Source organism: Pecten maximus, chromosome 9, assembly GCF_902652985.1.
Source record: "Pecten maximus chromosome 9, xPecMax1.1, whole genome shotgun sequence".
NCBI classification, from domain to species: domain Eukaryota; kingdom Metazoa; phylum Mollusca; class Bivalvia; order Pectinida; family Pectinidae; genus Pecten; species Pecten maximus.
Window position 1 is genome coordinate 15,245,913 of NC_047023.1, and position 121,377 is coordinate 15,367,289.

Sequence of the window (121,377 nt, forward strand, 5' to 3'; positions counted from 1 at the left end):
CCACTCAGGTAGTGGACTATCTCATACTGTCGTCCACTCAGGTAGTGGGGTATCTCATACTGTTGTCCACTCAGGTAGTGGACTACCTCATACTGTCGTCCACTCAGGTAGTGGGGTATCTCATACTGTCGTCCACTTAGGTAGTGGGGTATCTCATACTGTCGTCCACTCAGGTAGTGGGGTATCTCATACTGTCGTCCACTCAGGTAGTGTGATATCCCATACTGTCGTCCACTCAGGTAGTGGAATATCTCATACTATTGTCCACTCAGGTAGTGGGATATATCATACTATTTTCCACTCAGGTTAAGGGTTATTTCAATGTGTTAAAATATATCACACTTGCAATATGTAGCCTCTCTAAATACACTATTACAATTGAATTAACATTAAATCACAAATACAATATTGTAATTACATTTACACTCAAATCCCACAAAACGCAGTCTCTCTTTTACGATGTTGCATTGATACTTACATTCGAATCAAACTTACAATACGTAGTCTCTCTAATATACTATTGTAATTAGATTAACGTTTAAATACACTTTACAACACACAATTTCCCTAATACAAAACTACATTTAGACTTATATTCCAAACATTCTTACAATACGCCGTAAAACAAAAATATGAATTGTATTCACATAGATGTCAATCTTCAAATTTAACTGGTATGAAAACAAGTCATCAGGTGTATTGAATGTTTAGTAATACTATAGGATCAAAGCTTGATAAATTTTTTGTCATACATGTAAATGTGTTATATTTCCGATTTCGTTATCAAAGTTTGCCCTTATAGCTTAAGTTGAAATCTTCCACTAAGACTCTGCCAAACCTTCAATATCAGAACGATGAGCTTGTAAATCGGTGCCTGACTGATGACGTCACAAGGTACAGTATAATGATATATAAATACACTGAATGAATATCCTTGACTGGTTTAGATATGCTATAAATAGCAAAATATAAATTATACACAAATATGCAATAAAAAAACACAATCAATGGACGAAATGATGATGAAATTGTAAATAAAATATGCATGATGTGTTTGAGGTGGAAGATGGCTTATAGTATGGCTAAACAATGTAATGTTTATTGAATTACATCATGAGTGCTGTTGTCCCTTCAGGTAGTGGGATTTCCCATATGGTAGACTTTGCTTAAGCAAAGACTGAATTTAAACACTGACGCCTACGGGGCAGGTTTGAAACGTCCCATGTTGTTTTGTCGGTCTAGGGGGTTTAATGTCGGTGACGCTTAAGTGATACACATCGTAACAAGGCGGCCTGTGTAAACAGGATCTAATTATCGAGGAAAATCTTTTCAATGCACTATTCTTATATTTTTTATAGTGAATTATAATGAAATAAACAACAGTAATCGATAACACAAAATTATAAAATTTGTTGAACAGATATAGGTAACAACACTTTTCTCTAAAATATTTTTTAAAAAAAGAAGAAACTATAAAGCAATAAAACAAACAGAATTGATTTTTAAAAATGCTAGTAACTAACTTTGCTAGATTTCAGTATTGATCTGCATAACGAAACGATGATATAACTATATATATATAAATAACAGCACGAATGTATTGAAATAAATATGAACAATTGTCAGTTGGACATGATTCCAAGTTAAGAAAACACACATCATACCAGAGGTGTGATACGAAAATCTTAACTAATACTAACGTAATACTAAATTATACAACTTTTTTTTTTAATTTCAACTCTATATGTAAATGTATTTCCCTCCCATTTGGTCGTTATAAATGTTTGCCCTTTTACCTACCTAAATTTCAAATAACAGAGACAAATTTGAATAATACCTAAACGTCTGTCTAAACTACAAGTCATGTACACTTTTTATGTTGTTATTGCCATTCGGTATCTTAGTAAACAATACCTGTACGACATGCTTGTATACTGGTCTCTAAATGATGACGTCACAAGTTGTAGCATTATGAAATAGACAGAATACACAGAAATAATCCTTGACCGATTTAGATATGCTATAAATAGTCAACATATTCAATGTGGTCAATTTATAACCATAAAAGATGAATTAAAATCATATTATTAAAGATCACATATGGATAATGGTTTTAGTCAGAAGGATGCATTAATATATAGTTAGCAGGATTGTGTTTACTAAGCTTGGTTACGAATGCTGTTTTCCCTTCAGATAGTGGGATATCCCAAATTGTAGAGTTTGCTTAAGCAATGACTGAATTCTAGCATTGACGGCTATGGAGAAGGTTTGGAACGTCCCATGTTGTTTTGTCAGTCTAGGGGGTTTAGTGTCGATGACAAACCTCGTAACAAGGCGGTTTGTGTAAACAGGATCTCACTATCGGGGAATACCTTTTCGTTTTACCAATTTAATTTATAGTGGTTTATAATGAAACAAACAACAGCTATCGATAAAACAACAGTATAAATTCGTTGAACGGATATAGGCAACAACAATTTTCACTGAAAATATTTTTTTTCTTAAAAGAAGAAAATAAAAATAATAATAAAACAAGCAAAATAGATTTTAAACATGCTAATAATTAACAGTTCTGATCTACATAATGAAATTATTATATACATATGTATAAATAACAGCACAAATGAACTGATATTAATACGAACAATGGTCAGGAGGACATGATTTCAAGTTAAAAAAACATAACAGAGGTATGATACAAAAAACTTAACATGATAGTGGAACTGTTTCGTGAGTATGTAGTTACGTTAGGAATGCTGTTGTCTCCTCAGGTAGAATGGTTAATTTTGTATATCATTTCGGTGAGTTTGCTTCATCAGAAACATAATATTACAAAAATCTTAATTGTATTCACATAGAAGTCGATCGTCAAAATAAACTGCTAAGAAAAAATCCTCCTTAATCAATATTAATACATAATATAGATGTATTCATAGTTTAAGTAATACTAAAAAGTTCATCATATACTAAGTGATTAAAACCTTGTTATTTATTCCTTTTAAACATACATGTAAATGCATTGTTTTATTTCTTTCATGTCGTTAAAATGTTTTCACTTTTATCACCTTGAGATACAAATAACAGAGAAAACTAAAATTACCCGGGTATACTCAAACTTCCGTCTAAATTATAATTCATGTACACTTTTTTAGGCTTTTATTGACATTCCTTTTCGTAGCAAAACAAAACCCGTTCGACATGCTTGTAAACTTGTCTATGAATGATGACGTCACAAGGTGTAGTATAATGAAAAAGCAATACACAGAAAGAATCCTCGACCTGTATAGATATGCTATAAATAGTCAACATATTCAATGTGGTCAATTTATTACCACAAAAGATGAATTAAAATCCCATTATTGAAAAATAATAAATGGATGATGGTTTTAGTTAGAAAGATGCATTACTGCATAGTTAGTGATGTGTTTACTAAGCTTGGTTATGAATGCTGTTGTCCCTTCAGATAGTGGGATAACCCATATTGTAGAGTTTGCTTAAGCAAAGACCTGATTTTAACACTGACGTCTACGGAAAAGGTTTGGAACATCCCATGTTGAATTTTTAGTCGAGGGGTTTACTGATGTTTATTCTTGAGGAAATGTACATACATAGTATATGATATAATTCTATGTTGATAATGATTAAACCAGCTCCAGTACGTACAGGTGTCAGTTACAACTAAACAAACACAGGGATTTAAAAAAAAAATGATGATATGCTAGTTTAAACCGAAATACTTCTATAATATAAAATCCCCCTGGTCGACCGTGTTTTTATCTGACATATTGTCAACAGTTTCCCGCCGTGTTGAATCTCTAACATTGTTGTAGTAAAGTTGACAAGTACCGTATTGGACACTTATTCATACATTTTCGGTATTGTTTGCGCATAGATGTTTAGTACGCTCATTAGAGATCATATAGAGATATTATGTTATAATCGATCTTTGACAATGAGCGTGAACTATGGTTGTATGTGCTATTTTTTTCGTTGTATTGTTTTTTACAGAAATAGGTGTATTTTGCGTTAAATAACAAACAAATCAATGAATAACACCGTACTGTAGCCAATATGACAAACAAGAGCTTTTGTAGAACAGCATAGCTCGTCTCGCGAATGTTTGTCAGTAAATGATTAAAATGTATAAATTGATATTATTTTGCATATAAGAAAAAAAAAGTTCACATCATGTCAAAAAGCAGATTTTTTTTACTCCGGTATGTGTTAAAAACATCATACATAAATGCTACTTTTTAAAATTATATTCATTTTATAATCATGTTTCAATTGCTCGTGTTATTCTATTTCATATTTGTGTAAAATGTATATTTTGCTATTTATAGCATATCTAACCAGTCAAGGATATCCATTCTGTGTATTGATATATGATTATACTGTACCTTGTGACGTCATCAGTTTGAAATCGAGTGATAAGCTGGTCGGACTGGTATTGTTTACTGTGAAACAGAAAATCAAAATCAAGCTGAAAATACATATACTATGCATTAATCGACAGAAGTTTTTACCGTTGAACACAATAAGTATACAGTTTGGACAGATGTTTTGACGTGCCAACTAGTTTTTGTTCTATTTATTGTTTTCTCATGTTTGTTTTGTTGCATTCTCATATTTCATTCACTTGAAAGGTAAATAAAAGTACAGAAAAATCTTAAATATAAGAATAAATGCATATTATCTTTAACAATAATATCTAAGTAACCTTAATGAATTTGAGAATATTTTCAGTACTCTATAACATCAACCGATTAAAACAGGATGTTTTTTTTTCTCAGTTTGCTACGAATGACTTGGTGTCAAATCACAATATTGTATTAGTTTAGTGGCGGGTGATATAATAAGATAAATCTCTACAGCCAAACATGGAAACATAGCCTTACTACGTAATATGTAGTGTGTTTCATATAAACGTTATCAGTAGCAGAAAACCCCTCGACTGAAATAACGACATGGAACGTTCCAAACCTTCTCTGACGTCATTGTTAAAACACAGGCGTTAGTTTATAGATATAGTAGAAGTATAGGGGCTAATATTTCCCCTATAATGCTAACCAGAAGCAGGCGCCTGTGGTCAAAATTAGGTCTTTGCTTAAGCAAAATCGACGGAATGGGACATCACACTACCTGAGGGGGTAGCAGTATTCGTACGTTACTTCATAAACACTGCATTATTTACCATATAGTAAAACATCTTACATATATTGTATGTTATTTTTGTTTCCATTTACATGAACATTTACATTTACAGCAAACTACATTTCCGCTACATTCGCCTACTTTGTGCTGAGGATAGCGTCAATTTAAGAAAATAATCAATATAAAGAAAGAATATTAAAGATAGTGTCAATAAAAAAAAGAGCAAGAGCATGACAGGGAGGATATATTAATGTTATAAAGAGTGAATGTCGGACATAAAAAGTGAGACGATAATCTACTCTATTGTAACTCTAAGGAAGACTGAGAAATCACAATACAGTCATCGGTAAGTTTCGATATGTAATCTTAGTTAACCTTATAATATAACAAAACCTTGTACATCACTGAACATTAGACTTATCATTGTCTGACTTCCAGCAAACATTGGAATTTCACACAAGTCCTGAAACATTTTGACACTGCACGTTGATATATAGACTGGCCACTTGTTAAGGATTGTTCAGCTAAATTCTAATACTAGCTAATCTCCCCCTAGTTTGAAACTTAGGATTAAGAATCAGAAATATCCTAGAGACAAATAATCATTAAGGTCGATCTTATTTATAATTTTGATATTATAGAGATAGGCCAGTCATGTTGATATAGTACAGCAACGAACTCGGTCCAAGTATACGCCTAGTACAGAACAGACTGTCTGTCGTTCAGTAGAGCTGATTATTTGTGTTCTGAGCAACAGAAAATGCTCACCAAAGTGTGGACATTTCCCCTTATTCCATAGCGATTCAGTTTATGGAATGACAAAAGCTGTAAAAGTTTGAAAGCATCAGAGAACATCAGGTTATCATTATCTAGATTTATACTATTACAATGGTGTACATCTTCAATAAATTCAATTAATTTAGTTTCAATCTAAATTGCCGTAAACAATGCTGTAGATGATATAGAATGTTGTTGGTGCCTCTTTGTGCCATGATGGAAATCACAACTATATGTTCAAGTAGTTTACTGCATATACTTTTCGAGAGTAGACTTTGCACGCTTTTTGAAAGTAAGGAAAACAGGCACAATCTTCTAGTCAGCCGTCCAAGATTAGGTTGATTTCCAAGGGCCTCCGTGAACATTGCTCATCGTTGCCATCATTTTGGTTGGGTTTACGATTTCATTTACAGGTAGATGTTCTATGACGTTTTAGCTGCTAACATCTTGAAATCGCTAAATTGCCTCGAACGTCTAAGACAAACATGTTTTTTAAAAGGTGACTCATGACATTTTGCTGACATTAAGTCGAATATGTTAACAGACTTAACATAAACATGTTTTTAAAACGTGACTAACATGACATTTTACTAACATTTTAGTGTAATATGTTAAATCAAATCGGGGGTCAGAGTATAAAAGCATAGAGGCGGAGCCTATATTTGAAAATATCTAGTTTTTCATTCAATTCAAAAGTACCAAGAAAAATCAAAAACAAAAATTCGCCAAAAATGTTGTGGATAAGGCTTAAGTTATGATTACTTCATTTTTATGATAATTCAATACATAAGTAAAATCCGAAGTACAAAAATCTGCAGGGAAATAAATTATGGAGAATTCGAGATAGCCCCCATTCCCAATAATGGAAATCTGACCTTAGATGAACTTCCATCACCTAGAATGTACACACATAACAATATAAGCACGTGCTACATCACATGGTCAGTGTATATACATGGATACAGAAGTCTGACTTACCGCATTTTATATACTGCATTTTGTCCAGGAATATATATTCCAAATTGGTATTCCAATTACAAGTGAATAAAAGTACTAAATATACAACATCATTCTTGTAAATGTAGTTTAATCTGTTAGAGGTCAATAAGTATGTAATGATATGTAGCATTACTATCATATCCACTTATATCCCATGTAAGGTTTATCATCAGTATTGGGGTACAGTTACCTTACTTGTGACAAGACACACTCAGGCATGATTTCTCTCTTTGTCCGCACAGTTCCATGGTTTACGCTTCTGGCCATGAGTCTATTTTTTGGCAAGTTACCTTTGGTTTAACCCCCCGCCTAGACAACAGGGTCCAGTATTTTTCTATACTTGTCTGCGTAACCCCGAATTTGTTTTTCTAGATTCAATTACTCAAGGTGTGCAAAAGCAATTTACACATTCAGGAAGTCCTATAGCACTTGACTCCATCAAAGTGCTTTCATCATTAACACTTCACTTCCTGCCAGGTCCTGTTAACTGGGAGTGTCAGTTTACTGTCTAAAGCTGTGGGGGTAACATAATCTGAGGTGGTCAGATTATGTACATCACTGTTTATACTGTCTGATTCCTGATCAATGACCCACTGGTTCTCAATGACTGCACCATCAAAATACAAGTTATGAGTAAATAGAGCTTCTATTGTTTGTACTTGTTTCAATTTTACCCTTATCAGTAAATTCCGCTTAGCCATTTCTGATTCTTTATGTAATAAATCCAAAGTCGATTGGTACTCTGCACTGTATGTGGTCAAATGGAGAATAAGATTTTGGAGGGAAATGTCCCCAAGTCAGGTTAGGAGGTACCATAAATAACTGCATATGGAGCAGGATCATAATTAGCCCGAGTTTCCTCTGGCCCTGACACCATGTCTGGTGTAGGACATGGTGTAGGGCCAGAGGAAACTCGGGCTAGATATTACTTGGCACATAACTTCAAAATAAATATTTTGGAATGAATGGAGTGATACAGCTTAATAGTCATTTACACAAGTACATCATTCCATTATTAGAATATACATGTTTTTATATTTTTTGATACCGTAGTCATTGTTTCTAACCTTTCAAGTTGCATAACATGATGCATAACATGACATTCCTTCCTACCCTATATCATACGATTATATGCTGATCATTCCAGAAGAGGCTAACTTATAAAATAATACCAGTAGTAAAGAAGGGCGAAACAAGATATTATTACGGTACTGTTGAATCACCCATGTAGGATAATACTTAACTTCAAAAGTGAGTTCATAAAATTGGATAATAATAATGCATAGAAAAATATAGAATTAGTAAAATAATGGCGCGTTTTGACATTACATTAATATACAGTGTATATCTAACATCCTGCACCCCCCCCCCCTCCTAATCAAATAACCCAACACATTATTTTGCCACTCATGTTTTTTTTTTAATTACAGAGAGGCCAATGTACCTGCAAGCTCATCAGTCATCATATTGAGGAAAACCCTGTCACCTATTCACCGTTTACATACTGCACAAAAGATGGCACATGCGAAGAACTTGATGTTACCACACTCTCTTGTATGAGAAACAAACACATCGATAGCACTGTGCCACTGGGTAAGATGCTGGTGAATATATGGATGATACATGATATGAGGTATTCGTCAACAAGAACTGTTTTGTAATGCTGCCAGGATCGATACCTGTGCTGAGTCCTTCTTTGATAGAGTAGATGATCTGTACTGTAATGTAACACCAAAACTCGCTGATACCCGTATCAACGATGCCATCGACGAGGAGGTTACAGCAACGCTACTGGAGGCGGCCGAAGAAGCAGCGGAGGTGGAGAGGAGGGGAGAACATAAAGATGAGTTGCATGATAATTATAAAGGAATATGTGGTACCAATTATGACAGATGCTAGTCAAGGCTGGAGGAAGAATGCAGCACTAAAGCGACATCATCGCATTAGGACTGAAAACCCACAAGGTGGTTGGTGCTGTGACAATTACCCGTGAAGATGACCCTGTCGGCCAGAGACATGAGCTACTTGGATCTGAGAAAACCGGTATGAACAATTAGACTCTAAAATTGTAAATGCAGACGCACATTGACATGATAGGAATTCGTCCATGAACAAATACTAAGGTATCTGATGCTGGAGCAACTTACAGTGGTAAATGCAAGCGATGCGTGGCATGCTGCCAAAAGTGTCACAAGGGAAATAAAGGGTGACATCTGGTCTAAAAAACTACATGGAAATACATGTCATATGCAACTTTGTGACAAAGCTTCGGCTATCAAAACATGCGCAAAAACTCTAATGCCACTTCTATATTGCACCAAGCTATTCAAAAACTTTAAAACAAATTTCCTCGTGATTTTGTTAAATGTATTAACACTCACAATGTAGAATCTTCTAACAATGTAGTACAATGTATTCATTTATCATGACAAAAGATTAGTTTTTTCCGATAAGGAATACAAAAGAAGGACCAACCTGGCAATCCTTGATTGAAATGAGAATGTTGACCGAGACACATATTCAGAGACAATACTACTGGATGAGCGAAATTCAAGCGGAATGCTTTGAAAAGCCTCAAGCTTAAGACAATCACTACACGCTTGATATACTTTTATCTGAATGTGATGATTGTGATCAACAAACCAATATGAATATTTTTGAATATCCTGTTGAGTTTGTCAGAACCACAAACAAATTTTCAAATGTATAATACATCTATAGTCCATAGCTATTATAATGATTGATGACTATCACAATTTCCTCTAAATCCAAAAAAATGGCTACTCACCAGATCTGATTGACATCTGTTTTGTGCGTTTTATGTTTTTCATAATAAATATATCATTCTAAATTTAAGTTAATACCCAAAATGATTAATAAGAATTATTAATAAATATGAACAATATTATCATGGTGGACGAACTCAGAACCTCAAACATTTTTTTTAAGTTCAAATCAAATTGATGGTAAAAAACTTTCAAAAAAGACATTAAAATCCTTGATACAAATAAACTTAAAAGTTTGAATTGAACCCACCAACCACATCGACCAGGTCACATTATTCTTTACTAAATTAACTTGATTAAAATTCAGAATGCAGTATCCATGGCTGGCCACAAAACTCATGGGTGGATAACCAATGGCTGTTAAGCCGATATTGACATTTTTGGTCTGTATCCCATGGGTGGAGGGAATCCTTTCATGGATGCTGGATTCGAAGCTAAAACATTTAAACGTTTTGAAAAACATTAACAATGACTTCAAGTTTAGATAATATATATATATATATACATGGACTCTCAGATATTGTCAATATTTCCCAACACATATCTTATGTTTGATCGGTTTATGCTTTATGCTTCATTTTCTAATAACATAACATTATATCATATGAATTAATAAATTTCTATTTATTCATATACTAGTTGTTACCTTTAGGAGAGAACTTATATAGGCTATTGATGGATTTGATGTATTATATATAAAAATCACATGACATTGTAAAATTCACATCAAACAGCTACTGTGAAATATACATTTCTACAGAACATATGATTACCAGTAGTCTTGGGTATCGGGATTGGCTGTGTTTACAAACATTTCAGCTAATGTTATCACCAGTAGATAGCTCCTCGCTAAAAATTAGCCATGGACTGGACGGTAGGGACTACCTCAGACAGGGCCATAATAATAACAATGATAAACATATGTTTAAAACGTGACCAACCTGCCATTTCACTAACAGTAAGTGGAATATGTAACCAAACATAAAATAAACATGTTTTTAAAACGCGACAAACATGGCATTTTACTAACAGTAAATGCTTAATGGATTGTGTAAACAAACTTAAGCTAAACATGTTTTAAAACGTGACTAACATTGCATTTTACTGACATAATAACTGCTACATAAAATAGATATGTTAACGGATATTCAATATTAGCACCTTAGCGCCATACAAATAAACACTAAAAGTGTCAAATAATAACAACAAGGTTCGAATAATGACACGTTTCATAAAATGTTATTCTAGTTTTATTTTCGCATGCCAACGAGACACACAGGCACGTGTATAGCGTATCTTGAAATCTAATAAACAGCTATTGCTATTTACTACTATATATTGTACAGCGAATGTTAAAATAAATTATGCTACAGACCCCTGCTGTAACGTGTACTATTGAGACATATTACAATACCATTAACGTAGATATACTGATGTACTAAATGTCAATGGAGCCAACATTGCTTTCAAGAATGCAAGGAACATCCGTTAGGTTGGGATTTTTTTAGGCGGTGTAAATTCTAAGTATCATTGCTATTCAAAATTAAATGCAATCGTAATAACTTTCTTTTTTTTTTTGCGATCACGGGAACTCCAATCCAATCAGTCTGTGCATTGGGTGGTGTCGGTGAAAAGTTTGTACAATCAATCTGTGTATGGTTTGGTGTCGGTGAAAAGTTTGAACAAACAGTCTGTGTATGGTTTGGTGTCGGGGGGAAAGTTTGTACAAACAGTCTGTGTATGGTTTGGTGTCGGGGGGGGGGGGGGGGGGGGGGGGAGTTTGTACAAACAGTCTGTGTATGGTTTGGTGTCGGGGGGAAAGTTTGTACAATCAGTCTGTGTATGGTTTGGTGTCGGGGAAAAGTTTGTACAATTAGTCTGTGTATGGGGCGGTGTCGGTGAAAAGTTTGTACAATTAGTCTGTGTATGGGGCGGTGTCGATGAAAAGTTTGTACAGTTAGTCTGTGTATGGGGCGGTGTCGGTGAAAAGTTTGAACAAACAGTCTGTGTATGGTTTGGTGTCGGGGGGAAAAGTTTGTACAAACAGTCTGTGTATGGTTTGGTGTCGGTGAAAAGTTTGTAAAATCAGTTTGTGTATGGTTTAATGTCGGGGGTGGGGGGGTGGGGGGGTGGGGGGGGGGGGGGGGAGTTTGTACAACCAGTCTGTGTATGGGGCGGTGTCGATGAAAAGTTGTACAATTAGTCTGTGTATGGGGCGGTGTCGGTGAAAACAATCAATGACACATACTATGCTTCACTTCTGATGCAGTTACGGGACCGCGGAAAGCACACTAAAGGTGTGTTATTCCACCAGGACAATCAGTTCACAAGTCTGGCATTTCCATGACTGCAATTCACGATTGTGGCTTTAAATTGATTGGGCACCCGCCTTATTCACTCGTTCCATCAGACTTTCATCTATTTCCAAATCTGAAAACAGCTACTTCAGGCATCAACTTGCGGTCCAATGATGACTTCATACATGCATTGGATGACTTTCTGAACAGCCCAGAAAAGGAGTTCTATAAATGTGGCATTGAGGCCCTTAAACACCGCTGCAAAATGTAGATACTGAAAGGGATTATGTTGAAAAATAATACAATATGTCCGGCAAAATTCAATTCCTTCAATATGAGGTTCACAACATATCAATCAGCCCTCATATTTATATCCAATAGTGTTAATCATGTGTCTTTTTCACATTAATTCTATGTTTGAACTTCCGTATACATGTTTCGTGTTATACCTATTAACACAAGAATATTAGGGTCTAAGAGGGAAACGACTTATGGTCATAAATAGCATTGGCGGTTACTGGCACCTTCAGACCAACAGTTTAGCCACGTTGAAATACACGTAGACTTCTAAGTGGATACATGTGAAATGTCACCAAATAAGTTAAGAGTCACGGTTAACACATCAGTCGAGTTGAATCCCACACATCAATATTCCCATGACAATGGCCATGTTTCAAACTAACCCGAAAATGTGTGATTCAAAGGACTGTAAATGCCATACTCGCGTCGTAATTGCAGCCATGGTAACGACGGCAATTCACTGACTAACTGAATGTTCATTTTGAAAAAAAATCACATTATCAGTCATGAATGATTAGTTCAAATTTAAATTAAAAATCTAAATACGGCAGTGAAATGTGAAGGGGAGGTAAATTTAAGTGTATAAAACTGGAGTTAAAATCAGCACGAGACTTTCAGGCAGACATAACATATTGGCACCATTGACCAAGCTCTGTTGTCCCTATCGACAGTAGCCATAGCAATGCAGCTTAAAAATACAGAGACAGACCACACAAAGCGAACAAAACATAGGTATGGTAAAATGTTGTTATATATCACTAACAAGGACGAAACATCTATAAGTTGCAGATTCACCTATGGGTATATTGACGATCGACGATCATCATTTCGGATGCGTAAGGTTATTTGGACGGGGACCAAGTGTCCAAATAAGAAATATCTCCAAATATAGCATTTTTCTGGAATCACTTATGTCTTTCTACATCACAATATAGTAATTTAGACCGTTACTCGATTCTGAACCCAAGAAACTTCTGGAAAATTGCCCGCAAGTTATTCAAAACTTCCGACACTATAAATCCCATGCCTCCCCTTGTAAAAGATGCTGTAAACCTCGTAATGCCGGATAATGTACTATACAGTGTACTTAAGAATATCCCTTGTCTTAAATATTTTTATCCATCGGGAAGCCATCTACACTTCCCACGTCGACATTCCTCCCAGCATTGGCAATATCCGTATACATTGGAGGCGCAATGTGTACTCCAAAGGCTGTAGTACACGGGAAAAGAATTTTCACTATTTGTTTTGTTTTAAAACTAATTATAGCTCTACGTTGTTGAAGCGAATATTCCATGGTTGATAATAGATAATTATGTGTCTTTTCTGCATGAAAACTACAATAACAATACAAGTTTCTAATAATTTCAGAAACAACTAAATTGATTTACACGCAGACTACTGACAAAGTACCTGTTCTGTGAGAGTTAGCGTCTTTTACTACAGAAGACTTATTCAAGAAGAGTTTGTCGTTTCTTTCAAGATGACTGGTTAAGTTCGGATGAAAACATTGCTACCTTCATTTTGTTAATGTTCATTAGGACTAAATGGTCCTGATTTCCCTTTGGTTATTCCTCATCTTTGCCTCTAGCTGAAAGCAGCACCTAAGAGCCCCGCAGGAAGAAAGAGCTGTAAGAACGGTGTATAACTCGATCATATAAAAATGTTCTTTTCACTCGAGTGTGTCTTTGGTTGTAGATGTTTCGGTCGCCGTGGTAACTTTGCCATAACCATGCATGTCGTGTCTATGTTCGTGTGAATTGCGGCAATACTTTCCTAGGTGATTGGTTTAGTAATCATATAATCATCTCGCCTCCTCTTTATATATATCTAAACTTTAATGAAGACTTATTTAGATTTTTTTCCTATTTCCTTTCTAAATCCCCTCATTTCTGTTTACGGAAGTATTCACGATTCGACGCTGATTTCATCTATCAATAAATGTATGTTTACATATTAAAGTTCATCAGTGGATCTTTTGTAAAAACTGTAAGCATGGTTACTTGTGCTTGAATTAGGTTGAAGCAGATACTTGCAATGATAGGCATGTTAAGGAAAACAGGGCCTTCCGACGACGGAAATGTTCGATTGGTATGAAAATAGCAGTTGTCCACATCGGTAGCTATTTCATTTTCATGCCAATGAACCCTACTTGGTTTCCAAATGGCCGTCCGTCTCGTCGGTACGAGAAAAACAACTCGGGGTTACAGCTGGTGCATTTTGTACATGTATGGTCGTCAATGTTGGTAGGCTTGACACCATTTTGTTCCAGAAGCACGCGATTGCATATCTGCAAATTCACGAAAGCTTTCTGACCACTGTCCCTTATCACAACCGATTCCGCGACTATATCTTTGAACTGGTCGATTTGGTCAACGCCGAATTCAAAACAACACTGGCCAATGGATGGACCCATAGCTACAATGACGTCACTTGGATTAGAGCCAAATTCTGTGGTCATTGTATGAAGAATTTCTACACATGCGCGTTTCACAGTACCCATCCATCCGGAGTGAAGTGCTGCGCATGCCCTTTTAACAGGATCGGCAAAAATCATTGTTACACAATCTGCGCCGGGAGCACCTATAGTTACCCCCTGTTGGTCGGTGGCGATCCCGTCGTATCCCTCATCAGGTTCCGTATTCCCAACTACGTGAACACTGTTCCCGTGGACGGTTCTCGCTACACGAAAGCGCTCTGGATCAAACCCGACATGGTTCGCCAATTTTCTTCTGTTTTCGTTCACTAACGCTTTTGGATCGCGTTTTGATATGGAATACACGAGATTTAAAGATTTCATTCCAGGAAGAGACGACAGTCCTCCAGTTCGGCAACTAAAGCCATGGTAGAACAAATCATTGGGAATAATTGGTGACGTAAGTGTAGTGACGTCACCAAAAGCTGGCAGAGAACCAAAGAAATTGCTGACATCTTTAACAATTTGTTCTTGAGTAAAGAAATCCGTTTTCTCTTGATCAACGGTACTAATGTTCCATTCATAAACATCCGTGGTGACATGTGTCAACAGGAGGTGCCAATACTGGGAGTGTTTACTAGAACACAGCACTGAGAAGACAGATATTCCATGTGTGTCGCAATACAATTTCGCATCGTAGAATGTTGCCATCTTATTTTTATTTTCAAACTGAATTATTCTGTCACGATTTTGCTTGTCCAATGCTATTTTCACGATATCAGCTTGATTTGAGGAATCACTCGCAAGCAACAACACACTGCTGTTTTCCAATGCAGGCAATTTTGCAAATGTCTCCACCACATCGCTGCAGTGTTGTTGGTCTTCTGTCCAAAGGTCCAATATGTACGCACTTCCTGTTCCGGTGGCCATTGCTCTGAATAAAACAAGTATCACGATTTTGTCAAACAGCAAAATATATTATGGAAAGGAAATACTAGAGTATCTTTATATCGACATTTGACCATTATATATAATGCAAAGCATGCTGCATGTTCTTATAATCTCGGTTTCAAACAATTGGGATTATGAGGCATACAAATATTCTAAAAATCCCTTTCCGGAAGTTCTCATTTATGATAGGTTAAACGTCGGGAGGTATTTTTAATGAATCTGGTTACAGTTACGTATCGATGTCCCAGAACAATAATAGTCAATATTTCAAAGAACCCTATCATGTTATTCTAGAAAGTCTGACAAAAAACAGTATTCGCAAGTCGCAACAATGTGATGATAATGTTTTCCATTCTGGTAAAAGTGTACGCTTAACTATGTTAAAAATTAGTATGTTTAGAAGCCTATCTTTTAAGTCTACCTAAAGGTCTCAAAGACAACTTCGTAGGGTATCGTACAGGTAATCACAGATTTCCAATTGAAACTGGAAGATGGGAAAACGTTCCTAGGGAAAACGTGTATGTGTACTATGTGATGAACAAGCTACATTGAAAGATAGAAATAAGATACTAGTATTCAGTATCCAAATACTATAAAATATTCTGAATTATTTTATACAACCAATGTGAACTTATTGAAAAGACTATGTGCTTTTCTCCATTTCAATATACATGTGTGTATATTCATGGTATATAGCCTTTCTTTACAATTGGTCGTTTTTGTTGTTGTTGTTTGTTTGTTTGTTGGTTTTTTTTGTAGAATTTGTCAGCTGTGATCATGGGGGCGATATCGTAATATCACACAATTAAGGTCATTACGGTTTTTTTCATATATATTTGCCTGGTCTATGAAGACGAGGAGACGGATAACGATTATTCAAACTAAATTATGTTAAGTGTTAAGAAATTAAAAAGTATACATGTATATATAATGTCGCCGCTATACGAACATGTGTTGTGTTGAATGGATTCCGTGTTTTTGTTATCTTAAGGTGGTACATCTACAACTTTAAGGAAATGGGCCCAAACTCAATGAGGGAAGAAATCGATGTGTTATCAGCCATAGAAGATCTATAGATATATATATTGGAGGGATCGACGACATTATTATCAAGCAGAAATGTTTGTACATGTACAATGTATATCGTTTTAGTCGACATTTTAACACCTGGAAAACATGACGATCGAAGGGATATTTCCACAATAGATACAAAAATATTTGAAAAATCCCTACTCAATGCGAACATTTCTATCCATTTTTGCCTTTTTAAATGTCATCATTCGCAGTGTGCACAAACACAATACATCTACATGTACCTCATAACTCAAAATGTCACACGGTTCATTTTATCATTAGGCCCAACAGGTAAACCAATGCGCAGGTGGGATTTGGTTCTGGAACACAAATGAACTTAATAAAGGCATTGATAAGAAGGCTATACTGGGTTTATATCTACATAGTCTAGCAGAGTCTAGTCTTATGTAGCCTGTTGTGAATCATACCATATCAGACCAGCTTAGATAGCTGATATTATCATTATATATATACATTATACGTACATACAGAAAGTCAAAATAAACAATAGAAAGTTATTACCAGAATTATTGTGTTTCCGAGTCAAATTCCTCAAATAAAATACTGCTGGTGTCACTAAACGTATTTCTTCAATAGCCAAATTAATAAATTAAAGTACAAAATATTTTACTTTCGGTTTCTAATTAAAGACACTAGTACATGGAGATCTAGACCGAGGCCTATATATATGTTTTGCGACCCATGGATACGAACAATGTTAATTATAATGCCATTTTGTCAAGAAAACTATTTTTAAATAAATCTGAGTACGTGAACAAACTTAAACAAAGAAAATGTGTAAATTACCTTCGATTCGGATTAATCTTCCTGTTCTACGTAATAGACGGAAGTAATAATCTACGGCTGCCAAAATGTCCTTATGGGGAAAATACGCCCCACTTAAAATGTTCCGGATGAAACTGTCAAGTCTAAACGCATGGGTATATCGTATTGTCTAATATTAAAAACAGCCAGAAATACCCATATAAAAAAAAGTCTTACGACCGCTGATGGCATGCATGGTTTTATATAGGGTAAACTAAACTAATTCCAGCCCCATTGTAGTTGAAGTGGATTTCCTACTGATTACGTCATGTGGCCAGAGCAACAACACGGGTATTTCAGTGTAGATAATCGGTGTCAGGGTCAGAAGAAACTCGGGGCTCAGGAATTTGTAGTCATAAACTGAATAAAAATAATAATAGAATACAAAATACCTAGCATTTTATGAATAGCTTCAATATTTATAGGGTATTTCATGTTTGTATGCGATTTATACCAGTTTAATGCCTGTGGTCACAGTTCACTAAAATCAGGCCTGTCCAAGTTAAGGGATATTAATATTTATTCAAATCCGAATCGAATATAGAACCGTACTAGACGGTTAAATATGTAGGAAATGTTGAATGACTTTGCAAGCAAACCTTAATTTCGCAACCTCACAATCTGATGTCACATACATGTAATAACGACCATAAAACCATAAGACCCGTACAGTCAGAGACTGGTATATACGTCTCTGGTACAGTTAAGTCTAAGAACAATGATATAAAATAACGTGTAGCTACATATAGAAAACTCTAGATTTCTTCTAACTGTAAATAAAATACGTGTCATCCGACAACGGAATTGAGCTAATAAGATACATTTTGTACGTACATGTAAATATTCCGGTCACTAATCTTACATTACGAAGTCTGTGTTTGCTTTTATTAATTAAAACTGTACTGAGTGATAAGAATCAAATTATCACATTCCAGGTGGAATTAGACACACCATCTGTCAGAAGTCGTCCGTCCATCGTTCAGCGCTCCACACCTCACACTGATGCTGCACAAACCGGAAGTAACTCTTTAGTGATTCAGCAGCTGCAACATGATAAGACGAAACTCTGTTAACGTTGTGTTCAACATTTCCTTACAGTATGGAATCTGTTTCATATCATGGCATGATACACGCGTAATCTAGGTTGGTGACACAAAAAGTATTGAATCATTTCAGGGCACAACATGACTAAATATGTTTTGATAGCAGTCAGTTTTGCTGTATTTTCTAGTAACTTATAGAATGACCTGTTGATATCGATTGAGGGATATGTTGCTGATGTCCATCTGAGGTACGGACAAAAGCCCCCTCGGACATTAGCCCCCCCCCCCCCCGGACATTAGCCCCTAGGACAAAAGCCCCTCCGGACAAAAGCCCCTTCACACTAATAAAAAAGTGGACAAAAGCCCCTTCATAAAAAAAAAAAATGATATTAATTTTTTTATTGATTTTTAATTGCAAAAAAAACATGTCATCAGTGGCTTCGGCAAAAGCCCCTTCATAAAAAAAATGTCCATCTAGGCTATACGTGTAGTCTTGCTCAAGTCCATTTATTCAGCTCGCACGACGTGCCAGTAAGTTTAACTATAATCATATACATATGTGTAGGAGTGACCGTCTGTCGAACCACTGTTCGTGTGTCAACTTTAAATTAACATCTACTTGAAAACTAGACGCATTTTGGTACTGATATTTGGCCAGGAGGTACATGTGGTACATTAAATTATCCTCATATGAATGACCTTGACACATTTTCAAGTTCGTATGGGTCATCATTTGATCATTCTCAAATTCCAGAAAAACAGGTCACAGGGGTCAAAAAGTTTTAAATCCTTTGATAATATCTTAGGTTCTAGAGGACTCTGTGTACTCACATTTGATCATATGAATGTGCATGATGTAGTAAGTATAAATTTCCCTCAAACCAATTACCTTGACTTTTCTTAAAGGTCACAGGGGTCAAATAGTTGAAGGTCTTTGAGAATCTGCTTCTCAATTTCTAGAAGACCCATGGTACAAATATTTGGTCAGTAGGTAGGTACATGTTATGGAGTGCTACAAAGCATCCTCATTTAAATGACATTGACCTATTTTCAAGGTAACAGGCGTCAAATACATTGTATGCTCCAGAAGACTTTTACATCTGATGTTTTACCAGCAGATGTGTTATGTACCTAGAATTGAGTGTTATTAACGTTTTGTACAAAACTACCCTTGATCTGTTTTCAAGGTCACCATGGTGAAATATGAAATATATTCATTAAGAGCGATTAAGGCCCTCTGGGCATCTTGTTTAAGCATGTTCCTCCCTCAACCCTCCAACCCTACCTTCATCAATAGTGTATGGGTGCTGCTTTACTTTTTATTCCCATTTAGTGATATTACTTTGTAATTGAATTCAAGTGATGTCACTTAATGATTAATTGTTATCATTTAATGAATAATTCCTGCACTTAAATGACTAAGCACTATCACTAAATGGGAATGAAAAGTAAAACGGCACCACATAGTATTGGACCAATATCTACCAAGAAAACCCCCAATTTGGCAGTAAAAGTCCAAACAAACACATTGTCACCAAACTGAACCCATTAAAACTTATGATATGAAGTTGTGTTTTCCAGTGTTGCATTTTAATTAGACCACTTTTGCTATATAAATCACCTATTTTAAGGAAGCAAAAATATTTACATGTCATTTTCTATGTTTGATAGACATTCTAGAATGTATTTATACATGTGTACAGTATATGATTGAAAATAAATGGCTTCATCTACATCTTTTGTGTGTTTCAGATTAGCTGCTAATCCCTGATGACAAGTAATTATAATGGAACTATTACTACTATGGGTCAGGGGTCAAGTGCCTGTCAAAGTTTAAATGACCAAATGTCGGACACAGGTAAAATATCATATGACCTAGAGATGCAATCAGATAACAGACAGAAGTCTGATGACCCAAAGTCACATGAAGGTTTGAGGTCAGAACCCCTGGCCATGCATGCAGCTCAAAGTTCAGATGAAACAGGGTCACATCCAGGTCAAAGTTCAGAGGACTCAGAGTTGCACACAAGCCAAGAGTCACAGTCACAGGAACTTAGTTCACATTTAGGTCAAAGTTCAGGATCAGAGAGACAGCAAGAAGAGGAAATGGCAGACTCATCAATATCCTTACTGGAAGAGGAACAAGTAAATGATTCAGGTGTTGGTGATGTTGAACAATCTGTTCAGTCATGCAATACATGTAGCTTTTCAACCATAACATCTTGTGAATTACCTTCCCTTGAAATGTCCAACCAGTTTTCTGCTCTTGTTTCGTCTGATGAATCAACAACATCGCAAACTTCAAGTGTTACAGAATCCACAAGTAGCTTCATCCTGACAAATGTAACAGTCGAATCTGTAAAATGTTTGAAGGATAGAGATATTGATATAACTGACCCAAAGCTTCTCAAACACATTGATCATCTCCTTTATGATTTGAAACAATCTGCTGATAATCCTTTGAAGAAAATCCAGATCATGGATGATATTGTACATGCAGAATTTGTTGTTGTTTGTGAAAGACTTATTAAGCATCTTGTTGATACAGACATTTCCCTGATGGTACCAGGTCCATCCTGGCTACAACAGAAGAAACTCCTATCTGTATTATGGATTCTGAGTGATGGTAGTATCACACTTTGTGAACAGCTAGTATGTTCCCATTGTGCTCTTACAATGATGGCAGACCTTCTCAAGAGACTTTCTGAACCATGTGATCTTGGGAAAAACAATGTCACTAAGTATCTGGTGAAAGCCCTCCTTGGCATCCTCCATAACATCAGTCGACATTTGTGTGATAGAAATGTAAGCGACACTTTGCGAGAAGCTGGAGTTATGACGAGTCTTAAGATTTTATCACTGAGCAGGACACCAATGGTACAAGCTAAGGCTCTCTTATCATGTCATACATCGTAGACGAATCAGAAATTGTCATTTTGAGTGTTGATGACAACATCCTGAAATTCATTGTCCAAGTCTTGAGTGATGCATATCAATCAAAAACGCACTTCTCTTCAAAATTTGGAATGAATGTTGAAGAGAACCCTCCGTGGTCTCAATAATTTGGCAATAAATGACAAAAATAAAGTTTCTATATTTAAATTTGGTGTCTTACAAATATATGTTAGCCTTATTTTAGAGTATACTAACCCAGATGAAGTGTTTACAAGCTGTCAGTGGAATTTGGAGATTGGCATTCCACAAAGCAAACTGCCCCGGTATCAGGTCACACCCACAATGTATAGAAGGCAAGTATGACAAACAGGAAAAATTCCAAACGTTTATATATGTAGGTGGTGTTCCGCGCATGGAATTTTGAATTAAAAATATTTGAACTTCATAAATTCTCTTCGTGATTGGACGAGAGTCATATGAAGATAACAACAAGAAGTGAAATTATAATATTTAAGCAAATTAAATATTCAAATCAAATTAAGTCATGTAGTAGCATTTTCAAAAAACTTTGTTATTGCACAGTGACTGTATCAATTATGTTACAAGATGAAGGTATCAGCCAAATCTATCACATGTAAAATAATGAAATTTATCCTAAATTGATTTTTATGTCCTAATGTATTGTAGCACTGATGTCACTACAGGGATCAAAAGACGAGGCAATTCGACATGCCGCCAGAGGTGCATTGTGGGAACTGCGAGAAGTGCCAGAATTGCAGCTTAGACCAGATCTAGGTACATGAATTACCCTTATTGATTTATCTCATTTATCACATTTTATCAGCATATTTAACTCCAAAATAACAAGAATGTCTTACAGATGATACAAAAATTGATGTCACATACAATGAACACATCACCCAATCAGTTATCTCAGATTTGATCATGTGATTAGAAATGAATCAGCTTCCCTTCTCCCTACAGCCAGCCTGGTAGTACAGTGTCCCCGTGTGATGATGAGTTATATACATTCCTCCATACAGCCAGCCTGGTAGTACAGTGTCCCCGTGTGATGATGAGTTATATACATTCCTCCCTACAGCCAGCCTGGTAGTACAGTGTCCCTGTGTGATGATGAGTTATATACATTCCTCCCTACAGCCAGCCTGGTAGTACAGTGTCCCCGTGTGATGATGAGTTATATACATTCCTCCCTACAGCCAGCCTGGTAGTACAGTGTCCCCGTGTGATGATGAGTTATATACATTCCTCCCTACAGCCAGCCTGGTAGTACAGTGTCCCCGTGTGATGATGAGTTATATACATTCCTCCCTACAGCCAGCCTGGTAGTACAGTGTCCCCGTGTGATGATGAGTTATATACATTCCTCCCTACAGCCAGCCTGGTAGTACAGTGTCTCTGTGTGATGATGAGTTATATACATTCCTCCCTACAGCCAGCCTGGTAGTACAGTGTCCCCGTGTGATGATGAGTTATATACATCCCTCCCTACAGCCAGCCTGGTAGTACAGTGTCCCCGTGTGATGATGAGTTATATACATTCCTCCCTACAGCCAGCCTGGTAGTACAGTGTCCCCGTGTGATGATGAGTTATATACATTCCTCCCTACAGCCAGCCTGGTAGTACAGTGTCCCCGTGTGATAATGAGTTATATACATTCCTCCCTACAGCCAGCCTGGTAGTACAGTGTCCCCGTGTGATGATTAGTTATATACATTCCTCCCTACAGCCAGCCTGGTAGTACAGTGTCCCCGTGTGATGATGAGTTATATACATTCCTCCCTACAGCCAGCCTGGTAGTACAGTGTCCCCGTGTGATGATGAGTTATATACATTCCTCCCTACAGCCAGCCTGGTAGTACAGTGTCCCCGTGTGATGATGAGTTATATACATTCCATCTTACAGCCAGCCTGGTAGTACAGTGTCCCCGTGTGATGATGAGTTATATACATCCCTCCCTACAGTCAGCCTGGTAGTACAGTGTCCCCGTGTGATGATGAGTTATATACATTCCTCCCTACAGCCAGCCTGGTAGTACAGTGTCCCCGTGTGATGATTAGTTATATAAATTCCTCCCTACAGCCAGCCTGGTAGTACAGTGTCCCCGTGTGATGATGAGTTATATACATTCCTCCATACAGCCAGCCTGGTAGTACAGTGTCCCTGTGTGATGATGAGTTATATACATTCCTCCCTACAGCCAGCCTGGTAGTACAGTGTCCCCGTGTGATGATCAGTTATATACATTCCTCCCTACAGCCAGCCTGGTAGTACAGTGTCCCTGTGTGATGATGAGTTATATACATTCCTCCCTACAGCCAGCCTGGTAGTACAGTGTCCCCGTGTGATGATCAGTTATACACATTCCTCCCTACAGCCAGCCTGGTAGTACAGTGTCCCCATGTGATGATGAGTTATACACATTCCTCCCTACAGCCAGCCTGGTAGTACAGTGTCCCCGTGTGATGATGAGTTATATACATTCCTCCCTACAGCCAGCCTGGTAGTACAGTGTCCCCGTGTGATGATGAGTTATATACATTCCTCCCTACAGCCAGCCTGGTAGTGCAGTGTCCCCGTGTGATGATGAGTTATATACATTCCTCCCTACAGCCAGCCTGGTAGTACAGTGTCCCAGTGTGATGATGAGTTATATACATTCCTCCCTACAGCCAGCCTGGTAGTACAGTGTCCCCGTGTGATGATGAGTTATATACATTCCTCCCTACAGCCAGCCTGGTAGTACAGTGTCCCTGTGTGATGATCAGTTATATACATTCCTCCCTACAGCCAGCCTGGTAGTACAGTGTCCCCGTGTGATGATGAGTTATATACATCCCTCCCTACAGTCAGCCTGGTAGTACAGTGTCCCCGTGTGATGATGAGTTATATACATTCCTTCTTACAGCCAGCCTGGTAGTACAGTGTCCCTGTGTGATGATTAGTTATATACATTCCTCCCTACAGCCAGCCTGGTAGTACAGTGTCCCCGTGTGATAATGAGTTATATACATTCCTCCCTACAGCCAGCCTGGTAGTACAGTGTCCCCGTGTGATGATGAGTTATATACATTCCTCCCTACAGCCAGCCTGGTAGTACAGTGTCCCTGTGTGATGATCAGTTATATACATTCCTCCCTACAGCCAGCCTGGTAGTACAGTGTCCCTGTGTGATGATCAGTTATATACATTCCTCCCTACAGCCAGCCTGGTAGTACAGTGTCCCTGTGTGATGATCAGTTATATACATTCCTCCCTACAGCCAGCCTGGTAGTACAGTGTCCCCGTGTGATGATCAGTTATATACATTCCTCCCTACAGCCAGCCTGGTAGTACAGTGTCCCCGTGTGATGATGAGTTATATACATTCCTCCCTACAGCCAGCCTGGTAGTACAGTGTCCCCGTGTGATGATGAGTTATATACATTCCTCCCTACAGCCAGCCTGGTAGTACAGTGTCCCTGTGTGATGATGAGTTATATACATTCCTCCCTACAGCCAGCCTGGTAGTACAGTGTCCCCGTGTGATGATGAGTTATATACATCCCTCCCTACAGCCAGCCTGGTAGTACAGTGTCCCCGTGTGATGATGAGTTATATGCATTCCTCCCTACAGCCAGCCTGGTAGTACAGTGTCCCCGTGTGATGATGAGTTATATACATTCCTCCCTACAGCCAGCCTGGTAGTACAGTGTCCCCGTGTGATGATGAGTTATATACATTCCTCCCTACAGCCAGGCTGGTAGTACAGTGTCCCCGTGTGATGATGAGTTATATACATTCCTCCCTACAGCCAGCCTGGTAGTACAGTGTCCCTGTGTGATGATGAGTTATATACATTCCTCCCTACAGCCAGCCTGGTAGTACAGTGTCCCTGTGTGATGATGAGTTATATACATTCCTCCCTACAGCCAGCCTGGTAGTACAGTGTCCCTGTGTGATGATGAGTTATATACATTCCTCCCTACAGCCAGCCTGGTAGTACAGTGTCCCTGTGTGATGATGAGTTATATACATTCCTCCCTACAGCCAGCCTGGTAGTACAGTGTCCCCGTGTGATGATGAGTTATATACATTCCTCCCTACAGCCAGCCTGGTAGTACAGTGTCCCTGTGTGATGATGAGTTATATACATTCCTCCCTACAGCCAGCCTGGTAGTACAGTGTCCCTGTGTGATGATGAGTTATATACATTCCTCCCTACAGCCAGCCTGTTAGTACAGTGTCCCTGTGTGATGATGAGTTATATACATTCCTCCCTACAGCCAGCCTGGTAGTACATTGTCCCCGTGTGATGATGAGTTATATACATCCCTCCCTACAGCCAGCCTGGTAGTACAGTGTCCCTGTGTGATGATGAGTTATATACATTCCTCCCTACAGCCAGCCTGGTAGTACAGTGTCCCAGTGTGATGATGAGTTATATACATTCCTCCCTACAGCCAGCCTGGTAGTACAGTGTCCCAGTGTGATGATGAGTTATATACATTCCTCCCTACAGCCAGCCTGGTAGTACATTGTCCCCGTGTGATGATGAGTTATATACATTCCTCCCTACAGCCAGCCTGGTAGTACAGTGTCCCTGTGTGATGATGGGTTATATACATTCCTTCTTACAGCCAGCCTGGTAGTACAGTGTCCCCGTGTGATGATCAGTTATATACATCCCTCCCTACAGCCAGCCTGGTAGTACAGTGTCCCTGTGTGATGATCAGTTATATACATCCCTCCCTACAGCCAGCCTGGTAGTACAGTGTCCCCGTGTGATGATGAGTTATATACATTCCTCCCTACAGTCAGCCTGGTAGTACAGTGTCCCAGTGTGATGATGAGTTATATACATTCCTCCCTACAGCCAGCCTGGTAGTACAGTGTCCCCGTGTGATGATGAGTTATATACATCCCTCCTCCCTACAGCCAGCCTGGTAGTACAGTGTCCCCGTGTGATGATGAGTTATATACATTCCTCCCTACAGCCAGCCTGGTAGTACAGTGTCCCCGTGTGATGATGAGTTATATACATTCCTCCCTACAGCCAGCCTGGTAGTACAGTGTCCCCGTGTGATGATCAGTTATATACATTCCTCCCTACAGCCAGCCTGGTAGTACAGTGTCCCCGTGTGATGATCAGTTATATACATTCCTCCCTACAGCCAGCCTGGTAGTAGTGTCCCCGTGAGATGATGAGTTATATACATCCCTCCCTACAGCCAGCCTGGTAGTACAGTGTCCCTGTGTGATTATGAGTTATATACATTCCTCTCTACAGCCAGCCTGGTAGTACAGTGTCCCTGTGTGATGATCAGTTATATAAATTCCTCCCTACAGCCAGCCTGGTAGTACAGTGTCCCCATGTGATTATGAGTTATATGCATTCCTCCCTACAGCCAGCCTGGTAGTACAGTGTCCCCATGTGATTATGAGTTATATACATTCCTCCCTACAGCCAGCCTGGTAGTACAGTGTCCCTGTGTGATGATGAGTTATATACATTCCTCTCTACAGCCAGCCTGGTAGTACAGTGTCCCTGTGTGATGATCAGTTATATACATTCCTCCCTACAGCCAGCCTGGTAGTACAGTGTCCCAGTGTGATGATGAGTTATATACATTCCTCCCTACAGCCAGCCTGGTAGTACATTGTCCCCGTGTGATGATGAGTTATATACATTCCTCCCTACAGCCAGCCTGGTAGTACAGTGTCCCTGTGTGATGATGGGTTATATACATTCCTTCTTACAGCCAGCCTGGTAGTACAGTGTCCCCGTGTGATGATCAGTTATATACATCCCTCCCTACAGCCAGCCTGGTAGTACAGTGTCCCTGTGTGATGATCAGTTATATACATCCCTCCCTACAGCCAGCCTGGTAGTACAGTGTCCCCGTGTGATGATGAGTTATATACATTCCTCCCTACAGTCAGCCTGGTAGTACAGTGTCCCAGTGTGATGATGAGTTATATACATTCCTCCCTACAGCCAGCCTGGTAGTACAGTGTCCCCGTGTGATGATGAGTTATATACATCCCTCCTCCCTACAGCCAGCCTGGTAGTACAGTGTCCCTGTGTGATGATCAGTTATATACATTCCTCCCTACAGCCAGCCTAGTAGTACAGTGTCCCCATGTGATGATGAGTTATATACATTCCTCCCTACAGCCAGCCTGGTAGTACAGTGTCCCCGTGTGATGATGAGTTATATACATTCCTCCCTACAGCCAGCCTGGTAGTACAGTGTCCCCGTGTGATGATCAGTTATATACATTCCTCCCTACAGCCAGCCTGGTAGTACAGTGTCCCCGTGTGATGATCAGTTATATACATTCCTCCCTACAGCCAGCCTGGTAGTACAGTGTCCCCGTGTGATGATCAGTTATATAAATTCCTCCCTACAGCCAGCCTGGTAGTAGTGTCCCCGTGAGATGATGAGTTATATACATCCCTCCCTACAGCCAGCCTGGTAGTACAGTGTCCCTGTGTGATTATGAGTTATATACATTCCTCTCTACAGCCAGCCTGGTAGTACAGTGTCCCTGTGTGATGATCAGTTATATAAATTCCTCCCTACAGCCAGCCTGGTAGTACAGTGTCCCCATGTGATTATGAGTTATATGCATTCCTCCCTACAGCCAGCCTGGTAGTACAGTGTCCCCATGTGATTATGAGTTATATACATTCCTCCCTACAGCCAGCCTGGTAGTACAGTGTCCCTGTGTGATGATGAGTTATATACATTCCTCTCTACAGCCAGCCTGGTAGTACAGTGTCCCTGTGTGATGATCAGTTATATACATTCCTCCCTACAGCCAGCCTGGTAGTACAGTGTCCCCGTGTGATGATGGGTTATATACATTCCTACCTACAGCCAGCCTGGTAGTACAGTGTCCCTGTGTGATGATCAGTTATATACATTCCTCCCTACAGCCAGCCTGGTAGTACAGTGTCCCCGTGTGATTATGAGTTATATACATCCCTCCCTACAGCCAGCCTGGTAGTACAGTGTCCCCGTGTGATAATGAGTTATATACATTCCTCCCTACAGCCAGCCTGGTAGTACAGTGTCCCTGTGTGATGATGAGTTATATACATTCCTCCCTACAGCCAGCCTGGTAGTACAGTGTCCCTGTGTGATGATGAGTTATATACATTCCTCCCTACAGCCAGCCTGGTAGTACAGTGTCCCTGTGTGATGATGAGTTATATACATTCCTTCTTACAGCCAGCCTGGTAGTACAGTGTCCCCGTGTGATGATGGGTTATATACATTCCTTCTTACAGCCAGCCTGGTAGTACAGTGTCCCTGTGTGATTATGAGTTATATACATTCCTCTCTACAGCCAGCCTGGTAGTACAGTGTCCCCATGTGATGATCAGTTATCAGTGGGACAGTCAGGCATTGGTGCTCCGCCTCAAAGATTTACTGAAGCATGCTGGGTATAAAGTGTGGATGGATGTAGAACATATGAGTAAGTATTATTGATAATAAACTGCGCAACTGATGTTTTTTTTGGTCATCTGTCCAAAGGGCAATTGAGCTGATACCATGGTGAGTCATCATGACTCCTCTGTCTTTCCTGTTAAAAATCTTCTCAATAGCCGAGAGGCCCAGAGACATGACGTTGGGCCTGTTGCACCCTGGGGTGAAGAGATTCTGAGTTTGTTCAGATGAATAACCTTGACCTACATTCAATGTATTTGTGGTCAAATAGGCAAAAATCTCTCAATTGTGTTCTCAATTACATGTACACCTAGATCCCCAGAGACCTGATAATGGGCCTATAGTTTGGTGGTTTGAAAGGCCACTTAAATTATTCAAATGACTGATCTTGACCTTCTTTGAAGGTCACAGGGGTCAAATAGGCGAAATCTTTTAAGTTAAAGCAAAATCTTTTCAATAACCATGAGGCCAGGAGACCTGATGTAGGGCCTGTAGGAAATGAGGATGCTAGGGTCAAAGGCTTCCATTTTTGTTCTAATGAATAAGGTGGTCCTACAATCAAGCTATTGGGGGTCACATATGCTAAAATCTGTAAACAACTCATTAAAAATTAGAAAGTAAAGAGATTTGATATTAGGCCTATAGCATGCCAGGTTGAAGAGGTACACAAATTATTTAAATGAATAAATTTAGCGTTCTCTTATAATCAGCTTAGCATCTGACCTGGTAGATCAACTTCAAAGCGGCATTAGAAGCAGGTTAGCAATATACAAGGAATTATAACATGTATTCCTAAAGGAGATAAACCACGTAATCAGTTAAAAAAATTGGCGCCCTATTACATTACTTAATACTATTTACAAACTGGCATCTGGCACAATAGCGGAAAGATTTAAAACTGTTATCACCAAATTAATAAGTAATAATCAAACTGGATTTGTTCCAGGTAGATATATTGGCGAAAATACACGATTAATTTACGATCTAATGCAATATACTGAAGAACATGACATACCTGGTCTTCTTTTGTTAATTGACTTTGAAAAAGCTTTTGACTCTGTTTCTTGGAAATTCATTTCAAAAACTTTAAATTTTTTCAATTTTGGACAATCAATTATTAAATGGATTAAACTTTTTCAAAAAAACATTCAGTCTGCTATCAATATAGGAGGTAACTTGACAAATTTTTTCGGTATTGAGAGCGGTTGCCGACAGGGGGATCCGGTCTCTTCATATATTTTTATACTATGTGCAGAGATTTTATCGATATTATTAAGAAATAATTTAGACATTAGTGGTATTGTAGTTGACAATCAAGAAATTCTTCTCTCTCAATTTGCGGACGATACTTCAGTTATTCTTGATGGCTCGGAAAAATCTTTAAATATCACTCTACAACAGCTTAATTATTATGCCAGAGTTTCTGGACTCAAAATGAATTTCACCAAGACCAAGGTAATTTGGATGGGTAGCAAAAAGTATAGTAATGATAAATATACAACAGTACACAATCTTTCATGGGGAAGCACAAAGTTTAATCTTTTAGGAATAGAATATGATGTTGATTTGCATAAAATAGTAAAATTGAATTTTGACAAGAAACTTATTAAACTGAAATCCCTCATTAACTCGTGGAGCCGAAGAAATCTTACTCCAATAGGGAAAATAACTATTATAAAAACACTACTTATTTCACAATTCAATCATCTCTTTATAGCTCTCCCGAACCCAAACGAATCGTATATAAAAAAGTCAACAATATATTATATGAATTTCTTTGGTGTGGTAAAACAGACAAAATTAAACGTGATGTTATAATTAAGTCATATATTGAAGGTGGTTTAAAGATGATTAATTTAAAATCTTTTATAACAGGTCTTAATACAACATGGGTAAGGCGGATTTATAAAGATGATGCTAGTTGGATGTATATTACAGATAAATATATGGATACATTTGCTTTGGCAAATTGTGGACTTCAAAAACTCAAAATTACTTTGGAAGAATGTACAAATTTGTTTTGGAAAGATGTTCTGAAAGCTTGGTATATAACAATAGATGGGTCCAATACTTACAATGAAAAAATTTGGGAAAATCCTTTGTGGTATAATTATAACATCAAAATAAACAACAAACCTGCTTTCTGCAAAGAATGGTTCAGGAAAGGGGTAATGTATATATATGATATTGTTAAAAAAGATGGCTCATTTTATAATTTTGAAGAATTTCAACAAAAATATGGTATAAGATCCAACTTTTTAACATTTCATGGTATTATTAGAGCTGTAAAACATTTTATAAATAGTAAACAGGAAACTTTCTCTTCAGCAATCTGTTTACCAAACATACCTTTAAATTTGAAAGTTATACTAAGAAATAAAAAAGGGACACATGACATCTATAGAATCTTGTGCCATAATCACACAAAGCCTACATCACAAAGAAAATGGAGCTTAATTTTTAATATCCAGGAAAACGAATGGAAAGAAGTTTATACAAATGTTTTTAAAACCACTAATAGTACAAAACTAAGATGGCTTCAATACAGAATCAATCATAGAATTTTAACTACAAATACAATTCTACATAAAATGGGTATAAAACAAGATAATTTATGTACATTCTGTAGAAATTTTCCAGAAACCATTGAACACTTTTTTTGGGATTGTGATAAGGTTAGTGTTCTTTTACGTGAATTTAAACAATTACTTGCTGCTAACAACATTTTTGTCGATTTTATTAAACAGGAATTTATACTTGGAAAATTTAGTTTCAGTGATGCAGATTTGGTATTAGATAACCTTATTTTACTATTGATTAAACAATTTTGTTTAAAATGAAATGTTTAGAAAAAGATATCAATTTAATAAGTTTAAAGAACCATATACTGTTTGAACTGAAAGCTCATAAGCTGATGATAGTTAAGCATAAGGCATACCGAAACAACGTTGAGTTACAAAATAATCTTGAAAACTGGCTTAACATATGATTTTAATGATTTTAATATATCTATGATGTGGTTTTATTTAATGTAACAGTTTTGTGCTGACAATTTAAAGTTCAGGTATATACTTTTACGTGTACATTGTATATAACATTATATCTAAATGAATATGATGTATGCTTGTAAGTTTGAATGGACATGTATTGTATTTGTAATGTGTTGTTGATAAAATTAAAATTGAATAAAAAATTTGTTAAAAAAAAAAAAAAAAAAAAAAATATACAGGCCTATTGAGTCTGTTTTATTTCTTAGGTATTGATATTAATGTACATGCATTTGGTTGTAAATTAATTTCCATCTTTGGAAACTTTATTGTTTGGGTTTCAAGGGGACAGAGTTTTCCATCTTGTTCATGGTGTTCTGGAATTTCAAACATGATCCGATTGTTTTCACTTTGTCTTTTTCACCAGATGTAATTGTACCTTGGTGTCAATATGAGATTCAAATGCAAAGAGCAAACACTAATGAAACAAAATCACACAAAACATTTGGCATCAAGAGAATTGTGTCTGATATTCCTGTATTAATTTTGTAGCTGGATCAACCCTTGAGGCAATGGCGTTGGCAGTGGAGAGGTCTGCAGTGGTACTGCTCTGTATGTCACAGAAGTATAAAGACAGTCCAAGCTGTAGATCGGGTAAGTTATAATTCAAATCCTGATAGGTCAACAACAAAAAATGTTGATTGAGCAGTGTAATATATCAGCTCAATAACAATATAAATTGTATCTACATCTTTTCACAACAAAAGCAAAATAAGGGATATCAACATAAATTAATCACACGTTAGCCTGGATGGTAGTGATGAGGGGTCTGGTGTTGAAGGAAGCTGCAGTACCTGGAGAGAACCAATGGGGTCGAGCAGATAAATCTCGTATCATTTCATCTCTGATGTGGGAATCGTACCCTGACGCCTAGCTAATTAAGGTGAAAAGCAAGTTCGTTCCCACTAGCTCATCAGCTATTGAATTTCACACACTGCATATTTGTTTTGCCAACAAAAATAAGAATTAGTGTTATGTAAGAAGTTAGGACTAAACCTGATCCAAAGGGGCAGAGAGGCAGGCCCAATAAAAAGTAATATAAATTGGTTATTGATATTCAAATCTTCGTTTATTTATTTGCTTTGAATCATTAATGGAGCCAGAAAGGTAAATTAAAGGAAAGTGATGACTGCAATGCATGGTTCTGAGACAAGACAGATCCCAATATAGGAAAAAAATCTTTAATATACCTTAAGACTGCTTTGCCATAAACACTGAAATATCCAGGTGAGTAATGCAGGTCCCATGGGCATCTTGTTTGTTGATCCATCGGTCCTAAGACAAGTGTAGCTTTATCATATTTCAGAGGCAGAATATACCTACAAACTGCGGAAAAGTTTCGTCCCTCTTTGTGTACAGGAAAAGTATGAGGCCGATGGATGGTTAGGCATGCTCATAGGTACCAAATTATACTTCAACATCAGTACCGATCAACTGTTTGATCAGCAAATACCAAATCTGATGAAGGAGATCGGTGACAGGGGTCGCTTGTCAACTCAAACCCAGAACACTGATGGTAGGTACACTTTATTATTCTTTCATTATCAACTGTAAGTATTTCATGGTGCCCAGGACATCGAATTTAGTTGTGTGATGTTGATGCATTTAAGGTCTTTACATTCAACTTGAAGTCAGGAAACACGTTAAATAAATACTAAGTATAAATGTTGTGGGGCGATAGAACTTCTTGAATGCTGAAAAGGGCGTCATTTAGAATAAGATATTTTTTGAGAAAAAATTTAATCAATTCTTGATTATATGTATATGTTTGGGTTTTAAATGTCTTTCAATTTTTGGATGTGGACAGGGTGTATTGAAATTTTGGCAAATTTGTTTACATAAAAAGACATGTGATAGAAAATTTTTTAAAAATGTAACTGGGACTGACTGGTTTCTGATCAGGCATACATGATATATAAACAAAGTATACCCAGTTATGTTAACTGTTCAAAAGTTAATTGACAATATGTCATAGAATATTTTCAATGGTTGCTACAAAAAACCCTCATTTTACAGCTGAGATTATGACACCTGGTTATGTAGCTAAACTGACCAATGTCCAGTCAACAACACCATCTTGTGCAAACTGGACCATCCCTGATGTAGCAGACTGGATGAAATGCCTCAGCTTGTCTGAAGTTCCAGAAGAGTATGTATTTTGGACAGCTTTCCCAGAAAATACTTTCATAAGGATTGTAAACAATGTTTTTGCCTTTTTTGTGGGAAGTCATGCAGAATCAGTTAATAATGTAAAGCTCCATTTGGAATAAATTCAAAATTGGATTTTGTTCAAATTGTATGTCATTATAAACTATAATATGTGGTATTTGGCTGTAGGTGAATAGGTTTAGTCTTGCTTAAGATAAAGCAGGTTCCAAAGATATAAATGCTCTTAACTCACTTATTCTGTAAACGAGTATTGAAGTACAGTGTCCCTGGGTGTGCCTGTTCAGTTTTGGGACTGACTGGAAATCCAAAATGGCAAGACAGTAAGCTATCTTCAATTTTAACAGCTGAAGTTAGGGTTATTGCTATAATTTCCTTCGACACATTTCATAGATCTTTCGTTGTCCTAGTAGTGAATGTACAGTCATAGTTTGTAATTAATAGAAGGTATGAGAATTGGTGTGAATTATTCTGAACTGACGTACAACCAATAAATATATCATACATTGGTGTGCACCAACATTCCTCTGAAAAAAAAGGAACACTAAAAAGTATTTTATAACAATTGTAAAACAAGTTTTATTAACTTACAGCTATCACTTTTGTTGGCCCTTATAGAATGGAAGCTTCCTCAAATTCTCTTGTTCTGGTTTATGCCGATTCCAGATTAAACAGGGTTTTGTTTAGAGAGTTTGTTTATATTACAGACTGCAGAAACTTGATGGTAACATGCTGTGGGAGTCCAGGAGGATGTTAGAAACTTCGCCGGATTTTCTGTACACCTATCTTCAAAGTGAGCTCAAAATGAATTTTCCAGACATACTCAAGCTTTCCAGAGCTCTCCGCCAGTTGTAGACTCAAAACAGCGGCATACTTTGATTTGCCAAAGCTCTTTGATTGTTGTAAGAATCCTAACAGTTCAATATCTCAGTTTTCCAGTCTAAGAGCTCTCTTAAATATATTTGTAAAGATTTATGCTGAATGCGGCTTGTGAAAAGAGCAATGGACATTTTTTTCTGGAGTTACCAGTTGTATTTTCATGCTTGAATTCGTTCAATCAATGCCGTCTAACAATAATGAATATTTTGTGAAAGTTTTCTGTGCACAGTATGATATGAACAGAAGATGAATGTTATAGTTTATAACTAACTGATATAAACAGATAATGAATGTTTTAGTTTATAACTAACTGATATTGAACAGAAGATGAATGTTTTAGTGTATAACTAACTGATATTGAACAGATGGTGAATGTTTTAGTGTATAACTAACTGATATGAACAGATGATGAATGTTTTAGTGTATACTAGTAACTAACTGATGTGAACAGATGATGAATGTTTTAGTGTATAACTAACTGATATAAACAGAAAATGAATGTTTTAGTGTATAACTAACTGATATGAACAGATGATGAATGTTTTAGTGTATACTAGTAACTAACTGATATGAACAGATGATGAATGTTTTAGTGTATAACTAACTGATATAAACAGAAAATGAATGTTTTAGTGTATAACTAACTGATGTGAACAGATGGTGAATGTTTTAGTGTATAGCTAACTGATATAAACAGATGATGAATGTTTTAGTGTATAGCTAACTGATATAAACAGATGATGAATGTTTTAGTGTATAACTGATATGAACAGAAGATGAATGTTTTAGTGTATAACTAACTGATGTGAACAGATGGTGAATGTTTTAGTGTATAACTAACTGATATAAACAGAAAATGAATGTTTTAGTGTATAACTAACTGATGTGAACAGATGGTGAATGTTTTAGTGTATAGCTAACTGATATAAACAGATGATGAATGTTTTAGTGTATAACTAACTGATGTGAACAGACGATGAATGTTTTAGTGTATAACTGATATGAACAGAAGATGAATGTTTTAGTGTATAACTAACTGATGTGAACAGATGATGAATGTTTTAGTGTATAACTAACTGATGTGAACAGACGATGAATGTTTTAGTGTATAACTAACTGATGTGAACAGACGATGAATGTTTTAGTGTATAACTAACTGATATGAACACATGATGAATGTTTTAGTGTATAACTAACTGATATTGAACAGATGATGAAAGAGGTATAAGAAACAAGATATTTTCTTATATGAGAACCGAGATATTCCTCTTTTAGCTATAAGAAATGAGATATTCCACTACTAGGTATGAGAAATGAGATACATGTATTCCTCTTTTAGGGAGGAGAAATGAGATATTCCTCTTTAAGGTATGAGAAATGAGATATTCCTCTTTTAAGTATGAGAAATTCCTCTTTTAGGTATGAGAAATGAGATATTCCTCTTTTAGGTATGAGAAATGAGATATTCCTCTTTTAGATATGGGAAATGAGATATTCCTCTTTTAGGTATAAGAAATGACATATTCCACTTCTAGGTATGAGAAATGAGATATTCCTCTTTTAGGTATGAGAAATGACATATTCCACTTCTAGGTATGAGAAATGAGATATTCCTCTTTTAGGTATGAGAAATGACATATTCCACTTCTAGGTATGAGAAATGAGATATTCCTCTTTTAGGTATGGGAAATGACATATTCCACTTCTAGGTATGAGAAATGAGATATTCCTCTTTGAGTTTGAGAAATGACATATTCCTCTTTTAGATATGGGAAATGAGATATTCCTCTTTTAGGTATAAGAAATGACATATTCCACTTCTAGGTATGAGAAATGAGATATTCCTCTTTTAGGTATGAGAAATGACATATTCCACTTCTAGGTATGAGAAATGAGATATTCCTCTTTTAGGTATGAGAAATGACATATTCCACTTCTAGGTATGAGAAATGAGATATTCCTCTTTTAGGTATGGGAAATGACATATTCCACTTCTAGGTATGAGAAATGAGATATTCCTCTTTGAGTTTGAGAAATGACATATTCCTCTTTTAGGAATGAGAAATGAGATATTCCTCTTTTAGGTATGAGAAATGAGATTTCCTGTAAAGTACGCCCAGAGAGCCAACAAATAATTGATGCAGAGGGACAGGATTATGTTAGGAGAGTAGAAAACTTTTGTTGGAAGGCCTTATTGTACTGGGCATGGACTTTTATATTCAGGTTAATACATTTTTGTGTTTGTCATTGAAATGTACTCTTTTATAAATAAGTAAAACTTAATTTAGCTGTGCAGTATTTTTTTACATGATTTTCTAGAATACTGTAATATTCACTGTTGATTAAGTGAGATAATAAACTGTGATCATTTTAAATTCTTTGCCTTTTTCAACAAACAGCAGAAAATGATTAATTCAATATGTTTTTGAGTTATGGGCGGGGCCCAAGAGTAGTCTCCATCCTCTTGTCATCCATCTTATTGTCTTTTTTTTTTTATTTAAAAAAAACCTGTTCCAATAGGGCCGAGGGCATTTTGACAAATTTTGCATTGACCATCTCTGTCAAAGGGCTTGGCTCACCTTTGGAGTAGAGGAGCTGGGAGTGTGGTAATTACTGAGAAATTGAAATAAGATAAAAATCAGAAATGGCAATCATGGCCAAGAGTTTCAGTAGAAGCATTTCATTTTCTTCTGTAGTAGCAAAAGAAATATGAGAGCTTACAGGCCTTGTGGGTTTTATTTAATTCAAAGGGGCATTCCTTCATTCGTATAAAGTTGATCAGGTCATCAAAATCGAACTTAATGGAAAAGATATATTTTTCCCAAGTAGTAAAAGTTACAATATTTACATTAATATGTCAGTTTTACTCTGATGATGAACCAAAGTTCTTCAAGTATTAAATCCTAAAAATACTGAATTCGCCCCGAAGCATCACCAATTACTGCAAAGACAGACGGCATTTGTGTACGATTTGTCATTGTTCTGTACATTTTGGTGTTAATTTCATTACTAGTACGCGCAAACACTCATATAATCCTTGTTCCAATATAGATTTCATCAATAGAAATTTTACACATTTTTGCTGTCCAAACGAAGGAGTGCCCCTTTAAATACAAATGAAGATCTGGATTTTAAGTGAGTTTGTGCTACGTACCTTTGCCTTTAAATCAGTAATGCCTTTGAGTGAATGATTTTTTAATTTATTATTTTTGTTGAACCCATTTTAGTTTCTGATATGTTAATTATTCATTGAGTGAATGATTGTTTAATCTATTATTTTTCTTGAACCCCTTTTAGTTTCTGATATTTCTTGTATGTTTGTTAATTGTTCATTGAGTGAATGATTTTTTAATTTATTATTTTTGTTGAACCCATTTTAGTTTCTGATATTTCTTTTATGTTTGTTAATTGTTCATTGCGTGAATGATTGTTTAATCTATTATTTTTCTTGAACCCATTTTAGTTTCTGATATTTCTTGTATGTCTGTTAATTGTTCATTGAGTGAATTTATTATTTTTGTTGAACCCATTTTAGTTTTTCGTGTTTCTTTTATGTTTGCTAATTGTTAAGTATATGAAACATTTCCTGCATGTCCTAAAACTGCTATGTCATAAAACAGATGATTGTTCTTGATGGTGGAGAATTCAAAACTTTGTCCCTTCATCCAGCTTTTTGCAAATTGCTGACAGTGACTGTATACACTGCTTCTCACAAAAAATGTGTAAACATTGTATCCATGTTGAATCAATATATTTAATCAAGACAAAAGTGAAAAAGTATTCCACAGGTTACAAACAAAATATAGATATGGAGTGCAATAGAATTTAATTTAATCAATAGAAGGCTATGTACAGAATATAGACATTAATATACTAATTATTTATTCACTTTAAAATTAAAACAGCAGATTCTTGTTTTACATTGATTTGATACAGTAATTACTCTTTGTCGGACACGTAGATTTATCTAGATGTTGTTATGTTTGGATGTTTTTTATTGTGGTTATAGACATTCTACTTTAATTCTACTGTTAGTGTTAGTGTTTACTTTTTGAAATCAATTCCATAAGTTTGTTCTTTAGTGACCAGTTTATTAATTACAATAAATTTCTAATAAAAGAAAATGTACTTCGTTGTTTTTTTACAAAGATTTCTTTAACTCGCCTTTAATGAGCACTATATGGCACAACATTTATTAATGTTGAGAATGACACAGCTTTACAAGCAAACACAAAGTATTGAGCGCAAGGAACGCTGTGTCATCCACATAGACTATAAATGCCATATCCTGATTGTTAGATAGCTATATTTACATTTTCTACTTGTCACCAAAGAAGAAAAAGAGTTGTCAGAAGACAACATAGCTCACAGGTTGGGTTAAAATTCAGAATTAATTGTTTAAAGAAGGTTAAAGATCACAGAAAGGTCAGCAGTTCAGTAAATGTAGAACCAATGCAAAGGTTTGTCACAAGGAACATAAATGTCAAATACCTACGCTGTATACTTGTTAGTATTGACACAACACAACAGCAGTCTAATGCCAATGCCGGGGTTTAGCTATAGCTCCCCTTGACTTCCTCCCAGTGAGCTAAGAATATAGTAATCATCTGGTGATGAATTTCCCTGCCAATAGAATATTGGTCAAAACAGAGAGCACTATCTAATAAACAAGAGACCCATGGGGTCTGTATCGCTCACCTGGATGGATTTGACCAAACATCAAAATAATGTTCATGTTCATTTCAATAATAGCTTTATTTGTCAATCTCGAACAATGCTATATATAGTTATAGTGTGGAGATCCCAACTGCTTTAAAGAAATAACCCAGAAACGAAGTCCAGACTCCCACGGGTGTGAAAAGACCCCAGGGATTGTTTTTACAACTTGATTGTGTTTAAAGAAGCTAAGTTCCTTGGGGTGGGGAAAGACACTTGGGCCAACTTTACATCAGGATTGTGTTTATCCTTTAACGTCCAGCAGTTTCAAAAATATAACCAAGAAATTACTGGCAAATCCTTAGGGTGTGGAAAGACCCCTGGGCCCATTTTTACATCAGGATTGTGTTTATCTCTTGATGCCCAACAATGCTATATATGGTTATGGGAAGGGGCTCTCAGTTTCAAAAATATAACCAAGAAACTTATCAGGGGTAAGTCCCTATGTTTGGGGAAGACCCCAGGGCCTATATCTACAACATGATTTTGTTGATCTCTTTATGCCCAACAATGCTATACAAAGAATGTATATGGTTATAGGATGGGGATCTAAATGGTTTCTAAGATATATCAAAGAAACTTAGTAAGTAGGGGTAGGGAAAGACCCCAGGGCATATTTTTGGGTTGGTCAGTGTTACTATTGATGAAAAAATCTGTTTCCCTTCCCCAAGGATGTTTCTGATCAAATTTGGTTAAAATCTATTCAGTACTTTATGAATAAGTAGCGATTTAAAGGACTTACCTCTATTTCTCCCAGGGCCAGTAGGGCCAGAGTCACCATTCAAAATCTGTTCCCCTTTTTTCAAAGGTGTTTCTGACCAAATAAGGTTAAAATCTATTGAGAACGTTTACAAGTAGCGTTTTGAAGGGATTACCTCTATTTTCTCTATTGGGCCCTGCCCCTCTGGCCCCTTGGGGGTCAGAGTCACCGTTTTTGCAGAATCTATTCCCCTTATCCGAAGGACATTTCTGACTGAATTGGGTGCAAATCCATTCCTAGCTTTATGACTAGTAGCGACCTTCGGTCCAGGTGAGCTAAACATTTTGTTATGTAAACCATATGTTTTTACTTTGCATCATCAGAAAAGGGTCATCTGATTGAAGCTTTCAGTATGATTCCCTTGGGCTAGTTATCAAATGAAAACTTCATAAAACGCTGTCTTGATGAAAGTGCCTGCTTGGGGTTGCTCTTCAGAGATCAAGGGTGAAGCCTGTTACAATTACTACAGATAAAAAATTGGTTCAATTCAATAACTTAATTCCCTTTAGCCAATCAAATTCAAACTTCATGCAGTACATACAGTCTCGTTTGATACTGCTTTTCAGGTTTGAATGTAAAACATTAAGGTCAATATTTCTACAAATATAAATCTAGTTTATGCAAAACAAGATGAGTTTTTTGGGGACCATTGAAACTTTAACAATGTCATTGCTAGATAATGCAGAAAGAGCTTGTTTTGGATTGATTTTTAGGTTAGTCAAACTGAGTGTATTTATTTTATATGTTAGTAAACAATCCGTGGTATCACTATTTCTAGAAAAGTATATACATGTATGTATATATGTTCCCCTTGGTCCTTAGATGTGAGTTTTTAATTTTGAGACTGATCGGGAAAACAAAATGACAGACAGGCAGCCATCTTGGATTTTGACAGTTTAAAATCGTTATCACTATTTCTCAGAGAGGTTTTCTTAGATCTTTGTTAGATTCCATATGAAGGTATTCCTTGTTGAATTTTTAACAGGAAAGAAGACAAAAGCAGAAAAAAGATCAGTCTTACAATACAGAAGGAACAAGTGGCTTGATATCATACAAGTTGACCAACAGCTAAGGTCATTTAAGGACAGCCTCCTCTGTGTGAAACACATGCATGTGGTGTGATTTTGGGAGGCTGTGTTTGTCTCCTTGTGATAGTGCAGAACTGATGCCAACTTTATAGTGCTACCTCGATCACTGAAGCATACTGCAGAAAACACCCAGTAGGACACCCCATCCAGTTACATTATACTGACAACAGGTGAACTAGTCATCCAATCCAAAAAATGTTCAGAGCTAAGCAGGAGTAGAAACTACCATTTTCATAGACTGGTATGTCTTGCCCAGGTGACAGAACCAAAGCCTTCTTCACAAGGGCAAATACTCAGCTATAGGCGAAAAGTGAGAGTGTAAAGGGAGATATTAGGAAAAGGAAAGTTTTAAAGAAGAAGAGAAGAGATAAGACCCAAAATTATTCATCTCTTACGATCATGCAATGAAAGCGGGTACAAATAAAGCGCCCTACAGGACAACTCGTTCAATGGTGGATGCTTGTATTGGTAATGGGATGAGATATTTCAGTAACATATCCCTCACCTTTTCTTGAAAACAAGGGCCCAATGGGCCTGAATCACTCACCTGCTATCCTGTGATCCTTTTTATACATAAACATAATTAAGAACAAGTAGTCTAGATCAGAGACCAGATATAAGATCTCAGGGTCTCGCAGTTATTTTAAAAGGTGTCTTTTGAATATTTTGGCCAATCTAACTCTTTCAAAATTAAAATATGGTCAAGGTAATTCATTTCAACAAACTTGGTAGCTCTTCACCCCAGCATGCTACAGACCCAATATCAAGTCCCTGGGCCTATTGGTTATTCAGAAGAAGTTTTTTTCAAAGATTTTAACCTATTTGACCCCTGTGACCTTGAATAAAGGTCAACTTCATTCATTTGAACAAACTTGGTAGCCCTTCATCCCAGCATGCTACATGCCTAATATTAGGTCTCTTTGCCAGTCTTGGTTACTGAGAATAAATTGTTTTACTTTAAATGGTAAAGTTGACGTCAGACGGACAGTCCCAGGATGCCAGGCCACAGCTTAAGCTCATTTGCTCTTGGGCAACTTTGAAGTTGATTGAGGTCATTTCTACAGATACTATGCTGATTACTTCTTTATTCAAATATCATAGTAAGCTAAGTTTATTCATATTAATAAATTTTCTAGTCCTTCATTCCAGCATTTTATTGGCCTAATATCAGGTCTCGACCTTGGCTATCGCAAAATTATTGTTTACAGATTTAAGCGGATTTCACCCCTGTGACTTTTAGTGAAGGTCAAGGTCATTCATTTGAACAAACTTTGTAGCCCTTCACTCCAGCATGCTACAGGCCCAATATCAAGTCCTTGGGCCTCTTGGTTATTGGGAAGAAGTTGTTTGAAGATTATAGCCTATTTGACCCATGTGACCTTAAATGAAGGTCAAGGTCATTTATTTGAACAAACTTTGTAGCCCTTAACCCTAGCATGCTACAGGCCCAATACCAAGTCCCTGGGCCTCTTGGTTATTGAGAAGAAGTCGTTTGAAGATTATAGCCTATTTGACCCATGTGACCTTTAGTGAAGGTCAAAGTCATTTATTTGAACAAACTTTGTAGCCCTTCATTCCAGCATGCTACAGGCCCAATATCAAGTCCCTGGGCCTCTTGGTTATTGAGAAGAAGTCGTTTGAAGATTATAGCCTATTTGACCCATGTGACCTTGATTGAAGGTCAAGGTCATTTATTTGAACAAACTTTGTAGCCCTTCACCCCAGCATGCTACAGGCCCAATATCAAGTCCCTGGGCCTCTTGGTTATTGAGAAGAATTCGTTTGAAGTTTATAACCTATTTGACCCATGTGACCTTGAATGAAGGTCAAGGTCATTTATTTGAACAAACTTTGTAGCCATTCACCCCAGCATGCTACAGGCCAAATATCAAGTCCCTGGGCCTCTTGGTTATTGAGAAGAAGTCGTTTGAAGATTATAGCCTATTTGACCCATGTGACCTTGAATGAAGGTCAAGGTCATTTATTTGAACAAACTTTGTAGCCCTTCACCCCAGCATGCTACAGGCCCAATATCAAGTCCCTGGGCCTCTTGGTTAGCGAGAAGAAGTCGTTTGAAGATTATAGCCTATTTGACCCATGTCACCTTGAATGAAGGTCAAGGTCATTTATTTGAACAAACTTGGTAGCCCTTCACCCCAGCATGCTACAGGCCCAATATCAAGTCCCTGGGCCTCTTGGTTATTGAGAAGAAGTCGTTTGAAGATTATAACCTATTTGACCCATGTGACCTTGAATGAAGGTCAAGGTCATTTATTTGAACAAACTTTGTAGCCCTTCATGCCAGCATGCTACAGGCCCAATATCAAGTCCCTGGGCCTCTTGGTTATTGAGAAGAAGTCGTTTGAAGATTATAGCCTATTTGACCCATGTGACCTTGAATGAAGGTCAAGGTCATTTATTTGAACAAACTTTGTAGCCCTTCACCCCAGCATGCTACAGGCCAAATATCAAGTCATTGGGCCTCTTGGTTAGTGAGAAGAAGTCGTTTGAAGATTATAGCCTATTTGACCCATGTGACCTTGAATGAAGGTCAAGGTCATTTATTTGAACAAACTTGGTAGCCCTTCACCCCAGCAGGCTACAGGCCCAATATCAAGTCCCTGGGCCTCTTGGTTATTGAGAAGAAGTTGTTTGAATGAAAAAGTTGACGCCGGACGGCCGGACGGACGACGGACGCCGCACCACGGCATAAGCTCACTTGCCCTTCGGGCAGGTGAGCTAAAAATCAATTAAAATCACCTCGGGCAATCACCATTTTATGAAAAATTGTAAAAGTTCAATTCAGTACAAACACAAACTAATAAGTGACAGATGCATAACAAATTACATCTTTGGGGATTGTATTTATTTGAGTTCTCAACATTACAAAGTTGTAAAATACTATTAAAAATCCATTTAAGTAAATAATAATTTCAATGGGTAACATTAAATTAAATTTAGTTTCCATTAATTACACATAAAATCCTTACAAAATCGTTAATTTTTAGCTCACATGGCATAAAGAGCCAATGAGCTTATGGTATATGGTGCATAACTTTTAAAATAGGTCACGTTCAGTTATACATGTACATTGTATTGGAACTCTCAGCAAGAAATCAACTGGCAAAATAAGAAGTCTTCTAGAACTTGAGAAGACTCTCAAATTTTCAACTATTTCATACATGTGACCTTGAAAATAGGTCAAGGTCATTTTAATGAATTTCTTTAGATACCTGCTGGCAACATGTCAGGCCTATGGGTCATGTTGTACTTGAGAAGAAGAATCTTGACCCATGCAAAACCTTGTGGTCATTCGCACGAGGAATCATTTAATGTACTCAACCCCATAGTACCTCCTGACTAAATATCAGAGGTTTAAAGTTGATGGATAGTTGACAGATAACCACTCCTGTACCATACCATAATCTCACTGATACTTTGTGCCTAGCAACCTAAAAATTGCAAGCACAATGCAAGTCCTGAAAACCCTTTTAAAGCTCAAACCCAAATGTCAACAAGTCACCTAAGCAAAGTTCTAGTGTATTTCAGTCAATTTGACCCATTTAGCAACACAAATCTGCCTCTGCGATCATTCAAGGCCAATATACACTGTATGTACATGCCATCAAACTGTCATGCCATACTGATAATTCTAACAAAATTATGATTATTTCCAATGGCAGTTCAGCAAATTTCTCTATATAAAATATGTAAAATTTTATCCCTTCCCAAAGGAGAAATGTGCGACCCCAGAGTCATGACATTAACAAAATTGGTAAACCACCTTAAGACCATTCCATCTATGAAGAGTATATTTTTCTACACTAATTGGGTCTTGAGAAGAAGATTTTTGAAATTTCAGTCTTTTTCCCCCTGCCCCTCTGAAGGCCCCTGGGGTTGGGGACCATAAAATTCACAATTATGGTTGATCAACATTGGTCTGTGCAAAATTACATTGAAATTGGTTCAGGGTTTTCTGAGAATAAGTCGAAAACATAAATTGTTTACAGTTGCATGACGCACCTTGCATGATGGGCAGTGAAGGGCAACAGGCGATTAGAATAGATCATTTGAGACTTGTCAAATATATATAGACAAGTTCTTTAACAAGAGGCCCAGGGGCCTTAACGGTCATCTGACTCTAAATTAAAACCCTTATATTATTGTAGTATGCATTCTCTGTAGCAAGTATATAGTGGCACTGTTGGCCATGGTGGCCATCTTGGATCTCTGAACACCCCAATAAATAACAACACTTGGTGTGGACCATCTCAGGATCATTTCTGGTAAGTTAGAGCTGAATCCCACCGGTGGAATTTGAGAAAAAGTTTGAAATAGGTGTTGTTCAGGAAAACCATGATTGCGCAATCATGTTACAAAATGGCCGCCATTGCTGCCATGTCAAAGTTTTTACGAGGCCAAAAAAATAACAACACTTTGTTGGCCCTGCTTCCTTAACATCTTCACCAATTTCCAGCTCAATGGCACCAGTGGAACTGGAGAAGAAGTATAAAATGTGTTTTTCAAGATGGCTGTAATGGCAGCCATCTTGGATTTCTGGCCGACCCGATAAATAGCTACACTTGGTAAGGACCATCTCAGGATCATTTCTGGTAAGTTAGAGCTGAATTCCACCAGTGGAATTTGAGAAGAAGTTTGAAATAGGTGTTGTTCAGGAAAACCATGATTGCGCAATCATGTTACAAAATGGCCGCCATATTGCTGCTATGTCAAAGTTTTTACGAGGCCAAAAAAATAACACTTATGTTGGCTCGCCTTCCTTGACATCCTCATCCATTTCCAGCTCAAAGGCACCAATGAACCTGGAGAAGAAGTTTAAAATGTGTTTTTCAAGATGGTATTTATGGTGGCCATCTTGGATTTCGGACCGACCCGAAAAATAACGAAAAATAACAACACTTGGTCGGGATCATATCAGGATCATCTCAGGCAAGTTTCAGCTCAATAGCACTGATGGAACTTGAGAAGAAGTTAAAAATGTGTTTTTCAAGATGGCGGCTATGGCGGCCATCTTGGATTTCGGACCGACCCGAAAAATAACAACACTTGGTCGAGATCATATCAGGATCATTTCAGGCAGGTTTCAGCTCAATAGCACTGGTAGAACTTGAGAAGTTTAAAATGTGTTTTTCAAGATGGCGGCCTCAGCGGCCATCTTGGATTACGGACCGACCCGAAAAATAACAACACTTGGTTGGGATCATATAAGGATCATCTCAGGCAAGTTTCAGCTCAATAGCACTGGTAGAACTTGAGAAGAAGTTTAAAATGTGTTTTTCAAGATGGCGGCTATGGCGGCCATCTTGGATTTCGGACTGATCTAAAAAATAACAACACTTGGTCGGGATCATATCAGGATCATTTCAGGCAAGTTTCAGCTCAATAGCACTGTTGAAACTTGAGAAGAAGCTTTAAATGTGTTTTTCAAGATGGCGGCTATGGCGGCCATCTTGGATTTCGGACTGATCTAAAAAATAACAACACTTGGTCGGGATCATATCAGGATCATCTCAGGCAAGTTTCAACTCAATAGCACTGGTGGAACTTGAGAAGAAGTTTAAAATGTGTTTTTCAAGATGGCGGCTATGGCGGCCATCTTGGATTTCGGACCGACCCGAAAAATAACAACACTTGGTCGGGATCATATCAGGATCATTTCAGGCAAGTTTCAGCTCAATAGCACTGGTGGAAGTTGAGAAGAAATTTAAAATGTGTTTTTCAAGATGGCGGCTATGGCGGCCATCTTGGATTTCGGACTGATCTAAAAAATAACAACACTTGGTCGGGATCATATCAGGATCATTTCAGGCAAGTTTCAGCTCAATAGCACTGGTGAAACTTGAGAAGAAGTTTTAAATGTGTTTTTCAAGATGGCGGCTATGGCGGCCATCTTGGATTTCGGACCGACCCGAAAAATAACAACACTTGGTCGGGATCATATCAGGATCATCTCAGGCAAGTTTCAACTCAATAGCACTGGTGGAACTTGAGAAGAAGTTTAAAATGTGTTTTTCAAGATGGCGGCTATGGCGGCCATCTTGGATTTCGGACCGACCCGAAAAATAACAACACTTGGTCGGGATCATATCAGGATCATTTCAGGCAAGTTTCAGCTCAATAGCACTGGTGGAAGTTGAGAAGAAGTTTAAAATGTGTTTTTCAAGATGGCGGCTATGGCGGCCATCTTGGATTTCGGACTGATCTAAAAAATAACAACACTTGGTCGGGATCATATCAGGATCATTTCAGGCAAGTTTCAGCTCAATAGCACTGGTGAAACTTGAGGAGAAGTTTTAAATGTGTTTTTCAAGATGGCGGCTATGGCGGCCATCTTGGATTTCAGACCGACCCGAAAAATAACAACACTTTGTCAGGATCATCTCAGGATCATTTCTGGCAAGTTTCAGCCCAACAGCAGTGGTGGAACTTTTGAAGAAGTTTAAAATGTGTTTTCAAAATGGCGGCTATGGCGGCCATCTTGGATTTCGGACCAACCCGAAAAATAACAACACTTGGTCAGGACCATCTCAGGATCATTTCTGGCAAGTTTCATGTGAATCCCACTGGTGGAACTTGAGAAGAAGATTGAAATGTGAAAAGTTTACGGACGGCGCACGGCGCACGGCGGACGGCGGACGACGACGGACGAAGCACGATGGCTATAGGTCATCCTGACCCTTCGGGTCAGATGACCTAAAAAGCACAACAGTAATAAAATATCTGTCTCAAATAACACAGCAATACATGTATACACTAAGCACCAAGTATAGAGTTAAAAGAAAATATAAAATATTAATTAAACATTTTTCAACCTTAAATTTTCTTTCAGTCAATGCTTTCCATAATAAAACTGGTTCACACGTTTAAGCTCTTCATTCCTAAAAACTCTTTATTTGGCATCCATTTTAACTTCCATGCACCACAATAAATCATTGTCTGTTTCTATGGTGACCTGCCCATTTCCTTCAAGAACGTTGGATGTGCTGATCAATTGACCAAACTCCAATCCTTGGTTTTCTGTAGGAGACAAAAATCACTGTCAAAATCTATAGACTGGGGAAATGCAATTTATTTACTCACAAGTATAAGTACAACAGGAAAGCATATTGATATGTGTATCTTGCAGATCTGACGCAGAACCCCTAGGTAACAATACATAGTGAAATAAAGTATAAACAAGAGGCTCAACAGGCCTGTATCACTCACCTGCCTTTCAAACATCTTTGACGTTAATCTAGGTCATTTATACAGATACTAAGCTGATTACCACTTTATTCAAATATCAGAGTTAGCTCGGTTTATTCATTTTAATAAATTTTGTAGCTCTTCATTCCAGCATACTATTGGCCAACATCAAGTCTCTGGGCCTCATAGTTATTGTGAAGAAGTTAAATTGTTTAAAGATTATAGCCTGTTCTCCTGTGACCTTGAATGAAGACCAATGTCATTCATTTTAACCAACTTGGGAGCCCTTTTCCCCAGCATGATACAGACCCAATATCAGGTCTCTGGGCCTCATGTTTATTGGGAAGAAGTTCTTTAAATATTTTAGCCTATTCTCAGGGACCTTGAATGTAGGTCAAGGTCAGCTATTTGAACCAACTTGGTAGCCCTTCACCCAAGCATGCTACAGACCCAAAATGAGTTCTCTGGGTCTTGTAGTTATTGAGAAGTAGTCGTAGGGCTGGCAATGGATGTCGCACCACAGCATAACCTCACTTGACCTTCAGCAGGTGAGCTAACTTGTGAAAGAGCATTATGTTGTCAAAATAAATTATGTTCATCCCATCATGATCCTTATACTTTCAGAGCTATCATCATTTGTTTTTCTTATCTGAGCAATAATGTCATAAATTCTTTGCTGTCCCATCAAAACAACTTCAATGAGGTTTTGACTGGAATATATTTCCTGCAGAAAAATCACATATTTTATAAGGAGTAATCTCCCTGTATGGATTACAGAATTATTTTTTAGAGAAATGGATAAAATTCAAAACATATTCAAAGTCTTTGCAACCTTTCCAGTTGAACTGTATTCAATTCGGGATATGTGGGACTGGAGAAGGTTCCAACAAGAGATCCAAGAGGGATCTTGGTGCCCACCATTGAATTATCTTTATTTGTCCTATGTATAATATTTTCTCTACTTTAATGATCTGATAACAAGAAGAACATATAAAATATAAGAGTGATATTTGAGAAGAATTTTCTGTGAATTAGAAATAGCAAAGCTAAACTTTAACTGTCAGTTCTTCTGCTCAGGAGGAGACTCAGACTCAGACTAAGTTCAGGATCAGACTCAATGGGCACAACAAAAACATACATAGAAGTTTAAGACAAAGAGAAATTACAAATGAAACCTAAGAGATATATATGTCTAAGAAAAAACTTTATGTGAAATAGAAATCATAAAACTAAACTTCAACTATTAGCCAATTTATTTTTTGGATCAGACTCAAATTTAAACTAGAAAACTGACAGGTCAGTAAGAAACCTGCTCTGTGGCAAGGGAGTAAAATATACAACCTACAATTCCATCTCTATATTTGCTGGGATAATGGAAATGCAATATAAAACTCATTTGCTAGATTTGATTTGCTTTATTTAAATCCTATACTCCCCCACTAAGAACCAGGGTCATAGTAAGAGATCTACTTTGTCCTTGACCTCTGAAACTGAATGTCCTTAACCTTTGACCCAATGACCTAAATCTTTGGAAAGTTTTACTTCATGCTTAAGTCCGATCAACTTGACTTGACTTCATAATGTCTAAATAAGATAAAGAGACAAGATACAAAATGTGAATTTGGCCTCTGATCCAATGACTATGACCTTTGAAACCAGGACCTTGACCTTTAGAAAATTTACTCTTTGTTTGACTCTGAACAACTTTGCTTCATCGATCATGTCATGACAAAATGTTCATCAATAAAAAGATACAAAATGTGTCCTTTTTTACCCAATGACCTTGATCTTTAGTCAGCTGACCTTGACCTTGGCCCTAGTGACATTGACTTCTGACACAATGACTTTGAGCTTTGGTCAGTTGCCTCTTGTTTGATTTTGAACAATTTTGCTTCATTATATATCACGACAAAATATTCATCAATAAAAAAATACAAAATGTGACCATGACTTTTGACCCAGTGACCGTGACCTTAAGTCAGCTGAATCTTTGTTTGATTCTGACACAATCTGCTTCAAATGTCATAACAAAATATTCTTCAGTTAATTAAAGATACAATATTTCTTGCAGACATTTTGTTTTTCTGGATCAGACTTAAGAGCAAATGGGCACAATTAGAGACCAAGAGGAACCCACATTTGAAGTTTCAGAAAATCCTTCCAGTATATCTCAAGAATTAGTGATAATTTATGGATGGAAGGATGGATGGATGGATGATGGACCAGGGACCATAGACACAGAGCCAATTAAACAGCCCACCATCTGATGATGGTCGGCTCAGCACTTAATTAACTGTAAGTATCTTATTATCTTTAGAATGATTGAACAAAATTATACAATAATGTGTTTGATCACTTCCATAATGAAAACGCTTAATTATTTCTAGAAAGAAATACCATTCAAAGTAAATCCTGCCAACATTCGACCAAGGTGATAATGACTTTACAACACATTTACAGCACACCGTATAGTATAAAATGTCAGCTTGTTATGTTGAACAAGTGAACTGACAAAACTATTAATTCATATGTCACGTCTAGAAAATAAATACCCCTAAGGTGTTATCACACCTAACCAATCCCTCTTATTGATTAACCTGTACATAATCAAGGACACTTCAACAAAGGTACTCTGTGCATATGTTCTTAAAGAGTTCAAGACTCTAGGGGAGAGTTATAGAGGTATTTGCTGGGTTTATTGCCTCGTGCACAGCCAGGGTCATTTTGAGGCAGGGTTTCCTTGTAGTAGTTGGTGACTACCTCACTGACCATGTGAACAATATACAAACGGCCCTGTTGCATGCCATCTACCTAGGGTTAATTGCCCTGTCAAAGGACACAACATTGACAGCACAGACCAGTCTGTTTCTCAGATTCCCAAGATGAAAAAGAAACAACATGGATATGGAGCTTCAAACCATACACCTCCGATCTTCACCTAAAGCTACATGGCCAGCACTCTAAAAGGGACTGAGCTATCATGCCCAAAGTTATCGACAGGCGATATATCTAAGCATTAAACAATAAACTGCCTTGCTATAAATCAAACTTATAGGTAGAACTAGAGATTGTTTTGTGAACAAAATGTCTCCCCTTCTCCCTTACTAGGCACTGATTTTGTTGTTGTTTTTTTTTGGTTTCACTCAACTGACCTTTAAATTTTAGCCCCAGACAGGAAACTAATGTAAAATTTGCACTTATTTGAACTTCGACCTTGAGGTCAAGGTCAAAGTGACCAAACAGCACAATGGTTTTATTAGTTGATTCAAGTAACCTCGAAAGTTTAATGAACATTTATTCAATGGTTCAGAAGTTATGGCCCGGACAAGAAATTATTAGAAGAAGAAGAACTAGAAAAAGAAATGGTGTCCTGGTACTAATACAACAAGTCTCCCTAAAGGGCAGACATAATTAATGATACAGATTCACATGCAAACATAGTACTGTACTTAACAAGATAGTGAGGTAGACCAGTACTTATTTCAACACTCTTTGTCATCATGGAAGGTAAAGCTATCCTTAAATTTTAACTAGAACACTGACAGGTCAGTAAGGGTCCTGCAATGTACACGTAGCTCAATATATCCTATAATCATCCAAAAGCCATCTACCTATATTGCTGAGGTTCTTGGAATATTTAGACATAAAAAAAAACAATTACAATTGAAGACAAATATGTATTATACATGTACTATGATGTGACAATTGTCCCACCTCCATATTTGCTGGGCTGACAGTAATGTAAATGCCAGTATAATATACATTTGTAAGTTTGGGTTATTGTCAGAGATCCATGTTGTCCTTGACCTTTGGATCCAAATTTGACCTTGATATTTGATCCAGAGACCTTGACCTTGTGTCAGTACACTCTTTTTTTAATTCTAACGAACTGTGCTTCATAATGTCGTAACAAAATGTTCTTCAGTGAAATGATACCAAATTAGACCTAGATCATTGCCCAGTGACCTTGACTTCATGTTAAGCTATATTGGTATACATTTTAAGTAGCTGAGAAAACTTGCAGGAAATATTTGAATACAGACCAACCTCATTTATGTTAGAAATAATTTAAATGGACAATTCAGTCAAGTTTCATTATTTTTTATCATGTCACAAAATCTTTCATAAAATTGTAGTTCTCCAATCCTTATGAACATTGTATTGATACAAGCTCATGTTTCTTTCCATGCATTTTTTAATAAACTCTAAGGGTTTAAATGCAAATTAACAAGCCATGCATCTCTTCACACTTTGACCAGTCAACATGGGAAAACCTGTCTCAAAACAACAATTCATCATGGATTCTATATTGTGATACATATCACAATTGCTTGCCATGCATTTTGTTAAATCAAAATCCTGAGAAAGATTTGTATGTGAAGTCTTCTGATTATTGCTATATTTGGTGTGGGCTAACCCCAAACTTCAACTGACCATACTGGACATTTGCTATGTGGCAGACAACTATTAAGTACAGATTCTTTCATCTGGATATATCATTTTTATGTTCTGCTGGAGTTAGAATAACCATGGTTGACTGAATTATCCTTTTAACCCCGCCATTGCTATTTCAAATCAAATTTGACTGATATCCTCTAAATCACTTCAGAAGGAGTATCATTTTCAAGCAAAACCACAGCTAATTTCCCCTTTTTGGACCTTGCCAACTTGCCTCCAGTAGTCCACAAAACCTCTATTGATTTCAGAAATGACTGAACTCCCCAAATGGTGTTTCAAACATAATTTGGCTGAAATCGACTTAGACATAGTATCCATCTTACCAAGGTTCCATTTGAGTCCTGTTGTTGTGATGTGATGACAAGGTCGTCCTATGGGTATCAGTCCACACCAGTCACCCTCATATCCAGTGTCAACTTTCAGGCAGTGTTTGATTCCCTATAAACATGACAGGTTAAACAGACATATCTACTCTTCAGTTACACAATCCCTATACCTCCCCAGTGGTTTATTTCCTTATTTTTGTTTTTTTAAGCAATCAATGTTTAAGCCAAACTCTTCCATTCTATACGTACCAGTATATAAAAAATATTTTTTATCTAGGATCACTGTTTAAACCAAACTTTTTCTCTCTATATGTATATAGGAAGTATTTCTATCTAGGATCGCTGTTTAATTCTCTCTATATGTATATAGGAAGTATTTCTATCTAGGATCGCTGTTTAATTCTCTCTATATGTATATAGGAAATATTTCTATCTAGGTTTATCTACCTGATACCTTTACCAGATATTGTAATTAAATGTATAGAATGTATTTTTGTCCTAACCAGTAAATAAAAACATTCTAATTGGTGGGAAGACTTAGTGATGGAGACCTACAGGTGGAGAGGACCTCACAATGCAGACCTATACTGTATTAAGTTTGAATTAATTTGCTGAATAAGAGGTCCATTGGACCTGCATCACTCACCTGGATATTTCAGTGATAATGGCAAAGCGCTTTATGGTATATTTTAAATATCTTTCCTAAACAGAGATCTGCCTCAGAGTAACATGCATTGGAGGCAACACTTTCCTCTGGGGAAAGACCCAATGTTAATACAAAATTGGTTCCCTGTCACCCAAGAATGCATACCAAATTTAGACCAAATCTTTTCATTCCGACAAAAAAAAAGAATTTTAAAGAATTTGCTGTATTTTCCCTTCTAGGCTCTGCCCCACAGGCCCCTGGGTGTCAGACCCACCTTTTATACAAAATTTGTCCCCCTTCACTGAAGGATGCTTCAGACCAAAATTGGATCAAATCCTTTTGTTCCTACAGGCGAATGATCTTAAACAATTGTCTATATTTCCCTTATTGGGCCCTGCCCTTCAAGACCTTTAAGGGCCAGGGGCCTGACCCACTGTTTAATCCAAATCAGTTCCCCTTCAACCAAAGATGATTTAGACCTTTGGTATCTAAGTTATTCATAACAAGTGGCATGAAAAAAAGTAGTATAAAAAAAAGACAGATGACAGAAGATGGAAGTGCTGTGCACAAGTTCACCAATCTTTTTGCTTGTGTTTGTTAGGTTTAACAACATAACACAGCTAGGTTCATTTAAGGATAACCTCACCAACATGTGAGATGAATGTGGTGAGTGCATGTGTTTTGGAAGGATGCGGTATGATCGTCTCCCTGTGATAGCATGGAACTTATGCCAACTTTTTAGTGACACCTCACTGAAGCATACTGTTGAAGACATCCAGCAGGACACCCCACTCAGTCCCATTATACTGGCAAGGTTTAGTTTTGTTTATTTTGTTTAACATCCTATTAACAGCCAGGGTCATTTAAGGATGTGAATAGTTTTTGAGGTAGAGGAAAGCCGGAGTGCCCGGAGAAAAACCACCAACCTACGGTCAGTACCATGAAACTGCTCCACACCACGTGGGCTTCGAACTTGAGACCCAGGCAAGGAGCCTACTAGTCACCCCAATCCCAAAATGCAAAGCAGTAGTAGAAACTACCATTAATAGAGCCTCTGTTTCATCTCAGCTAGTGCATAGAACGCAAAGCCTTCTTCACAGGTAACAAAGGGTCATATCATGTCTAAAGGTCAAACTTTTACAGACATTCACGATGATCAGGTGTTATCACCAATGGTACAAGAATTGTAAGAAGATAAAATAGCTTGCAGAATGAGTTGAAATCAAAATTTAAGCTTTAAGCTTGTTTTCCGATCCCAAATTATAGAAATGTATGTATATTTGAATGAATTTTGAATAATAATATTGTTAAATTTAAATAAACTATTTTATTAAATTGCTTTTAAAAAAGTAGGTCAAAGGTCAGTCACAATTAAGGTCAGCAGGTCTTTTAATGCAATACCAATAGAAAGGTCTTTTAACAAGGAACACACATATCAAATATGAAAGTCCTATCTCATATGGTTAAAACACTGTGGCCAAGGTTAAAGGTTTTTTTTAAAGTAGGTCACAGGTCAGGAGTTCTGCAAACGTAGTACCAATGGAAAAGACTTGTCACAAGAACACACATATCAAATGCATGTACATTTGTGTACCTATTAAGCTGTATCTTGATTAGTATCAACACAACATTGTTTTAGAAAATCTTGAACCAAACATTTAATGGACGCCGCCGACGATGCTGATGCTGATACCTGGGTATAGCATTAGTTCCCGTGGACTTTGTCTTGGTGAGCTAAAATTTGATTTCTTCATGCACTCCATGATGTAGATAGAACATCTATTGAATGTTTAAAAGACAAATTTTAAATGGAGGAAAAGTATTTTTGTAGACAGAGGGTGAAAAGTCTCTTGATATACAGTATTTATCAATGTACCTGTTTCAACAGCATACACATCTGACAATGGGAAGCTAGCACTACTGGAACAGAGGTCAGTGTCCGGGCCTGATGTAGGACATCAATGTTACCAAATACCTGGTCAAGCCGACCTCCAAATGCACCCATTACAACAATGATCTCCACCTGACAGTCAACAAAAACATTAAAAATTTACATTTTTTAATTTCTTAAATACCTGTGAAAAAAAAAAAAACTTTTAATAACAAGTAGATTTAATCACCTTTAGTCTGAGACTGTGATAAAAATATTCTGGTTATAAACTGCCTGGCATCACCTTTCAAGTCACTCAAATTTAATCAAAACATGATCACCATTAAAACATTTTTTTAATTATCATCTTAAAATCATTGTCTTGTGTGTGCTGTGTAACAACATTGTATGTGTTATCAAACTATATTTCATGTGTTGTATAACTTCGGTGTATGTGTTATGTAAATACAATGTATATGCTACGTATCTACATTGTGTGTCTCGTGTAAGTACATGTGTTCTGATATCCGATGCTAGCTTCATCAAAGAACAGAAGTCCCTGTCATGTTTCACTTGTGTGATGAATAGTCATATAAGGTGTTATAAGGGCTAGTGTTAATAGATTGCTGTTAATATATGTCTTATCAATATGTTACAAACATTCAATTTCCAAACTTTTACATAAATATTATATATTGCCTCGTGCAACACTACATAGATACTGTATCTTGTGTAACATTACATTGACATTGTATGTCATATGTAACATTACATTTACATTGTATGGCCTAACATTACATTGACATTGTATGTCATGTGTAACATTACATTTACATTTTATGTCTTGTGTAACATTACATTTACATTTTATGTCTTGTGTAACATTACATTTACATTGTATGGCCTGTTTAACATTACATTTACATTGTATGGCCTGTGTAACATTACATTTACATTGTATGTCATGTGTAACATTACATTGACATTGTATGTCATGTGTAACATTACATTTACATTGTATGGCCTGTTTAACATTACATTGACATTGTATGTCATGTGTAACATTACATTGACATTGTATGTCATGTGTAACATTACATTTACATTGTATCATATGGCCTGTGTAACATTACATTGACATTGTATGTCATGTGTAACATTACATTTACATTGTATGGCCTGTTTAACATTACAATGACATTGTATGTCATGTGTAACATTACATTTACATTGTATGTCATGTGTAACATTACATTTACATTGTATGTCATGTGTAACATTACATTTACATTGTATGTCATATGTAACATTACATTTACATTGTATGGCCTGTTTAACATTACATTTACATTGTATGTCATATGTAACATAACATTTACATTTTATGTCTTGTGTAACATTACATTTACATTGTATGGCCTGTTTAACATTACATTTACATTGTATGGCCTGTGTAACATTACATTTACATTGTATGTCATGTGTAACATTACACTGACATTGTATGTCATGTGTAACATTACATTTACATTGTATGGCCTGTTTAACATTACATTGACATTGTATGTCATGTGTAACATTACATTGACATTGTATGTCTTGTGTAACATTACATTTACATTGTATCATATGGCCTGTGTAACATTACATTTACATTGTATGGCCTGTTTAACATTACATTTATATTGTATGGCCTGTTTAACATTACATTTACAATGCATGGCCTGTTTAACATTACATTTACATTGTATCATATGGCCTGTGTAACATTACATTTACATTGTATGTCATGTGTAACATTACATTTACATTGTATGGCCTGTTTAACATTACATTTACATTGTATGACCTGTTTAACATTACATTTACATTGTATGTCATATGTAACATTACATTTACATTTTATGTCTTGTGTAACATTACATTTACATTGTATGGCCTGTTTAACATTACATTTACATTGTATGGCCTGTGTAACATTACATTTACATTGTATGTCATGTGTAACATTACATTGACATTGTATGTCATGTGTAACATTACATTTACATTGTATGGCCTGTTTAACATTACATTGACATTGTATGTCATGTGTAACATTACATTGACATTGTATGTCATGTGTAACATTACATTTACATTGTATCATATGGCCTGTGTAACATTACATTGACATTGTATGTCATGTGTAACATTACATTTACATTGTATGGCCTGTTTAACATTACATTGACATTGTATGTCATGTGTAACATTACATTTACATTGTATGTCATGTGTAACATACATTACATTTAACATTACATTTACATTGTATGTCATATGTAACATTACATTTACATTGTATGGCCTGTTTAACATTACATTTACATTGTATGTCATATGTAACATTACATTTACATTTTATGTCTTGTGTAACATTACATTTACATTGTATGGCCTGTTTAACATTACATTTACATTGTATGGCCTGTGTAACATTACATTTACATTGTATGTCATGTGTAACATTACATTGACATTGTATGTCATGTGTAACATTACATTTACATTGTATGGCCTGTTTAACATTACATTGACATTGTATGTCATGTGTAACATTACATTGACATTGTATGTCTTGTGTAACATTACATTTACATTGTATCATATGGCCTGTGTAACATTACATTTACATTGTATGGCCTGTTTAACATTACATTTATATTGTATGGCCTGTTTAACATTACATTTACAATGCATGGCCTGTTTAACATTACATTTACATTGTATCATATGGCCTGTGTAACATTACATTTACATTGTATGTCATGTGTAACATTACATTTACATTGTATGGCCTGTTTAACATTACATTTACATTGTATGACCTGTGTAACATTACATTTACAATGCATGGCCTGTTTAACATTACATTTACATTGTATGGCCTGTTTAACATTACATTTACATTGTATGGCCTGTTTAACATTACATTTACATTGTATGACCTGTGTAACATTACATTTACAATGTATGACCTGTGTAACATTACATTTACAATGCATGGCCTGTTTAACATTACATTTACATTGTATGGCCTGTTTAACATTACATTTACATTGTATGACTTGTGTAACATTACATTTACAATGCATGGCCTGTTTAACATTACATTTACATTGTATTTCATATGTAACATTACATTTACATTGTATGGCCTGTTTAACATTACATTTACATTGTATGGCCTGTTTAACATTACATTTACATTGTATGGCCTAACATTACATTGACATTGTATGTCATGTGTAACATTACATTTACATTGTATGGCCTGTTTAACATTACATTTACAATGCATGGCCTGTTTAACATTACATTTACATTGTATGGCCTGTTTAACATTACATTTACATTGTATTTCATATGTAACATTACATTTACATTGTATGTCATATGTAACATTACATTTACATTGTATGGCCTGTTTAACATTACATTTACATTGTATTTCATATGTAACATTACATTTACATTGCATGGCCTGTTTAACATTACATTTACATTGTATGGCCTGTTTAACATTACATTTACATTGTATGTCATGCGTAACAATACATTTACATTGTATGGCCTAACATTACATTGACATTGTATGTCATGTGTAACATTACATTTACATTGTATTTCATGTGTAACATTATATTTACATTGTATTTCATGTGTAACATTACATTTACATTGTATTTCATGTGTAACATTATATTTACATTGTATGTCATGTGTAACATTATTTTTACATTGTATGTCATGTGTAACAATACATTTACATTGTATTTCATGTGTAACATTACATTTACATGGTATGCCCTTTGTAGCATTATGTTTACATTTTATGTCATGTGTAACATTATATATATATTTACATTGTATGTCTTGTATTACATTACATTTACATTGTATGTCTTGTGTAACATTACTCTGACATGACTTGTGTAACAATACAATATTGTATTTTGACTGTACACTGTGTTACAGTTATTTAGATGAACCAGATGTATATATACCTTTATGCTGGCCTTGGATATGAGGAGTCGGAGGGCTTTAGCGAAGTCTGTATAGTTCTGATCTGGTGAAGATACAATCTCCACACCCTGAAATTGTTATCATTTCAAAGAAAGTTAAATACCACAGGATTCAATGTCAGAACACTGTATCTCTCAGGGATGATGTAAGTGTTCTTAATTACATCACACAGTTCTTAATTCTCAAGGAATCACAAGATTAAACGAAAACAAATGAGAGACACAGCTTTGGAATAAAATATTGGATCAATCAAATCAAATACAAGTTAATTCCAACTACTGTAACGAACAGTATCATATATGTGAAATATAAGCATTATTAGATTTATCAGTCACATAAGCTTGATAAATGACATTATGTCATAACAGGAGTCCCATGGACCTCAACAGTCATCAGACTATAACACAGCATGGACTATTGAAATTCAACAAAATAACAACAGTTCCTTTAAGGTGCCACCAATTTTCAGCTCAGTGGCACAAGTTGAACTGGTGGAGTTCAAAGTGTGTTTTTAAAGATGGTGACAATGGTGGCCATCTTGGATTTTCAGACAGCACCATCTCAGGATCATTTATAGCAAGTTTAAGATCAATCGCACTGGTGAAACTTAAAAAATTTGAAATGTGAAAAGTTTATGCTGCTGTAAAATAATGTTTACCAGTTAAAAGGTACCCTTGTACAAAATTGGAGGTAAGTTGACTAGATAGTTGTTTTATTTTGACAAATTTAGGTGCAGAAATCCAAACAAAATGTTAGTGACACAAAGGATTAGAAGTACAGGTAAGTTCAACATGAGCACTTGGCTCAATCAAGTGTGAAATATGGGTAAAGTCCAGACTCTGCAACATATGACATACCTATATAATCACTCAGGTAGGTTTGGTTGATGTAGAACTTCAGTTTACTACGAATGATTAATTCGTCTAAACCTGACAATGACTGTATATCAAGCCAACGCCATTTACTGGTGTAGCATAAGCACCACGTCAACTTTGATGTTACAATTTGTATGTTGAACTAAAAACAGTGCAAACCTTTTAAGTCAGAAGAATGTGAAAGAGATTAAATAACAATAAGAAGAAAAAAATTATGTAAAAAATTTCTCCATTTGTTTGTTCTGGGGGACAAAGTATTCTGACTTTGGTCTATCAGACCGCCCATAAAAATGAGGTTTAATATAGATTCAGGAAAGAGAAAACAAACAAATATTTATCTAACCAATGAGTTTAAAGAGACAAAAACTGACAAAGATAATTAACACTTTATGATTTTCTGATAAATCACTGATTATCAACAGTGTAAATACCTTTACCTTGGTTTTGTAAAACTCTGAAACTTCTGGTTTGATTGAGTCAAAGTCTCCACTGATGAGATCAGGGATGTACATATCCCGATCGGCCATGACACTGTCGTATAGCACATTGGTACCTCCATCCACTAGCGCCTTGTACTTCGCTGGAATTGGGACATTTAATACATGTATCAGCATGAGAAATTATTTAACTGTGGCCATGTAGTCAATTTTACTTTATTGAACTTTCATAGTGATTGATAATATAACAAGTGAACATGTCTATGGTTAGCCTGATAATATTTATAATGACTTGGGGGATATTTTACCGCTTAATACTCCGATTTTATACTGTAAGGTTTTTGGTACACAGAAAAGTTCATTCACAGGTACAGAAGCACCTTAATCTATTATTTTCCTAGAGGATGCTTTTGTTATAACCCAATGATGGAAATTTCTGCTGACGGTTTGTTTGGGAAAGAGGGAAATTTATAAACCAAAGCAATGCTAGCTAGTACAAACATTCAGAGAATAAAAAAAAACAAGAAATTTGTTTGGACATGAACTGTTAATCTTATATCATGGAGAAGTGTCACATGCTAGCTGACAAACAAGATTTGCCATTTATCTCTGTTGCATATAGCAAGATCCAAGACCTGAACTAATGAACCTGTGAAAGGTCAAAAGTTCAAAAAGTGTAGGTAAAACTCACCTTTCGTCCACATCTGCTTCATGAACATCATATCAATGTCTTTAGCATATAATTAGGATGTTTTTGTTATAATCCAATCATGGAAATTTCTGTTGACAGTTTGTTTGGGATGAAGAAAGAAAGAATGTATGAGCCAAAGCAATGCTGTAGTACAAACAATCAGAGAATCAGAAAAAAAAAAAATTGTTTGGACATGAATTGCTAATTTCATATCATGGAGAAGTGTCACATGTTAGCTGACAATCAAGTTTTGCCATTTATCTCTGCAGCTTACAGCAAGATCCAAGACTTGAACTTATGAACCTGTAAAAGGTCAAAAGTTCAAAGTGTAACTAGAACTCACCTTTAGCCCACACCTTCTTCATGAACATCACATCAATGTCTTGTGCATAATTAAGTATCATAAGAGCCATCCCATCTGAAATAAACATCTATAGATATATATAGCCCATTAAACTGGTCACCCAGTTCATACAAACTATATAACATTGAGATTCTTAAGTTTTTTTAAAAGTCATAAAACAAAATGATACTGTTTGGCCCTAAATGACCCTAGCTGTCGATGGGCCGTAAAACACAAACAAACAAACAAACAAAAGATTCTTAAATTATAGATTAAAACCTCAGAGTGGTCCAAATGGTAATAACAGCATATAGTTTACATAAATGACAGAATTGCTGGCTATATGTAAGCTTAAGTTTATAGTTGAGTTTTATTTCTCTAGAGAAAGAAGATTCAGTGGCCATGCAGGTAGCTCAATAGTTTATAGAGCGTCCATCTATATTAAGGAGCTGGTCCCTCCCGGGTCAAGGTCCTGGTCTGGTCACTGCATTATTTCTCTCCTAATACAATTCAATAGTATCTAATGTATGTGATTGTTATAAAAAAAAAAAAAAAAAAAATTATTTTATTATTTTTTTTTGCATTTTCATTGGCCTTTAATAATGAACACTATAATATCTAATTGTTGAAAGGCATGTTTGACATTTGAACAGCTATAGAATTACTAAAACACCAGACAAATGATGAATTTGTCCATATAGTTACAAATTTAGACCTATACCCTTCCCATACTTTTATGGTTTTGAAGGGCAGCAGGCGAGCTAAAATTATTTGAGTACATGTACTTACAATGTATGGTAACGAATACAGAGCCTCTACTAAGTCGCAAATAATGAACAGACTGTCAGATGGTACACGAGTTGGCAATAAAAAGTTTGAGAAATGATACAGAAAGGAAAAATTGCCAGTATATATATAGATTATACCACTATATAATTCATATATATTATGCCAGTATCTACATACAGGTAAATATATCATACCAGTATATTTATATCTTGTACCAGTATAAACATACAAATTATACCAGTTTCAATATATATATATATATATACATACCTGTGTGTTCATTTAAGTATCCTAGGGGACAAAACTCCAACTGATCCATGATGTACTTTTGATCTGAGTGGATATGGCGGACTGCAATAAAAATAATAACATCTAGAATTTAAAATGATTTAGACAGCTAAAACGATAATATGATACCACTGTGACAGTTCTGGAACATGTGAACATTAAACATTCAACCTTTTTCATAACAAGAGGCCAATGGGCCAGAAGTTAATACCACAGTCACCTGAATGAGTTCTCATTTACTGATAGCTGTTATTTTTGTTATGTTTTGTTTGTTTTTGTTCTTTTCTTGGTAACCTGTTGATACCTGACATTAGCATGCACATTTTTCAACAACATATGACTTTATAGCTTCTAACAAGAGGACCATGGGCCGGGGCCTTAACAGTCATCTGAATTTAAAAGACTCTAGTACTATTCTAGTATACTGGGTACTCAGTAGCAGTATATGTTGGTCATCTTGGATTTCTGACCAACACGAAAAATAACGACACTTGGTCTGGACCATTTCAGGATATTTTCAGACAAGTTTGAGTGGAATCCAACTAGTGGAATTTGAGAAGTCTTAAATGTGTTTTTCAAGACAGTGAGCATTTTTGCTGAATCCAAATTGACAGGTGAAAAGAGAATATACTTGAAACCTGAAATGTGATTTTAAAAATAGCAGTTATAGTAGCCTTCTTGTATTTTGGACTGACCTGAAGGCTCATTTCATGCAAGTTTGAGCTGAATCCCACAAGTGGAATTAAATGTGACAAGAAGTTTGAAATGTGAAACGTTTACACACAGCGGACGGAACACAACAACTAAATGGAAAGGAGAGGAAGACACTAAGATAAAACAAGACAAGCAAGCCGAGGGTACCGGGTTCGATCCGCAGTCGAGGCACACTGTTCTCTTTTCCTGTTACACATGTACAATGTATAAGGAAAATGAAAGTAGATGGTCACGTGCACATGGAATAGCTTTAGACAGTTTTGTCAGTTAATCTACAAGGCAAAATAAAATTGGACAAGAAACAGAAACAAATGAATATATGAGTTACCAGCAAAAGCACACACCAGTACTATTTTTGTTCTTAAAACATAGTTAGGCTAGTTCGTTTTCCCGGCTTTGAGAAAACGACCTCCTCGGTGAAGAGTTCCTCATGTTTACCATTTCGCGGGAAATATGGCGACGGGACGACCACGTAGGAAGTGTGTCTCTGTATCTTTTGTAGGAGACGATGACGTTGTTCAACATATTGTCCGGGTGGGAGACAAGAAAAGATCAGGTAAATATCGTGGATGAACAATCTTAACCATTTTCACCACGTTATATATATTTTTGAATCACACATCCTGTAAACAGTGTGGTGAGCGGACAGCATCGTTCCGGCCCCAGAGTTGTTACGGCCATCGTCGTTCCGTCCGTAGTCGGTCCGGCTCCGTATACTTAGTCGTTCCGGCCCCATGCTAATACAATATTCAATGTAAATTTAATGCTTAAAATTTGATTGAAATTTATTCTATTTACTCATGTTATTATATTTTATTAATGCAAAGGAATGAAATAAAAAATAAAAAAAAAAATACTTTGAATTGTTTTCTTTTCAATTTCCATACTGTAATGGCAAAATACACCTGTATAAACATATTAGCACAGTATGATTGTGCACTAGTAAGACTTATTACCATCGCCATATTTTGTTTGTCTAAAAGGACCTCGTGCGCTGAGGATTGTGTGGCTTCTTTAAAAATGCGTGTAAACACCAAAGGCGGCGTCGTTTTTACTTGCACTGGTAGATGAAGGAAGTTTTATTTTTTTCTATCATCACATCTTGTTGAAATCGAGCTTTGTCTATCTTTCAAGTTTAAATATGCAAATTTGTATGATTTTAACTAAAATGACAGTCGGCAGCTTAAAAAGATTAGTTTTGTCATATAAGGAGCAAGCATATTTCGATAGAAAGTTCATTACGGTCACCACATCTGACGACTGTCGCAAGTGTCTGAAGATTGTGCGACCTCGTCAAGTTATTTACATTTGATACAAACTAAAATTGCTAGGTTTTGATTATATTTGTTAGACATTTTTCATCAATTCCTAAGCGAAATATATTTCTCATAATTATACGTATATTTGATGATAGTAGTTAGACATAGTTTAGACATATTTTAGTTTGAACTGTGTTGTATTTGTCAATGATATAAAAAGTAATCAAAAACCTATATATATTTCATCATATACAGAGCAACCCACTTATTTGCATAGCCCTTTTTCCATGACAAAATATGCAAATAACCGGAGTATTCGTATAGGCGGAGTTGGGTTTTGGCCTGTCTTATACACTATGTAGATCGTCAGGTAGGTACTCAAAATGGGCGCTATATGATTGTTTACGTTATTTGCATTAAAAATATATTTAAAAAAAAAAACAGTATTTAAAATATAAGAGTAAATACGAAATACATGGGTTGTTATTCTTTGTAAATGTACAAATATTTGCATATACTTCATCGTTTACTACTTGTCACTCCGAGTCTCTGGGTCCGATATCGGTCATACACGCGTGGGTTAAATTGGCACTACGATGTACAATGTCATCGTTTCAATTAACATTCATTATCGTCTCGAGATGCGTTTTGTTCCTGCTATGAGTATATTAGTTGTTTGACCATAGATGATGAACTGCTTAAGCAATAGACTGTCTTAAATGACCGTGAGATATGTATTGTCGTTTGGGTTTGTTTTGGAAAATGGCGCACACACACAAAGAGTTGTCGTTCCTTACACATATGCCCCCACAATGCAACGCGCCTAGTAAACAATCATGGCGATCGCAACCTGCCTCAGCGAGTGTTCAAGTGCACAGAACACAGGTTTGTATCGATGCTATAATAAATAAACAAATCTCATCAAAAGATGAGGCATATAAATATTTTATTCAGTAATTCTTCTGCACATTGCTACTGATATGGTCTGGATAATAACTTAATGTCGATATCGATGCATCGAACGTAACCTGTAATGACGAAGTGTGAACCAATGATAAGATAACGTTGTACATCGTGTCGAATCAATATGTAAGTTAAAAAACTTTTCAGAAAACTTTTATTACGGGAAAATTACAAAAATACCCTAAAATCAATTAAAATTTTTTCGATTTTTTGGAATTTTTATATGCATATAAGCGGGAGTCGGTGTTTTAGTCGATGCAAATACACGGGATTAAAATACAAAGATAAAGAAGAAAAAAATCGGGACCTGAGAATTTTATGCAAATAAGCGGGATATTCAAATAACCGATATGCAAATAAGTGGGCTCCTCTGTATTTCTTAGTTATTACAAAATTCAGAGATAATTATACTTATACCTTAATTTATATATTTGATAATATTTAGATATATTTTAGTTTTAACAATGTTGTATTTGTCAATGATACAAAAAGTATATTTCATCATTACGTATATATTTTTGAGATATTACAAAATTCCGGTGTTATATTCGATATCTATTGCGAGATATATTATAAGTATATACACCGTACATATACCTTATAAATTTGTGAAGAGAAAGAAGTTGAAAGTTGAAAATATGATTACATACTATTAACAATGAAATGAGGCATAAATAAATAATGTATATCTTATCTACTGAATTTTCTTGTCTTTTCTGTAGTTTTCTTTGTTATACACAGGGACGTTTTATACAATATCCTCCCCCCTCTGTTTCATTGATTAACTCATTGAAAGTAATTTCATCATAAAAAATATCAAAAACTTAATTTAACTTATCACATAAGAGGCAGAAGATGTTTTCACGGATCCAATCCACAATACCGTGAAAACAACACGATATATTGTTAGCTTCGTTTACCCATGCTATACAACAATGACGGAAAACAAAATTGTATATTCCGATTAAGGGGCGACAACTTGTACTGAATAAAATTATAAAATTATTATATGTGTTTACATAAATATATATATATATATACATATGTACAACCATTAAAGATCAAAATGAGGGGTCCAAATGACTAAGGGGCCGGAACGACTAAGGGGCCGAAAGGACTATGGATGGACCGGTTAGGGGCCGGAACGACTAGGGGGCTGAACTGATAGAGGCCGGAACGACTTGTACCGTAGATAATAACCTACTTCAGTAGTTAAACTGTTTAACTTAGTACATTTGGCTCCTTATATCAAACCTGACTCTCAAGTTTCATCAACCCGTATTTAGGGCGAATGTAGATACTTAACGGCACTTTTTCAAAGTTCCGCAAAATAATGGCCTATCTAAAAATCTGCATAGTTAGTTTGATTTTGGCTTTGTTTTGTTTATATGTATCGTTCTATGATATATCATGATCAACAGCTATATGGCCATTTAGGATAGCCTCCCTGAATGCGAGATGAGTATGTCACAGTGTGTGTGTTTTCGGAAGCTGCAGTATATTATGTTTGTGTTTGTCTGTTTGTGATAGTGCAGAACTAAAGCCAACTTTATAGAACTACACGCGCACCTCACTAGGGCCGGGACAATACACCGGTGCACCAGTGGATCATGATCCCTTTCACTATGATACCAATATCGATCCAAATGCAATTTTACGATACCTGTATCGATCCTGCATCTTGCTCTTGTTCCAATAACAGACTGAAACTTGAACCTGTCACCTTAAAACTCTAGATGAATGCTTAAGAGCACTGCGTTATCTCCTTTCTGACAGACAAATATTCCATTGTTGTAGTAAACCTTCTGATATCCCTACAGTCAATGACCAGTGTAGAGGAACTCTGGTCTGGCCATGCATTTTTCCACTCTTCTTACATTTGGTGCCTGTGTGACCAAACCTTGTTAGCTCACCTGGCCCAAAGGGCCGGTGAGCTTATGCCATGGTGCAGCGTCCGTCGTCCGGCGTCCGTCGTCCGTCGTCCGGCATCCGTCGTCCGTCGTCCGTCAACTTTTTCTTTAAATTGCTACTAGTCCTAAAGTATTGAATGGATTTTCACCAAATTTGGTCAGGAACATCCTTGGGGGAAGGGGAACAGAGTTTGTATACAGTTTTACTCTGAACCCCCAGGGGCCTGAGGGGCAGGGCCAAATAGGGGAAATAGGGTTAATCCTTTAAATCGCTACTAGTCATAAAGTTATGAATGAATTTGAACCAAATTTGGTCAGGAACATCCTTGGCAGAAGGTGAACAGAGTTTGTATAAATTTTTACTCTGAACCCCCAGGGGCCTGAGGGGCGGGGCCAAATAGGGAAAATAGGGTTACTCCTTTAAATTGCTACTAGTCATAAAGTTATGAATGAATTTGAACCAAATTTGGTCAGTAACATCCTTGGGGGAAGGGGAACAGAGTTTGTATAAATGTTTACTCTGAACCCCCAGGGGCCTGAGGGGCGGGGCCAAATAGGGGAAAATAGGGTTACTCCTTTAAATCGCTACTAGTCATAAAGTTATGAATGAATTAGAACCAAATTTAGTCAGTAACATCCTTGGGGGAAGGGGAACAGAGTTTGTATAAATGTTTACTCTGAACCCCCAGGGGCCTGAGGGGCAGGGCCAAATAGGGGAAATAGGGTTACTCCTTTAAATCGCTACTAGTCATAAAGTTATGAATGAATTTGAACCAAATTTGGTCAGGAACATCCTTTGCAGAAGGGGAACAGTGTTTGTATAAATTTTTACTCTGAACCCCTAGGGACCTGAGGGGCGGGGCCAAATAGGGGAAATAGGGTTACTCCTTTAAATCGCTACTAGTCATAAAGTTATGAATGAATTTGAACCAAATTTGGTCAGGAACATCCTTGGCAGAAGGGGAACAGAGTTTGTATAAATTTTTACTCTGAACCCCCTAGGGACCTGAGGGGCGGGGCCAAATAGGGGAAATAGGGTTACTCCTTTAAATCGCTACTAGTCATAAAGTTATTAATGAATTTGAACCAAATTTGGTCAGGAACATCCTTGGCAGAAGGGGAACAGAGTTTGTATAAATTTTTACTCTGAACCCCCAGGGGCCTGAGGGGCGGGGCCAAATAGGGGAAATAGGGTTACTCCTTTAAATCGCTACTAGTCATAAAGTTAGTAATGAATTTGAACCAAATTTGGTCAGGAACATCCTTGGCAGAAGGGGAACAGAGTTTGTATAAATTTTTACTCTGAACCCCCAGGGGCCTGAGGGGCGGGGCCAAATAGGGGAAATAGGGTAACTCCTTTAAATCGCTACTAGTCATAAAGTTAGTAATGAATTTGAACCAAATTTGGTCAGGAACATTCTTGGCAGAAGGTGAACATCGTTTGTATAAATTTTTACTCTGAACCCCCAGGGGCCTGAGGGGCGGGGCCAAATAGGGGAAATAGGGTTAATCCTTTAAATCGCTACTAGTCATAAAGTTATGAATGAATTTGAACGAAATTTGGTCAGGAACATTCTTGGCAGAAGGGGAACATAGTTTGTATAAATTTTTACTCTGAACCCCAGGGGCCTGAGGGGCTGGGCCAAATAGGGGAAATAGGGTTAATCCTTTAAATCGCCACTAGTCATAAAGTTATTAATGAATTTGAACCAAATTTGGTCAGGAACATCCTTTGGGGAAGAGGAACAGAGTGTTTAAATCTTTATTCTCAACCCCCAGGGGCCTGAGGGGCGGGGCCAAATAGGGGAAATAGGGTTACACCTTTAAATCGCTACTAGTCCTAAAGTATTGAATAGCTTTTCACCAAATTTGGTCAGGAACATCCTTGAGGGGAGGGGGAACAGAGTTTATATGAATTTTTACTCTGTACCCCTAGGGGCCTAAGGGGCGGGGCCAAGTAGGGGAAATAGAGATTAGTTTTTTAATTGCTACTAGTCATAAAGTTTTAAATGGATTTTAACCAAATATGGTCAGGAATATTCATTGGAGAAGGGGAACCGAGTTGGTATAAATTTTTACTCTGAATCCCCAGGGGACTGAGGAGTGGGGTCCGATAGGGAAAATAGGGGTTAATCCTTTAAATCGCTATTAATTATTAAGTTACGAATGGATTTTAACTAAATTTTATCAGGAACATCGAGAGAGGAAGGGGGGAAAGAGTTTGTGTAAATATTGAGGGGCCTGAGGGGCGGGGCCAAATAGGGGAAATAGAGATTAGTCTTTAAATTGCTATTTGCCATAAAGTTTTAAATGGATTTTAACCAAATTTGGTCAAGAGCATCCTTAGGAGAAGGGGAACCGAGTTTGGATACATTTTTACTCTGTACCCTCAGGGGCCTGAGGGGCAGGGCCAAATAGGGAAATAGGGGTTTATCCTTTAAATCGCTATTATTCATAAAGTTATGAATGGATTTGAACCAAATTTGGTCTGGAATATTCTTAGGGGAAGGGGGAAAGAGAGTTTATATAAATATTGACTCTGACCCCCAAGGGGCCTGAAGGGAGGGGCCAAATAGGGGAAATAGAGATTTGAGTTTTAAATGGATTTGAACCCAATTTGGTCAGAAACATCCGTGGTGATGGGGGAACAGATTTTGCATAAATGGTTACTGTGACCCTCAATCCCATAACTATGTATAGTAACGCTGGGCATTAAGGGATAAACACAATTCTTATGTAAACATAGGCCAAAGGGTTTTCCCCACCCTAAGGGACTTAGTTTCTTTAAACACCATTATGTTGTAAAAATAATCCATATGGTCTTTCAGAGAGTACATTTTTGTATAATGTATTAACAAATTGAACATGAACATTATTTTGACATTTGGTCAAATCCAACCAGGTGAGCGATACAGGCCCCATGGGCCTCTTGTTTCAAGTGAGGTGAATACTTGACAAGGAGATACCTGAACCTGGGTTGTGAGTTGTAAGGTCTCCAGGGTCAAAGACATAAAAAGGGAAGGAAGAGTGTAGTGAAACTGGTCCTAATCAATCATCTGCGACCAGGTAGCTCAATTAGTAGAGCATCTGGCTAGTGTTCGGAGGTCCCGGGTTCAATGCCCAGTCTGGCCGTACATTTTCCACTCCTATTATTACAACAGTACAACTGTTACCATAATTATACCACCACCCTCTAGCATTATTAAGTTGTACTCTAAATGTAATTGGAAAACAAAAATGTAACTACAAGACCAGAATTGAAGCCTGAGACCTCCAGACTCTATGGTTTGATGCTTATATAGCCAATGGAGCTAACTTGATCGCTGTCCACAAGTTGTCAGACCTGTACAGATCAACTACAATACAATCAATGTTACTTACTAGATTAGTATTGTTCCAGTAAAAAGACAACTCAGTGTTGAGTTCCTTCACCGGATTGCTCTGGATCGTTTCCCAAATAGAATCAAGTGCATCAAAGCCATTAATTACACCATGCTTTGTTACACCCACCTAGTGCACATGCTCAGGGAGCATACCTTGTACACAAAGTGTAGCGAGGGAGCAGTTATGAATTACATTTACTTTGTAGTCCTGTATAAATGATAGCTAGACACTACACTCATGATCAGGAAACCTACAATTGCGACGTAACAGTTCACTCTACCTCAATTAATTCATGTATGTGAATTGTACAAAATAATTTATTATCCTTTCTCGACTAAGTCGGAAAGGAGACATAGTGTTCCACTTGCATGTTCACCTATTTAATTGTCAGTGCTCTATTAACTTCATTTTAAAACAGCAAGAGTTTCATGAACCTTCATATAATGGTCAAGTATGAGATCTTGAACCAGTTTGTGTTTCAGGGTGTAAAGGTCAGGGACACGGTCAATTGCTATTTCTAGAAAATATTTGTCAGCTCTTCAGCAACTTCATTATTGAAATCATTTCATTCAAGCTTAATATATTGGTCATATAAATATGTATTTGAGAAAAATTTGAACCAGCTCATGTTTCAGGGTGCCAAGGTCAAGGACAAGGTCACTTACTATTTATAGTAAATCTATGTCAGCAGTCTAGTCATTTCCTTATTTAATGCATTGATTAAACTTCATATATTGTTTAAGTATGAGAATACCTCAAATGAACTGATTTCTGGTTATTTCAGCGGAACCTCAAATGAACTGATTTCTGGTTATTTCAGCGGGTAAACTTGGCAGGGAAGGGTATATACATGTTTCATGTATGATTTCAAAAGTATTTTGCATATATATGGAATTTCTTTGTTTATTATAGGGCGTAAATCAACTGGCTCAACTCCTTCCCAACGGAAATATTGCGCTGATGTTCAGGACAATGAAGACATTACAGAGGAAAGCGATGAAGAGGTTATTTGCGGCGCTCCTTCCTGTAGGTTTGATTTCTTGTGATGTCATGTAAAGTTATAAGTGGTATCAATAATTTGTGGTTAAACTATACCTGTATGCAATTGTATATAGTATATGGTTGGAATTCTTAACTTATATTTACAGTACCTACCTAACCCAATACCTAGTACAGGGTCGGTAAAGGGGAGGCAAACATACTGGTGTAGCATCCCTGAATAGTATTTGTTTTATAAATATATTTCCATTACATTAATTTTGTAACCAGAAATTTGATTGTGTCACTCTATAAAATGTGTATGTTAAGTCCTTTACTGAGACTTCTCAATAAGGATATATGTACCTGGTAATCTGTTGCAGTGTTAGAAGGTGACAAGTCTCTAGCAGGAAGTGGAATGTTCCAGTTCCGTACACCGAAAAAGTCTGGTCAAATGGCTGCCAAAGGTAAGGGCAAATTACTGGCGCCCAGAAGTATATATTAAAATTCATTGGCTGACAAATTAAGATAGGTACAAATTAAAGAGAGCTGCCAAATGTAGGTACAGATTTCTTGTTGTACAGTCAAACCTGCTCTAACGACCCCCTGTATATAACGACTGCCTGTCTATAACGACCGGTTTTAAGATTCCCCGTGAGATTTTACTATATAACGACCCTCTGTATAGCGACTACCTGTCTAATGTGGCTAACGACCGGTGATTTCGGAACGGCGGTCGCTTATTTGTTTTCTATAGCGACCGATTTCTGTCGGCCATCTTCTGCTCTCGGCAGTCATCCCTCATAAAATCCCCGGAAAATTCAGACACATCGACCCTGGCTTGATTATACAAACAAAGGACCACCACAACCCTGGCCTGAGTATATAAACAAAAGACCCCTACCACCTGTTAGCCTATAATTACTGTAGCTGCCCTGGCCTGGGGCTCGGTAAGAGAGGAGTCGGGTCACCATGCGTGTCGGTATTACATTACAACTGTGCACAGGTGGCTTCATTTGACACGGTCAGTTAATTTTGTGATTACAACTAGGATACATCACTTCAATAACAAACACTGGTCATATCTGTCAACAAGATTTACTCACATGAAAGCCAATAATGTCTTTCTTAATCGTAGCTGTCGGTACTAGCGTTTGTACTGCCGCCATCTTTAATTAGTCAATACTAATAAAAAGTCGTAAACTGACACAAATATCCGGATTTCAATTTGGGTCAAAAAAAAAAATTGGTTTTAAGAAGTAAGACTATAACACAAAATAATTAGTAGTAACACAAATATAATTAATTTCTTAATTATTGTGTATTCTTTTTCTTTATTTATGAAAGGAAGGGAGATAATTTGATAGATACATATAGCATTATTTCAGAACAAAATATTTAAAAAAAATTATCCATAAGACCATTTTGAGTTATATTTTGTGTTTGGGTCCACAAATCATTAAATATTAAACCCTTCAGATTTATAAAGTTTATGCATTTATTTAACTTCTGACTGGTCTTCTGAATGCCCTGTTCAATGACAATTTTTTATGGCAGGTTTAAGTAAATTTGTTGGTGCAATAATTTTGACCTGTCTATAAAGGCAACCTGTCTATAGTGACCGTTTTTCTGACTCCCCTTGGGCGGTCGCTATAGACAGGTTTGACTGTATATATATATAGTAGAAGTATACAAATTCCTTGGTTGCCAACGGTATGTATACAGTTTTTGAGTGAATTTAATTGACTGACAAGGGTATGTAGCTGTCAAATACATGGATATAAATATATTTTTTGTAACCAAAGATATGTGTATGAATTTAGTAGGCAGCCGAAAAAGGTACAGGTCTGTATGTGAACAAATTAATTGCATGCTAACAGTTTGCATACAGCTTTCATGGCTGCTAATTAGGTATGGATGCAAATGTATTGACTTCCAAAAGTTTGCATACAAATTTAATTGGATGACAATTATATATATCAATTTTATGAATATTTCAGTTAGCTAAAAAAAGGTAAACGATGGGTGCTACGTGTGTACAATGTCATGTGCTTGTTCTTGTCTTTGGGGAGTTTTTAGCACTTGTTTAGATTTATTTATAAAAAAAATCATATATGAATGACATCAATATACTAACAAGAGGTATAATGTGATTGTGTAAATTTATGTGGACACACTTGAGACTGTTATGTATAAGGTTCCAAAAGTAATGTAGATCAATATTCAATGATAATTTGTTGCTTTTTGCAGCTTCTGAAGCCCGTACTCCTAAGTCTATACTGAAGACCACACTTACACAAGGTATATGTGCCAACCTGAATTAAACCACATGTACATATTTTAAAACGCTTTGACTTTCTTTTGTAAAATACATGACATGGTCACTTTGATCATGACAAACTCTTCAGGGCTCTAAGTGGCGCCTATTTTAGTGGCCATGACACCTTTAATTAACCATTGCCGAACAGTTATTGACCTATAAGGCTCCTGCATGGCCATTAAAACGATTGTATACATTTGCAATTTGGTTCAATCGTTCAAAGGTTGCAGTCAATGCTAAAAATTAAAATGACAGTCAACATCGAAAAAAGTTACTGAGATGTTACACTGATCTAAAGAATTGAAAGTTTTTTGTTTTTAATTTAAGACAGCTAGGCCAGGAAAGTTACTTTTCCAATTGGCACCTAGATTTTATGACCTGGTCAACAAAAAGGCCACCTGGTAAAAATATCCACTTTGAGCCCTGCTCTTCTTGCTAAGATTTGTGATCTTATTATTCCGGTATGTGAATTTGTAGATATATATCTTGAAGTCTTCATGAAAGATTTTATGAAAAAAAACTATGCAAAGATCAATTCTGATTCCTAAGAAATTTATATAGTACAAATATACAGTAGAGGAACATTCATTACTGTTTGTTGTCCTTTGTAGGTTCTTTGACTCCATCCTCGACCAGCCGATCTAGTAAGTCACAAAGGAAACCAGAGACGACCACCCCGTACAAACTAAGGAAACGTAACATCACAGGAGGTACCTAACTTTATTTTATATCCACAGAAATCTGATTTATATCTTTACTACTAAGCATCCACTTCTGAGATTGATGGAAACTGTTTCAGCTTTGGCATTGTCACTCTACCATTTTATATCGGTATAGGTCAGTTGAGAATATATTGTTTGTCACCTTTCAATTGTTTTCCACATGACAACATTCTGGTGATCATCAGGTCAAGATTGATGGGTCAAAGGTTATGATGACAAAACCTGTAAGCCTAATATGTATAAGATAGATTTTTAACAAATTCAGTTCGTCTTTGAACTGTGAAAATCAAATGCTACACCAGATAAGATTTGGAAGCCATAGGTCAAGTTCAGAGTCAAAGGTTAAATTAGTGGTCAGAAGTAAAATGATTAAAACATTTGGAGTTTTTAGCAGCCGGAAGCTTTCTAACAAAATAGCTCATGATCGATTCCCAGGAGAAAACTCAACTGATTTAGCTTATATATAACCCATATAACTGCATTTTATCAAGATCTGCACCTATCATTGGTTGAGAGTAAATGGTCACTTTACTTCTTCGGGGTTCGGTGGTTAGTACTGGTTACATCTATATGAACCCTTCTTACCTTTATTATACCTGTAGATGATGACATTGATTCCGAGTCCAGTATTTCTTCTGACGAGGATGACAGTGAAGGTGAGAGTGAAACCACTTCTACAAAGCGTTCACCATTGAGTGTAAAGGCTATAGGAAACACTCCCAAACGGATGCGGCCCCGGGCCCGCGAGGACGAGGAGGAGATTGTGAGTGTTCAGTGAGGAAATCACTTACATAATGTAGTTTATAAACTAATTCCTTATACACAGGAACAGAAAATGTCTAAGTCTGTAGTCCGACTATCGCTCCTCTATGGCCTACTGTGGTGTTAACCCACAGGACTGTGTGTTATACCCCTCTAACCTATTGTATAATGCCTTATAAGGGTGCCAGCATGGATAATTGGCTGAGGGAGTTCCCTTTTTTGGGTCCATATTGGCAGCGTTTGATATTGATCTTCTGATATTGTTAGAGATTGTTTCCGCTAGATAGTCGATGTGTTGTATAAGTTATTGTTATTAATTACGAAGCCTTTAATTGTGTAAAGCCATCACGTAATGGATGGACTGAAGCACATGTTTCCGCTACTGACAGCAGCCTTATTGTAGAGCTAACCAGACTAAAGTTTCGTATTTTTTATTGTGAGTGCTTATGGTTAAATTTCCATGCAGCAGACAATATTCATACCATAAATTAGAGGTATGTGAGTTGTCAGGGCTATGTTATGTCTTGTTTGGGTTTACAACAACTAAACTATGTTTTGGATTATTTTATCACTTGAGTGCTTAAGTGGTGAGGTGAGCCTGATATGTCACATGTCGTCCCCACCAAACCCATGTTTATATTTATCCCAGAGCTGATTAGAAAGTACTACCGAAATTAGGTAGTATTCCCCACTGAGAGTGTTTTCCCTTTGAATAAAAACAAATTCTCCATCAAGAAAAAAATCACATAAAATGGGAAAATTCTCTAAAACAGGGAAAATCCCCCAAATTTTGAAGAAATATGTAAAAATTATAGCAAAGAATAACTGTAAAATGTAAAAGTTTAAGGAATAATTCAAGACACTGTGGTTCATTTCCCCAAAATTTCATAATGGGTAGTATTCCCCAAATCCTAGATTAACACCTGATTTAGTAATTCATAAAGTATAATTTTGATAGATTAATTGTGGATAAATCAATCTTGAGTTAAATTGTGTATAAAATCTTGTGTGAAATTGATGGTTTTATTTGTGGATATTCCATTCTTAACCAAGGTTAACACATCTTTAGCTCACCTGGACCAAAGGTTTGGTGAGCTTATGCCATGGTGCGGCGTCCGTCGTCCGTCAACATTTGCTTCAAATCGCTTCTAGTCAAAAAGTTCTTATTGGATTTTGACCAAATTTGGTCAGAAACATCCTTGGCGGAAGGGGATCAGATTTTGCATAAATGGTTACTCTGACCCCCAAGGGGCCTGAGGGGCGGGGCCCAATAGGGGAAATTGAGGCAATTCCTTTAAATCGCCACTAGTCATAAAGTTATGAATGGATTTGAACCCAATTTGGTCAGAAACATCCTTTCGGGAAGGGGAACAGATTTTGCATAAATGGTGACTCTGACCCCAAAGGGGCCTGAGGGGCGGGGCCCAATAGGGGAAATTGAGGCAATTCCTTTAAATCGCTACTAGTCATAATGTTATCAATGGATTTGAACCCAATTTGGTCAGAAACATTCCTTGGGGAAGGGAAACAGATTTTGCATAAATGGTGACTGACCCCTGAGGGGCCAAATGGGCGGGGCCCCATAGGGGAAATAGAGGAAATTCCTTTAAATCGCTACTAGTCATAAAGTTATGAATGGATTTGAACCCTATTTGGTCAGAAACAGTCTTAGGGGAAGGGGAACAGATTTTGCATAAATGGTGACTCTGAACCCTGAGGGGCCAAATGGGCGGGGCCCCATAGGGGAAAAAGAGGTAATTCCTTCAAATTGCTACTAGTCATAAAGTTATGAATGGATTTGAACCCTATTTGGTCAGAAACAGTCTTAGGGGAAGGGGAACAGATTTTGCATAAATGGTGACTCTGAACCCTGAGGGGCCAAATGGGCGGGGCCCCATAGGGGAAAAAGAGGTAATTCCTTCAAATCGCTACTAGTCATAAAGTTATGAATGGATTTGAACCCAATTTAGTGCGAAACATCCTTGGAGGAAGGGGAACAGATTTTGCATAAATGGTGACTCTGACCCTGAGGGGCCAAATGGGCGGGCCCCATAGGGGAAAAAGAGGTCATTCCTTCAAATCGCTACTAGTCATAAAGTTTTGAAAGGATTTGTACCCAATTTAGTGAGAAACGTCCTTGGGGGAAGGGGAACAGATTTTGCATAAATGGTGACTCTGACCCCTGAGGGGCCAAATGGACGGGGCCCAATAGGAGAAATAGAGGTAATTCCTTCAAATTGCTACTAGTCATAAAGTTATGAATGGATTTAAACCCAATTTGGTCAAAAACATCATTGGGGGAAGAGGAACAGATTTTGCATAAATGGTGACTCTGACCCCCGAGGGGCCAAAGGGGCGGGGCCCCATAGGGGAAAAAGAGGTAATTCCTTTAAATCGCTACTAGTCATAAAGTTATGAAAGGATTTGAACCCAATTTGGTCAGAAACATCATTGGGGGAAGGGGAACAGATTTTGCATAAATGGTGACTCTGACCCCTGGGGGGCCAAAGGGGCGGGGCCCCATAGGGGAAATAGAGGTAATTCCTTTAAATCGCTACTAGTCATAAAGTTATGAATGGATTTAAACCCAATTTGGTCAAAAACATCATTGGGGGAAGAGGAACAGATTTTGCATAAATGGTGACTCTGACCCCTGGGGGGCCAAAGGGGCGGGGCCCCATAGGGGAAATAGAGGTAATTCCTTTAAATCGCTACTAGTCATAAAGTTATGAATGGATTTAAATCCAATTTGGTCAAAAACATCATTGGGGGAAGAGGAACAGATTTTGCATAAATGGTGACTCTGACCCCCGAGGGGCCAAAGGGGTGGGGCCCCATAGGGGAAAAAGAGGTAATTCCTTTAAATCGCTACTTGTCATAAAGTTATGAAAGGATTTGAACCAAATTTGGTCAGAAACATCCTTTCGGGAAGGGGAACAGATTTTGCATAAATGGTGACTCTGACCCCAAAGGGGCCTGAGGGGCGGGGCCCAATAGGGGAAATTGAGGCAATTCCTTTAAATCGCTACTAGTCATAATGTTATCAATGGATTTGAACCCAATTTGGTCAGAAACATTCCTTGGGGAAGGGAAACAGATTTTGCATAAATGGTGACTGACCCCTGAGGGGCCAAATGGGCGGGGCCCCATAGGGGAAATAGAGGAAATTCCTTTAAATCGCTACTAGTCATAAAGTTATGAATGGATTTGAACCCTATTTGGTCAGAAACAGTCTTAGGGGAAGGGGAACAGATTTTGCATAAATGGTGACTCTGAACCCTGAGGGGCCAAATGGGCGGGGCCCCATAGGGGAAAAAGAGGTAATTCCTTCAAATCGCTACTAGTCATAAAGTTATGAATGGATTTGAACCCTATTTGGTCAGAAACAGTCTTAGGGGAAGGGGAACAGATTTTGCATAAATGGTGACTCTGAACCCTGAGGGGCCAAATGGGCGGGGCCCCATAGGGGAAAAAGAGGTAATTCCTTCAAATCGCTACTAGTCATAAAGTTATGAATGGATTTGAACCCTATTTGGTCAGAAACAGTCTTAGGGGAAGGGGAACAGATTTTGCATAAATGGTGACTCTGAACCCTGAGGGGCCAAATGGGCGGGGCCCCATAGGGGAAAAAGAGGTAATTCCTTCAAATCGCTACTAGTCATAAAGTTATGAATGGATTTGAACCCAATTTAGTGCGAAACATCCTTGGAGGAAGGGGAACAGATTTTGCATAAATGGTGACTCTGACCCTGAGGGGCCAAATGGGCGGGCCCCATAGGGGAAAAAGAGGTCATTCCTTCAAATCGCTACTAGTCATAAAGTTTTGAATGGATTTGTACCCAATTTAGTGAGAAACGTCCTTGGGGGAAGGGGAACAGATTTTGCATAAATGGTGACTCTGACCCCTGAGGGGCCAAATGGACGGGGCCCAATAGGAGAAATAGAGGTAATTCCTTCAAATTGCTACTAGTCATAAAGTTATGAATGGATTTAAACCCAATTTGGTCAAAAACATCATTGGGGGAAGAGGAACAGATTTTGCATAAATGGTGACTCTGACCCCCGAGGGGCCAAAGGGGCGGGGCCCCATAGGGGAAAAAGAGGTAATTCCTTTAAATCGCTACTAGTCATAAAGTTATGAAAGGATTTGAACCCAATTTGGTCAGAAACATCATTGGGGGAAGGGGAACAGATTTTGCATAAATGGTGACTCTGACCCCTGGGTGGCCAAAGGGGCGGGGCCCCATAGGGGAAATAGAGGTAATTCCTTTAAATCGCTACTAGTCATAAAGTTATGAATGGATTTAAACCCAATTTGGTCAAAAACATCATTGGGGGAAGAGGAACAGATTTTGCATAAATGGTGACTCTGACCCCTGGGGGGCCAAAGGGGCGGGGCCCCATAGGGGAAATAGAGGTAATTCCTTTAAATCGCTACTAGTCATAAAGTTATGAATGGATTTAAACCCAATTTGGTCAAAAACATCATTGGGGGAAGAGGAACAGATTTTGCATAAATGGTGACTCTGACCCCCGAGGGGCCAAAGGGGTGGGGCCCCATAGGGGAAAAAGAGGTAATTCCTTTAAATCGCTACTTGTCATAAAGTTATGAAAGGATTTGAACCAAATTTGGTCAGAAACATCATTGGGGGAACAGATTTTGCATAAATGGTGACATTGATCCACAAGGGGCCAAAGGGATGGGGCCCCATAGGGGAAATACAGGTAATTCCTTCAAATTGCTACAAGTCATAAAGTTATGAATGGATTTGAACCAAATTTGGTCAGAAACATAATTGGGGGAAGAGGAACAGATTTTGCATTAATGGTGTTTCTGACCCCTGAGGGGCCAAAGGGGCGGGGCCCATAGGAGAAATAGAGGTAATTCTTTTAAATCGCTACTAGTAATAAAGTTATGAATGGATGTTCTCAAAACAATTCTTGAGGTCTTTCAGACCCTTAGAGAGTCTTGACTTCGTTATTTCTTTTAAGCAGTTGGGATCTCCACACCATAACCATATATAGCATTGTTTGAGATTGACAAATAAAAACAAATTGAACATGAACATTATTTTGACATTTGTTCTAATCCAACCAGGTGAGCGATACAGGCCCCATGGGCCTCTTGTTTGTCCCTCATGTTAGAAAACATCTCACCCAAAAATTGTGAAGGTACCCTTATTAGAGCAGATGCCTTTATTAGCATTATCCTGTAATATGGAACAGTCCTACATATAATGATTTGTGTGACCTTCTTCCCCTTTAGCCTTCTATGGTACAGTCCTACATGTAATGACTTGTGTGACCTTCTTCCCCTTTAGCCTTCTATGGTACAGTCCTACATGTAATGACTTGTGTGTCCTTCTTCCCCTCTAGCCTTCTATGGTACAGTCCTACTTTGACATCCATGCAAGCTCTGCTGTTCACACGTCCGACCGAACACTAGCCCGCCTGGGCTCGGCCAAGATGGACCAGGAGGGACTAACCAAAGTCTTACAACAAGTAACGACAGCTGAAAACTGTGAGAGTGAAAAGATGTACCAGGAACACAGGGAGAACTTCCATACATGGATGTTCCAGCTCTGGTAATATTACTGATGGATCTTAGAGGATGGGACTTAATATGTATTTACGAGGACACAATTATATTCGGTGAAACTTATTCTGAAAAGTGGGAAATCAAACAGGATCAGTACCCTGAAAGGATATCTTTCCTTGAATACTTTTAAATCTTAAGATATTCATACTTATGCCAAATTCAGTAAAATTCTTAAGATACCAGGCAAGGATTAGTTAATATGATTAAGGTATCGCGAAATCGAAATCATTATCGTATTTGGGTATTGATTATAAGTAACATGTAAAAAAGAAAAGTAATGCAAACTGGCAAGGTGTCAGAGGATCTATATTTTGATTTATCTGTACATAACACAGTGACATCCTGGTTCGATAGATTTCTGTTCAGGTTGTCGGGGATACTTCATACATACAGCTTCCACCTCTTTTATGAGTTTGCGTATCAACCTTCTTTGATAAAAAATGATTGGTCACAGTTTTTATTAGGTCACCTGAGACAAAGTCTCAAGTGACCTATTCTAATCCCCTTTTGTCCGTCGTCGTGCGTCGTGCGTCGTCTGTCGTGCGTCGTCCGTCGTGCGTCCGTAAACAATTCACATTTTCAACTTCTTCTCCAAAACCCACAAACCAAATTCTATGAAATTTGGCAGGAAGCTTCTATGGCTAAAGGTCAACCAAAATTGTAAATTATATGGTCCCCACCCCCCAGGGGCCTGAGGGGCGGGGCCAAAAAGGGTCAAATTGACTAAAACTTCAAAAATCTTCTTCTCTACTCTCAGATATGCTGGAATCAAACACTCTTCATAGATGGAAGGGTCTTAAGGTGCTTTACCAAAATTGTAAATTTCATGACCCAGGGGTTTCACGTTTGCCCCTGGGGAGGGGCTAAACTTTATTATAGTTTATATAGGGAAATCACATTTTTGACTTTAATTTATTTTATTTCTATTGGAATTCATTCTAATTTTGTAAACATTGTCAGCATGGGATGACAGTTTGATGGCATGCACATGTTGGCCCTGACTGACCCCCAGGGGCTGATGGGCGGGGCTAAAAAGGACCAAATTGACTAAAACTTCAAAAATCTTCTTCTCTACTCTCAGATATGCTGGAATCAAACACTCTTCATAGATGGAAGGGTCTTAAGGTGCTTTACCAAAATTGTGAATTTCATGACCCGGATGTTTCACGTTTGCCCCTGGGGTGGGGCTAAACTTTACTATAGTTCATATAGGGAAATTTTTTTTTTACTTTAATTTATTTTATTTCTATTGGAATTCATTCAAATTTTGTAAATATTGTCAGCATGAGATGACAGTTTGATGGCATGCACATGTTGGCCCTGACTGACCCCCAGGGGCTGATGGGCGGGGCTAAAAAGGACCAAATAGACTAAAACTTCAAAAATCTTCTTCTTTACTCTCAAATATGCTGGAATCAAACACTCTTCATAGATGGAAGGGTCTGAAGGTGCTTTACCAAAATTGTAAATTTCATGACCCAGGGGTTTTACGTTTGCCCCTGGGGAGGGGCTAAACTTTACTATAGTTTATATAGGGAAATCACATTTTTGACTTTAATTTATTTTATTTCTATTGGAATTCATTCTAATTTTATAAACATTGTCAGCATGGGATGACAGTTTGATGGCATGCACATGTTGGCCCTGACTGACCCCCAGGGGCTGATGGGTGGGGCTAAAAAGGGCCAAATTGACTAAAACTTCAAAAATCTTCTTCTCTACTCTCAGATATGCTGGAATCAAACACTCTTCATAGATGGAAGGGTCTTAAGGTGCTTTACCAAAATTGTAAATTTCATGACCCAGGGGTTTCACGTTTGCCCCTGGGGAGGGGCTAAACTTTATTATAGTTTATATAGGGAAATCACATTTTTGACTTTAATTTATTTTATTTCTATTGGAATTCATTCTAATTTTGTAAACATTGTCAGCATGGGATGACAGTTTGATGGCATGCACATGTTGGCCCTGACTGACCCCCAGGGGCTGATGGGCGGGGCTAAAAAGGACCAAATTGACTAAAACTTCAAAAATCTTCTTCTCTACTCTCAGATATGCTGGAATCAAACACTCTTCATAGATGGAAGGGTCTTAAGGTGCTTTACCAAAATTGTGAATTTCATGACCCGGATGTTTCACGTTTGCCCCTGGGGTGGGGCTAAACTTTACTATAGTTCATATAGGGAAATCACATTTTTTACTTTAATTTATTTTATTTCTATTGGAATTCATTCAAATTTTGTAAAATTGTCAGCATGAGATGACAGTTTGATGGCATGCACATGTTGGCCCTGACTGACCCCCAGGGGCTGATGGGCGGGGCTAAAAAGGACCAAATAGACTAAAACTTCAAAAATCTTCTTCTTTACTCTCAAATATGCTGGAATCAAACACTCTTCATAGATGGAAGGGTCTGAAGGTTCTTTATCAAAATTGTGAATTTCAGGACCCTGGGGTCTCAAGTTTGCCTTGGGGTGGGGCTAAACTTTACTAAAGTTTTTATAGGGAAATAACATTTTTGACTTTTATTTGTTTTATTTCTATTGGAATTCATTCTGGTTAACATTTTCAGCATGGAATGAAAGTTTGATAATATGCATATGTTGGCCCTGACTGACCCCTAGGGGCTGATAGGGGGAGGGGGGGGGGGCAAAAAGGGTCAATTAAATAAACTGAAATATTTCAAATCTCAGGTGACCGTTAAGGCCCATGGGCCTCTTGTTATAGAAATAAGTTCGCTGCAGGTGGGAGTTAGAGATCACTGTCAATACTCTTCCTCGTTTTTCACATTCTGGCTTACTGTTTATTCCTGTTTGTTTCAGTCAAGGTTTCAATATGTTACTGTATGGCCTGGGATCCAAACGTACACTTCTTGAAGATTTCCGTAAAACTCATCTCTCAGAGCTGTCTCACCTGGTCGTCAATGGTTACTTCCCAAGCCTTACTATAAAACATGTAAGTTCTCATTATTATAACCATCATCAGATATGTGGCCAGGAAGGCATACAGGGTACAGGACTACACCATAAGCATGATTCGGTGTAAACAATATCAGCGATACATGTAATTGTGAAGAAAGTTTTACATAAGTGAGTTTACACGGTCAATAAGAGGAAACTTAGATTATGTTGTGTTCATCTATTAAAGAAAAATAATGAAAATGACAAAACGCAAGTAATTAATACAAAAATAATAGTAAATTGACAAATACGTAAATACTAGCCGCAAAATACCTCTCGACTAGAGAGAACTACTTTTTAGCTTAATCTGTGGAGCATCAGACTAGGAAGCCAGAGGTCCTGGGTTCGATCCCAAGTGGAGGCAGTGAAATCAATTAAATCAAGCTTTCTGTTTATATATACAGAAGACATTGCCTTTAGTTTTGCAATGACATTTTCACTGTATTAGTTCTCCAGATGTTAAACAGCTAACATAAAATGCAAAATAATATACTGTCTGTATTTGTCAATTAACTATTTTTATGTAGGTTAATGAAAGCCTAGTAAACTTGAGTGAATTTACTGCTACATTTCTATATGAAGAATTATGGACATAAGGCTATTAAAGGTGAATGTCCCTAGAGTAAAAAAGAATTGTTGCTTACTTTATAGATTTTGAATGCCATCACATATGACATTCTGGATTACAATGGCAGTTTTAAAGGACCGCTGGATCAGGTGGCTTGTATACGAAGAGAAATGGAACAACAAGGCAAGCTTGTATTGTTTTCTTCTTTATATTAATAATATATTTGTAAAATAAGGTATGGATAAAAAGAAAATTTAGGAGAGAATAAAATCTGAGAACAAAATAACCAGATATGTAGAATGTCTTCAAGGGTGACTTAAAATTCTGCCAGATGATCAGGAAAATGATAATTAATAATTTGGAGTTTTTATATACTGATATATCACAGCAACATAGCCATCTCAAAGTACATATTTTATTTATATATATATGTAGTTCATAAATTACTATCCATGGTTATTGTGCCTTTAGCGACCAGCCAATATCTTTCTGAACTTCCTATGGGGAAAATGTAGTTATAGCTGCCATTTTTGCACTATCAGCTTACATTGCTCACCACATACGTATTTAAAAATGAGTCAACTAGTTACTGGAAAAACAAAATAAAGTATCTTGTTCAGGGATAGAACACCGTGTCCGTGCTGGGACTCGAACTAGTGACCCTTTGGTCACATAGCCCTGCATCCTACCACTAGACCACCAGGCCTCCTAAAATAGTAGCTTGAAGAAAAATTCGAACAAAATAAATGTCCTACAAAAGGTCTGTGTATGTGATCAATACTCTATCCTTTGCAGGTTTTCAAGATTTCTTCCTTATAGTACACAATATAGATGGTGCCATGTTACGAGGAGAAAAAGCACAAAACATCTTGAGTCTCCTAAGTCAGATTCCTGGTTTTCACATTCTGGCTTCTATAGACCATATCAATGCTCCGTTATGTAAGTATTTATATGTTTTATTTGTATTCACGATGGACCCACAATGATCTAGACAGCAATAGTTTGGAAAACTCTGTGATGAAAACTCGCAATTCGGACGATTTCAGTCCGAATTATCTTGTCTGGATTAATGTTGGTCCTCTTTTCACAATAGAGCAACTTTCAGCTTTGGTGTTCAAAGATATTTATATTTAGCAAAATTAAAATTTTGGTGCATTAGTGAATTTTTAAGATTTGCACACCAGATATACATAGCATAGAAAATGCTGCAGCTGTAGTCATAGCTTAGCCAAAGGTTTTAGCATAAGAAGTGATTACCTTTGAAATATTTCACTTTATTCAGTGTGGGACCAGGGCAAATGCTGTCGCTACAACTGGCTGTGGCATGATGTGACAACATATCTACCTTACACAGACGAGACATCATACGAAAACTCTCTCCTTGTTCAACAATCTGGGGCTCTTGCCCTCAGCTCTATGACCCATGTCATGAAGTCACTCACATCGAATGCCAAAAGTATCTTCTTCCTTCTGGCTAAACATCAACTCTCTAACAAAGACAACAGCACATATCTTGGTCAGTATATACTATAGGTTGATAGACTATCACTGTAAGTGTTGTATGAAGAATGCATCTTTGAGGGGAACTGGATGTAACAGAGGTCGCATTTATTTCATTGCCTCCTATAGTGATCAAATCTGTACCTCTGACTTACTAAGTCTTGCACTCAACCGATGGATCTAAAGAGAGGTTCTCACTAGCCGAGTGGTATTGTGCAGCTTGTATTTACCAGGGTTACATGTGGATATAGCAATATTAATGTAAATTAACTTTTATATCTCCCTCCAACAATTATTGAACATCTCCGAAAGTAATTTGTGTAACCCTGACTTTTTATCCCAGTGCATTATATTCTCATTTGAACTCGGTATAATGTTGGCCAATTTTCCCCCTGGACAGGTCTGTCTATACAGGAGTTGTATCAGCAGTGTCGAGAGGCCTTCCTTGTTAATAGTGATCTCACCCTGCAGGCACAGCTTATCGAGTTCAGGGACCACAAACTCATCAAATCTAAAAAGGCAAGTCAAGTTCAAATATATCATGGAAAATGTAATCTATCATAAATAATATAATCTATCTTGGAAAAAGTAATCTATCATAAATAATGTAATCTGTCATGGATAATGTAATCTGTCATGGATATTGTAATCTATCATAAATGATGTAATCTGTCGTGGATAATGTAATCTGTCATGGATAATGTAATCTATCATAAATACTGTAATCTATCATAAATAATGTAATATATCATAAATAATGTAATCTGTCATGGATAATGTAATCTATCATAAATAATGTAATCTGTCATGGATAATGTAATCTGTCGTGGATAATGTAATCTGTCATAAATACTGTAATCTGTCGTGGATAATGTAATCTATCATAAATAATGTAATCTGTCGTGGATAATGTAATCTGTCGTGGATAATGTAATCTGTCATAAATAATGTAATCTGTCATAAATACTGTAATCTGTCGTGGATAATGTAATCTATCATAAATGATGTAATTTATCATGTGAATGTAATCTGTCGTGGATAATGTAATCTGTCATAAATAATATAATCTATCATGGAAAAAGTAATCTATCATAAATAATGTAATCTATCATGGATAATGTAATCTGTCATGGATATTGTAATCTATCATGGATAATGTAATCGATCATAAATACTGTAATCTATCATGAATGATGTAATCTAGCTATCATGGAATATGTAATGTTTCATAAATGATGTAATCATAAATAATGTAATCTATCATGGTAATCTATCAATATCATGGATAATGTAATATATCATGAATAATGTAATCTATCATGGATAATGTAATCTATCATGAAGAATATTTCAGCAATACAGCACAATGAGGATGATAAACTTTTAGAGTATAGAGAATCTGCAGTGATGTTTTCACTTAGTACAAACATTGTAACAAACTGTACTAGTACTGTGCATATTTCACATACTGTGTATCTGTCTAACCAGTTGCTGCTTCAAGATTTACAAGGTTTTTATATGTATTAGAAATAAAGGTATTTTTGTTTGGAATATAATAATACATTTCTTTCCTTTTTAGAGTTTTGATGGCATTGAGCATCTTCTGATACCAATAGATTCTGGAACCTTGGCAGAATTTATAGATCAACAAGAAGAGACCTGAGAAAATGAACCTCATTAAATTAATATGAACAATGGAATAATTATCACTTTCATAGATTGGAGGCTGGCATATACATGTATATCTGAATCACTTTCTAACAGAGATTTGTTTTATCAGGAACTCCTGGTGTTTTCCGAGAAAGCAACAAGAAATATTAAACTAATATGGGAGTATTTTAGAACTGGCCCTATATGACAACAGTTTTTAAAGACTAATTGATAGCATCTTGGTCGCTTTAAGGATATGGTACATGTATACATATATGAAAGTACATGTACTTGAAACAGTTTCTTGTTCCTGATGTGCCAGTGATACAAATACATGTATGATTGTTAAGTCCATTAGATAGTGGACTGGTCACATCATCTCTCTCCTCGGTGGTGTTAAGGTATCGGTACATCTGTTTAACAATCGTAAACCAATCCTTGTTTTCTCTTTATCTTGAAGTGTTGAAAGAGCTTTTCTCAAATTCCCTGTTTTCCTTTGGTCTGAGGTAGTTGATCTGTATGAACAACAGTGGCCATCTTACAGATTTGAAGAGGATTATCACTAGTTTGGTGTATCTCAAAATGCCAACTGAGTTTAGGCTATGGTGTGGCAACAGTTGTCTTTAACGGCAATATTTGTATTCACAATTGACTTCTGAATAACCAAGAGCACTAGTTGTGATATTGTGACACTATCTTCCTGGGATGAACACTACAAAAAGTGCATAAAGAAATTACCCATATTCAAGGTCACAGGTGATAACTTTGCTTAAACACTTAAATGATTTGCTTCTTAATTTTGCAAGGCTGCTGATTGTGAACTACACCAGCATTGATTCCACTTGTTAGGGTTGTGTGTTCAGCAGGTGCCTAAACGTGTATGTATATGTATTAGTGTGTGGGTGTCGAAGCATCAATGAAAGCTGTACCTGATGTTCCTGTACAGCTGGACGAGAGTAAAAAATAAATGTAATGAATTACTGAAAACATGTTATTTATGAAATGAAAACTTGAACAGAAATATTGTATTTCTTATTTGTCAATTCATTAACACATACAAGAACATATTCTGAAGAGGCAATAGGCCTAATAACATGAAATTAGTTGCACAGTCTGAAGAGTTAATAGGCCTAATAACATGAAATTAGTTGCACACTTGAATTAAGTATGACAAATATTACAGGTCACAGAGTTAAAATGATTTACATGTTCAAGTATCGTATGATATAGATTCAATCAGATGATGGTAATAATGTTTTGTCTGTTATTAGCTGGAAGTGCTTAAAACTTTGCCAAAAAGAACAATTTTACCCATACTCCTATTACTAATTTGTTGAAATGCTCTTGAATTTCTCTTGAAGAATACTGAAGCCTTTATAATATGAGCTTGGGGATACTTCTGAATCATTAGTACCGAAAACCAAAATGTCTGGACTTGTGTGTATCATTGAAACACTGGAAATGCTCACTATAAAGTTGAAAAGTTCTTTCACAAAATATCTGGACAACTTTGGAGTATATTTCAATTTTTCACCTTTTACAAAACTTCATCTGAATTTCATACATTTTTAAAATGAACATATTTAATTACTGATCATATGCTTCAAAATATAAAATTTTCAAAACTTCTGTGCAAATATACCAGAGGGAATTTGTATCCATATAGGCAGTTCCTACAAATCAACCGAACAAAGACCAAGTTTATGCAACTGCAGCATTTTAATAAGAATCCATCTTATTATCACATATATATATCACACAGTTTTTATTAGCCTTGGCAGAGGCTACAGCACTTTTCATGAAAAGAACAAATATATACGAGGATACTGTTTAACATGAAGAAAAAATATCTTGAGTGAACAATATTTTCTGATAACATTTCATGAGACTCAATTAGCACAATATAATGATATCAACTACCACACGTAAACATGATATAATATCTAGAGATTCACTAACAAACCAGGCTACAACCCGACTTAATACACAAAATACACACAAAATAATGTACAAAGTGTATAAGTGTCTGACTTAGTTATACTAATTTGGCAAACCTAAAGTAGAAAACATTTTATATGTCTACAGTGTAATGTAAATCCAAAATCATTGCATGTACAAATAGCAATTAACAGGAAGTCTAAGATGACAGTAAAATACAGTTTAAATGCTGTTTACAAATCATTCATTTAACACTGATTATGTCACTTTCAAATTATTCAACACTGATTATGTAATCATTCATTTAACACTGGTGATTATGTCTTGGTTAAATACTACTTTCAAATTATTCAACACTGATTATGTATAGGAGTAATAATCACCAGTCAAAATTTAAAATGATGATTAGGGTTTTGTTGTTGCCTAAGTGCGAGGGGAAAATCTGGTTAATTATGTAAAATTTGTTTTAAAATTAGTTCCAAACAGATAATCATGTACCTGCATAGAAATAATTACAAAATATACAAGTATTCAATCATTTCATTATTAGTGGAATCCTCCTTTCTGAATTAGTAATAGCATCAAAAAAATATATTCAAACAAAATCTGTATACACATGTGCATGTGATTCCATCAACCATAACGCTACATATATGACCTGATATGCTGAGTATTTCTCTCCCAGTACTAAATGCAATCTGACATGGAATCGTCCATTTTTTCATTTTTGATATTTCATCTTTTTGCATCCTGGTTTTAGATCTGACAATGTAAACAGTTTATACATTAAACATTCCACTATTATTTTTCATCACATGAGACTGACGAAATATCAATTTGACTCCTGTCAATTCCATAATACTGTCATCTGCTTGTATGGACTAGTGATTGGATTCAGTAATTATAATCTTCTTGAACATAAAAAGTCATTGCAGTCACTTTGGTTTACTCAAACTTGATTCCTTGGGCTAATGGCAGCTCTTTTCCACAGTTGATCGTACTGTTAAAGGATAAAGGTTATTCATTAAAATAGCCAGCAGAATTGTACTACAGTCAACCAACTAATTTTCGAGGCAAATTAATTTAGGCATTTTCATGTCGAACAATTTTTCATAAAAAAAGGCCTACTGTACCTGTGAAACTATTTCGTGGATATTTTCATAGATTTTAATCGCCCGTGAAAATAAGTTGATTTACAATTTAAGATAAATATATATCAAAGCTGTCAGTAAAGGCTTCAGCACTTATAAGGAACTTGGATTTTCTTGTTCAACTTTTTTACACCAGTATTATCTCATTTCTAGTACATATATACACAAAAGCATTGAAACAACATAAATACTGTCATTAACAGCAGTAGGTAATGTACAGACAAAGAACAGCTGCAAGTGCAACATTGAATGAAGCACCCTGAAATGTTTGTACAAAACTGTCATACTGTCTCAACTGTGAGAGCTAAACACATCGTGAACTTGAAGCCTGTTCGTTTATGCGGACAAACCGGTTTGTCAAGTTTTTAAATGTAATATTTCAAACATTTATCTTGACGGACCTGTGAATGTTAATACAGGCCTTGAAAGTCTTTGTCAAGGCTCATCTAAAAAAACAATAAAAAATCACCAGGTCCGTCTTTATTTCATAAACAAACAACAACGGTCCAACCGTTTTGACCACAAAAACAAATAGCCTTGTACTTCATTATTTAGCAGATAACCTACATTTGCAGATTCATAATATAACAAGAGGCCCATGGGCCTTAACGGTCACCTGATTTTTGAAATATTTCAGTAAATTTGAATGAAAGAATGAATTTAAAAACAAATAAAACAAATGATAGTCAAAAATGTGATTTCCCTATAACTATAGTAAAGTTTATCCCCTCCCATGGGGCAAACGCGAGACCCCAGGGCTAGGAAATTCACAATCATGGTAAAGCACCTTAAGACCCTTCGATCTGTGAAGAGTATTTAATTCTACCTTAAATGAGCTGTAAGAAGAAGATTTTTAAAATTTCTGTTAATTTGACCCTTTTTGGCCCCGCCCATCAGCCCCTGGGGGTCAGTCAGGGCCAACATGTACATACCATCAAACTGTCATCCCAAGCTGATAATGTTAACCAAGTTAGAATGAATTCCAATAAAAATTCAACAAATAATAGTCAAAAATGTGATTTCCCTATATAAACTATAGTAAAGTTTACCCCCTCCCCAGGGGCAAACATGAGACCCCAGGGTCATGAAATTCACAATTTTGGTAAAGCACCTTAAGATCCTTCCATCTATGAAGAGTATTTGATTCTAACATATCTGAGAGTAGAGAAGAAGATTTTTGAAATTTTAGTCAATTTGACCCTTTTTGGCCCCGCCCACCAGCCCCTGGGGGTCAACTAGGGCCAACATGTACATACCATCAAACTGTCATCCCATGCTGATAATTTGATACAAGTTAGAATGAATTCCAATACAAATCCAACAAATAATAGTCAAAAATGTGATTTCCCTATATAAACTATAGTAAAGTTTACCCCCTCCCCAGGGGCAAACGTGAGACCCCAGGGTCATGAAATTCACAATTTTGGTAAAGCACCTTAAGATCCTTCCATCTATGTAGAGTATTTGATTCTATCATATCTGAGAGTAGAGAATAAGATTTTTGAAATTTTAGTCAATTTGACCCTTTTTGGCCCCGCCCACCAGCCCATGGTGGTCAACTAGGGCCAACATGTACATACCATCAAAGTGTCATCCCATGCTGATAATTTGATACAAGTTAGAATGAATTCCAATACAAATCCAACAAATAATAGTCAAAAATGTGATTTCCCTATATAAACTATAGTAAAGTTTACCCCCTCCCCAGGGGCAAACGTGAGACCCCAGGGTCATGAAATTCACAATTTTGGTAAAGCACCTTAAGACCCTTCCATCTATGTAGAGTATTTGATTCTACCATATCTGAGAGTAGAGAAGAAGATTTTTGAAATTTTAGTCAATTTGACCCTTTTTGGCCCCGCCCACCAGCCCCTGGGGGTCAACTAGGGCCAACATGTACATACCATCAAAGTGTCATCCCATGCTGATAATTTGATACAAGTTAGAATGAATTCCAATACAAATCCAACAAATAATAGTCAAAAATGTGATTTCCCTATATAAACTATAGCAAAGTTTACCCCCTCCCCAGGGGCAAACATGAGACCCCAGGGTCATGAATTTCACAATTTTGGTAAAGCACCTTAAGACTCTTTCATCTATGAACAGTGTTTGATTCCACTTTATCTGAGAGTAGAGAAGAAGATTTTTGAAGTTTTAGTCAATTTGACCCTTTTTGGCCCCGCCCCTCAGGCCCCTGGGGGGTGGGGACCATATAATTCACAATTTTGGTTCACCCTCAGCCATGGAAGCTTCCTGTAAAATTTCATTGAATTTGGTTCAGCAGTTTTTAAGAAGAAGTTGAAAATGTAAATTGTTTACGACGCACGACGCACGACGCCGGACAAAAGGCGATTGCAATAGGTCAACTGAGACTTCGTCTCAGGTGACCTAAAAACGATTTGGCATGTGCAGGCAACACACAGGAAATTACAGTACCTTATTTGTATGTACATTTTTACATAGGTAAAAAATCTTTTAGATATAACATTTGTTTTGACAAATACATGTAAGTTGGATTATTACTTTAAAAGGAAGTAAAGAGATAAATATTTTGGGGAAGTTCAAGGAATGTTGGGTATTCAAACTGATTCAAATTGGTTCCACTGTATGTGAAAGTACAAACTTGTGCTTTCAACTTCATTGTGAAGGAATAATAAATATTGGATTAAATACTTCATAGCACAAAGAAGACAAATATCAAGTTTAAAATATTTTCAAGAATGATATTACACACTGATTAAAGAATACACTTAGTTTTAAATTCTATACGAAATACAAGAAGGATTTTATTTTTTTAAATATACAAGAAAATAAATGTTCCTTTTTGTTTTTTAATTTTCAGCAAATATGATTTTGTATTAAATGTCATTTCACTGTACATACCAAGTTGATCTCCTCATGTACTGTTTCCATGCGTCGCTACCAGACTCGCGCCCACCTCCTGTGTGCTTCTCACCTCCTACAATATAACTTCCTTTTTTAGCTGCATTACCTTCAACACAGGCACTAAACAAATCTTAAAGCATGAATGAGGCTATGGCAAGGATCCTGTAGGCCATGGTTTCTAAAATCATGGATTTGTAGAATGTAGCCAGGATGTTATCATTCAACTTCTAATGTCAAAATTGGAAATGGGTGAAATACGTTTTCAAATCTGATCTACCATGAGTGAGAATACTATCATCCTTGATAAAAAAAACTATGAATTCAAAACCTTACATTACAAGATCTAGTCTATAGTCAAAGTTGGATGTTACCTAGTGTAAGGACAATGTACCTAATATAGGCTGTGAATTTAAAACCTTATATCAATTACAAGATCTAGTCTGATGTCAAAGATGGATGTAACCTTTGGTAAAGGCCATATACCTGATAAAGGGCTATAATTCAAAAGCTTGGAACAGAGTGGTTGCTTGTAATAAAATGTTATATATTGTGCAAATAAAAAATGGTGGAATAAGAAAATTGAATAGCTAGAATTTTGGTCCTACAACTTGTAGTGGGGTTCTGTAATGCTGAATTTCTTGATCACTACACTTTCTGTTATTCTGAACAAACAGATAAGTTGGATTAATACTAACAGAGTACCGGGTAGTTTTTTCAGGACCACACTTACCGAAAGCTCCCCCAATTTCAGCACCACTTGTCGGAATGTTAACGTTCACAATACCACAGTCGGATCCCTTTGGTCTGAAAAATAAAACAGTTGTTTATAATCAATACAGTTGACTCTGGTTTGGTTATGGTATAACTTCCTCTGAACAGCCAAGGCCATTCTAAGGTAATGGTGTTCACATATGATAGGAATCCTCACTGTAATACCAGTACAGGTTAAAGGAACCCCATGACAAAAATTAAGCACCTGTATGAAATGTTATATAACCTGGACATGGTAACATGGAATTGTCTACCACCTGTCTTTCTGTATTACCATTTCCCTAGCGAGTATCAAGCTACTTGAGAACAATGGCAAGTGTGGAACTCACTGTTGTTGACGCCATTTATTAGTCTTCGACTAATATGGAAGGAAAATGAAAGTTGCCTTTTGTGAGGGCAGATCAGCTCTGATGTTATTCATTAAATAGAAAGAGACAAAGAAGAAGAGAATAGGAATGAGAGGTGTAGATCATACATATGTAAAGAGAAAAGTAACCAGATGACCTACATAAAACATACTACAGTGTACATACAGTCCCAGCATTAAGGTAAATGGAGTTTTGTCAGAGTGACGTACATTTGACAAATGGTATAGTGGTGTAGTACAATACTCTCCAAGATGTATCCCCTTATACATTATACAGTGTAAGTTGGTGGACCTGGGACTTGTACAGTGTAAGTTAGAGGATCTAGGACTTATACAGTGTAAGTTGGAGGACCTGGGACTTGTACAGTGTAAATTGGAGGACCTGGGACTTATACAGTGTAAGTTAGAGGACCTGGGACTAGTACAGTGTAAGTTAGAGGATCTGGGATTTATACAGTGTAAGATAGAGGATCTAGGACTTATACAGTGTAAGATAGAGGATCTAGGACTTATACAGTGTAAGTTAGAGGATCTGGGATTTATACAGTGTAAGTTAGAGGATCTAGGACTTATACAGTGTAAGATAGAGGATCTAGGACTTATACAGTGTAAGTTAGAGGACCTGGGACTAGTACAGTGTAAGTTAGAGGATCTGGGATTTATACAGTGTAAGTTAGAGGATCTGGGATTTATACAGTGTAAGTTAGAGGATCTAGGACTTATACAGTGTAAGATAGAGGATCTAGGACTTATACAGTGTAAGTTGGAGGACCTGGGACTTCTACAGTGTAAGTTGGAGGACCTGGGACTTATACAGTGTAAGTTAGAGGATCTAGGACTTATACAGTGTAAGTTAGAGGATCTAGGACTTATACAGTGTAGGTTAGAGGACTAGGGACTACTACAGTGTAAATTAGAGGACTTCTACAGTGTAAGTTGGAGGACCTGGGACTTCTACAGTGTAAGTTGGAGGACCTGGGACTTGTGCAGTTTAAGTTGGAGGACCTGGGACTTGTACAGTGTAAGTTGGAGGACCTGGGACTTGTGCAGTGTAAGTTGGAGGACCTGGGACTTGTGCAGTGTAAGTTGGAGGACCTGGGACTTATAGTATAAGTTGGAGGACCTTGGACTTGTACAGTGTAAGTTAAAGGGCCTGGGACTTCTAGTGTAAGTTGGAGGACCTAGGACCTGTACAGTGTAAGTTGGAGGACCTGGGACTTGTACAGTGTAAATTGGAGGACCTGGGACTTGTACAGTGAAAGTTGGAGGACCTGGGACTTATACAGTGTAAGTTGGAGGACCTGGGACTTATAGTATAAGTTGGAGGACCTTGGACTTGTAGTATAAGTTGGAGGACCTTGGACTTGTACAGTGTAAGTTGAAGGGCCTGGGACTTCTAGTGTAAGTTGGAGGACCTGGGACCTGTACAGTGTAAGTTGGAGGACTTGTACAGTGTAAGTTGGAGGACCTGGGACTTGTACAGTGTAAGTTGGAGGACCTGGGACTTGTACAGTGTAAGTTGGAGGACCTGGGACTTGTACAGTGTAAGTTGGAGGACCTGGGACTTGTACAGTGTAAGTTGGAGGACCTGGGACTTATACAGTGTAAGTTGGAGGACCTGGGACTTGTGCAGTTTAAGTTGGAGGACCTGGGACTTGTACAGTGTAAGTTGGAGGACCTGGGACTTGTACAGTGTAAGTTGGAGGACCTGGGACTTTTAGTGTAAGTTGGAGGACCTTTGACTTGTACAGTGTAAGTTGGAGGACCTGGGATTTTTAGTGTAAGGATAATGGACACAAACACAAAGTCTTAAATGCTATATAGACAGATAGAAAACTACAATGTAGGCTAAATCGAAAAATGGTAATGTTGAATATGTCATCATGAGCATCAGAATCGGTCTGATCTGACAGCCCATCTGCTCATAATGGGACGGATCTAATCTATCCTATCATCTGAATGATTCTTGATCCAACCTACACACATCTCATATGGAACTGATTTGATCTACCCTACCATCAGAATGGGTCTGGTCTGACCTACCCTTCCATAAGAATTGGACTGATCTGATCTATCCTACAACCAAAATCGTTCTGATTTGGCCTACCCTTCTGCTCATAATGGGACAACTGACATACCCTACCATCAGAATGGGTTTGATCTGACCTACCCTACTATCAGAATGGATTTGGCCTGACCTACCCAATCCATTTGTAAATATTGGTGAGATCCTTAGTGAACAAGCTGCTGGTAAGACCTTGTTTCACTTCGTTGTTCCATTTCATTGCATCGTCCAGATTCTGAAATTATCAACATAAAATGTATTTGTAAAGGTTTAGAGACTACATGTACAAGTAGTAACAGTTTGAACAATGTAAGAACTTAGAACTAGAACTAATATAATAAAAATGTCCCCACATTAATTCAAAGGGGAAACATTAATCGTTAAAATGCAATGTCAAAACATTGATACATTCATTGACTAATTCAGACGTTTTTTCACAGTAACTTTCACAACATCATCATACAAATTCTCATACAAACACTGGGGTAGGACTGACTTTCACCTGTGACAAAACTTACCGAGAACTTGATGACATGAACAACAGGAGCGAAGGTTTCCTTGTGTACAATGGGAGCATCGTGAGCCAGCCCTGTGATGATGGTCGGTTCAACGAAGTGACCGGGGCGATCCATCACCTGATGCACAATAACAAGATTTTATGGATCCTAAGATAAGTAAATAATCTCTTGGTCATTGAAATTATTGTTCACAAAATTTCACAAGATATCAAATTGTTCATTTCTCTATATACCTTTCCTCCATATGCCACATTGCCGCCTTGTTCCTTGGCCTCTGACACAGCATTAAGGTACTGATCAACACCTTGTTGGCTGTGCATTGGACCGTAAAGAGTTTCAGCTGTGGAGAACAGGTAATGCTTTATATAACAGCTGAACTGACATAAATAAAACATTTCCAATGAACAATGACTGATTACATAACGGTTTCAATTATATATAATGAATATAGTTTCCCTGATGTTGGTATTGGATAAATAACGAATTCCTAATTCACTAATTAAATAAATTGCTAACAAAGTATTCTGAACAATACCATACTGAAACCAAGAAGTTGTAAGTTGGAATAATTTCAATTTAGTTAAGTATGTTAATTTGGTTAAGTATGTAACTGTATTTGACACTTTAAAGTTTGTTCTGTCTTCTATTGTGTATCAGACATGACTACCTAAGGCTCACCTTCTAGTGGGTCCCCGACCCTTAACTGACCATAAGCCTTCACCAATCTGCCCACCACTTCATCATGTACTTTCTCGTGTAACATCTGAAACAGGAAGTAACAGGAAACATACCACACATTATCTACATCAGTAAGAGAGGTTTCTACAATGGGAAGTACAAAGAAACCCTGTTTATTGCAAGAAGGAACATAATCGTCTGTTACGTTGGCTAGTACATATAAACCTAGAAGTATATCTCATGGTGTCTACAACAGTAACTACTGGAACATGATATACATATACAATGTATGTATATTGCAAACAGGAACAGAATCTTAAATAATTATGTTATGTCAACGGAAATGACAGAAACAGAATTGTCAATATCTATTGTATATTATTACGAGTTTTAGATCTTGGAAAACCAAACTTACGAGTCGTCTGGTAGTGGTACATCTCTGACCAGCAGTTCCAGCACAGGCAAACAAGGCTGAGCGTACAACCATCTCTATATCAGCATCCTCATTTACTGTAAAAAAAAATCAAACAATGACATCACTTTTGTAAGATTGTTAATTGGTATTCTTTTATCAGAAATGATGAATATGAGTAAAAACAGTTGCAGATTTTATTTATATATATATCACAGTAAAATTGTACTAAGCTACCAACATTTCATATCAATCAATACTTACCTATTAATGCATTGTTTCCTCCCAACTCTAACAGAAACTTTCCTGTGAAGTAAACACCAAATATTTAACCAGCTTTGTCCATAGTCATTTGTGAAACAAACTTGTGAAATTTCTTTCTTTTAATTATCAAATCAAATATGATTTTTATAAAATAGTATTAGGCCTACAATTTTTTACATATTAAATGATTATTTCTTTAATAGTTATTTTACATTTATTTTATAATTGTCAGATCATATTCTACATACAGACATGTTTTACCGAAATACATGTTTTTATTATGGTTTTATATCAAAATAAAAATAAAAACTGTACCAAATCTTTCCTGAACCATCAGAGACACTTTGTGGCCAACCTAAAACAAACATGTTTTAAAATTATATACAAAGAAATTAATAAATTCCTATTACAAATACCGGTATATACGAGTCTATTACAAATATATGAGTCTACCTACAACTACTATTAAATTCTCTTTATAAATGAGTTTGCCTATAACCACTAAGAAGATTTATCATCATACTTATATGTATTATTCTATATGTAAAAGTGACTATGTCACCCGAAAAAAATCTAGCTCCAGGAAAGAGGAAGGATGCAGGAGGATAGCTCCAGGGAAGAGAAAGGATGCAGGAGGATTGATATTGTCCATCAAGTCTCCATTCATAAACATTTTACTTACTGGAGTACTACCAGTGAAAGAGAGAAGGTTGATTCTGGTATCTTGGGCCATCAGCGTTCTGTTGAGTAGAAAAACATTAATAGATCAATAAACACATGAACAATAAACACATGAACAATCTTCATTTTATTGTCTTAATTGGCATTTGTCCCACATCAGTTTTCCTTCAATGTATGTGTATTGGTCCCATATCAGTTTTCCTTCAATGTATGGGCATCAATCCACACCGGTTTTCCTTCAACAGTTCAGGGCAAGAAAAAACCCAGGTCCGATGGCCCAGACCAGTAGATTCGGTCTGTGGGCAAGTAAATATTGCTGACTACTTGCCTAATTGACAAGTGCAAAATTCCTCATGATTTTTAACTTTTCCCTTTAGAGTTAATTAAGATATTACTAATTCAGACCAATCGGACAACTATGTTTCATTTTGAAACAAGTACTTTTGAATAGGACCAGTGATGTTGAAATCTTTTTTCCTGTCCTGCATTTGCACAAAAACCTATTCTTTGTGTACAATATACTAACCCAATGTCTGCACCTCCTTGCACTAATGAACAGATGGCTCCTGGTAGGTTGTTGGCTTCAAGTACGGATGATAAAATTCTGAAAATATCATCAGAACATTAAACAGCCTGTAATTCATATTAACAATATCTATAACTGGTTTAAGAGTGAATACAAAATATATTACAAATGGTAAACTATACATCCACCATGATCAATGGTATTGAAAAGCTTATTCAAAACCAGGTGTTTCCCTAAAGGACACACTCAAGGGGTCTGTAAAGGAAATAGTCTTTACTAAGTCTGTACTCAGGTAGCCAAAGTTAATTTTTTTTTTCCTAAAAATAATGATGATGTCATCTATATTTGAAGCACAATTTGAAACAAAGTTTTAAAAAATTGTAAAGAATTATTAAAGATATTATTAACACAACACACACTTTCTCCTGGACCAGTGGATTGGTAATAAGTACTTCTTATCAGTCTCCATGGTAACTACAATGTGATTCTATAACAAACTTACTTTGTGACAGCTACGCTGACCAGGGGTGTTGTAGGTGCTCCCTTCCTAATAAACAAGAAATCGTTCAGTAAACTTTACCTTGTTAAAGTAAAACTTAATTAATTTCAATTACAATGTACTTGGTAATATTCATATGTCCATTTCCTTTTCATATACACAAGCTTCTATATCAATAGGTATTAATTTACTACTAACATTTAACTATTTACTAAAACAGCTTAAACATAATTTCACTTTAACTAATAGTTGATCTCAAATATTATGAATTTTTAAATTCAATTATCATTACATGAATATTGAATTGAGTAAATTCTTGTCATTGAATCAATGAAAAATTTGAATATCTATTCACCCTATAAATAACTGGAATGATATTTCTTTTAAAGAATGAAAAATCTAATGTAAATCAACCAATGTCAGAATATATCCCAGCACAAGCCTTTTGATGCATGATCAATATAATAAAATTTCCAAACCATGAACACAATAGATTACAATTTTATATCAATGCATTGCCATAATTACCATAACATGGTGTTTCCACACACAAGTGCAATAGAGGAATTCCATCCATATACAGCCACAGGGAAGTTAAAGGCAGTAATGGCTCCTACCACTCCCAAAGGGTTCCATTGCTCCATCAACATGTGGTTGGGACCTTCAACAAAGATAAAACTTGAGAATAACTCAGAGAATAAACTCTTTGCATTGTACTTCCTAAAGCCAAAACTTCTTTCATTTTATTCTTTTACAGAAAATAACGGTAATAATTTCAAATGTTTCCTATAGCATTTGTTATCAGAAAAAATGGTAAATAATAAGGGCTGTTCCAAAATTATCCATCTGGGAGGGGTGAGAGGCATTTTTCAGAGACATATAGATCTAGTATAAGGAAAACTAGAAAAATGTGGCTTTACTCCAACCACCCATCAAATTCTAAATCAAGTAATTCTAAAAAAGCCAAAACATAAAATTATTTTCATGAACTCACTTTCACACAATTCATCATTTTACAACTAGTACATCCATATTTCAACATATTGCATTTTTTTTACTGTTAAAATTATTGAGCCAAAGGAAAATCATCATGTATTGATACTTGCGTTCTGACTGAAAGATATGTCCTGCAAACATTCTGGACAGTCCCACAGCATAGTCAATGATGTCAATATATTCCTGGACTTCTCCTTCACCTTCTGCTAGAATCTTACCCACCTCAAGGGCCTCCTACAGGGTCAAGGTCACACATTTTAACTTCAAAGTTATTACAGTAAAAAATCTACTGGCTATCAACATTGTAGCCCTTGACAACCAATACTGCCACTAGATGTCTTAGATAAGAAATTGCTACAACTAATTTGCTATTAAATCCAATAAACAGAATTGGTAGCCAGATTTAATTTTAGAAACTTGAAATGAAACCTTGTTAATTAACTAATCAATCAATTCATTCATTGAAAGTAGAATATTTCACAGAAGTTTCATGGAAATAAAAGCATCATTTTAGGAACAATGGAAGTGAAAGCTACTGCAGTTTAGTAACTATATATAGCTACCACGTAGTAATATTTAATCCAGAAATAGCAATCCAAACAAGCATTTGGTAAAAAGCAAAGTTTCAGTTGATGAGCCTATTGGAACAAAAGTTATCATAGTTTGGGTACAAAAGTCTTTGTTCAGATCGACACTCAATTTAATGATGAATTAAAATAGTGATCAATAGAAACCTACAAAATATATAAAAGTAAAAACACATGATCTTGACGGAGTAATTAAATCTAATGTTTAAGTTTGTATACAGTCATATAAGCTTTCAATAACAAACAGAGTATCATTCACAAGCTTTAAGATTCTAAATCACAAGTATATATATACATGTATATATAATTATTACAAGAGGCCCATGGGCCTTAACAGTCACCTGAATTTTGATATATTTTAGCAGATTTGATTCTGGTGACCTTGAATTTGAGGTCAATGTGTTCACCCCAGCATGCTTCAGGCCAAATATCAGGTTTCTAAGTGTGTTGGTCCTCCAAAAGATGATTAAAAGATTTTAGCATGGTCATGCTCATTCATTTGAACAATCATTATAGCCCTTTACCCCAGCTTGTTATAGGTCCAATATCAGGTCTCTGGGCCCCTTGGTTATTGAGAAAATGTCTAAGTCCACTGTGACCTTGAATGAAGGTCAAGGTCATTAATTTGAACAAAATATTAATAGCCCTTCACTCAAACATGATATAGGCCCAATATCAGGCTGCTATGCCTCTTAGTTAATGAGAAGAAGTTGTTTAAAGATTTTAGCATATTTGGCACCTGTGACCTTGAATGAAGGTCAAAGTCATTTCTTGAAAATCTTGATAGCTCTTCACCCAAACATGCTATAGGCCCAAAATCAGGTCGCTATGCCTCTTTGTTATTGAGAAGTCGAAAATGTAAATTGTTTATGGATGACACACGATGGACATAGGGCAATTAGAATAAGTCACTTGTCTCAGGTGAACTCATGAAAACAACATAAACAAGCATCTATCCATAACATACCAATTTTCCAAGGGCGTTCTTGTGTTTCCTCAGAGCTTCACCCATCTGTCGTACAACTTCTCCTCTCTGTGGTGCTGGCACCTATCAATATTAAATGGACTAATCTATCTAAGATATTCTGTACAACAGTGTCTATCATACACTTCCAGTGACAAGATATCTTGTATGTGTGTTGCAAGATACAGATATTGAAAATTTGAGAGAAAAGAATGTAATTTGTTCTTACTGATCCCAGCCTATCAAATACTTACCGTTGAATCCACCAATTACCAATAACCAATGATAACTAGAATCAACATCCTGTCAATGATTCACTGTGTTGATCATCTGTTACATTAGCTCATTTGGTTATACCATATGTCTAGAGATTAGAGGTCACATTTTCAAATCCATGTATACCCTTATGCATCTTACCCTGAATGTGTTTTTAGTCTTTTATTTACAACAATACTTGTTAATACCCCTTGTTTAAGTACAACATGTGTGAATTGCAAGGTACCTGAACCTTGGTTGTAAGCTTGTGTGTTTGCTGGGTTTATTGCCTGGTGAAAGGTCTGCTTGTAGTAGTTTGTGACTTCCTCAATCAACAACATACAATAGACATGTCGTATGCCATCAAGAGCAATTAGGGTAAAGTGTCATGCCCAATGACACAACCACCACAGCACAGACTAGTCTTCTTCCAAATTTCCAGAGAAACAAAAACCAGTACGAGTAGGGAGCATCAAACCATGACTTACGTGACCGGTTCTGTAACCGACAGAGCTATTGCGGCCCTGCAGTAATTTGTAAGAAGTAGTCTTATCATTTGAAGGTGATGAATAAAAACAAGTGAAAATTAGCCTCATTGTGACCTTGGAAAGTGGTCAGTATAATTGTATCATTCATTTGAATAGATTACCGGGGGGTAGATATCATTACCCTAAGCCTGTTGGTTATAAGAAGAAGTTGTTTGAAAATTCACCGGTCTCAAATTTAAAGTTATGTCAAAAACTCTCTTATTCACATATGGTTCTATCGGTAATAATATGATAGTCTGATATTGATTTAATCAGTGTGACACTTACATCAGCCCAAACATTCCAAGCTTCTTTGGCTGCTTGAATGGCCTTCTCATAGTCAGCAGGGCTTGCCTAGAACAAAAACATATAATCTGTTGTATTACAGGTATTTTAGAACCAAAAAACATATAAAGATCAACACAATATAAAAATAGAGGTCATGGTGGTAGGTACTGATTTATATATGTCATTCTTAAAATATTTGATTCAAAATTTAAAGCTATCTCCATAAAAATATATAGGAGAATGTCATTTTCTTTTGGAAGTACAGAAAGTCATTTTCTTTTTCATATTACTGTTTACATACTTGGACATAACAGCATTAAATCAACCATTATATACTGTATATGCACAGCATACCAGGTATTTGGATTACTGAATACAATCCTAGATATTACAACCAACACTTCTGGTATTATCATTTAAACAAGTCTAATCAAAGACCTTTGTCTGATTTTCAGTCTATTATACATCAGAAGTTATATATATAATAGAAAAGCATCACTATGATAGATATATCAACTCAAACAGTATATGTTACATCAAAATTGCAATTCTTATTACCTAATACAGCAGTATAAACCATAATTACTGTAAATGTCCTTGACCTTACCTGAGTGACCTTGGCAATGGGCTGTTTGTTTGCTGGACAATATGAAGTTGTTTCCTTCAAGTAAAAACACTTTAAATCAGTGACTTTTTTACGAAAACTTTCTAACATCAGAAATTTGTAAAAAGATTTAAAATTGAACAAAATCCTGGATTTTGATTTACTTCGTAACAGAAATGTGTATCAAGCCTGTTTATTTTTTTAGGCAGGGATTTCATTCTATGTCTTTGTCTTAAAAAGGGTTTACTGTATGATAACTAACACAAAGGGTGCCTTGGTATTCGTGATTGTTAATGAGGTGACGGTGATGTCTGTTGGGTTTGTTGTTTCCCTATTGATGACATGTTGATTTTCCCCTATAGGTTTTCCTCCAACATCCAAAACAATATTTGTTTCCTCAGTGGCATCGTAAAAAAAAGTTCTACAGAGCTTATGTTGCTTGTGTAACGTGGACCAGGACAACATCGGAACGATCGCCCATCCAACAATTAGCTAGCTATTGGACTATATATATGCAGCTGAAATTACCCTATTCTGATGATGAACCATCACATTTGTTAACGATTTACACAGCAATAAATAAAGGTTATTTATTCATTTCATTTCATAATGGTATTCCTGCATTTAAAGCATATATTACTCCTGTAATATTAAGCAGGAACAGGGTTGAACATCCAATACAGCATAACTTACTGTAGTACGTTGTCCTTAAATAAGCCCCCTTCCCTTGTGTAAAAGTAAGTATTTATGTTTAAGGAAGGCTTATTTGTTTTCCTATTTTAGCTTACTATTTAAAAATAGCTGGTCTAAATTGGTAATGTCTTTTAAAAAAAATCAACTGAGCATCGAAAAAAAAAAGACATTCCTAAAATTGTATATATTGCTTCATGTATAATCTTGACCCTTATTGAATGTACATATCCTAGATAGGACATGTATATATATCACAGGGGTTTGTAATGAATGTTTAAGATAGAGATAAAAATTAAAAAATAGAGCCATGATGCTGATCAGGACTCTATTTTCGATTTTTATCTTAAACATTTACTACACACCCCTGTGTGTATATCATGTTATATGGGCTATGTACTTCATTATCATAATTCTACTTACCCTTTGAAATCTACACTTGACACCAGATTTTTTAATGTGAGAAGTCTGAAGTTCATGCTTGACTCCACACAATAGTTATTTGACTGTGCATTTGCAATCAGGGTTACTATAGTATATTACAACCCATTATAAATTTCTATCTTTGAATACAGAGCCATTTTTCTTTTATTTACTTTTTGAACATGCCACACACCAAAAACATATTTTCTTTTATCTTGCAATTGTTCATCTCTTCATACCACCCAAACTAATAACGTTGTCAATATATTATAACGGTATCGGTATGTATACACAGTGCCCTATACGTTAAAGCTATTGACCAATCAGAAAACGCCATTCACACACACCCTTCATGGTCCTGATGGCATGCAGAATGCTATCTATTGTTTACCATATATGTGTGTCAATTTAGTAACTTATCAACTCAGTCGCGTCATTTGATCAACAAAGCTAATATCAGACCCACTGTTACACGTGTACAATACGAATATTTGACTATAAAATACACGAAACAACAGCAGTGTACCGGTTCGTCTTGTTTACCTCTCCCGATCCACCCCATTTGCCGTAATAGACGCCATTGTTGGATGATGACAGACCCAAGTCCTTGAGCCAGGAGTATTTGGAGTCTTCTATCAGTAAACTGGACATGGCTCGGTGTAAGCGTAGTACAGGTGACGGCGTTCTCAAAGTAAGTACTCTCGATGCCCTGCTAAAGATACCAAAGGTCGCCATATCTGGACGATGCCACTGACTTCAAAAATAGGGAAAGGTCATGTTAATGAAAAAATGAAAAATGCAAATTCTATAATAAAAAAATGATTTTGCAGCTCTGGATCTAGGTTTTAGTACCTATTTTCGATTGAGTAAGTACGTACGTATGTTGTATCCTGATTTGGAAGAAAATGCAACATTGTTAAATAATGGAACAGTCCGAACTTTTTCGGAATATCTTTTGTGCTTTCATAAATATGGCATACTCTAGAGGAATCCCGAACAATACAAGGGGGGACAGCTAACGTGACGGTAGGAAATCCAATCACTGAATACTGTGGTGGTTTTTTTTAAATTATTATTTTCAAAGAATACGTGTAAATTTAACTGAACGCTAATGTGACCGATATTTACTTGAAACGATTTTATAAAGCCTCTGTGCTCAAGACAGAGCGTGAGATATACATTACCAGGCTTAAAAGATGTAACACTACCATGGGCAACTATCAATTAGTCTGTTCTTAAAAGTAATAGCTATCACAATACACATGTTAATTAATAACGAGGATCATTTAGAGGACCAAAGTTTGTCTTTATTACAAAGGAAATGATAGTTTTTTTTCTTGATTGTTTAGTAAAGTTGAATCAACACGATGGTTATACTTTCGTTTTAAACCGGTTAGAGGTGTTTATACATTTGCACTATTAATCAATGTGGTCCACTTTCTTAATTATGTGATTAAAAAATTAGCACAAACTTTTTCTTGAAAAATAAATAATTGAATACAAAACGGAAACAAATGTGCAACTCAATATTAATTCATTTCATTGTCATTTGGAAAGGTTTAAACAATGTGATTCCACATGGGCGTAATAAGAAAGAAATTACATAGTGGATTCTCGACTCAGGTGGATTTTTAATTAACAGAGAGAGCGAGGAATTCGAACGTAGAAGCAAGTGTGGCAATTAAATTGGATGCCTCAAGTTACTACCTAACATGTTACCAACATTTGCGAATTGTACCAGTATTTGAGAATAGTGCCAACCTTTGAGTGTAGTACAGACATTTGAGTCAAGTACCACCCATTTGAGTCAAGTACCAACATTTGATTTTAGTATCAACATTCGAGACTAGGTTCCAACATTTGTGACTAGTACCAACATTCGAGACTAGTACCAACATTCGAGACTAGTACCAACATTTGAGACTAGTACCGACATTTGAGACTTGTACCAACATTCGAGAATAGTACCAACATTTGTGATTTGTGCCAATATTCGAGACTTGTACCGACATTTGTGACTTGTACCAATATTCGAAACTAGTACCAATATTTGAGACCGGTTCCACCCTTATACAGTTTAACATGTAAACCTTTTAAAAAGAGAAAGAGTATTTCATTATGTATAATGTACATATATCTGTTTCCTTTTTCTTTGTGTCAACGTATACGTCACTAAACGGATATCGACAAGGGCCGGAAGAAGCGCAGGGACTCGATTTCGGGATTTTGAGTAACACATGACATCATTTAACAACCACAACATGCACTATAAATTAAGTATTCATTTACATTATAAAACCTTATACAAATCGGGGTTATCGATAACTCTGATTTTTATGAGGTTATAAATACTTAATCTATAGTGTTGTGGTTGTTAACTGATGTCATATGTTACTTAAAATCCTAAAACCAAACCCCTGTGGGAATAACCACTTCGACCAGGCAGTAACCTCGTTACGCAATCAGCATTTTCCCGTAAAGTTATGTGACAGGGTGAAATAACAACTTAACGAGTATATTTTCCTGCTGGGTTTTATTCTCTCAACCGGAGACATACCATTTACGAACGACAAAAAAAAAACAACCTGAAATACAAATACAAACCAATTAGCTATATAGCTGGTGTTATAAATATCTATAACATCGTGAAAATGACCACCCGACGACCTATACTTTTATATTGAAATATTAAATTATAACCGACAGATACAATATCAATATAACATTATTTTGTAAGTATTCATATTATTAACCTTCCAAGACATAAGTCTGGTGAAACAGTCGTCCCAATGTCAGAAAAGCCAAGGACACCAGATGATGTGTCCTTTACTGTATGGCGCACGGCTTGGCTCACGGCTTACTGCGACGAGCGCGGTTACTGTAAGGGTTTTATTCAACTTTCACTCACTTTTGCATGCTTTCTCATACTTTCACTCTCTAATTTACATATAAGTGACAAACAACTACTTATATCGACATACACAAGACGACCACTAGACTGCACGGGCAAAACACACGACTTTACTATAAATAGACAAGATAGTTTCCACTTTACAATACATCAGTGACACATGTACATGTACAGCACTAGACCAAGAAGACCATACAAATTGTTCATACTGATTAGATTATCTATGAGTTTGTACTTGTGACATACTCCCCCTGTCGGGTAAATGTCGTCCCGGCATTTCAGCTAAAAAACTCCACAAGTACATACATTCCTCAAGTCTATCAATCTGCAAACAAAACAAAAAGAAAACAAGTCATTTAGAAATTCTGAACTGAAAAGTAACACAACTCTATGTACACCCGCATCTGCTGATTGTTCCTTAACCCAGTCCACCTGGCGGAAATCACTATGGCTACTATCTGAATTTTAACTCTGTAATGAATTACAAACTACCAAACTCTCTACCAAAGGGAGATAACTCCTACTTACACAGGCGGCGTGACATACTGCCCTAACCACATCTGGAGACATACATTCTGTATCTGCAGGCCTACGTGAAAGACCGTCTGCATCTTTGTTCACCTTACCCGACCGGTAGATCAACTTGAACGAATAATTACCCAGCTCTGCAACCCAACGGTGACCTGTAGCGTCTAACTGCTTAGCTGTAGATGTGACATATCTGTAAAGGGATTATTATCAGTGTACAAATCAAACTTTTGACCATAAAGATAGTCCTTAACTTATTCTGTGACTGCCCACTTAAGACACAAAAAATGCAGCTTATGTGCAGGTATAGCTTTTCGACAAGCATAAGCCACAACACGGCCATGACCGTCTTGCTTCTGATATAGGACAGCTCCCAAACCGTCATGGGAAGCATCTATGTTCAGCCGAAATGGTTTGGTAAAATCTGCATATGCTAACACAGGAGGATTCGTAAGTTCTCGATTAGTGTTTCAAATGCATTCTTGCACTCACTGCTCCAATTAAACGGGACCTTTATTCCTTTTGACTTTCCTTTGATCTTAGCTGTAGGTTGCCCTATCAACAAATCATTTAAAGGCCTGGCTATCTTTGCATAGTCTTTAACAAACTTCCGGTAGTAGCCCGTAAAACCTAAGAATGTCCGAACCTCTTTCACTGAGCTACAAGGTTTCCAAGATTTCAATGCCTCTACTTTCTCCGGATCCGCACCTATCCCATTCTCACTTATGAAACATATTATGTATGTCCTACACAATGTACACTGAGTTTGAAAAACTCACATTTTGTAGGATTTAACTTCAGGCCATGGGTTTCCAACTTTTGAAATACATCTTCTAACCTCTCTAAGTGTTCCTTAAAAGTTTTCGAGAAAACCAGAATATCGTTCAGAAATATCAAACATTCCACCAAGTTCAAATTTCCCATGCAACGTTCCATAACTCTTTGAAAAGTAGATGGCGCATTACACAGTCCGAATGACATACGCTTGAACTGATAAAACCCTAATGGACCTACTTAGAATGCGGTTTTCTCTCTATCCTTCTTATCAACTTCCAATTGATAGTAACCTGCCCTTAAATCCAATTTGGAAAAAAAAATATTTTGATCCAACCAAACAATCTAAAACCTGACCCGTTCTCGGAATACAATGCTGGTCTTTGATATTCTTGGATTTTAATGTACGAAAATCTATACAAAATCTAAGCTGTCCATTCTTTTTCCTAAATAAAACCACATTTGAAGCATAAGGCGAGCTTGAATCCTCAATAACTTCTGACGCTTTGAGATCCTTTAAGTGATCTCTCACTTCCCCATCCTTCTATAGGGTTATCTAAAAGGTTTCTCATCCACCAGCTTTATCTGATGTTTCTCCAAGTTTGAACAACCAATGTCAAATTGACTAGTGGAGAACAGGGACTTCCAACTATTTTAATTTGCTTAGCCCCTTTGTAACAGAGCACATGATTAATTAAATTTAAATCACTGCCTCCGCTGGGGATCGAACCCGGGACCTCTTGGCTTACTAGTCTTACGCTCAACCGATCAAGCTAAAGAGAAGATCTCTCTAGCCAAGCGGTATATTGCGGCTAGTATTTACCAAGGTTACATACTCCCCCTCCAGGAAAGAACTCGTCCTCGAGTTTCCAGGAGTAACAGCGATGCTTGTGGAGCAATCCTGAGTATTTCTCCCGGGTCCCTACATGGGCGCCAATGTAACAGAGCACATGATTAATTAAATTTAAAATCACTGCCTCCGCTGGGGATCGAACCCGGGACCTCTGGCTTACTAGTCTTACGCTCAACCGATCGAGCTAAAGAGAAGATCTCTCTAGCTAAGCGGTATATTGCGGCTAGTATTTACCAAGGTTACACCTTCAACTCCTCATGTTTCAAACTTTCCGTGTTAAGCTTAATCCCCAATCCCTCAAAGTCTAACCCATCCTCAGACTCAGTATCTGATGAGGTTTTTCTCCTCCGTACCCGGATCCCAATGCTCTACCACGCTAGCCTCATGAATTGAACAAAGTATGGACTTGGGTTTTGTTTGCACTGGATATGCCGAAATATTACAAACCTATGGTGGCATGGATCTGCCATCACATAACGAGATTATTTTGTCAACATAGCGAGATAAATATACCATATAGCGAGATAATAAAACGACATAGCGAGATAAAACAACCGACATAGCGAGATAATTTAATGCGTTTATGAAGTCGCTATCTCGACATCTCGCCGCATTAGATGCTACTACTGACATGGATTTTTTTTCTTGTCAACATCACGTGACCTCCATTCGGAAGTTCAGCGCGCCAGTGCACACGAAGCTTGGACAGGGAAGCTGAACGGCCCAACACTATGGAAGGCCGTTCATGTCAAAAACCAGATACATTAAGACTTAACGCGTTAATGTTTACATTTAACGCGTAAAAGACAGTTTTACGCTTTAAACTTTATCAGATTAACCAATCAGTTGCACCCTTGCATATCAGCATTCGGGTGAAAGTTCTTTAGGGAAGCGGGAAAATATGGAGGCTTCGAGGAGAGAGGTTCGGGCAGTAGTACAAGAATGTCTTGGGGCTGTGCTAAGACAATCCCTCAGTCCCGTCAGAGATATTGTCAGTGAATAAATTATTTGACAATGGTTATTTGTCCAAAAAATGAAGAGTCAACTTATGACTACTACGTGTGAATCCCGATGTCGGCGTTGGGTTTGTTTTGGTCTGCAGATGTTTTGTTTTTTTTATTATTATTTCAAAAAGTTTAATGACAGAATATTACAGTACGCGTTGACAGAATATCAACACGTCAAAGAAAACGTTGATATCTCTGAAAACCGATTTAAACAGAGACCGTATCAAAATAATCAATTTGTGCAATGAATCAACATTTTTTTCCCTCTTTGACTGTGCTTCATTCTTTTGGTCATTTGTGTATAAATTTATGAAGGTCTGTAAGATACATTGTTGTACATTACTGTAACTGGTACATTCTGATGACGTCACATTGTTTACTGACGTTCCGAGTTGTGTCTGCACTCACCGACACGGAGGTGGCATTTTATTCAGTGATTTGGTAGTTTTGTCATCTTTGAACATTGATGAGAGAATACAGAACATCTCACAATATACCATGTTATAAATGCAGTTTACAGAAAACGAGATGTAGAGACTGTATTTATCACTCCAACATCCATCAGTCTACTACATGTACACCTACAACAAACAGGTAAACTAAGCATGTTAGATACCGATGGCAAATGTTACGATTATCGATGGTTCTTTGTATTCATTTTAATGTGTAACTTATATACAAACCCAGCTTGATTCGTTCGCGCTGAACTTCCGAATGGAGGTCACGTGACGTTGACAAGAAAAAAATCTATGTCAGTAGTAGCATCTAGAATGCGGCGAGATGTCGAGGTAGCGACTTAAACGCATTCAATTATCTCGCTATATCTGTTGTTTTGTCTCGCTATGTCGTTTTTTGACAAAATTATCTCGCTATGTCGTTTTTTGACAAAATTATCTCGTTATGTGATGGCAGATCCATGTCACCATACAAACCCTAACAGGTATCCTATCCGTACTCCCCGACTCCAGCTGGACTAATCTTGGGCACGCCATCTATCCGCTAGGTGATTCAGAGCACGACTCCACAACAACTACATCAGACCTATTCTTGTGTCTAACTAAACCATGGATAACCTTACTCTCACCTGGACCTATACTGGTGGTTTTAACCCTGACTGTCTCTGACAAACTGCTTAATGCCCTCCTCCATATCCGAGATTCACTACTATCTCCTACATCACTTTCCTCAAACAGATTCAACACATTTGTTCCTATCACCAATGATACCTGTCTAGTAATAGTATACACAGTATCCGGCAGCACTAGCACAGGAATTATTACGGGTTCTTCCTGATGCAAACTTTCAAATAAAATTTCAGCCACAAAATATCCTAAATAAGGCATAGTATTTCCATCTGCACAGTACAAATCAAGACCAAATTCAACCAAAGACAGTAATTCAGTCTGGCAATTTCTCGAATAAACTTCTGCTACAAGTTGACACCATAGACCCTTTATCCACCAAAGACTTAGTTTTGATACCACAAACTTTTTAAGTAGCCTCATTAGCACTACCAATCAAAGCCTGTCTAAGCCTATTTATTTGTGCTTACCTGATTGCCTCCCCCTATTTGCCCTTTAATAGTGGAGGTTATTATACCTTTCTTTATTTTACACTATATAAAAGGTAGACAATAGAAATGCTATTTGAAACACATCCTCCAAAAATGCTATTTACCTGGTTAATAGTCGAAAGTGCTATTTACCCGGAATGAGCGCATTCATATTTTGGCGGACTTTTTTGCTTTGTTCATTCTGATTGGACAATGCATTTGGCATATCCCTTCGGATTGTCCTTGCCACAATCCTTTGTATTAGGATAAAGTCCGAAAACTCTTTCGAAAACGTAAGCGTTTACTAAAATCATTCGAGTGAATCCTACAGGAACATTTCGGAAAATGGCTTCATCTACAAGATTATATAATCTGGACGAAGAAGCATTGGAGAGGACCGTTTCTGAAAGACAAACACACAACAAGTAATGTTTTTTTGTTTTATTTTGAATTTACATTAAAATTTGATCATTGAAACAGATTTTGCTTTTATTACTAGTCTTGAACAGTTTGCCATTGGATTGGCCTTTTCCTGCTGCCTTGGCTCCTGGAATTGTTAAACATTTTAGAGTTATTATCCCCCTTTCCAAACTGGTCAACCTTACTCTCCAGACACTTCAATTTCTCACAAATTGTAGTTAACTGTGTTACCATCTGGTTGTTGTAGAATATTAATCTCTTATAATTTATTCAATGTTGAGTTCTCCGGTGGGTCTCTGCCGTTCACATTTTAGTTGAAAGTTGATGTAAAACAACTGAACACTCGGAGAGCTGATTTTGGCCTTTCTATAAATAGACAAACTATAACCAGATGCAGACGCCTGTGCATGTGTCCATTACGCTATAGAACAAGGAGGACCTCAATGAGCTCGACTGGATCCCCGGACCTGAACAGGTTTTCTGTCAGTGATAATTATAGATCTACCGAATGTAAGAAGCTCATATGTGTAACTCGGCATGATCTCGTGCCAGTGCACGGATATGGAATACATAGTTTCTTAAAATCTGAACATAATGCAATTGAGGAAACAATATGTGCTATATGTGCTACTCGGCATGATTTCGTGCCAGTGCAAACAATTCATAAGTGTAAATTTATAGTTGTTTACGTCGATAATTCTCCAATCTAAACATAGTTATGCGAGTATTGAATATATAGTTTCCTAAATCTTTGAATATAATGAAATTGAGAAAATAATATGTGCTACTCGGCATGATTTCGTGCCAGTGAAATAACTCCTATAGGGGTTAAATTACATTGTTCATGCCGAGATTTCCTGTGTTACTTAGTTTGTTTCGAATTTATTCGGCATGATCCCGTGCCAGTATTCAATGTTTCATATGAAATAACTCGATACGGATGACCGAGGCTAAGTTAACAAAGGTGATAAGAAGAAGTAGTGAGGACGAAGTTTTAGGTACTGTGTACAGACACCCTATTTTGTTGTCGGCCAGTAAGGGCTTTACACTGAGTAATGACTGTGAAGGTACTTTTCCTTGCGAATTATGGTGCACGGCAGGTGCTACCACAAGTAGACTTGTCCGTATACTTGAACAGAGAGTAAAAAGGAGTGTAGAGAGGCATCGTCATATCCAAATCTATTTCTGGAGTGGGACGTGTGACCTCACAACAAAGGATGCAAATAAATCTATTCGTCTCAGCAATTGGAACGATATCACTGTGGACAACGTTGTAAGGCTATACAGACTTGCCGTAAACATTGTTAGCAGTACAACAGGTGCATACATCAAGTTCCTAGACTGCACCCATTATTCAATTGAACTCTGGAACAAATATAAAGGGTGTGCTCAAGAAGGTGACAATGTAGCTGACCTTGAACTCAAAAGACAGGTAGATCTGCTCAATAAAAATATACACGAGATCAATGACGAATTGGGTACCCCCTCTGTGCATCTAAACAACTGCTTACGCAAAAGTCGAGGTGGCAAACGCGCAGGGAAGACACGTTACTCAAACAATCTGAAACTTCTGAAGGACGGCATCCACTCATCTCCTCATCTAAGCAAAGCCTGGACAAGTATGATCAAACATGACATCAAAAATTGCTGTACTACTAAACCGGGCGAAGATATGAACTCTTCAATTGAGGAAACGGATGTTCTGGAGATTCACGCAGAGGACGAGGAAATCTAGTGTATCTCATCTAAACTCAGCATGGTACCGTGCTAGTTTTAGCTATTGTCAATATAGACACTTGGTAATCGTGCTAGTCAACTAAAATACTATAGACAATTGTGTTTACTCAGCATGTTAACCGTGCTAGTTTGTTTACCTGTGAGATCAAAGACATGACAGTATGGATTGGCATGGTGACAATGCTGCTTTCTTGTTTAGTCCACAACTATTAAAAATAGATAGCTCGGCATGATTATTGTGCCAGCACATGTATGTTAAAATTGTAAATCAAAATATTTCTGTGTCAACTCGGCATGTAATCGTGCCAGTGATGTAAGAAATACAACCACTAGTAAAAGAGTTATATTCCAGCAAAATGGCAGATGGGCAACGGAAATTAGCTGTTAATAAGGAAATTGAGTTTACAACTGGCAGACTCATGACTAGTACTCCAATAACTCATAGTAACAAACGAGGGAGAAAGGACTCTGATGAGGATGCTGTTTGCAACAAATGCAATAAACACCTACAGGACAAAGGGCTCATGTGTAGGGGATGCAAGTTATCATTTTGTCAAAAATGTACTGGCCTGGTGACCACCATGTTTACATGCTTCTGTAAAAATACCAGCAAAAATTGTCAATGGTGGTGTGATAGTTGCACAAATGTTCAACCAACTATAGACAACGTTGTAACTACACTACAAAGGATGGAACTTCTAAATGAAAATAGAATGGGAAGGCTAGAAAGAAAAATGGAATCACTCGAAGAAAGTAATAAAGAAAATATTAAGCAGGAAATTAAAAATATGAAAGATACTGTTGTAAAATCTGTAAAGGAAGATATTGTATCACTCGTAGATGAAAGAACAAAAGAGCTGGACTTAAGACGAAATAAAGAGAATAACATCATTTTATTTAATGTTCCGGAGATTTCCACAACAAATGAAAAAGATCAAAAGGAAGAAGACGAGAGACAACTCCGGGACTTAGCATCCAGCTTGGGTGTAACTGACCTAGAACTTGTACTTCACTTCCGAGTTGGAAAAGTCAATGAAACCAGAGAGCGACCAGTTATAGCCAAAATAGGAAGTAGAAGTCAAAGAAGGGAACTACTACAAAAAGCTAGAACTATCTCCAGCAAGGCCAATACACCTCTAAAAAGGGTGATACTTCTGAGAGACCTAACAAAAATACAGAGAAGCGAACTCCAAGATAAGAAAAGAAAAGGAACCCAAGCAAAGCGGGACATTCCTGAACAGAACACTGAACTCAAGAGTGTGGACCCTGAAAGACCGAAGGATGAACACTCCATATCATTAAATTACAATGAAGGGGTTGATGCTACAATTAAGAACTGGAGCCCTGAACAAAATGAACAAAATGTACTACCATATAGCCTTCGTAGACCACCATCGAGTCAAGAATCAATGCTCGACCCAGAAGAAACAGTTATTGGAGGGTTACCCACTACTGGATTCCTAGAATCGAGTTAGGATTCTGTTTTTAACCATGCACGAGTGGAAGGATTATCCATTTTTTATTCAAACGTTGACACCTTGACCACACCAAAACTAGAGGAATTAAGGACTATTGTTGAGGAAACCAATCCGGATATAATCCAGCTGACTGAAATTCTCCCCAAAAGATCCAAATTCGAACCCTGGTCTATGTCTTACAACATTGAGGGCTACAACCAGTTTAACAACAGCGCATATTCAAACTGTAGAAGGGGGATTGTAGTTTATGTTAAAAACAATATAAACTGTATTCAGATTGACAACTTAGAATATCAGGAATCAGTCTGGTGCTCAGTAAAACTAAGCAGTAAAGACTCCCTGCTTTTAGGATGTATTTATCGTAGCCCAAACAGCACCCAAGAAAATTTCCAAGAATTGGTAGAGCACTTCAGGTCTGTTCAAAATATTAAACCATCACATCTATTGATCACGGGTGACTTTAACCTTAAGGAAATTAACTGGACAACATTTAGCACTTCAGTAGGAGTGGATCACATTGCTTCAAAATTCCTCGATTTAACAACGGATAACTTTCTATACCAGCATGTAAGGGAACCTACCCGTTTTAGAGAAGGAAATGAACCCTCATTGCTCGACCTTGTTTTTACCAATGAGGAAAATATGATAGAAAACATCTCGTACAATGCCGGCCTAGGTCTCAGTGACCATCTGTCATTAAGTTTTAAACTCACCTGTTTTAGTGAAGAACCACCACCCTCAAACTCAAAGAAAAATTATAACAGAGGAAACTACAATGCTATACGTCACAATCTCCGAGCAGTAACTTGGGATGCTATGGACAACATGGGCCTGGATGAAGCCTGGAAATTTTTTGCTGATACATTATCAATAGTTACTGAACACCATATACCAGTGAGCAAAGAACGACCAGGCAACATGAAAGGTACCCATGTGCTAGACAGAACGACACTAGAAGTGATTAGGAAAAAAAGAACTCTTTGGAAAAAATATCAACACCTCAAATCTCCTGAAAACTTCACAAAATATAAAGATGCTAGGAACAAAGCAACCAAAGCGATCAGGAGCCAACAGCATCACTACGAAAAGCAAATGGCCAGTAAAATCAAGTCCGATCCCAAATTATTCTGGAATTACGTCCGCAAAAAAACAAAAACAAAAGATAAAGTTACACAGCTAGAAAAAACAAATGGAGAATTGACAACTAATGACAAGGAAAAAGCAGAGACTCTGAATTATCAATTTGCCAGTGTATTTGTCGACGAAGGCCCAAACGAACCTCCTGAATTTCCCACCCGGACACAAAACACCATCAGTTCCCTTGTCATCACAGAAAAAAAAATACGAAAAGCCATAAATAAACTTAAAGCCAACAAATCTCCAGGCGCAGACCAAATTCATCCCCGCCTTATCAAAGAAACAGCTAATGAGATTATCAAACCATTGGAAATTATTTTTCGGAAATCGATACAAACACGGAAATTGCCAGCTGAATGGAAACATGCATTAGTCACACCAATTTTCAAAAAAGGTAGTAAAAAAAATCCAGGAAATTACAGACCCATCAGCTTAACATCAGTCGTTGGTAAACTTCTACAATCAATTATTAGAGATGATATTGTTAAACATCTTGAAGACAACAAACTACTATCAACAAATCAACACGGATTCAGAAGTGGGCGATCTTGTACAACACAACTTTTAGAAACTTTGGAAGACTGGACAGAAGCCCTGGACAAAAACCAACAAATTGATGCCATTTATTTAGATTTAAAAAAAGCTTTCGACAAGGTCCCACATAAAAGGCTATTAACAAAAGTAGAAGGGTACGGTATTAAAGGAGAACTTTTGGAGTGGATACAAGATTTCGTCAAGGATATGACGCAGGAAGTAATCGTAAGTGGACAGCACTCAACCACTACAAAGGTCACCAGTGGAGTTCCACAAGGGAGTGTACTGGGGCCCTTACTTTTTCTAATTTATATCAACGACGTACAGGATTCACTGTGCAACAAGATCAAAATGTTCGCCGACGATGCCAAGCTATATAAACCATCAATTCAAGGTGATAATGGAACATCTCTCCAGAATGATATTGATAAAGTCTGTGAATGGACAGATAAGTGGCTGATGGAGCTAAACTCGGACAAGTGCAAACATCTGCGACTATTCTTGGGCCGAGAAAAAAGTGAAAACAAATATGAAACAACACAACTAGGTGTTAGACATGAAATAGATTTAGTAACATGTGAAAGAGATCTCGGTGTACTTGTAGACAAAAATCTAAAATTCAGTGAGCAAGTTAACACAGTAATCAAAAAGGCAAACAGAAATTTGGGCCTAATATTCAAGACCTTTAGTTGTATGAATGTAGAAATGTTTCTAAACCTTTACAAGTCACTAGTACGCCCCTATTTAGAAACAAATATCACTACATGGTCTCCCATGTTAAAGAAAGACAAAATGTCACTAGAAAACATCCAGAGAAGGGCCACTAAACTAGTTCCATCACTAAAAGATCTATCATATCCAGAACGCCTGCGTCATCTGGGACTTCCATCACTTGAATATAGGAGATTAAGAGCAGACATGGTTCAAACCTATAAATTGATTAGCAATTTAGACATATCTAATCAACAAGTAATACCTACACTTGATAACCTTAATACTAGAGGGAATTCCAAAAAACTTAAAAAGATTAGGTACAACACTAATATTAGGGGACAAGCTTTTAAAAATAGGATTGTAAATACATGGAATCGACTTCCCACATCAGTAGTAGATTCCCCGTCCCTTAATACTTTTAAATCTAGGCTCAATAAGCATTGGGTCAATCATCCAGTAAAGTTTTTACCTTCTTGCTACTAATGTATATATATAAAAGTTGTATACGTGTCCTCTGCGCAACCTGCAAATGAGTGTACAACCATGAAGATGCGTCGACAGAAGCCACAAGCTTACAAGGACGTCGAATACTATGAACATATGAATGGTAGACTAAGCTGATATCGGTCCATGCAACATCCATGCTTAATTGTTCTTATAAAAAATCACATATTACAAATAATGATTTAGTTAATTATATCAAGCTCGAAATAATGTTACA

At 36.8% G+C, this 121,377-nt stretch overlaps 5 protein-coding genes across 6 annotated transcripts; 2 read left to right on the plus strand and 3 right to left on the minus strand.

The window, feature by feature from the left end:
• Positions 1 to 12,322: 12,322 nt before the first annotated feature.
• LOC117334392 (laccase domain-containing protein 1-like) lies at positions 12,323 to 17,823 on the minus strand. 2 transcript variants are annotated; one of them, XM_033893994.1, is made up of 3 exons: positions 17,562 to 17,823; positions 16,997 to 17,074; positions 12,323 to 15,663 (listed from the first exon to the last, which is right to left on the minus strand). In XM_033893994.1, exons 2-3 carry the CDS (start codon positions 16,999 to 17,001, stop codon positions 14,436 to 14,438), a joined length of 1,233 nt encoding a protein of 410 aa, XP_033749885.1. In that variant the 5' UTR covers positions 17,002 to 17,074; positions 17,562 to 17,823; the 3' UTR covers positions 12,323 to 14,435. The 2 variants fall into 2 exon arrangements, with proteins under 2 accessions (XP_033749885.1, XP_033749886.1); XM_033893995.1 differs by lacking the exon at positions 16,997 to 17,074.
• Positions 17,824 to 18,405: 582 nt separating this feature from the next.
• On the plus strand, positions 18,406 to 35,044 carry LOC117333894. The gene is given in 11 exon segments (XM_033893312.1): positions 18,406 to 18,722; positions 20,375 to 21,515; positions 21,518 to 21,663; positions 21,665 to 21,870; positions 22,100 to 22,104; positions 22,205 to 22,312; positions 28,876 to 29,004; positions 32,516 to 32,617; positions 33,330 to 33,539; positions 34,040 to 34,172; positions 34,897 to 35,044. Coding segments are annotated over 10 exon segments (2,310 nt in total). The 5' UTR covers positions 18,406 to 18,722; positions 20,375 to 20,392.
• Positions 35,045 to 48,350: 13,306 nt separating this feature from the next.
• On the minus strand, positions 48,351 to 64,532 carry LOC117333853 (thiamin pyrophosphokinase 1-like). The gene is made up of 8 exons (XM_033893269.1): positions 64,491 to 64,532; positions 63,612 to 63,692; positions 62,553 to 62,627; positions 61,519 to 61,661; positions 60,188 to 60,274; positions 56,145 to 56,291; positions 53,620 to 53,734; positions 48,351 to 48,670 (listed from the first exon to the last, which is right to left on the minus strand). Exons 2-8 carry the CDS (start codon positions 63,658 to 63,660, stop codon positions 48,543 to 48,545), a joined length of 744 nt encoding a protein of 247 aa, XP_033749160.1. The 5' UTR covers positions 63,661 to 63,692; positions 64,491 to 64,532; the 3' UTR covers positions 48,351 to 48,542.
• A 222-nt stretch (positions 64,533 to 64,754) lies between these two features.
• Positions 64,755 to 89,939, plus strand: LOC117333851 (origin recognition complex subunit 2-like). The gene is made up of 13 exons (XM_033893267.1): positions 64,755 to 64,899; positions 72,772 to 72,885; positions 73,221 to 73,304; positions 75,088 to 75,138; positions 75,769 to 75,867; positions 76,482 to 76,642; positions 82,018 to 82,226; positions 85,063 to 85,195; positions 85,852 to 85,951; positions 86,564 to 86,707; positions 87,051 to 87,284; positions 87,669 to 87,787; positions 88,848 to 89,939. The coding sequence occupies exons 1-13, from the start codon at positions 64,797 to 64,799 to the stop codon at positions 88,929 to 88,931; spliced, it is 1,635 nt and encodes a 544-aa protein (XP_033749158.1). The 5' UTR covers positions 64,755 to 64,796; the 3' UTR covers positions 88,932 to 89,939.
• A 676-nt stretch (positions 89,940 to 90,615) lies between these two features.
• LOC117333852 (alpha-aminoadipic semialdehyde dehydrogenase-like) lies at positions 90,616 to 107,769 on the minus strand. The gene is made up of 19 exons (XM_033893268.1): positions 107,555 to 107,769; positions 105,902 to 105,955; positions 105,295 to 105,360; positions 104,228 to 104,308; positions 102,784 to 102,907; positions 102,206 to 102,338; positions 101,681 to 101,725; positions 101,179 to 101,256; positions 100,654 to 100,711; positions 100,287 to 100,326; positions 99,972 to 100,013; positions 99,711 to 99,805; positions 99,296 to 99,380; positions 98,851 to 98,957; positions 98,618 to 98,734; positions 98,237 to 98,334; positions 95,627 to 95,700; positions 94,894 to 94,969; positions 90,616 to 91,856 (listed from the first exon to the last, which is right to left on the minus strand). The coding sequence occupies exons 1-19, from the start codon at positions 107,744 to 107,746 to the stop codon at positions 91,802 to 91,804; spliced, it is 1,620 nt and encodes a 539-aa protein (XP_033749159.1). The 5' UTR covers positions 107,747 to 107,769; the 3' UTR covers positions 90,616 to 91,801.
• Positions 107,770 to 121,377: the final 13,608 nt, after the last annotated feature.

What these genes read in the sequence shown, in the direction of transcription:
- LOC117333852 (XM_033893268.1), bottom strand. Translation starts at nt 107,746, where the DNA reads ATGGCGACCTTTGGTATCTTTAGCAGGGCATCGAGAGTACTTACTTTG. An exon ending in AGGAAACAATGCATTAATAG is followed by an intron (nt 99,806 to 99,971) that starts GTAAGTATTGAT and finishes TTTTTTTTACAG; the next exon opens with TAAATGAGGATGCTGATATA. An exon ending in AATATTTACAAATGGATTGG is followed by an intron (nt 95,701 to 98,236) that starts GTAGGTCAGGCC and finishes TTTATTTTTCAG; the next exon opens with ACCAAAGGGATCCGACTGTG.
- LOC117333853 (XM_033893269.1), bottom strand. Translation starts at nt 63,660, where the DNA reads ATGGATCAGTTGGAGTTTTGTCCCCTAGGATACTTAAATGAACACACA. An exon ending in GAAGAAGGTGTGGGCTAAAG is followed by an intron (nt 61,662 to 62,552) that starts GTGAGTTCTAGT and finishes TCCCAATTCCAG; the next exon opens with CGAAGTACAAGGCGCTAGTG. An exon ending in CAGAGTTTTACAAAACCAAG is followed by an intron (nt 60,275 to 61,518) that starts GTAAAGGTATTT and finishes TAACAATTTCAG; the next exon opens with GGTGTGGAGATTGTATCTTC.
- LOC117333851 (XM_033893267.1), top strand. Translation starts at nt 64,797, where the DNA reads ATGGCGACGGGACGACCACGTAGGAAGTGTGTCTCTGTATCTTTTGTA. An exon ending in GGGAGACAAGAAAAGATCAG is followed by an intron (nt 64,900 to 72,771) that starts GTAAATATCGTG and finishes TGTTTATTATAG; the next exon opens with GGCGTAAATCAACTGGCTCA. An exon ending in AACTCATCAAATCTAAAAAG is followed by an intron (nt 87,788 to 88,847) that starts GCAAGTCAAGTT and finishes TTTCCTTTTTAG; the next exon opens with AGTTTTGATGGCATTGAGCA.